The sequence below is a fragment of the Diceros bicornis genome, chromosome 8, assembly GCF_020826845.1.
Source record: "Diceros bicornis minor isolate mBicDic1 chromosome 8, mDicBic1.mat.cur, whole genome shotgun sequence".
Classification (NCBI taxonomy): domain Eukaryota; kingdom Metazoa; phylum Chordata; class Mammalia; order Perissodactyla; family Rhinocerotidae; genus Diceros; species Diceros bicornis.
Window position 1 is genome coordinate 144,330 of NC_080747.1, and position 127,870 is coordinate 272,199.

The window sequence follows — 127,870 nt, forward strand, 5'->3', positions numbered from 1 at the left end:
AACCACATAAATGTAACCTGTACACTCCCGTGAGTTTTGATCTGTGCATACAGCTGTGAACTTACCACCGCCATCCACACAACACACATTTGATCGGTGCATACACCTGTGACCTTACCACCACCATCCACACAACACACATTTGATCTGTGCATACACCTGTGACCTTACCACCACCATCCACACAACACGCATTTGATCCATGCCTACACCTGTGACCTTGCCACCACCATCCACACAATACCCATTTGACCTGTGCATATACCCACGAACTTAGCACCACGTTCAACATAACACACATTTGATCCGTGAATATACCATCCACGAACTTATCACTGCCATCAATACCACACACATTTGACCTAGGCATATACCCAGGAACTTAGCACCACCTTCAACACGACATACATGTGATCCATGCATACACCGTGAACTTACCCCTGCCATCAACACAATACACATTTGACCTGTGCATACACTGATAAACTTAGCACCACCTTCAACACAACACACGTTTGACCTGTGCATACACCCAGGAATTTAGCACCACCTTCAACACAACACACATTTGACCTGTGCATACACCCAGGAACTTAGCACCACCTTCAACACAACACACATTTGATCCATGTGTACACCATGAACTTACCACCACCATCAACACAACAACATTTGACCGGTGCATATACCCAGGAACTTAGTACTGCCTTCACACCACACACACTTGAACCATGCATCACCCAGGAACTCACAACTGCCTTCAACACAATACACATTTGACCCATGCATACACCCTGAACTTACCACCGCCTTCAACACAACACACATTTGACCTGTGCGTACACCCTGAACTTACCACCACCTTCAACACAACGCACATTTGACCTGTGCATACACCCTGAACTTACCACCACCTTCAACACACATTCTACCTGTGCGTACAATGTGAACTTAGCACCGCCTTCAACACAACACACATTTGACCTGTGCATACAATGTGAACTTACCACCGCCTTCAACACAACACACATTTGACCCATGCATACACTGTGAACTTACCACTGCCATTAACACAACACGCATTTGATCTGTGCATACAATGTGAACTTACCACCGTCTTCAATACAACACACATTTGACCTGTGCATATACCCTGAACTTACCACCACCTTCAACACACATTCTACCTGTGCGTACAATGTGAACTTACCACTGCCTTCAACACAACACACATTTGACCTGTGCATATACCCTGAATTTACCACTACCACCCACACAACACATATTTGACCTGTGCACACATCCTGAACTTACCACTACCATCAACACAACACACTTTCCATCCTCTTAGGTTTCCTCGCCTGTGCCCCTGCTTTTGTGCTTTTGCTCTGATTGAAGCCCCTGGAGGGTTCCGAGCAGAGGAGGGACAAGCTCGAACTAATACATTATGAGAGTTCTATTTTGTGTTGAGAATAGGTTTAGGGGCCCAAGGAAAGAAGCGGGGAGACCAGTCTGGAGGCTCTGTGCTAATCTGGGGGAGTCAGTGGCATTGGACCAGGATGAGCGAATTCTGAAGTGTCTGTGACAGCAGGTGTGAGTGTGGGAGTAAGGACCCCCATGCCTCAGCTCAGCAGGTGGGATGGAGCCCACGTTCTCTGCAACGGGGGCTGGGTGGGTAGTGGGCTTCGGGGAAGATCAGGAGCTGACGTTCTGACATTGGAGTCTGAGCTCCCTAAAGATATCCCAACAGAGATGTGGCCAGGCAGCTGGACACAGGATCCCAGGGTTCAGGGTCAAAGTCTAGGGTGTTGTCACCAATGAGGTCACCTGAGAGAGCGGGCAGGCAGCCCAGATGTATGGTTTGCACCTTTCAAGAGAGACCTGCGGCTGGAACGAGTTCTGAGCGGTGGCTGTGCCTCACACACATGATCTTAAGTGCTCTTGGCTCTCCCCCATGTGTGGACAGGTGGTCAAGGTGTCAAAGGGCCATCAGATGACTTTCTGGGGTCACTCTGCCTTCAGCCCAGGGCTGCTACTGGTCTGCTGTCCCCACTGCCGATACCTGGGCCACCATCCCTGGTCTGGGTCAACTTAGCTCCCATTTCACTGGAAAATGGAAGCAGCTAGAAGAGATGGTGCACAGGCTCCCCATTCCCTGCACTGCGGTCTGCCTCCCTCTACGTGAAGGGCAGCCACCACCCCCTGGATCCGGTCCCCAGTCCCAGGTAAGGACCTGGGCTCAGGCAGCCTTCCCTCTCTCCAGTGTGGTCAATCTCCCCTTGCACCCCATCAGCCCCTCTGAAGCCTCCAGGGCCCCCCCCCAAACAGAAAGCAGTGCTCTCCTCCTGGCCGCCCAGGCTCTGTTTGTGGCTTCCCTCCACAACAAATTCCTTGAAAAGCTGTCTGTATTCACCCGTTGCCCTGTGTAACCGGACTGAAGATTCTGATTGCCCAGGTTCTTGGTCAGTGTAAGAGAGGAATTCAGACACCGACACAACGGCAACAGCAAGCAAGCAAAGATTTATTAGAGGAAAGGTCAGATACACTCCAAGTGAGAAGCGAGCAGTGCCAGAGAGTGCATCTGCCCTGTGTCTTGGGTTAGTTTTATTTTTATTTGGGCTGTTTAGAGGGAATTTGCATTATCTGACTATCCTCCAATAATGGTTTTTTCTCCACCCACACGTCAGGACGGGGAGTTCTTGACCTTTAGGGAAGTCTCCAGAACTGTCATGGCAGTCATCCCCTGTGGAAGGGGGGCTAAAGCATATGGAATTTGTAAGTAAATTAAAGAAAGTTCAATGTCCTCTAGAGGTGTAGAGCAGAAGGCTTTGTTTTGGACACTCATTCCTTTTATCATGGTGGTTGAAGGTCTCAGACTCTGGTGCTATCTGTATCTCGTGGGATGCCAGCAAGATGCTTCTTTGATGTAGCGAGGTCTCCAGCTGTGATTCCCCCACTCCTGTCTGGATGCCAGTAAGACGTTCCACTGATGCAGCAACGTCTTCAGCTATGATCTCTTGCTCGTGTCTACCTAGCTACTTATCTCACCTGGAGCCCACCACAATCTGTTTTTACCCCAACAGTGCACCCACATTGCACTGGCCAAGGCCCCAGAGGGGCCTTACTTCCTTTGCCCCTTGCAGCAGCTGACCAGATGTCACACCTGGTCAGCTCCTCCTCCCCAGTCTGCTCCATCTGTGTCTTCCTTGCTGGCTCCTCCCTGACTCCCGATGTCTCCATGCGGGAAGGCCGCAGAGGGCTCACTCACTCCCTTGACCATCTCATCCATCCCCGGCCGCTGCAAGCTCATACTGCACTCCTGCAGTGCACAGCCTCACAGCTGCTCCACTGGGGTCTGAGGGGCATCACGTGCACTGCCACCCCACCCTCGGGCCCCATCACCCTCCCTAGATGTCAGTAGCTGCCCACTCTTCCAGTCGTTCCCTGCCCATCCCTGCCTCCTCTCACCTTCCTGCCCTCCACGGCACCCCTTTGGCCTGCTCCAGTCAGCCATAGATGAAGGGCAGCTGGAGGGAGACTTTAAAAATGCCGGCCCCAAGCCTTCACCCCTCTGCTCAGAACACCAGGGACCTCCCAATCTGGCCTCATCTCCAGCCTCTCTGTGCCCTTTGGCTTTGGCCAGGCTGACCACTCGAAAGCAAGCTTCACTCTCTCCACTTGGGGGCCTGGCGCTGGCTGGACTCCCTGCCTGTGAACCCCGCGCTCCAGATATTAGCAGGGCTCACTCCCTGTGAGTCCCTTCTGTGCCCATCCACCCTATAGTGACTAACTCTGGACACCCACTGCCTCCCCCACCGGGCTTGTCTCTCACATGACACCATATTTACGTTTTCCTCTGTTATTGTCTCCCGACAGTGTGGACCCCAAGAGGGTGTGGACGTCACGGTCACTGCTTACAACTCCAGGGCGGGGCCTGCGCGAAGGTGGACACACGGACGAGCTGTGGGGTTAGCCAGGCTGCCCACTGTCCGGGAGTCTGTCCGCGGCGGCCCCGCTCCTGCCTGATGCACGGAGGGCGCCTGGTGCTAGTTCCCAGGAAGGACAGAAACGCACAGCGACATCGCCCGCGTCCTAGAGCCAGGCTCTGCGCGAGCTGCCTGAAGAGTCCGGGTCCCACAAGCCACGCCCCGCCTGGAGCAGCGCCCGCCCACCACGCCACGCCCCCGCCCCTGCGAGGCCCCGCCCCGCGAGGCTCCCCCGCCGCCGCGCCAGGGCCCGCCCCGAAAAGCCCGGTCCAGACAGGCTGCCGCCCCCGCCCGAGCGGCACCGGCAGACCACGCCCCTGGCCGCGCCCTGTCTGCGGCCCCGCCTTGCCGACCCCTCGCGCGCCACAAGCCCCCTGCACAGCCCCTCGACAGACCAGGGGCCCGACTCTCCCCCTGACCAGACCCCCTCCTGTCTCCACCCACACTCTCTGACCACGCCCCGCCCCAGGCTCCTCCCCCCCCGCCCCCGGCACCTCGCCTCTCGAGATCCCTCTGCCGAGACCTTCGCGGACGCGCCTGCGCCCTCTGACCACGCCCTGACTCCGCCCCCCGAAGGCTCCGCCCCCGGCCCGGCTGCGGGGTGGGAGCTCTGCCGCGCAATGCGCATGCTCCAAGTGCGGTGCCCCCGACTCACTGCTCGGCTCTGCTCGGGCATTTCCGCCTCTTTGTTTTAAACTTCGGACGGCTTTTTTTCTCCTGCTCCTGTGGGGACCCGGAGGGAGCGGCGCCCCCTCCCCAGCCCGGCGCGGCCCCCGCGTGCGACCCGCTCGCCCGCAGCCGAGACGGCAGGTCAGTGAGTCTGCGCCCCACCCGGCCGGGCCCGCGGCGCCTGCTCCTCAGGCCGCGGCCTCGGCCCGTGTCCGCGTCCGGAAGGCTCCGAACCCCGGCCCGTGCCCCTGCGCCCCTGGTCGGCCCGGCCGCCGCGCCCCGACACCGCTCGGCAGGCCGCAGGCGCAGGCCAGGCCCACCGGGGACGGGCCACCGGGACGGGTCACCGGGGAGGGACAAGGGAGGGCCAGACACCGGGACAGGTCACTGGGGAAGACCGGACCCTAAGACGGGCCACCGGAGAGGACCAGACGCCGGGACGGGTCACCAGGGAGGGACCAGGGAGGGCCCGACCCCGGGACGGGTCATGGGGAAGACCGGACCCTAAGACGGGCCACCGAGGAGGACCAGACCCCGGGACGGGTCACCAGGGAGGGACCAGGGAGGACTAGACCCCTGGACAGGCCATCGGGGTAGGGCCCCACGCTGGGACGCACCAGACAGGGACCAGGAAGCGCTGGACCCTGAGATGGGTCACCAAGGAGAGTCCAGCCGTGGGATGAGTCATTGAGGAGGGTCCAGCCTCAGTACAGGTCGTTAGGGAAGGCTGAGACCCTAAGATTGGACAGGAATCAGAGAGGGCTGGACCCTAAGATGGGTCACTGATGAGGGGCAGGACCCAGGGAGGGCTGGGACACTGGGATGGGTCACTGAGGAAGGTCCAACCCCAGGACAGCTTACTGAGTAGGGCCAGGACCCTGGGATTGGCCACTGGGGAGGTCCGGACCCTGGGACAGGCCCATGGAAAGGTCAGGACTCTGGGATAAACCCACTAGGGAGGACTGGGACTCCAAGACTGGCCCCAAAGAGGACTGAGATCCTGGAACAGTCCTGTGAGTGCTTCTGGGACCCTGAGTCAGCTCCTCCTTCCTGGGAGGCTGGAACCCTGGGACTGTGCCATAAGGAGGGCTCGTGCCATATAACAGGCTCTGGGAATGACCAGGGCCCCAGCTTGGTCACTTAGGAGGGTCGGGATGCTGGGGTAGGACCACGAAAAAGGTTAGGCTGTCAGGGAAGGCCAGGACCCTGATAAGAGCTGGAACTTGGAGACAAGTCCCTAGGGAGGCTGGGACTCCTGAAAAAGTCACTGAGAAGCACCCAGACCCAAGAGTAGACTGTAAGGAGTGCTGGGACCCCAAGCTAGGCCTCCATGGGGTTGGGCCCCTGGGCCAGGATCCAGAGGTGCCCTGAACTTGCCCAGCCCACTCAACTGGACCCACCTGCTATGAAGGTCCTGGGGCATCAGGGATCCTGGTCACCTGAGCCCCACAGGTGCAAACCTCCTCTTTCCGGGAGGCCCTTGAACACCCTGACATCATGAGCCCCTGAGCCAGCCCCACAGACCTTCTCATCTTCAGCAGATGCGACTTGGCTGGGCCTCAGGGGCCGACGTGAGGCAGGGTTGGTGCCCATCCTCCCAGCTCTGGGGATTCCAGGGGGGCTCCTAGTCTACACTGGCTCTATGCCCCAGGCCAGCGCTGTGCCCACTCCCTAGACCCAGAAAGTTGTCCCCTACCCTGTTGTCCCAGCCCCTGCTCCAGAGATGCTGTCCTTTCCTTGCCTTGGCCCTGTGGTCAGTGTCCAGCACCTTCAGCTACTCCTGCCCTCCTCTCCCTCTGGTGGTGTCACCAAACAAGCCCCATTCTCAAGATTGTGTGGGTGCACCATCCTTCCTGAGTCTGAAGGTGTTTTCAGTGTCCAGGAAGTTCCAGGAGGGAGTGTGGGCTGCAGGAAGTGCTGTGGGGGCAGTGGGCCCAGTGCAGGAAAGTTGGAGCAGGCGAGGGTGCAGGTCAGGTGAGTGAATCAGGCACCATCTCCACTCCAGAAAAGGAGAGGATTAAAGGGAAGGGGCCTTTGCTTTTCTGAAACCTTTGAGTCAGACTTTCATCTAGAACTTGCCCATGTTTTCCTTTAATTTGGGAGTGATGACAAAAAAGTAGGGTGTGGTGTGTGCTGCTCTTTGCCTGGGGAAGGGCTCCAGAGTGTGTCCAGTAAGATAATGTTGGAGAGTTTGAGAGAATGAAAAGCCCAGGAGGGTAGGGCCTTGCCCAGCTCAGCTCCCAGAACCGGCTGCCTGCATGAGGTCGGCATGCAGACACACTTGTTGAATGAACGAGTGAGTGGGTGAGTGAATGAACGAAAGGCAGGAACAGTCTTAGAAAGGTCGACTTGCATTAGGCTTGCAAACTTATCCAGAAGTTGCACAGCAGGATGAGGTATAAATCTAAAACTCTGAGCTACATGGACATCCAAGAGAGACACTTGAACTGGTCAGTTCAGTATTTCATTTTGTGCCACAACTTCATTTCTTGGTAGCTTAGAAGAAAACCACTTTAGATTTTCAGTGTAACATTTCATAGGACTGAACCTTAACTGAATGGAGTCCCTGAATAGTCCAGCTTAGAAACTTTTATTTGCCAAATGTAACTACACTTGGGACTTCTTACTCAATGCTTACTTCTTCTGATTTTTTCTTAATATATACTTTACTTTTTTTAAAACTTAATTTGCTTTGTGAAGTTTTGGAAAAGACTTGCAAAACTGGGCATTCAGGTTTGGTTAGGGTCTTTATTTTCCCCTTTTTGGATTTTTAAAGGTGTGATAGTGCTGAGTAGTTGTATTATTTATATATTGTTGTCCAACAAACTACCCCAAAACTTAGCACCCTAAAACGACTTTGGTCATTATCTCACAGTTCCCGTGGGTCAGGAATCTGGGCACGGCCTACCTGGGTCCTCTGCCTGAGGGTCTCAGAAGGCTGTGGTCAGGGTGCAGGCTGGGGCTGTGGTCTCCTCTGAAGGCTCGGCTGGGGGGATCTGCTTCCAGGCCCGCTCATGCGGCTGTTGCCTGGAGACATCAGTTCCTTTCCACATGGGGCTCTCCACAGGGCAGCTCAGAGGGAGCCAGTGACAGAACAAGAGAGTGAGCAAGGAGGCCACAGTCTTCATGACCTAATGTTGACAGTGACATCCCATCCCTTTTGCCATATGCTGTTTGTTAGAACCTAGTCACTAGGCCCAGCCCACACTCAAGGGGGTGGAACTCCACAAGGCTGTGCATCTGGGAGGGAGTAGGGGTCACTGATGCCATCTTAAAGGCTGGCGTTTATCAGGTTTCAGCTAATACAAGGCCTGTACTGAGAAGTACCCCATAAGTAAATGAACAGAGTTGTATATAGAGGAGTGTCAACAATCCAGCTGTCTCTTTAGCTTAGTTGTTTAGGTTCCTCTGGCGTCACCATAATGACTGAAACCGGTGTGAAACTTGGAGCTTACATGTGAGGGAAGATAATTACAAAGAGGAAAGATTTTTAGGAATTAACTTATAATTTAGAACACCTGTAGCAAACCATAAGACCCCACCCCCACTCCCACCCCCACCCCACCCGCAAATTAAACTGTCGGTGTGTGTGTCTGTGATGTAGAATTCTTTGATAGCTTCATGTGCAGTTATTTTAGTGGTTTTCAGAGCGTCATTTTATTCCTGACAGTGATTTTGCTCCAGAAATTATAAGCTGACCTTTGTAAGAAGTTTTTAAGATGTGAGATCCTGAAACGTTTTGGATACTTTACCTGTGTGGGGAAGCAATGCCCCCAGGAGCCCGTGTGCAGGGGCCTCAGTGCTCAGGGCCCGTGGCTTCCACTCCCAAGGGCCTCCACTCAAACACCGTGCCTCTTTCTGGTGCTCCCAGCTGAGGCTGCAGCACAGGGCTGTGAGGGGCACCCATCCGGGCTACCTGGGAGGCCTCCCTGGGGAACTCGTCCCAAAGTCCCACAAGAGGGAGGTGTCCGCTCCTGCCGCCCCACTCCCTCTGCACCTCCTGAGGGTCCACCCTGCAGTGTGAGGCAGGGCCCTTTGCCAGTAGTTAGAATTACTTATTTGGGTTGTTTGATTTGGATTATAAAAAAGGTTTGTTTTGCTCTATACTGTTACTCTCTCTAATCCATTAAATGGCAGGATTTGTTATTTCATTTGGAGCTTTATTTGGTTAACGGTCAGAATTGAATTTGAAGTTGAAAATGTAATGTTCTTTTACTATTGAAATATGTTGAGGTTTGGGGACAGTTTCTCTGATATTTGCTGTTACTGTTGCCAAAATGCTGCAGAGTTCATTGTGCTTCGAAATATGGAACTATTATTCTTCAGTTCTACAAACTGATGATTTATCATTAAATTTTAAGAAGTGAGGCCTTTAAAAATAACAATACTGTCTTTTCTCATCTGCCACGTTTCTCCCTACAGAACTGAATTATATGAAAGCCAAAATGACAAAAAGCAATAATAAACACGTGTGATGAGAGGGTTAAGGTGTGAACATTGCTCTGGTGCATTTTCAGAATTGTCCATTGAATTAAGCAGAGTGCTGATTGATAAGAACTGAAACTCACTAGAAAATATAGTCCTTAAGAACCGATTGTTAGGGTGATTTTTTTTTTTTGAAGAGAACTTCTAATATTTAGGTGAGTGTAGAGAGTGGAGGTTAATTGAATTTTTTTTGCAAATGCATCAATATTTGCTGGACTTTGCTACGTTAACAGCATATTCCAGGTGTTTAGCAAGAAATATGCAAACAGTAGAAAGCTGTCCACAGATCTCCTTGAAGCCCCCTCCTAACTTGTGGGTTGTGTGGGGGCCCTGTGGGTGTTGTGGAGGTCTCCTCAGCTACCACATTTCCTAGTTCTCTGCAGGGCCTGGCCGTCTTAGGTGCTCAACAAAGAATAACTAAAAGCTGAACTTCACTGACACCTTTTGTGCCCTGTTCTGAAAGTGCTGTGTGTATCAGCTCCTTTGATTCTTAAAGCCCACCAGGACCTCTCTCTGATCACCCCCACTTGCCCAATGAGGAAGCACAGCACAGGGCACAGGCACAGCTGGGCAGTGAGGTGCAGGGAAGGGTTAGCCTTTCCTGGTTTTTTTTTTTTTTATAATTTTATGTATTTATTTTTTTTCCCCCAAAGCCCCAGTGGATAGTTGTATGTCATAGCTGCACATCCTTCTAGTTGCTGTATGTGGGACGTGGCCTCAGCATGGCCGGAGAAGCGGTGCATCAGTGCGCGCCCAGGATCTGAACCCCGGGCCGCCAGCAGCGGAGCGCGCACACTTAACCGCTAAGCCACGGGGCCGGCCCAACCTTTCCTCGTTTTTTATTTCAAGTGATTTCATTTTACTTTTTTACCAAAGTTTATATTTTGGAGAAAAACTGAAAGAATTATACGATGAACACCTTATCCCCTTCCCCGAATTCAGCAGTTATGTTTTGCCACGTTTGCTTCATCTGTTTGTCTGAATACATGTTTATTGTCACTGAATCATCTGGAAGCAGCTGCACGCAATCTGCCCAGTTCCTTAGTAGTTCAGAGAACAAGGTCCTAGGATTCAGGTGGTCTCCTGGGAACTGCAGTGTCGTCATCACACCTGAGAAGTGGGCATACCAGTGCACGTACCAGCTCATTTCCTGTCCATTTTCAGGTCTCCCAGTTGTATCAAGAGTGTCTTCCATGACATTTTTCCTTTAACCAGACGGAGATGGGTTCCCAGTGGGGCTCTGGGGGTCATTCCCTCCTGAAACAGACCCAGACGGGTTCCTGGTGTGGCTCTGAGGGTCATTCTCTCCTGAAACAGACCCAGACGAGTTCCCAGTGTGGCTCTGGGGGTCATTCCCTCCTGAAACAGACCCAGACGGGTTCCCGGTGTGGCTCTGGGGGTCATTCTCTCCTGAAACAGACCCAGATGCGTTCCCGGTGTGGCTCTGGGGGTCATTCCCTCCTGAAACAGACCCAGACGGGTTCCCGGTGTGGCTCTGGGGGTCATTCTCTCCTGAAACAGACCCAGACGAGTTCCCAGTGTGGCTCTGGGGGTCATTCCCTCCTGAAACAGACCGGACGGGTTCCCGGTGTGGCTCTGTGGGTCATGTCCTCTTAGTATCTTTTCATTTTAGGCTCCCCACTTTCCCCCCACGGCGTTGAGTTTTCTCAGCCACCTGTCACATCTGGATTTTTCTGATTCTTCACCTCTGGTGTCATCCCCCTGTCTGTTGTCCCCTGTGTCCTCTGGAGACTAAAGGGAGTGAGGGGGAGGGTGGGTCAGGCTTGGGTTTGGGAGATGGCTTCGTAGGTGCTGTTCAGTGCTTCTTGTCACACCATCGGGACGTGCCGTCAAGTTGTGGCATTGACTTGGGTCACTGCTGCTGGCCACCCCTCTTGTGCCCAGTTCAAAGGCCTGTGTGCTAGGCCAAGTCTACCTGGCAGCGCAGAGTGTCAGGAGGGACCTGGAGTCCCAGCACAGGAGCCCAGGGAGGTGTGCCTTTGTCCTGGGCGTTTCAGTCTCTCTCGTGAGAGGGCGAATCCATCGGGCCGCTCTGTTCTGTGTCTGACACGGAGGGTCTGCAGGCCCTGTCATCGTTCCTCACAGGCACACAGGCGCGAGTCCTATCAAAGTCAGCTTTGATGCTCTTAGAAGGCCTTGTAAAAGATTTAGTGGGTAGAAAGTTTTGGAATTGTTCGTAGAAATATGACTTTTGCTGTCAAATAACATTTCCTTTACGTAAAGTCGCTGCCTTTCTTACCATAGAGATGGGAATGGCTGGAGACAGTTCACGTTCCCCAGCCTCACATTAAAGGCAGCTGGTGAAGAAGACAGATGCCAGAAATCAGAAGAGGGGTGTCTTAGTCAGCTTGGCTGCTGTAACAAAATGCCACAGATGGGGTGGTTTGAACCGCAGGCATTTATTTCTCACAGTCCTGGAGGCTGAAGTCCAAGATCAAGGTGCCAGTCGACTTGACTCTTGGGGAGGTCCGGCTTCCTGGCCTGCAGATGGCCGCCTCTCGCGGTTGCTCCCATGCGGACATAGAGAGGATGCTCTCTGCTGTCTCTTCTGGGAGGGCACTGACCCCGTTGTGGGCTCCACCTGCATGAATCTAACGGCCCCATGTTTGGAGATGGGGGTTAGGGCTTCAACACATGAATTTTGGGGGCACAGTTCAGTACATGCCAAGGGGCTGCAGCTTCTGCCACATGTTTATTACCCAGTTTCTTGTCTCTAGAATTGGGAGAATAGTTGCCTAATGAAAATGTTTCCAGAGTTGGGGCCGCTCTGTATTTTACATGCTTGGGAAACTGGCCCTTTCTTCTGCTAGTAACTTCCATTTCTCTAAATACTGTTGTGTTCGTTTTCTATTGCTGCATAACAAATTACCACAAAGTTAGGGACTTAAAAGGACACCCAGGGGCCGGCCCTGTGGCATAGCAGTTAAGTGCATGCGCTCCGCTTCAGCGGCCTGGGGTTCGAAGGTTCGGATCTCCGGCACATACCGATGCACCACTTGTCAAGCCATGCTGTGGTGGCATCCCGTATAAAGTAGAGGAAGATGGGCACGGATGTTAGCCCAGGGCCTGTTTTCCTCAGCAGAGGATTGGCATGGATGTTAGCTCAGGGCTGATCTTCCTCACAAAAAAAAAAAAAAAAAAAAAGGACACCTAGTTATTAGCCACAGTTCCACGGGTCAGAAGTCCAGCACAGCGTGGCTGGCTCCTCTGCTCAGGGCCTCAGAGGCTGAAAGCAGCATGTAGGCCAGGCCACAGCTCTTGCCTGGGTCCCGGGTTCTCTTCCAAACTCGCTGGCTGTTAGTAGAATCCGTTGCTCGGGACTGCCCTCAGCTCCCAGAGGCCCCGCTTTGCCCTGAGCCATGGGCAGTTGACATAGCATGTTGCTTTCTGCCAGACCAGCAGGACGCATCCCTCTGACCCTCTCTTTTGCCACCAACAGGAGAAAACTCTGCTTTGAATGACCATGAGATTTGGGCAGGCCACCGGATACTCTCCCTATTTTAAGGTCAGCTGATTGGGAACCTTAATTACATCTTCAAAACCCCCTTTGCAGCAGTACCTAGGGTAGTGAGGCTAGAGGTATGTGTCCACTGGGCCCAGAATCTTGGGGCTATCTCAGAATTCTGCCCACCGTAGTCTGCCCTCTAGCCTCCCAAAATTTATATTCCCGCAAATGCAAAACACGCCTGCCCCTCCCTTCCAAGTTTCCCCAGGGTCTCATCCCATCATAGCATCCGCTCAGAGTCCCAAGTCTCACCTGAACCACATCAGCTCAGAGTCCCGAGTCTCATCCCTGGGTCATCTGTTGGGTGTGATCCACTAGCTGCATTCCTGGGCACCTGTGCACCCGGGAAGACGAGTTGCTCTCCCAGCACCCCAGGGCTGCAGGACAGATGAAGGACAGCAGGTGTAGCTGCTCCAGTTCACAAGGGGGCAGTGGAGGTAACGAAGCCTGGATCAGCGCAGTTCACCTGCATTGGGGGATCCCCAGCCACATCCTTGATGGGATGTCAAGTTCAGGGTGACCCGCTGGCTCTCAGTTTCACCCTTGAGACTCTTGGTTCCCCCCTGAGTCAGCCTTTTTCATGAAGGAGGCACACATCTGCAGCCAACCAGCTTCGTCATCCTGCCCCCTGCCTATAGGGCTTGAGGTCTGACAGCCTCTTTCACTGCGGGTTTTTCATGCTTCTTCAGAGGCTGAACCTGAGAGTTGAAAGCCGACGTGATGATGTGAATGGAGTCGGTTATACAGCTGAGATCGAATCTTGCCTTCCCTTGCCTGATGATACTGTCTCCTGTTCTAAATTCTCAAGGGTCGAGTCTGAACCCCTTGCGCTCCTGGGCCCCCTGTCCTCATCCCCCGTCTCATCCGGACGCCTCGTTCTCCAGGTTGGCCGGCCACACAGTGTTATGCTGGGCCTCCAGGGTCCCTCTCCCCGTCTGTGGGGTGCCTGCTGCTCTGGCCCCTTCCTCTGCTGGGCGCATCTCCCCCTCCAGGTCAAAGTTCAGACGTCCCTTGGAACTGGCTCTCTCCTGGTCCCTGTCAGAAGCAGCCCCTCCACTCGTCCTCTGCTTCACTGCCTTGATCTGCTTTCTCCAAGGCGCTCATCGCTCTTTGCTGATGAGTTTGTACTTCGTCACCAGCGGGAGCAGGATCTCCGTGGGCAGGTGGCGCCCTGTGATGGCGTGAGCACACTTGTTGGCACGGAAGGGTGCTCTGGAGCATTAGTACAGTGGATGTTGGGGCACGTTCCCTGAGGCCTCTGAAAACGCTGTGGCTTCTGTCCACACTTGGTCAATAGTTTGGCTAGATATAGTGTTCTACGTTCAAGTCGTTTTTCCTCAGAACTTGGAAAGAATTGCTCCTTTGACTCGTAGAATCTAGTGTTGCTGATGAAAAGTCTGGTGTTCTCTGATCCCTGTTCCATTGTGGGGGCGCCTTCCCCCCGAAACCTTTAGGATCTCTCTTGTACCCTTGGTGTCTGGGGATTCTGATTCGTGGTCAGATGTGGGTCATTTTCAGTCACTGCGCTCGGCACTGGGGCCCTGGCAGTCTGGTGATCTTCCAGCTGGGGAAATACTCCAATTTCCTAAAAAATGAAATATTGCCCACAAACAAGCATAAAGAGTGATGTGATGAACACCTGTGTACCAGCTGAGACATGAAATAGTAAAGTGTATTTGAAAGCTCCTTCTCTGAAACACCTGTTAGTTGGATGTCAGATCTTTTCTTTCATATTTCCTGTCTTTTTCTACTCTTTGGAAAGATTTTCTCAACTTTATCGTATAGCCCTTCCATTGAATTTTTAATATTGCTGACACTGTAGTGTAGGGAGATGGGTGGGAACAAAATTGTAAGTAGATTATAAGTTCCAGTGTGATAGCTTAGAGTCCTTGTGTACGTGCACGCGTGTGTGCACGCATGTGTGTTCATATGCGTGCAGGTGCATGCACATAATTTTAAACAAGGTGGTCTCTGAAGGTGTTGCTGGGGAGGTGACATCTGAGAAAAGGTTTGATGGAGTTGAGGGAAGGGCCATGTGGCCATCTAAGAGAGAACGTTCCAGCCGAAAGTACAGTAAGTGCAAGAACCACAGGAGGAAATGCAACTAGAATGTTCTAGACTAGAACTAGCAAATGGCCCACCGTGGCTGTAGTGGAGTGAGGGAGATGGCTTGGGGCCTCATTGGCCACTGGAACACTTGGGCTTTCTCTGAGCTTTCGAAGGATTTCACACCATGGAGCTACCAGCTCAGACTCATGTTTTCACGGGATGCCTGGGAGCTGTGTTGGGGGTGAGCATGGCCTGGCGTGGCGGGAGCCGTGTTGGGGGTGAGCGTGGCCCGGCGTGGCGGGAGCCATGTTGGGGGTGAGCGTGGCCTGGTGTGGCGGGAGCCGTGTTGGGGGTGAGCATGGCCCGATGTGGTGGGAACGAGGGGTGCTGCTTGGACAGCACGGCAGAGTAGGGTAGGTGTGAGGGGTGCAGTCGACTCGATTTTTTACAGACGGGTGAGTGGTGAGCGAGAAGGAGGACCAGGCACTTGAGCTGCTGGTCCCTGAGGTGAGGAAAGAGCTGATGTAGGTGGGAAATCCAGGTTAGACTTTGAGATGCCAACATCCGTGTGGAAATGCCTGGCTGTCCAAGTGGAGCGTAGATGATTGAAGTCTCATTTTGGGTTCAAGGAGTGTTGAGCTGGAGGATTACGAGCGTACACGTGGAGGTGGGTGGCTGCTGGGACAAGACTGGAAGTGAGTGTTGGTGTGCGGTGGGCCGTGTAGATTTTGCCTGCGAGTAATCTGGTCTGGGGTTGTAGTAGATGTCATTGATGTGGGTGGGCCGTGGTGCTGCTCAGGAGGTGCCCAGAGTCCCACGGCGGTAACTGTATCTCAGGTCACTAAGTTACACCCAAATATTTGTACAAACACTTAGTTTAAGAAATGAAAATCGGGAGTAAACTCGACAGTGGAGATGGCCATCAGTCTTTGCCATATCAGTGAGTGGATATTTATTTGCTCATTTAACACGTGTTAGTGTCATACTGAGTGCTCCTTGGGACACTTGGTGATGGAGGAGGAATGGCTCTGGGTATAGGGCCACATGGTCAGCGACTGAGCTGGAGAATGGGCCATGGCATACCTGAGTCAGGGCAAGACCCTGAGCAGAGGTGGGGAGGTAAGGATGAGGCACGAGGGCCTCTGAGCACTGCGCTCCATGTCGCCCGGCAGCGGGGAGGGAGCCCCCCGTGGCCCTCAGTGGGGCTGAGACCAGTGTGACCTGGAGGTGAGCAGCAGGGAAGTGAACCCGGCCCCCATGGGCTGGAGCAGGCAGGAGTGGCTTTGCTGGGGGTCGTCAGGCCCTAGTTAGCGGAGGAGGTAGAGCAGGGATTCTCACTGCCTTGTGAGTCGTGAACTCTTTTGACTAAATTCAAAGCATTTTATGTTATTTCATTATTATTATTATTTACTTTTTAAAGCTTTCATGGTGATATATAGCCATATAGAAGTACACTTAAAGTTTCCTTTTTCCTCATAATCTTTACCTGGTTTCAGTGTCCCAGCCAGGAGCGTTCATGATGTGATTCTGTTTACCCTTGGCGTTTGGCCGTGTGCGGAACCATGGTGGGGCCGTCCTTCCTCCAGGCCTCGCTGGCAGACGTGGCGATGCTGGCACAGAGTGCGTTTGCTCAGCAGCCATCTGAGTCCCACTTTGTGCCGGGCGCCATTGTGGGTGCTGGGCTTCCGCTGGTGAGCAGGACCAGACAGAATGGACAGCAGGTGTGAGAGTGAGTTAGAGGTGCTGGGGGCCACAGCAAGAGCAGGGAGGAGCCGGGGTCCGGGGGCAGGGCGTGGGGTCAAGTAGAAAAGGCCACAGTGGACCAGGCAGAAGGCTTGCAGTGGGTGCTGGGGACACAGAAGCGACCCCACACGATCCAGCTCCTCCGGTCGGTCAGTGGGAGAGAAAGAGAAGCTGATCAAATGGGGCAGAGAGGTGAGTACGGGGCACGGAGGTGGCTTCCCCAGAGGAGTGACTCAGGAACATGCATGTCCAAGATCGTAGCAGACTGGTTTGTGAAAAGAGGGCACTGGACAAGGGACAGAGTTCAGCAGTTTGGTGATTTTTGTGTGAAAATAAACGAGAATAGGTTTTTCAGAGTACTTGGATGAAGACGGAAGTACCTCTGGTTGATTCGACAGTATTTACTTCCTCAGCACTGGGCCTGAGGTGGGTGCTCTGCCGGACAGGGTGTCCAGTGATGAGGATACAGCTTCTGCCTTGCTGTGGGGGTGGGCTGGGCACAGCACACTGAAGATGGTGACAGCGTGAGGGACAGGACAGCGGCCAGCTTCAGACCAGAGGTTGAGGTGGCCTGTCCGGGAAGCTTAGGGTCTTTCTGATGGCTACCCAGGAGCCAGCCCCCTGCCCTGAGGATGGAGGGCCAGGCTGATGGGGAACGGCACACACACAGCTGAGAGGTGGACGATGCCAAGGGGAACAGAGCTGACGTGGACGAGCACTGATATGGACGAGCCCTGATGTGGGCAGGTGCTGATGTAGACAAGCCCTGACGCAGATGGACACCAGTGTGGACAGGGCTGGAGCGTGGAGGGGGGCATGGCTCATTGGGAGTTAGGGGCCCTTGAAGGGTCTCACTCAGGAGGGACAGGTCTGATTTGCTGCTCCCAGTGTTGCTCAGACTTGGCCATAGGAGAGAATCAGTGGCAAGAGTGGGCATGGGGAGGCCTGTCCTGGATGGAGCTGCCATCCAGACGGGAGCCATGGCATTGTCCAGGAAATGGCCATGGGCACGGAAGGCCAACAGAAGATGTGGCTTGGAGGAGGAGAGGAATGACCCTGTTGGGCAGCTGGAGCTCGGACTCGGACAGGAAGCAGGTAGGCAGTTTCTTAGAAAGTTGTCCTGTAACCACAGTGGACGTCTACTCCAAAGCATCTGTCCACACAAAGACGTGGCCACGAATGTTCACAGCAACCTTATTCCTAACAGCCCCAAAGGAAACAACCCAGACGTCCATCTACTGGTGAGTGGGCCAGCAAAGTTGCAGTGGACACTGCTCAGAATAAAAAGAATGAGCTGGTCATACACACAACAGGGACAGATCTCAAAACAGTTACGTTGAGTGAAATGAGCACATACTGTGTGATCCCATGTACACAACGTCCAGGAAACGTCAACTCAGTGCAGTTGTGGGGTATAGGTTCTGGGGGGTGGGTGAGGGGCCCCGGGTACGGGTTGGGGGTCCCGGGGGCAGGGCGGGCATCTCCGGGGAGTGGGTCAGTGGTCCCGGGGGTGAGTCGGGGATCTCTGGTGGGGGGTGGTCCCCAGGGGGCGGGTCAGGGATCTCAGGGGGCAAGGCGAGGGTCCCCAGGGCGGAGGTCCTTATCTCAGTGGTGGTGGTCGTTTCCCAGGGCAAATGTCAGAGCTTACCAAGTTGTCCCTTTAGAATATGTGCCGTTGATTACTTGTCAGATATCCTCAGTGAAGCAGTTTAATAAGGGCTACAGGATATTTTGAACAATTTTGTGCCAATAAATTTGATGAACCATTTTCTAGAAAAATACAACTTAGCAAAACTAATTCAAAAATAAGTAAAAAACTTTTCCTTGTAAGATGTGGTTAATGAAAGAAAGCAGGACCCTTGGTGGGTTGCCTGAGGGGGCGGGTGCAGGCTCTTTCTCCTGGTGGGTCCTCAGGCAGCAGTGCCTGCACCTGAGGCAGGCAGCTGGAGGGGGGGTCCAGGCTGCAGAGGGCCTGGCCTCCGGAGGACACTTCCAGGAGGGGCCCGCTGCTCACAGAGCCATCTGCTCCATGCGCTTGTCTCTGGGGAGGGACACACACTACACCGTGGTCACACGGACAGCTGTGGCCGTAATCTGAGATCTCGAACTGTGGAGCCCGGTTGCTATATGTGCCGACATGGGAAGGTGCCCACGGTAGTTTATTAGTTACGAGAATGGTATCATAGTGCAGCATGTGGTCTGAGGATGGCGTTTTAGTAAAAACGAGAGTATGTGTGTTTGTGTCAGAAGCATCTCAGGGTCCTGCAACAGAGGGAAGTACACCGTCACACTAAGAACAGCAGTTAGTTTTGGGTGATTCAGACTGTAGAGTTTTTTCCTTAACATAATTCTTTACTTTCCAAATTGTGTTTGATAAGTGTGTATATTACTTTCATACTGCAAAACAAGTATATGTTTGCAGTATATGTACCTAGAGGACGATAATGGATGATGTAGGTGTAGTACCGGGTGGAGAGTAGGCAAGTAGCCAAAACAGCTTGTGGGAGTCAGAAGGAGGGGCCTTCCAGACAGTGGAGTGGGCAGCGGAGTGGCCTTTGTAGAGGCATTGGCCCAGGAGAACTGTCGGTGGCCGAGGAGGCTGGCTTGGGGACGGTCCAGGCTGAGTGGGCAGGAAGGCAGGGCCTCTTCACACAGCTGCGGGTGCCCTGGGGTCTGGGGTGTGCCTGAAAGGTGCGTTGGAGTGGCACTCGTCCGTGCCCTTCGGAAGGCTCCGGCGCCCACACAGAGCAAGTGCCAGGGCTAGTCTCTGTGAAGGGCTGCATCTCACCACTGTGGGGGCTACATGGGGGAGATTCGGGAGTCAGATCTGGAGGGACCTTGGGGGACCTTGGGGACTGGTAATGTTTTCAGCGCCGTCATCGCTGGGATCTTGTCCTGAGCGGCTTTCTGGAGTAGGGGGATGGAAGATGGGCAGGAGAAGCATGACAGGGTCATGGGGGTCCTGTCTAGGGGGCTGGTGGGTGGTTCATCTTCACTGAGAGGAGGGAAGTGTGGAAGGTTCTGGAGGAAGAAGGCCTTGCTGGAAAGGCCAGAGCCCTGTGAAGCAGGAGGGCTCCTGGTGTCCAGAGTGGGGGCCGATCAGCCCAGGCACACTGGAGAATTGGGGTGCAGAAGCTTCCAAGGAAGAGGGAGCAGGGTCCCCATGGAGAGCGGGTGCTGTGTGAGTGCAGGGCCCCTGAGGAGCAGGAGCGGAGTGACTGGGAAAGACAGGCCGCCTGGGAGTGCCCCGGTCACTCTCTCACGAAGTGAAGGGTTGGGCAGGTTCCGTAGAAGAGCCACAGGGTTGAGACCCAGGGGCCAGCGGGGAGTGGGTGCCCGGCAGGCCCAGGGCATCCGAGAACAACACCAGGAGGGCGAGTGGCAAGGGGCAAGGAGAGGGATTTGGTCAGGGTGGGGTTTGGAGCCTGACATCCCAGGTGTGGAACATTTCTGGTTGTGGCGTGCCAGAAGCACTCGCCATACTCACCACTGCAGTTTATTTCAGTGAAAGGACACAGCAAAATCAGCAGAGGAGAAGGCGTGAGACGAGGTCTGGGGGACTGGGCGCAGCTTCCACAGTCCTCTTAATTCCCAGCCCGACCTATGAGCGTCATCCTCAGGGAGGCTCCCTGCACCCAGAGTTTGTCAGCCGTGCCTGTCGAGCACCGGATTGCAGACGGAAAGCATCTTCCTGCATAACCACGCTACGTTTTCACACGTGTTTGGGCCCAGCAGGCGACTCAGCATTCGATGCAGGGAACTCTCCACCAGGCTCCCTGGCGCCAGCCGAGGGCCAGCCTTGTTGGCCTCTCACAGGACCACTCTCAGTTGTTGGCCAGGCAGGAGTGGGATTCAGTCCTTCAGCCACACCAGCCATGTTGTAGGGCTCCAGCCACACTGGCTGCCATGTTGGGCAGCACGGGTGGGCAGCGCTGGTGTCCAGGGTAAGGGGGCCAGAGAGCGGAGCCCCTGTGCCTCTGGTCTGACTTGGAGAATGGACTGCTAAGCTGTGCAAGGTCTGGTCCTGTCTGAAATGTGCCATTATTTTTTAGTTTTGTATTTTTTGTTAGAAATTATTCTGCGTAGTTATGTACAGTGGAAAATTACCCTGGACAGTTGAGCAGCCAGCCTGCAACCGGTCTGTGGCGTTGAGCCTCTCTGTCAGCTTTGAAACTCACTTGGCAGTGTCGGGCACCCCCCACTCTCACACGGGTGGTCACTCTCTTTGTGGCTGCCAGGCGACCACCAGAAATCCTCTGTTATTTCAGACCACAGGAGACTCTGTCTTTACGGTTTACTGAGATAAGGGCACTGTCTGGTCATCTTCCAGCTTCGAGGCTGCGTCAGGTGTGGGACCGAGCGAGACGGCTGTTGTTGGGTCTTCGTTTGCATTTCCCGGGTTACTAATGAGGTTGAACATTTTAAAATATACTTGTTTGGGTTTTCTCTTTTGTGAAGTGCCTGTCCTTTTTATCGTCTGGAGCAAGGGTTGGCAAACTTTTCCGTAAAGGACCACACTGCAAATAACTTAGCCTTGTGGGCCACACAGCATCAAAAGTCTTCAATTCCAGAGCAGTCACAGACGACAGACACGCGGGCGCAGGGGCCCCACTCACACTGGCTGCAGAACAGGCTTGCTGCGCCCCATCTGGACCGGAGTCTCAGGGCAGGGTCTTTTCTTCCACTGTGGTCTCCCCTCTCGTGTTGTCTTTAAGCAAGTGGATTTTGTTTGTCCCTCCCTGTGTGGTTAGTGCTTCTTGCTCTGTCTCATCTTTTCCTTACGAGGTCATGACACTGTCTCCTGGGCTTCTTGTCGAGGGCTACAGTTGTCCTTTCGCATTTGGTCTTCATCCACCTGGAACTGACTATTTGGGGTGAGGATGGGGGTATGTCCGGTACAAGATAGGAGTTGGATTTTTTTCCCAATTTCACCACTGGGAATGATGTTCATTGTAGGGTGTTTTTACTTGTAAAATACACTTTTTGTGGAAGTATAATTTACACACACTGAAGTTCGCCAGTTTTATGATGCAGTTGGTGTCTTTTGGCAAGTTTGTCTAGTCGTGTGACCATGCCCCAGTCCTGACCCAGAACCCTCCCGTCCCCTTAGACTTCCCTTGGGCGCCAGTGCCCCCGCTGGCCCAGCCCGTGGGAACCCCGACCTGCCCTCTCTAGAACTGGGCGGAGGGGACCCTCACTGTGTAGCCTTTGTGTCTGTTCTGTCCTCCCAGCACAGAGCTCCGTCCTCCGGCTGTGTTTGCTGCTGAGCAGCACCCGCTGCATGGATAGACCCCTTTCCGTCTCCCGGCACCTGTTGGTGGCGCTGGGGCTGTTTCCACTGTGGGCGTTAGGAATAAAGCTGCTTTGAACATTCAGGCTTAAGCCTTTGAGTGGATATTTGTGTTAGTATCTCTTTTAAGTAGAGAACTTTTGTTGGCTAAAGACATTTCCTTCTAAATTGGCTAAGGGTTTTCTTTTAAATCGTGAATGGATAATAAATTTTATCGGTGATTTCTGTGCATCTTCAGGAAGATCTGATCATTTTTCTCCTCTTATCTTTTGTCATAAGTTATGTTTATTCCTTATGTTGAGCCCCCTTATATTCCAGGAATGAACCTGGTTTGTCAAGCACCGTCCTCCTGTTCTTGCCCCGCTGGGTGGGGTGACTCGTGTGTCCACGCTGTTTACACTCACGTCCACCAGTGAGCGTGGTCTGTGATGTCCCCCACTTCTGGTGTGACGTGTGTGTTCTGTGGTTCCCGGAGCGGGCTCCTGTGAGGTTGGGGTGGCTCCTGAGCTTCGGTAGAGCTATCTCGAGACTCCGTCCGGGCCTGCAGTTTTCTGACAAGTGAGTCTGCTTCCTTAATGTTAAAGAACTTTCCGGGTTTTCTCTTTCTACTTGTCTCAATTCTGGTGAGTTATTTTTCTGGGAATTTACCAACTTCAAATAAATATTCAACTTTAATGTCATAAAGTTGTTCATAATATCTATTACTGCTCAAATGTCATCTTCTAAATGAAATATTTGCTGACCGACCTGGTGCCCCCGGCTCCCACTCCCTCTTATTCATAGTGTGTTGCCTTCTGACACACTAGGTCGCTGACCTGTGTGTCGCATTTATGGTTTATCACCCTCCACTCCTCGTGAGAACGCAGCTCTCGGGGTTTGTGTCTCTCTGTTCACTGCTGCCTTAAGAACTCACGTAGCAGTCTGTAACCATGTAATGAGCCACAGTCTACACTAATTAAAATTAAATCCACTGAAGGATTCCTCAGTCACGCTTTCCAGATTTACCTCAAGGGCTCAGTGGCCGCCATGTGGACAGTCTCCTTCATCATGGAAAGTTCTGGTCCAGAGCTGTGCTTCATTCTCTTCATCTTTGTTCTTTTGTAAGTGCCTCAGACCCGCCTGTTAATCTTCCTCAGTAACTAACTCTTTCCCTCCCTCCCTTCCCTTGTTCCTTTTTATGAAAAGTTAATTGAGCTTCAAAGATTAGTTAATAAAAAATGCAGTTATGGATGGTGCCGGCCCGGTTGCGCAAGCGGTTGAGTGTGTGTGCTCCGCTGCAGCAGCCCTGGGTTCGCCGGTTCGGATCCCGGGCATGCACCGACACACCGCTTGTCAGGCCATGCTGTGGCGGCGTCCCATATAAAGTAGAGGAAGATGGGCACGGATGTTAGCTCAGGGCCAATTTTCCTCAAGAAAAAAAGGGGAGGATTGGCATCAGATGTTAGCTCAGGGCTAGTCCTCTTCACAAAAAAAAAAAAAAAAATGCAGTTATGGAAAAACTTGAAGGGTAGACGTGACATAAGTTGGATGTAATATGAGCATCATGGAAGCATTTATCAGGCCCACTGTTCCCTGTGGTGGTTAACCACCGTTGTCACACCACAGGAGTTCTGCGTGGCGGTCAGCCCTGACGCTTCCCCAGTTTGGCCTCAGCTGTGCCTCCCTCTTCAGAAGGGAGCAGGCCAGCGAGGCTCTGCCTGCATGTTCCCACCTGAAGGGACAGGCAAGTGGGGAGGTCCATTGAGGTCCTAAGGAGACTCAGGCTGAGTCCCACGATAGTCACCAGCCCCACCCACCCTCCCTCAGCCAGTAGGCTGGGAAGCAGACCAGCTGCTGGCCACCTCGGAGCCCTGAGAGCCACTCGCCCAGAGTGGAGGCCTAAGTCTTTCCAGAGGCCTCTGTGCCACCCCTGCCCTGTCTGCTGCCTCGTGGCCGGCCTGCCTCTCACCCTTGCCCCTCACCTGCACTCACTCTCCCCTGCGCTCACCCCCACCCCTCCCCTGCACTCACCCCACCCCTAACCTGCGCTCACCCCCACCCCTCACCGGTGTTCACCCTCACCTGCACTCCCCCCTCACCTGTGCTCCCCCTTCACCCCTCACCTGTGCTTACACCACCCCTTACCTGTGCTCACCCTCACCTGCATTCCCCCACCCCTTACCTGTGCTCACCCTCACCTGCACTTACCCTCACCTGCTCTTACTTACCCCCACCCCTCACCTGTGCTCACCCCTCACTTGTGCTCACACCCACCAGTCATCTCTGCTCACCCCTCACCTGTGCTCACCTGGCTCCTGCCTAGCAAGGCCCTGAAGTCCCACTTGAGCCTCACACAGGCCCCCTCTGGTCCCCAACATAAAACACTGTGCTTGTTGTGTCTGTCATCCATCTCCCACCAGAACTCCATGACCTTGTCTCCTCTGTGGATCTGTGTGGATAGCACGTGTGGGTGACACCTCCCCTGTCTTGTGTGTCTCCACAGGCTTCAGAATGTAGCACAGGATTCCAGGCCGCCATGTACAGGTAAATGCAGTTTAAATTTTGATTTTTCTCTTCTTTCAGTGCATGTGAATTGATTAAATTTACCTTGAACTACACTTTGTGAATATATTGTAGCCATAGAAGAAGTCGATTCCTTATAACTCCTTTAAAATGCAATCTCTGGGGGCCGGCCCCGTGGCTTAGCGGTTAAGTGCACACGCTCTGCTGCTGGTTGCCCGGGTTCGGATCTGGTTGCGCACCGACGCACTGCTTGTCCGGCCATACTGAGGCGGCGTCCCACATATAGCAACTAGAAGAATGTGCAACTATGACATACAACTATCTACTGGGGCTTTGGGGAGAAAAAGGGAAAAAAAGGAGGAGGATTGGCAATAGATATTAGCTCAGGGCTGGTCTTCCTCAGCAAAAAGAGGAGGATTGACGTGGATGTTAGCTCAGGGCTGATCTTCCTCACCAAAAAAAAAATGCAATCTCTGATAGCTCCAGAGCAGATTGGGGCACAATTATTTATATATATTCAAATTTTTCTCAATATTTCTGATTGACTCTTTCCACTGTTCACTACATGGGACTCACCTAAAAATTCTAGTAAGACCTAATTACAGGGCCGTGTGTATCACATAAATGACATTAAATGGAATAACAGGTGCCGTTTCTGTGCTAGAAAATGGACAGAGAGCAGGGGCAGAAGGGAGGCGCAGCAGTGCAGAGCCAGTGTGCAGAGTGAAGCAGCCGAGCTGGAGAAGAGCCTCCACGCAGCAGCCTGAAGCGCCCAATGCACAGGCAGAAGGAGGGAACAGCAGACGTCTAGAGGAGGTGAGTCCTGGGTGTCTCGGGCCTGCAACGCTGGGTGGGGGTCGAGGTGTTCAGATGGCTGTGTTCCCTTTCACTAGTGAAGGTTCCAGGTATTCCTGGTCTTCTGTCTCCTTCCTGTAAGGCATCTGTGAGACAGACCAGGGAGGAGGGCACCTTGCGCCTTGCTGGCGGTTGCTATTTGCGGAGGGCACAGGACTGGAATCCTGTCCGGTGTGCAGTGCCCAGTGCTGTGCAGGGGCTACTGAGCATGGGAGGCCCAGGGTTGAGACTCTGTCACAGTGATGGTGACAGTGAGCACTTGCCTTTCCTGAGTGCAGCTCCTCATGTGCCTGAGGCCAGGAGGGTGGCCAGCCATGGGGGCTCAGCGTGGAGGTCCTAGCGTGGGCAGAGCCAGCAGTCTGGGCCAGGGGGACAGGCCAGTCTCGTCTCCAAATATGGGTGGTCAGTGAGCAGTGGCCCCCTTTTCCAGGCTGGTCTGAGCCAGCCCTCAGCCAGGCACTGCACTCGGGCAGCCTGTCCTTCTGTCTTTCCTTATCTTTTATGACCCAGACGGTGTTGAAAAGTGCCCTCCCTCACGGGTCTTGTCTGGTGCAGTGAGACTCGGGTGTGCCCTTTCGGCAGGAGTCCTTCGTGGTGTGATGCCAGGAGGTGCGCCTGTCGTCTTTCTGGTCCCCGCCTGGGTGTCACCTGGTCGCTCAGTAAGTGATTTCTCTGAGGTTTCTCCACCCTGAAGTCCCCGCTCTCCCCTGTGGCTGAGAAGTGTCTGGTGGGACTTGATGGATGTTCTTTCCCTCAGCAGAGTCCCCGTTTAGCATCCACTGACGATTCTGAGTAGCTGTCCCTGCAGGTATGTCGTGGGTGCTGGTTTTCTACTCGCAGCATTCCCTCCACGTCTGCCAGTTCACATTCTCCTGTAAAGAAGAGTGTTTCTTACTTGTTTGTTTGTCTGTCTCAGTGGACTCATGGGCTTCTGTGTTATTCCGTTGATTAGAATCTGATTCCGTCTATTAGCCTGATGACAGTCACTGGTTATCTGATGCTCCACTTGTCCCTGATGTGGCCAGTGGAGCCCCCTTGAGCTGGCGCCGGGTCCCCTCTGCTCTGAGCACAGTGGGCACTCCAGGTTCTATTATGTTTCTTGCCCAGCCCTGGGTCAGCCGCATGTCCAGGCACCCCTGGTTGATCATAGTGGACAGTGGTGTGTACACACCAGGACCCGGGGCTGCCAAGGAGTGGTCACTCCCAGGCCCTCCCAGCAGAGAGAGCTGGGAAATGAGTGTGTGAGTCCACAGTCACGTGCAAATACACATCTATATCTATCGACCTGCCTATCCACTAAACATGACTTCACACTGACACTGATCCCAGCAAAGGAGATGCAGACCCTGCTCACAACGAAGACGACGCAGACCCTGATCCCTGCAAATAAATGCAGACCCTACTCATAGCAAAGGAGACGCAGACCCTGATTTCTGCAAAGGAGATGCAGACCCTGATCCCTGCAGATGAAATGCAGACCCTACTCACGGTGAAGGAGACACAAGTGCTGATCCCTGCAAATAAACATAGGCCCTGCTCACAGCAAAGGAGACACAGACCCTGATTTCTGCAAAGGAGATGCAGACCCTGATCCCTGCAGATGAAATGCAGACCCTGCTCATGATGAAGGAGATGCAGACCCTGATCCCTGCAAATAAACATAGGCCCTGCTCACAGCAAAGGAGACACAGACCCTGATCCCTGCAAATAAATGCAGACCCCACTCATAGCAAAGGAGATGCAGACTCCAATCCCCGCAGAGGAGAGGCAGACCCCTATCCCTGCAGAGGGGCAAGAGGCCCTGTTTGTGCGTGTCAGTATGCTTGTGGAGTTTGTCTTGGCTTTAGTTTTAGTTTGGTGGTTCAGTAATTTCATGGTTGGAAGATATTTTATTGCTGAGTATATTACTGTGTGATAAGAATATTTGCACATTGCTGAGCACATCCTCAAATTCTTAGTGGCCCATGTGTAAACAACTGCTCGATAGAAGACTAAGGACATTGTGCAGCCCTCGGTCAGGGCCAGCAGGTGGACATCACACCCTGGGCTTCGGCGGCGGTCACAGGAGAATATTTCCAAGTTGGCACTGTCCTGTTTTCTGCTTTGCTCTGCTGGGGAATGATTCTAGGGTTTTGCTTCTCTTAGGTTGTTATCTCCTTTTATTTCCTGCTCCACAAGGAAGCCTGGGCACTTCTTCACCGAGATGGTTCCCAGAAGGTCAAAGTTCCCGGCCGGGGCTCAGTGCAAGCACTTGGTGAAGATGCGCAAACCCATGTGGGCTCAGAGCTGGTGCGGCTTTGCCAACCTGAGGTTGTTTCCTGTGGTGTTAGGATAACTGGACCCGTTGGCCTAAGGAGCCGTTAGAATGTTCCAGCCATTAGATGAGTTCCATTTCGCCTTTTCTAAAATACTAGTGACAGCAGTGACCCCCGTCCCGTAGACACACCTGGCTGCGCAGGAGGTGGGAGAGGTCATCTCTAGCAGGGACCGTGTGTCAGCTCATGCCTGCTGTTAGGGGGAGGAGGAGAGATTTGGGTGAGCAGCCAGCAGTGTCTGCTTCATATCTTATTTTCTACGAGAAATTTAGAGGGTTTTTGCTGGTTTGGAGGCACACTTCGTTTTTATACGTGAATTTAGTCTGGCGGTCTTGAATACATTAATTCACTCTGATAGTTCATTGATTTGATGGGTTTCAGTATAAGTGATGATTTAGTCTCCAGATTGCCCCTGCCCCCTGCGTCCTGCATGTCCTCGTCTGCTGTGAAGCCCTGGCTGGCCCCCTATGCCGTGATGCGCAACGGGGGGCACAGCTGGCGTTCTCACCCTCATACCTCATCCAGATGGAAATGTGTCTGATGTGCTCTGAGTGGTTTGCTTTGCTTTCCTTTTTTAAATAGTGAGGAATAGTGAGTGTCCTTGCCCTGCAGCCTATGAGCCGTATTCATTGTGGCCGCTGGGTGAGGCTGGTGCTATCTGGCTGGCCCTCTCTGCCCACACTTGCCATGCGGCCAGCCGCCTTCGGTGACACCGTCGGCCCCTTTAGGCCTTTGACTCCCATGTCCTGGAGGATCTGTTTCTGGTCTCTGTGCAGAATTCCGCTCGAAGGCGTACTCTGAGAGCATTCCTTCAGTGGGAGTTCGCTGGAGGCCTGCCTCGTGTGGGCATTTGTGCCAGTTTCCTGTTGCTGCTGTAACAGGACCACACACTGCGTGGCTAAAGCAACACAAATGTGTTATCTGACGTTCTGAAGGTCAGAGTCCACAACAGGCCTCCCGAGGTGAAGTTGCGATGCTGACAGGGCTGGCTCCTTCTCGAGGCTCCAGGGAGAACCCATTCCTTGTCTTTTCCTGTTCTGGGTCGTTTTGCCGGAAGCATCTTTGCCGCATTTTCACCACATAACTAATTGGCTGCATGCAATTTTGCTGCAAAAGTGAAATAACTGGTTGACGGTTTTGTCGTTGTCATCTCCTTTCTCCATTGACAAAGTCCTCACGGTTACTCCCATCTTCATACGATGTGCCTCTTTGCCCTCACAGCGGTCTGCACGGTGACAAGTGGATATGGCAGTGCTGGTGGTCTGGAATAGTTAGGTTTGTTCCATTCAGCGATGTTAGGGATGGCTTTTTTGAGCTGCCAGATGATGAGGATATGCCCCAGGAGTTGGTTTCTTATTTGAAACACACTACCTTGGAGGAGAAAGAGGGCCAAGGGCCTTCTCTTTGAGGGCACAGAATTGAACCCACATTTCCCATAGAACGAAGACAAGTGCTTAGTTAGGTACAATCCACACACACAAATGACATCAGTCCTTTGTACAGTATTGCCATGAGTCTGCATATCCACATTTTAAATGTATTCCAATATTTTGTATTTTGCTACTAAGTCTTTTTTTGTGACTCATTTTTCATGTTTCATTCTGTCCTTTTTAGTTAATGTCCCCCTTTAATTTTTGTGATTTTCTCTTTTACGGCAAAATTGACTTAACGGCCAATTAGTTATGCAGCAAAAATGCTCACAGCAAAACCACCAGACACGGTCTTTTCCATCTTCCCGGGGTGCCCCCATCCTTGGCTCATGGCCCCACCTTCAAGCCAGTAGCGCAACATCTCCCATCTCTCTCTGCCTCTGACCCTCCTGCCTCCCCCTTATAATGAGCTGGTGATGATGGAGGGTCCACCTGGGTAATCCAGGACCATCTCCCACCTCAAGGACTTTTTGCCATGTGACGTGACACACAGGTTTTCAGGTCGGATGTGGACATCTTCAGGGGCTGTCTCTCGTCCTGCCATAGCATTGTATTAAGCTCAGGACATGCGATGACAAAACCCTGCCCTCATGGAGCCTGGGCTCTAGTATAAGGGACAGTGAGAGCTACCACAGCTCTGGAAGGGGACAGCAGGAGGGGGCAGCCTCCCCACCGAAACGGCGACAGCGTGTTGGCACTCTGGTGCACAGATGTTTTCATTTCTACAATGCCGTGTTGTGTGCTGCACTGATGTCCTGTGGGATAAGTGAGGGGTCATGGAGGGCCTCAGGTGCACCCAGTCCTCCCCATCGGGGGCAAGGAGCTCTGTGTGCCCCCAGTTCTGGACCTGGACTTTGCTGGGCCGAGAGGGTGCTGAGGCCCAGGTGGGAGCAGGGTCCTAGGCTGGATGGATGTCCCTTGGACAGGGTGGATGGGGGGTCTGGAGCCCCTGCTGGTTAATAAAATAGCTTTCCTAGCCAGTCCTCAGTGGTGGTTTTCTGTGTTTTGCCATTTTAAACAATTTGAATGAACATCTTTTGAACTTGTCCCATTATTAAGATAACCTTGTAGAAATAGAACTGCTTGTGTTCGATTTGGCACCTAATGGCTGGTGGTCTCTCTGACTACCCGCTTCCTCTCTCTGACTACCCGCTTCCTCAGGCCTTGTCAGTACCAGACGTTGACTTCCTGATCCTTTCTGACGTCGGAACGACACCTGCTGTAGTCTATGAGTCTTGGCGTATCCGTGGGCTGAGCATCTTTATGTATGCTTATCGGCCGTTCTGTTTCTCCACATTGAGACCTCGTGGGGGAGTCTGCTCCTGGTTCGGGTTCGCCTGGTACTGCTCTCACTAGCGTCACTCGGGCCTTCAGGGAGCCCGACCTAAAGTGGTGACCTGTGTGGTGACCTCACCTGCTCACCTGTGGTTGTTCGTCTCCACGGCTTTACGGAGGAGCCAGAAACTGTAGCAGACCCCTTAGCTTCCTGCCCCAGACCCAGCGCATCCCGCAGCCCTGTCACCAGGTCTGGGCTCCAGCCCACCTGCTCCCCTGGCCTCTCCTCCTCCAGCTTCACAAAACCTCCCTCACCAGCTGGCCTCTGCTCAGTCCTGAGCAGGAGGAGAGGGTCGGGAGCTCAGAAGGGGGGTAGTGCCGCGGGTGGTTAAGGGGCAGCAGCAGTGCATTGGGCTCACAGAGCCTCTGCAGCTTGGACCTGACCCGGGCCTCCACTCCTGTCACAATGAGCTCTCCTTTGGGAGGGACGTGCTGTAATTGATTTACATTGAATCTGGACCTTTGATGGAACGCATTGGAGTATTTCATGTGTTGATTAACATGCATTTTTCTCTTGCAGAAGCCAAAGATGTTGACCAGAAAGATTAAACTCTGGGACATAAATGCCCACATCACGTGCCGCCTGTGCAGCGGATATCTCATCGACGCAACCACAGTGACCGAGTGTCTGCATACGTGTATGTGCAGGGTGTTCTAGACTGTGGCCTTTGACAGCCGTGTGTGTGTGTGATGACCGAGTATCTGCATACGTGTGTGTGCAGGGTATTCTAGACCGTGGCCTTTGGCGGTTTCTAGCCATGTGCTCTTTGACCATGTGCTCTTTTACCAGAAACTTTTAGCTGAAGCACAGAGCAGGACACAGGAGCAGGAATATAGATGATCCTGAAGATAAATCAGAAAAATTATTTCAAATTAAAAATACTGTGGGTAATTTCAGTAGTGATATCATTTAAGAAAGCTAAATACAGGAAAACTTTAGTTATTTCTTTATAACGGCTAAATCAGTAACTGTGGTATGATAGAATATTCATTTCTATTCTGCAGAAATGCTTATTTTTAAAATTTCTGAATGAACTGTGTAAACTTTTTAAACAGGAATCTGGTGGTCTGCGCCTCACGGCTAGTAAGCCCGTATTTTGATTTTTAGAAGACTTGTAGCTTGTGCTAGAGTTGGATTTTTTTTCTTTTTTTAAGCACCACTCGACCGAAAAGGAGATAATCGTTGTTTACCTTGAAACTTAGTTGTCTGTCGTGTGAGGATGGTTGAGAATGCCATTGAGAAGTACACCTGTCGATTTCTGAGGAGTACTTTCTTTATTTTTTTTTATTTTTTTTTTTATTTTTATTTTTTGTGAGGAAGATCAGCCCTGAGCTAACATCCATGCTAATCCTCCTCTTTTTACTGAGGAAGACCGGCTCTGAGCTAACATCTATTACCAATCCTCCTCCTTTTTTCCCCAAAGCCCCAGTAGATAGTTGTATGTCATAGTTGCACATCCTGCTAGTTGCTGTATGTGGGACGCGGCCTCAGCATGGCCGGACAAGCGGTGCGTCAGTGCACGCCCGGGATCCGAACCCGGGCCCCCAGTAGCGGAGCACGCGCACTTAACCGCTAAGCCACGTGGCCGGCCCGTGGCGTACTTTCTTTAGACAGGATCTTTAAAATAAAATAATTACCTCTAAGACAGATCACTTTTGATCTGCATTTTTTCACTTTAGAAAATAAAATATTTGCCAATTTTTATAGAATTTTTATTTTAAAGTTAATTGTATTTTTAGATATCGGCAGGCATAATTTTATGTTATTTTCATTGAGTTTTATTTAATTTTGTTGTACAAAAGAAGTCTCCTGGGTGCCAGCCCAGTGGTGTAGTGGTTAAGTGCGCGTACTCCACTTTAGTGGCCCGGGGTTCGCAGGTTCGGATCCCAGGCGCCGACCTACGCACTGCTTGTCATGTCAGGCCGTGCTGTGGCAGCATCCCATATAAAGTGGAGAAAGATGGGCACGGATGTTAGCCCAGGGCCAGTCTTCCTCAGCAAAAAGAGGAGCATTGGCATGGATGTTAGCTCAGGGCTGATCTTCGTCACAAAAAAAAAAAAAAAAAGTCTTATGATCCTTTAGGCTGACTTATGAAAAATTTTAACTCTTGGCCCTTGTGGTGAGAACACTCGGACGAGACACTGCAAGTGTGTCCTGATGGTTTCTCGGCTCTTGACATCCAGACAGCTGCTCCCCACTCGAGTTTCTCTCCCTGTTGTTCCTGAGCCTCAGCCCTGTCGAGTAAGGCAGCTGGTCGAGCCACTGTCCATGGTTGGGAGGCTGAAAGGAGGTGGTGTTTTGTTGAGCGCCTGCGGGGCGGGTGTCCGCTGGGCCTTGGTGTGTGTCTGAGCCCGAGGCATGTCGGCCCTTGGTTTTGGGTCCACTTTCTGACAGCAATGTGCTTTTGCCGACAGTCTGTCGGAGCTGCCTGGTCAAGTACCTGGAGGAGAACAACACCTGCCCCACGTGCCGGATCGTCATCCACCAGAGCCACCCACTGCAGTACATCGGGTAAGTGCCCGCGCCCATCCCCAGCGCCGCCTCTGTGGCCCTCGTCCTCTGTCAGTGACCTGCTTGGGGCCGAGGGCTCCTGTGACCACATCTCAGGCAGGAGTACTGGGCTGCTCCTGCAGGTTCCGGCAGCGTTCGCTCACATTGAGTCGCTTGAGAAACCTGAGGACCCAGCTGGATTTCACCAGTTTTACACTAGCGTGGCTAAAGTTTACTCTGAACTGGGCAGCAGCCCTTAGACCTGCCTTTCTGCCTGGGAACGAACTGGCTGGCTCCTTGGGCCCCTGGACCAGGTCCTTGCATGTGGCCTGCATCTCGCTTCCTGGGGCCAGTGGCTCTCCTGCCCTGTGCTGCCTTCTTGGGTCTCGGGGAGACTGGGCCCCCTCTGAGTCCACACTGATTCTGAGGAAGGGTCAGGAGATGACACAACCCTGACCTGGGGGTCAGGCCAAGGAGGGCAGGAGGTGCTGGCTTGTAGCTCTTAGGCAGAGTTTACGTGGCTTCCAGATTTGGGAGCCGTTTTAATGGAAGTGAAGTGCTCCCCACACCACATGAGAACAGCACAGGTAAGTCTGGAGACAAGTTTTGAAGGAAGAGAGGCATATTTGTGTGTTCACGCCTAAAGTTGTGAAATACATCGTGCACGCAGAAGAGTTTAAAAACGCGTGAACAGGGCCAGCCCAGTGGCATAGTGGTTAAGTTTGTGCACTCCGCTTCAGCTGCGTGGGGTTCACGGATTCGGATCCTGGGGGCGGACCTGCACACCACTCATCAAGCCATGCTGTGGCGACGTCCCATATACAAAATAGAGGAAGATTGGCACAGATGTTAGCTCAGGGCCAATCTTCCTCGCCAAAAAAGAAAAAAAAACAAAACAAAGACAAAAACGCATGAACAGCTTAAACCTCTTTGAAGGGAACGACACTCCAGTCAGGAAGTGGCAACCGCCAGGCCCAGAAGCCCCCTCCCTGCAGGCCAGTCTTCTCTGCATTTGCGCCCCAGCCAGCACCAGACAACACAGCTTGGCCTCCCCTATTCTCCAGCTTTCTACCAGCGTGTTCTACCAGCTGAGTTCTCGTGCACCCTGCCGATGACTCGGCCAGTTCTCCAGAGTCGCTGTGCGTGTGGAGCTGCAGCCCACAGCATTCCCCAGGAGGAGGCCCACTGTCTGCTGTGTTCTGTTGTGGGTGGACGTCGGGGGCTGTCCACTGTGGGTTCTCCTGCACGGGTGTCTCTCCTTGGCTGTTCCCGGGAGCAGAGTGTTGGGGTGTGGGGATGCATGCCTTCCCAAGCTCTCCTGGCCTGCATGGCCTGTGGGTGCCCATGCGCTGCATTCGCGCCCGTCCTTGCATTGCCAGATGCTTACCTTTGCCGCGTGGTGGCTCTGGAGGGATCTTGTTCCTTTACCCTGATTATCCAAGCCCAGGCCTCTTCCCAATGTTACCTAGCCATTTGGGTTTCTGGGGGTGGCTGTTCACGTTTTGTGTCATTTTTCTACTGAGTTTTTTGTTTATTCTGCTCTGAAGAAGTGCTTTACATGTTCTGGGTACTAGTTGTTGGCCAGAGCTAGGGAGCTTTCCTGATGTGAACTGCCAAGGGCAGGTGGTGGAAGGGCGTCATGCTGGCGGGGGCGCTGTGGGACTGCTCCTGCTCTCCCTGCCCTGGCTCTTGACAGGCAGGGCTGTCTGCAGAGCTGAAGCCCTTTTATTGTCTGAGACGCTGTCATCACAGGCCTGGCTTAGTGTGCTAACACGGAGAAAGAAAGAAGGCTGCACAATGGAGTTGGCTGGGTGCACGGCCAAAGAAAGACTTCTTTGGGTCGCGGGCCTGGCCCTGCCTCCTCCTTGTGCAGTGACCATGCGGTGACGAGGGCCAGGGAGGCAGAGGTGCCAGAGCTGGGTGGACATGCTCAGCCCTGAGGCCTGCCCTGGGCCCTAGGCCTCCGGACGGCTCTGTCCTGGTAATCCTGTCCCTCACTCCTTGCTTTCTGGGTTCTGCCTGGAACTGCACTGGCTGGGGTGGTCATTTCGCCCGTCCTGACGCCAACTCTGAGGTTGACTCAGAGCCTTGTTCCTGACGCAGCTTCACCAGCCATACCTGCCACAGCCTCCCGCTGATTCTGCTACCCCCAGACCACGAGGTTGCCCCGGTAGAAGGGCCTCCAGCTTCAGGCTGGCAGAGTGAGAGGGCCGTTAGGCAGGGCGGAGCCGTGGGGCCTGGCGACATCGCTTGGAGGCCCGGGCAGTGGTTCAGGACTTAGGAGGTGGGGTGATGCCGAGCAGGGCTGGCCATATACAGATGCCAGACCAAGCTCGCAGGGTCTGGAGGATAGGTGAGGCAGCTCTGCACTTAGAGCTGAGGGCTTTTGCCTTGTGGGCCTGGTGGAGACCACAGAACAAGGGAAGAGGTGAGAGGGTGTGTGACCTGTAGCGTGGAGTATAAATGTGAAAGCTGCAAAGAAATGGCCTCTTCTTCAAGGGGCTGCCCCCCAAGAGCCTGGGTGTGGCTGGACACCAGGAGAAGTGCCCATGCTGTTCTGTCCTGCCCACTCACACCCTCCCCGAGGAGAGCTCCCTGTACCCCTCCACCTTGCGCCCCATGGGTGCTTGGCAAGGCGGGCGGGGCCTGGCATGGTCGCTCATGGGACTCAGATGTCGAACTCTGAAAGTGGTTCAGCCCAGCGCCCTCTGTGGGAATCAGGCAAGCTTTACAAAAAGCAGGCAGAGGTACAGTAGGACCGTTGAGGGCATTGTGTGCACTGAAGGTCAGCTGTCTTATAATGCTTCCGTGTGCCTGTGTGTTATCCACACGTCCACGTAAACGTGAGTGTCGTGACTGAAGTGTATTTTTTAGTGTGGATCGTGGTCAGGAATGTCTGAGGTCTGGCATACCTCGGACTGGCTCATCACTGGAGACTTTCAAAGCCTAATGTCCATTAGAACTTGAAAATCCAGCAGGCAAAGGGCGCTGGTCACCAAGAGGGTCTTGTCTATGTCATCATTATTTGAAATGTTCATAAGCAGCTAGAACCTAAATTAAGTGATGCATTAATTCAGGTCATATGTAACTTTTGCCAGCACATTTTTTTAAGTGCAAACTAGAAGCAGAATTCAACCAGAACTCCAAATTTGTGATTGTGGAGTTTGATATTGTTAAATGGAAATGTGTGAGAATTATAGAATTGATACTTCCAGCTAACCCCACCTGTTCTGTTCTTTTCGCCAGTCATGACAGAACCATGCAGGATATTGTTTACAAGCTGGTTCCAGGCCTCCAAGAAGGTGAGTGTCAGATTGTCCACTTGGATCCCTAAGTCTGAAGCCCGGCCTCGGAGCGCCATCTCCTGGGGGCCCTAGCTCTCTGATGAGAGGCCCCTTTCTTTGGCAGCACCACCATTTCATTGTGGTCCCTCCTTTTTCTTGCACTCGTCTGCTCCTTCATTCCAGAGCCGCTGGTGTCTGTGTTGTGCGTGCCAGTCCTTGTGTGGGCGGTGGGGGCAGAGCAGGGGCAGGCAGCCTCCCTACTCGTGCCCACACAGCAGGGAGGTCAGGAGCTGGTGTGTCTGTGAAGTTTAGCTATATTCACAGTCAAATCTCGTTGAGAATTAAAAAGGAATATCGTGTAATACAAATATCCTAAAGGTGAGAACGGCCACTCTTTTTAAAACTTCCACAATTCTGAACACTGAGACCATCGTGGCCCTTGATTGTGGGGGTGGTGATAAGGAGAGAGGGACAGAGGGACGTCGGCCTCAGGGTTCCATTCAGTGTCAGAGGGTGGACTGGCGTGGCAGTGCCTGCCACTTAGGTACACTTTCTTTCAAAGATAAGATATGTTAAGAATTCGTTTGGGCTGTGTTTCCTCGTCATTATATTTCAGAAGAGGGTTATAATTTAAAATACAGCCTACTACATTAGATCATTAGATATATCTGGCCTTGAATACATATCTGAGGGAATAATGTTGGTAAAGTCTTCTTTCACTGTTCACAGAATTCATTCATACGAGAAGAATTTAAATTTCCTGAGTAAACGTAGATAGAAACAATCATCTTTTTATATCTTAAAAGTTTTTTAGTTCTGGGAAAAGACAAAGAATGCATCAAAATAAAATACCTTAAAAAATTATTATAGAATATTTTAAACATACAAAAGTAGGCAGAATCGGGTAAAGAGTCCCATGTATTTATTCCCCAGTGTCAGCAGTTGTCAACTCATGATGCATCCTGTTTCAGCTGTGGCTCCCCAACCCCTGCCTGTTATTTCATCTGAAAATGTTTCCATTTGTATCCCCAAAAGATTAGGATTCTTCTTAAAACACAGGACCACAACACCTTTATAAATCTAAGAAAAATAGGCGTAGTACCTAGTGTCAAATATCCAGTCAGTGCCGACATTTCTAGCCATCCAGTGAACGCCACGTCTTGGGGGTTTTGTTTGTTTTAGTTGATTTTAGTCGGTATCCAGGTAAGGTCTGCCCTTGGGCTGACTGCTCTGCACCTTCTCAGCCCCTCCTGTCTGAAAGTCTGGACTTGCGGAGGACTCCCTGTTCCTGTGAACTGTGGGTCCAGAGGCCTGATCGGATTCTAACTCGTGTCTTCAGCAAGCCCGCTTCTAGGTGGTTCTTCCACTTGGACCGGTGCCATTGACCGGTCTCTTGTGTGTTGTCCCAGCAGCCATTGACCCCCAGAGCTTAGATGCATAAGTCCGTCACAGGCAGCAAGCCTGCTGTTACCACTCTCTTGGTCCTGCTCCATTTATTTAAGGTGGAATTCTTCCACAAAGACACACGTCGCTGCTTGGTTTCCCTGAGGTCCAGTTTGTATAGAAAAGCAGAACAAGTACATAAGTCTTTTCTTTCTTTGTTTAAAAAATAATGAACTGGTTTATTAGCTGCTCCAGCCTTAGTCAGTTAGGCGGGTTTAAATATTTACATGATCGCAGTTTATTGCAATTACTGTCCTTTCAGCAACTCAAGTCCTCTCCCATCTGTGGCCAGCGGGCACTTGTCACGTGGGCTCCCAGGTCTTTCTGACATAACCCAGGGAGTCTGAGGTGGCCTTGCTTTCCAGTTCGGGCGGGGTCTGGGCTCGTCTTGTCGACCCGGCCCCCATGCAGCACTGGCCACTTCCCCGCAGAGCCCAGGTTTCCCTCGGGTGCAGAGGTGTCTCAAGGCCAACAGTCAGCATGCAGGTGCTCCCTGACACATTTTTAGTGGAGCTCTGGTTTATGAAGAAGGTGGTGCCCGTGTGAAGATCCTCCTGGACAAGTCGGGTGTCCTGTGCAGCAGGAGAGCACATGTTGTCAGTTCACCTTGACGACAGGCCAGCGTGGTGGCCGTTGGCTCCAACCTAACGTGGAAGAAATGGGGAGATCTCCAGGTTCACACTCTCACCCCAAGGCAGCCGAGCTCTGCCCGTAGGCTGGCATTTTTTCTGTCGAGGCAAACACTTCGTTTCTGTTTCTCAGACTTTCAGTCGTTTGTTGCTCTTTACAAGGTCATTGTAAGTTTGAAATCCTTATGAAATGCAGTTTCTTGATGCAGTTTCTTTGGTTCTTGATGCAGTTTCTTTGGTTTTCCTTGTTGTGATAACGTTGTAAAGCTTATTTCTCAGAACGGGGGCCTCTACCTGGTCCTTCAAATAACCGAGAGCACATTCCACCGTGATATGTGTGGTGAGCCAGCCGCAACCTGGGGGTGCAGGCGTGTTTCCTAGAGGATGACCACGACCCCTCCTTCCTGACCCCACTTCCGTCCTCTCAAGTAATTTGGAAAAGAAAAATCAGTGTCTCTCTGGATCCAGCAGGTTGCTGGCTGACTGTTTTTCTCTTCCCTTATAGATGAGACCTTTTTGGTGAAAAATTAGTTTTCCAGTTGTTTGTTGTTTCTTTTTGTTGTCATAATTTTTGAAAACTTGTCTTCCCAGAGGCAACATCTTTATCTATAAAATTTATCAAAGTATCTATTTTGCAGTATTATGCCACCACCTCTCTTTTTTTCCTTCGCACTGTCACGCTTGCCTTTCTCACCGGTGTGACGTGGAGATGCTCGTCGGTGCATCACGCTGTGCTCCAGCCCTAGTGATGGCTGCGTGGAATTCATTCTGCTCGTTCGCTCGCCCTCTCCTGCTGGATACTTAAGACGTTTCTCATCTTGGTATTAACAAAAGGGGAGGGGGTGCAGTGAGTATCCTTCTACATACTTCTGTGGATGTGGGAGAATGCATCTCTTGTCTTTACTCTGGAAGTAGAATCGCTGGGCCAAGGCATCCGCATTTTCATTTCTTTCTCTTGCCTCTTTGCACTGGCTAGAGCAGGAGTCGGCAGACAACAGCCACAGTCCAGATCTGGCCCACTGCCTGTCTGTGTGGCTCGTGAGCCAAGAGTGTTTTGTACATTTTTAAGTAGTTGAAAAAAAATAAAAAGAAAAATAGTATTTTGTGACGTGAAAATTATATGAATTGAGATTCCATCATCCATAAATAGTTTTATTGGAATGAGGCGCACACTCTTTTGTTTTCACACTACAGTGGCAGAGTCGAGCGTTGCGACAGACTGCATGGGGACTCTGGTTGCTTCACACTGCTGCTCAGCACACCACAGATCTCAGTGACAGTAGTAACTTCGCAGTTATAACTTCCAGAGCCGTGCATATCACTGTGTCGGGGCTTTTTTAATTACCAGTACATACCTGTCTTGTCAAGATAAGGAAGAAAGAAACACAGACTTCAAATGTTGCCCTTTTAAGCCACAGTAAAGTGTGGATTGCTCTCATTGAAGGGTCACTATTAGCTGGCAAAGCATCATGTTTATCATGCAGTGACACCATAGCTATGCTAAAATAAAAGAATATAATATGTGTTGGCATTACCAGACTAAACACACAATATGCCCAACTCAAAGGAAAGCAACATTTAGAAAGAATTGAAAATTTGAAATTGAATATTTCATCACAGCACAATTTCTTCACAAAAATAAAAAACGAATATAAGCTGCAAGCAAAGTAAGTTTCTGATTGGCTCATCTGTTCACCTAACTAGGACAGTCATTCACTAGTGATAAGTTAATTAAATCTTGGTGGATTGCAGCAACTAAAGAAATATGTTCAAAGAAAATGCACCTGGTTGAGACCAGGAGGCTCAGTGAGAACAGTTGTGTGGTGGTGAGTCTGTTAGAAGCAACGTCCAGAGTCAGTTAAACAACAAGGCAGGTGATTGGAGTGGTTTCCTGGCACTCGAGGGCTCTGATGCTGCTCAGTTGTGTGTTCAGTGAGTTTGAAGTGACTGAAGAATGAGCCTCTGTGAACAGTCTACATGAACAGCTGTAGGCGAGAATATTTTCAAAGGAATTGAGAAAGTACTGATTCAGTACAACCTGAAGTGGAATCTGCTAGGATGTGTTACAGCCAATGGTGGTAAAAATTTGTGTGTATCAGGAAAATGCTTAGTTGGACAAGTTAACCAAGCTTGTGAAAATGTGAGGTGTTTACAGTTCGTTGTGTGTTCACCAGCAGGTACTTGACGGAAAACACTTGACTCTAGTGCGTGTTGTTGAATCAGTAGTGCCAGCGGTAGACTTCATTTGCCCTGTAGATGTGACCATCATTGGGTGCATGAGCTTTGTCAGAAGAATGCCGAGTACCCTGGCTCTTCCTGCCACACAGCATTTTGATACCTTCGTGGTGGTAAAGTTTTTTTGTGCTTTTTTTTTTCATTTTTTTGAGCTAAGGGCAGATTGAAATTTTCCTGAATGAAAAGAAGTGCCTTTAGGTACTATGTCAAACACTGAATGGCTTTGGCAATTAGCTTTTGCTAAAGACCTGACAATGTTTCTTAATGAATTCAGCTTAATATCATGAGGTAGAACAATACTTATATGCAAAACTTATAATGCAATAAAGTCATTTCAACAACAGCTAAAATTGTGTGAATCACAAGTACTGTCAGGCTGCTTACAGAGGTCCCATGCCGTTGGAGGTAAAAGGCACAGCGAGACCTCCATCCCCACGCAGATTTGCAGCAGATGTACTGCCTGAGCTCTGGCTGCAAGCCCAGCAGGGTTTTTGGACCTCAGCGCAGAGGCAGTTTCCATGTGTCAGGTTCATTCACCTGTGCCGTCGAGGAGCTTCCCTCTGACCTTCAGTGGGAAGTGACCAGCCTGCAGTGTAACAGCGTGATGAGACAAACACCAAGAGAAGAACCTAGTAGAGTTCCAGGTTCACCTTCTGAGTGGTCCACGTGCTCAGATGAAGTCCTGAGCTCGTGGACTGAGGTCAGTATTGCTGTGTGAAAAGACACTTCAAAGATGAAATCCGTGCAGTTTTGATGATAAGGAACACTAACTTTTAACCCCACTTAAACAAATGTTATCCTCCCAAAAGGAGTCCATCCTTCTCATTGGTAGCCTGTATTACAAAAAATTATGCTCAGTTGTTCTTACTGTATTTTAAATTTCGTGACTTCCGGTTTCTGGTTCCTCCTGTAAGGAGCTTGGAAGTTGTCACTGTGCCCCAGCAACAAGTAAAAAGCTGAACAGACTGAAAACTCAGCAACTCTTCTTGGGGTGAAGAGGGACGGACTTGGCAAGCCACTGCCCCCAAGATTGGAGAGACTGACAGCGGATACGGGGTGTCCTAGCTTCCCAGAGCAGAGACTCAGGCGGGAACCTCCCCGGGAGCCAGAGCCAGGGCGAGAAAACCTGACCTGTAATCAAGGGGCTGCTGGGGGCTCCATGTGGACCACTGAGTTTAAACCAGCAAGGGGACCCAGAGGGCCAGTCCCGTGGCAGAGTGGTAAAGTTCTGTGTGCTCTGCTTCGGCAGCCTGGGTTCGTGGGTTTGGATCCCAGGCGTGGACCTACTCCACTCATCAGCCATGCTGTGGCTGCATCCCACATACAAAGTAGAGGAAGATGGGCACATGTTAGCTCCGGGCTAATCTTTCTCAAGCAAAAAAAAAAAGAGGAAGATTGGCAACGGATGTTACTTCAGGGTGAATCTTCCTCACCAAAAAAAAAAAATAAATAACCTGCAGGGGGACCCAGTCACGGGGGTTCCTACAATACTATGAGATCCACCTGCAAGAGCCCAGCCAGGTTCTCACAGGAAATATCAGAGAAAAACCCCTCCTGCTTCCAGCAGGGGAAGGGGGAGGCACTCTTCTGAAGTAGGCCAGAGCACTCTGTTCTTCTGAACAAGGTCTGTCCTCAGGGGAAACCAGTTGACTAGTGCCTGACCTGCTGGGTGTTCTCAGAGCCTGACTGACCTGGGGAAGGAAGACCCAGCTCCCATTGGCTCTACATCCTGTCCCGCCTTGGGGGGCAGGACCTAAGGAGCAGTGGTGAGGTTCCCCATCCAGAGGCCAGGCTCTGTAGTCCATGGAGGACCAGAGTCGCCTAATCCTAGGACTGGAAGGCATCCCAGCCCCCACACCTCCCCAGATAATAAAGGCCTACTTACAGCAGTTCCTTTTACCTGGCTACCAAGAAAACATCATGAGGCACACAAAAGGCAAGAAGCACAGTCTGAAGAGACAGCGAGCATCAGAACCAGACACGGCAGGGGTGTGGAATTATCAGACCGGGAACTTAACTATGATTACTATGCTAAGGGCTCTAATGGAAAAAGCAGACGGCATGCTAGAACACAGGAGCAATGTGAGCAGAGAGATGGAAGTCCTCAAAGAACCAGAAGGAAAGGCTAGAGATGAGAAGCACTGTCACAGAAATGACGAGTGCCTCTGATGGGCTCGTCAGACTGGACACGGCCAAGGAAAGGACCTCTGAGCTGGAGGACATCTCAACGGAAACCTCCAAAACTAAAAATCCAGGAGAACAGACTGAGAAAACCAGAACAGAGTACCCAAGGACTTTGGACAACCACAAAAGGCGTCACGCACACATAATGGGAACACCAGAAGGAGAAGAGAGAAAGGAACAGAAGAAACATCTGAAACAATAATGACTGAGAATTTCCCCAAATTAATGTCAGACACCAAGCCACAGAGCCAGAAAGCTCAGAGAACACCAAGCAGGATAAATACCAAAAAAGCTACATCCTCAGCATATCACTTTCAAACGACAGAAAATCAAAGACAAAAAATCCTGAAAGAAGCCAGAGGAAACAACACCTGCCCCACAGAGGAGCGAAGATCAGAATTACAGCCGACTTCTCCTCAGAAACCATGCAGGTGAGAAGAGAGGGCAGCGAAATGTGTCGAGTGTTGGGAGAAAAACCCACCGACCCGGAATTCTGCGCCCTGTGAAAGTCTCCAGAAGCGGAGGAGCAATAAAGACTTTCTCAGACAAACAAAGGTTGAGGGAGTTCCTCAGTGACTGACCTGCCTTCAAGAAATGGTAAAAGTAGTTCTTCAGAGCGAAGGACAATGATACAGATCAGAAACTCGGATCTGCATAAAGAATGGAAGGGCATCCGAGAAGGAATAAGGTAAAATTAAAACTTCTATTTTTCTTAATTGATTTTACAGATAACAGTCTGCTCAAAGTAATAATGGCAAAATGCATCTGATATGCATGCTTATGGACATGTTTTATGTACATCTATTTCAATTTCATCAATAAAAACCTTGATTTTCTCTCTTATTATGTAAGTTCCTATATAATACCTCAGTTTTGCCCTTTAGTTTCCAAAGGCCCAAATATTTACTCTCTGTTTGTTGACAGAAAACGTTGGAACCCTGGGCTAGAGCTCTCAGTATGATGTTCAGTCTCAGTGGCGAGGGTGGACGTCCCTGTCTGGTTCCTGACCTTAGGTCAGTGGTGAGGGTGGACGTCCTGGTCTGGTTCCTGACCCTAGGGGAAGCAGCCGGTCTTCCACCACTGAGCATGAGGTTAGCTGAGGGTCCTGTGTGTGCCCTTCATCAGGTGCAGGAGGTGCTGCGAGTGTGTCAGGAACGGAGGCCAGATTTTGGCTGCTTCTGCATCTGTTGTGATGATCGTGTGGTTTCTGTCTTTTCAGTTTGTCAGTACAGTGGATGACAGGGACGGATTCCGTGCCCAGTGCACTGTTACTTTTTATAAGCCTTTTCTCCCCCACCGAATTCTCATAGCATCCTAGTCATACCACTATTATAACTTTTAGTTTTGACAAAAAATGAGATCACATTATATCTATAATGCTACATAATCTATCTTTAGCATAGCAGTATATTGTGGTGCTTGCTCCATGTCAATAAATATGATATGTATCATCTTTTTTAATGGCTGCAAAGTGTTCCACTGAATAAATGACTCACACTCTTATCCCACGTAGGAAATAAGTTAGATTTATCTTGCACGTCAACTGTCAGTAGTGGATGGTCGTGGTATCTCAAATGTAGTGTTGAGAAGGATTCTGAGGCTCTCTTGATCTCATGAAAGTGTCTGGGGTTGCAGAATGAGGCTGGCACATGTGCAGCAGGGAGGTCAGCTCTTCTGATCGGCTCAGGCCCTGTTGTTGGACGTTTTGCATTTAAATTGTTTCTGATATTTCAGTGTTGTAAATAAGGCTTCAGTGAACATCTGGATTCACATCTTCTTATGCACTTACATGTTATTTCCTTAGGATAGATTACTAGCAGAATTTTTGGGTCAGTGGTTAAGTTTTTAAACTTTTTTTATATATATAGCCAAGTTACCTTCGTGAAAAGGTACCCCAGTTAACATTTCTCTACCTGACATTGAGTGTTGTTATTTTCAATCCTTTTTCATTCTGATAGATGAAAATTAAAGAAATTGGACTTGAAACAAGGTATTTGAAGCTGCACCGTTTCCACCTGTTAGGTGAGAGTTCCCTCTGGTGTCAGTCTGTGAGGCTATCAGGTTAAGGATCACCACCCTTCTGGAGAACTGATAGGAATGGCCACGCACAGTCAAGCAGTGTGTTTCAGGCCTTGGTTCCCGAGCCAGCTTTTGTATGATTCTTTAAGGGAAATGTTTCTTTTCAAGCTGATCACAAATTTTCCGTACTAATCTTTTAGTCTGGATTTTGCCATATTTGGTTCCAGCCTTTCATCTGGCTCTGGGCCAGCCCTCGCACAGCTCTTCAATTCTGAGAGGCAGCCCTCTTTTCCCTCTGGGGCCATTGCCGTGTGCGTTCATTCGTTCCTGCAGAATCGGGCCTTTCAGAGGGTCTGTGTAGGTCCAGGAACGGATAGATGTGCTCCTGGGGGGCGTCCCTGGGTCAGCTGCTCAGAGATGCCGTTCACAGAGTGATTTATGGGTCATTGATTTAAGCAACTAAGGTTTGAATTTCCTGTACTGTCTGCTGCGTGGCCCTGAGCAGTGACTAGTGCTTCCTCATCTGGGTGTGAGCTGTGGAGTCATGTGGGTGGGACTCAAGGAAAGTCGGTTGGTAGCTGCCTGGTCACGGAATTGGCCCTTCCCTGGAATGTGCAAGGTTCCAGCCTCGATCTCCTGGCCTCTCTCTGCCTAGGCCCAGCACCTTCTCGGTGGCTGGCATGCTGACTGCCCAGGGCAGGGGTCTTAACGGACGTTAGTACTGAGGAGGAGACAAGACAGCGGTGCAGAGGGGACCCTTTCCTCTGTGGTGGGCATCTCCATCTCGTCCCCAGCATTCAGGCAAGCTGTGACAACTAGCCCCAGACACCAGGGGGTACCCTTTACCCGCCGTTGGGCACACCTAGGTGGCTGTCCACAGCTGTGAATAGCCCACCCTGCAGGTGTGAAGATGAGTTGAACTCGGGGACTTGGGCTGCCTCGGGTTGTCGTCCTTCCCTTAGGTGAGTGAGAGCTCTTTCGTGGTCCCCTGCTGGCATCTCTGGGCTGGGAGGGTCCAGTGTGGCTGTGAAGGGATGTTAGAAGAACCAGCAGCACCTCTGGTCACGAAGCTGCCGCTGCACGGTGGGAGGTGCCAGAAAGCCCGAGTGCCCGGGGTGCTGCCCTGGCGTCAGTGGGAGACGCCACGGTGAGTCTTCCTGAAGGTTCGCCTGATGCCACGTGACGGCTCAGGTCCAGACGCACGGGCAGCTAAGGGGCTTAGGTCCAGGGAGGCATCCTTCCCTCTGCTGGACGACCTCTCCCCTGTCTGCACAGCCTGCGTGGGCTCGGGGTCTATGCTGCGTGCTGGGCCCTGGTGGGCTCAGCGAGTACAGAGACTCACGCAGCTCCCATACCAGGGGGCTTCCTGCCATCCGGAACTGGCAGCCGCTCCAGGATTGCAGGAGTTACAATCCCAGTGGTTACCTTCTCGTTCACAGCAGCCTTCAAAACTTTGTAACCCACGTCTGTGATCTCTTCATGTGATATTTGTGAACAGAATTTTAATATAATTCTTTGCCTACCTAAGATTAAAGATTATGTATTAATTTTTAATAGCGGAAATGAGAAAACAGAGGGAATTCTACCACAAATTAGGCATGGAAGTGCCTGGAGACATCAAGGGGGAGACTTGTTCTGCAAAACAACACTTAGATTCCCATCGGAATGGTGAGTAGGCTTCTGTGTGTTTGTTGAGAAATTGAGGGGATTTTATTTTTTAGGCCTTTTCCTAAAGGCCTTCTCACCCTCCCTCAGGCGGTTTATGTCATAGAGTAACAAAATTTTGTCATGGGAGTATGAGACGGTTGTTAGGACGCCAGGATTCTGTCACTGCTGTTGCTGATGGGAACGTGGGATGGCACTGAGAAACAGTGTCACAGACAGAGAGATCACGCGGCGGGGCGGGGGTGGAGCGAGGGGATGCACAAGGGGGTCCCAGAAAGTGCCTGGAGGTGGGGTGTGGCGGGACGATGGGAAATGTGGAAGATGGGCTTCCTAAGACTCTTTGCTTCAGTTTTGTTTGTTTTATTGTAGAATGGCAAAATAACATTTTGTCTTTGATGTAAAATTAATGATATTTTAAAATCTGTACATATCCTAACAAATTATTCAAATCTTCGATGCCATGGTATTCTTCTAGTGGAACGCACAATTCCTAAGAAATTTTAGGCGCCCTGTGCATTTCTAACGATTTGAGGATAAGACGAGGCTCCGGCTGTCACCGGGAAGGGCAGAGCACTGCAGGCTCTGCTTGCGTCATGGGGCCCCAGGGCAGCGGTTAGGAGCATGTTTGGGGATCCAGGAGTCTTGTCCCAGCCGTTTTACCTGAAGTGGAGTCTTAATTTTGAGAGTGGTGTTGGAACAGTAACAGTTAGAGGAGTCACGTGAGACTGAGCGGGTCAGGGAGGTGTCAGCCTTGCGTAGTACTGGGGCGGGGAGCTGCTCTGTGCCCTGCACGCACCTGCAGGCCCATGTGCGGCCAACCCCGCCTCCTGGGGCTCCCTCACTTTAAGGAGCATGCGTTCTAACAGACGATCTGTAAACTAGCTCTCCTCTGACTCATACACGCTCTATGGTGCAAACTGTCGTATTACACTGAATTTTTTATAGCGTTTTGAGTATACTGTAAGTTAAAAAAATAATGGTTTAACATTTTAGATTTCATAATACATTATCTGTTTTTGCGAAAAGGTGAAACCAAAGCAGATGACAGTTCGAACAAAGAAACTGCAGAAGAGAAGCAGGAGGAGGACAATGACTATCACAGAAGCGACGAGCAGGTAGATGATGTTTCATTTCTGTGAACGTGAAAGAATTGTTTGTTTCAGTGCTTGCGTGCTGCAGTATGTTTCCTAAAACTGTAACAAAAAACAGATGCACTGGAAACTTCCCCACTGAATGTTTTCTTGTTTAAAAAAGAAAAAGGCTGGGGCCGGCCCGGTGGCATAGTGGTTAAGTTCACACACTCCTCTTCGGCGGCCTGGGATTTGTACGTTCAGATGCAGAGCACGGACCTACACACCACTTATCAAGCCATGCTGTGGCAGCATCCCATATAAAGTGGAGAAGAATGGGCACGGATGTTAGCCCAGGGCCAGTCTTCCTCAGAAAAAAGAGGAAGATTGACAACAGATGTTAGCTCAGGGCTGATCTTCCTCACAAAAAAGAAAAAAGAAAGAGGCCGAGAGGGAGTAGAGATGTTGAAATGTCAACATGCTTGCTCGTGTCTCCTCCCAGCTCCTTACTTTATATTTTTCTTTCTTTCTTTTTTTAATTACCAAAGTAATATACGCTCACTGTAAAACATTTTAAATATAAGAAAATGAGAGCTCCCCTGGGGGTGTTAGCCGCCCCCTGGTGTCACTGCGTGGTTTGGCCCAGGCACTTTCTGTGCACAGGCCCCTGTTACATAGAAGAAAGTGGAGTCCAGTTGCGTGTTAACAGTGAAAATGTCACATCAAGGAATCTATTCCTGCATCGGTTACTACATTAGCAGATTGAAAAAGAAAAACTAAATGCTCGAGAGATGCTGTAAAAGAATTTATAAAATCCCACATCCGTGTCTATAAACTTTCTAATGTAGTATCTTAACTTGAAAGCTGTGACAGTCATTATACTTCATTGATAAAACAGTCGTCTCATTAAATGGGTATCTGTCAGAAACAGATACCCATGATCACTGGTGCTTGGTGTGATTCTCAAGTTCCTAGCCATGCAGGAGGGAGACAGAAGAAATGAGATGCATGCGTGAGACAAAATGCTGTTGCTCTCAGATCATACCATTGTCTGACATAAACCTAAGACAACCAACTGGGAGACTGATAGGGCTTATTGTTGCTTGTTAAGATAAGATCAATATATAATAATCAGTAGGTAAGAGGGGGAGACTTTATTCACATAACAATAAAAACTTTAAAATAGCCTAACAAGAAAGGTGTGAGGCCTCAGTGAAGACACACAAACCTTATGGAAGAGTGTAAGAGAAACATCTCCATAGTTGGATATTCCTGGATGGGAAGATTGACGTTAAGATGTCAGTTCTCCCCAAATTAACCTCAGTAGCTGTGATTTTAACCATTTGTTATGGAATTTAACCAGCTGCTTCTGAATCTCATCTGGGAGAGGAAAAGCTTAAGAATAGCCCTGGAAACAAGGGGTGTCGCCATATCAGAATATACGTGATAAATGTGTAGTGCACACACATGTATTTTTATATATATTCTGACGTGTTCATGTCTAGTAAACAAGATATACACACAAATATACATACATATTCATGTGTACGTACATTTATTAAAGACACAATTAAAATGATGTGGGTACAAGAATAGAGTAACGGAATCTTAATTTTCCAGTTTATAAACTTCTGTATTGTTACAAAAATTCCCATGAGCATTGCAGAAATAGAACCATGTCTTTGTGGAAATGCAGGCTGTGGCCGGATGCATTTCAGGTCGTTGGAGCTACGGGTGGAGTAGGGGAAGGGCACCCTTCTTCCCCTTCCCCGGGGTTTTAACTCAGCTGAGTGATGGAGTCCTCCTGCAATACCTCTTGTTAGTGCATGTGCTTAGACCAGTCCTCCACCTTGGAGGACTGGGATCTGGTTGCGACGTGAATTCGTCGCAACATGGATTCGGGGTCAGTGCTGCTGGCCGGGCCCCTCCAGGCACGAGGCTGAGCATCAAGTGAAGTTGTGCGCCGTGTTCTCCTCTAGCTCAGTCTCTCTTTTGTCAGTTTTGAATTCCCAGTGTTTGTTGTTACTAATTTTTGCCGTTTCTTTCTTATCCCAAATATGCCCAAGATTTGTCTATTTGGTTGGTTGCTTCCAAAAGAGCCGATTTTTGGTTTTAGTGGATCGAGTGTTCAGTTTTCTGAAAGCCTTTTCCCTGGCCCCTTCGCTTGCGGCCTCAGCCCCTGTGCGTTGTCTCCTTTCTGTTGGATGCATTGAAGGTGATGTTTGCCGGCTCTCTGGCTGCGTCGTGAGGCCTTGACGCAGCTGCGGGTGCTGGTGTCCGGGGCTGGGCCCTGGCCGGCGTGCCGTGGTGCGCGTCCTCCGCCCTCTTCAGACCTTCCCATCGTGGCTTGCTCTTCCTTTTCTTTTTCTCCTCTGGAGGTTTGGGAATGTTTCTCTCTCTCTGTTCCTCTAGTAGTTGCCCTTAAATTTTCAAACGTGTCTAAATCTGCATTTGGTGTCAATTTGTAGAATTAATCAGTATCTGTAGCTTCTCAGAACAAGACAAAACTTCTATTATGTGTTTTTCTGATTCCCCTCCCCAATCACTACCCACCTTCCACAATTTGTTCAGGTCATCTAAAGTTTGCTCCCAATCATTCTTGGTAGTTTTTAATTTTATTTTACACTACTTTTATTCTCAGAATTATCGCCTAATGTTTTTCTTAGAGTTTTGACACAATATTAACAATTGTTTAGATTTGACAAAAGATGTAAAGGTTTTTGTGGGCTTCTGCACATACTGTTGCCTTTATCCTGTCTTCCTCTCCATGGAGTCTGCTTCTCTGGGGGCCTCCTCCATCACTGAAGAGGGGCGTGTGCATAGTGAACTTCTGAGTTCTTGCACGTCGGAATAGTCTTCATCCCCCACACTTGGATGATACTTTGGCTGGGTATAGAATTCTAAATTCAAAATACCTTTTCCTCGTAACTTTTAACACAAGCCTTCCTAAGTCACTCAGGCGAACTGATTGAATTGTGTACTTTTAACACTAAGCATTAAAAAAAGAAAAACGGGTGAGAGAAGTATAAGCCACCCAACCCCCAGGCTGCTCCTGGCCTGAGTGCTCCCATCCGCATGCCATCTCCCGACTGGATGCCCTCTCCCATCTGTGCGCTGTCTCCCGACTGGACATGCTCTCCTATCTGCACGCCCTCTCCTATCTGTGCGCCATCTCCCGACTGGATGCCCTCTCCCATCTGCTCGCCCTCTCCCATCTGCACGCCCTCTCCCGACTGGACACCCTCTTGTGTCTGGATGCTTTCTTGTGTCTGGACGCTGACACCTGATGCTCATGAGAACCGTGACTGGGCTGCAGCTCTGGTTTTTGTTCAACAGGGAATTTGGAGGGGCTGCGTCTCAAAACAGCATCTGACTCAGCAGGCCGTGCATGTGACCACCTCTGCTCCCATCTGCCTGAGCAGCCTCTGCGTTCCCCTGACCCGGCTCCCCAGCACTGCCTGGTGGGCTTGGCCACCGCCCAAGACCCGCCTGAGGAACAGGCTTCCCAGGACGATTGGGCTCAGGCCCGTTTTCTCCTGAGGGAGACAAGTTCAGTAACCTGCTGAGAGATGCAGACATGATCCATCACTCTCACAGTGCTCTAAGCCAACAGTCCTGACCAGGCCTGCATTTCCCCATTTCCAGTAATTCCCTGTACAGACCCACTTCCTTTCCTCTGGAAGTGAGTGGTGCTTTTCCCCCGTTTTGGAACTTTGTAGGATTTCTCTTTATGCTGGGAGTTCAGAGATTTCCAGGAATCCGTCTCTTCCATTATTCTTGTTGTCATTTGGGTTCCACCTTCTGTCCTGAGGACCCTGGACTTCCTTCTATTCCCGGAAACTTCCTTTTCTCTCTGGCTGTTGCCTTCTGGAACTCCTGGATCCACCCTCCACCTCTCCTGTTTAATCTCCGTCTCTCTTTGGCTGTCGCCTTCAGTCTGCAGTTTTCCGTGTTGGGACACACAGGCCTCCATGCTCCTTTGTTGGGGTGTCTGTGCCTTATCTGTTGGTCAGCAGCCTCTTGGTGGGCACGCGGGCCATCTCTAGCTGGTCTGCAGTGCCGACCCTCGCACACACCACACCCGGTGGTGGCAGGTTTAGTGTCTCCTTTTGCTGGTGATTTCTGACTTGATTGACTGTGGTGGTAGAGACGGGTCTGCGTGAGGCCTGGGCCTGGACACAGACGCTCGAGAGTGCATGTGCCTGAGAAGGCGTGCAGCTCTCAAGGGCAGAGTAGAGTCCTCCCCCTGGTGTGGACTGCACCATTTCTCATCGGTCTGTCAACTTAAGTTTGTTACTAGGTGCAAGTTGAGAAAGGTTTCCCATCCTTAGGGAATGTTTTCTTAAGCTTTCCTTCTTCAAGTCTGCTTTATCTAACATTAATATGGCTATGTCAGCTTTATTTTGGTTAATATTTCCCTGTTATTTCAGTTTTTCAAATATCTATCTTAAATGTGACACTTTTTATGGCATAGACCTGAGTTTTTAAAAAAATCAAATCAGAAAATGCCTTTAACTGACAAGTTATTTTACGTTCACAGCAATCACTGGTAAATTTATTTCTGCTTTCTTTGTGCTTCCCATTTGTATTTTTATGCTCCTCCTTCTTGCCTTGTATTGAATTAGTAAGTCTTCTTTAATCTCTTTTTTGCCTGCATTTGGCAACGAATTGGCAAGTTATATGAACTACTTTTATTATTTTAGTTGTTATGAAATTCTAAAATGAATATTGACATTTTTAAAAATTTCAAAGTTTATCTGAGTCTCTTCCTCACTCCTAAACAACGCTGGAGCCTTGCTTGCTTGGCCTGGGGTTGCCCTGCTGCTTAGAGTCAGCCACTCGGTCCTCCTCGTCTTCCAACCCAGACCAGCCAGCCGCTGCACCTGGCTCAGGACCCCACCTCCGGGCTCACCTCTCCTCCCACGTCTCACGTCTTCCTCCCAGGTTCACGTCTCTTCCTAAACTACAGCCTCTCCTAGTTATTTCCTGTTTTTGTTTGTAAATAGCTTTGTTTCATTTTCACTCTTGAATGATCCTTGAGCTACCTATTTTCTGTCTCCACCTGGGGAAGGTTGCTTTCCCTGCTCAGTGGCCACGTCTGAAGAGCTTCCTCTTGCTGCTCTCAGGGCCTTGCCTGCTGTGTTCTGAGGTGTTGCCGGCTCTGTCTAGGTGTAGATTTCCTTTAATTTCTTTTATTTTGGACTCATTTGCTTCCTGACTGTGAGGATTGATGTCTTTCATCACCTTGCCTTTCGTTGGTTCTCTGCTTTCCTCTGGAACTCTTGTGACACGTTTGTTAGAGTCTGTCTCCATGCCTCTTACCTTCCTTTGTTTTGTGTTTTAGTTGATATCCTTGCTCATACACTTCTGAGTGATTTCCTCAAATTGGTCTTTGAGAAAAGTGATCTGTCTTCAGCTAAGGCTGATCTGTGGCTCAACCACCCGTTGAGCTTTGGTTTCAGTGAGTGTGTTTTTATTTTATTTTGGTTTCAGTGAGTGTGTTACATCTTTAATTCCTTCTTTTGTATCTCTAGTAATTTCAGACATACGTATTTCATTAATTCCTTTAATTCCCATGTCTGATTTTGGGGTCTGATTGTGCCATTTTTGTGGCTGCTCCTGGAGAACTATTTGCTTGTGGGGCTCTCTCGGCAGTCCTGCATGGCCTGGCGTTGTCTGTCCTTGGCAGGTTCACGTTTGTGTCTACCGGGCACCCCATGATCCTAGAATCACTTTTACTTGGAGTGTTATCTTATGGTTCCTTATCACACACCACGCACTCAAACCCCACAGAACTGATGATCATCCAAAAGGTAACTGTGAACTTTTAGACTTTGTGCTTTTGCTCATGCTTTTCCTCTGCGCAGAGAACTCTTCTTCTCTAGTGAGTTTGCTCTCTTCTTTCAAGGCCAAGCATAATAGTACTTCCTTCCTAAAACCTTCCTTGATGCGTTCATGCAGAATCGTTGGCGCCCACCGTGGTCTTTGCTGTGTGTCTTTCCTCCTCATGCTGGCAGAGCGCTCAGCACAGCCTGTGGGGGAACCGCTGGCAGAAGCTTTCAGAACAGGGTTCCAGTCTTTATCAGGTTAACTCAGAGACCAGTACAGCGCCTACAATGGATAAATAATCCTCGCGTTTACTTTAAAGTACTACGTTAATAAGACAGAATTAACAGTGTTAGCTTATATTTCACAAAATGGCAAATAATAAACAGATTTTAAGATAATGTGTGTAAAATGATTGAAGTAAAATTCTTTTTCTGCAGTGTTGAGGTCAAAACAGATTTCTGATTTCAAAAGAGTGAGCATTTTTAGATGGGATTAGTAGATACCTAAGAAAGCCTCCCAAGAAGAGCAAGTAGCATCCCTCGTGACAAGGCCTGCCTGGCTCTGTGTGCTTTCTTTTACAGGTGAGCATCTGTCTGGAATGCAATAGCAGCAAACTGCGGGGCTTGAAACGGAAATGGATCCGCTGCTCAGCCCAAGCCACGGTCCTGCATCTGAAGAAGTTCATCGCCAAAAAACTCAACCTTTCGTCCTTCAATGAGGTAATTGGTGCACCATAAATAGAAACTGTAACAAGTCGCTTCTTATTTGTAAAAGTGATACTTCCAAAGTTCTTTTTTTTTTTTTTTTTTAACAACTTTGTTTTAAGATTTTAAATCAGGGGGAAAAAATCTCAATTTGTCTTGTCTGTCTCCAGATAGTTTGATAGGATATAGCAGTGAGGATAGTGGAAGGCCCAGAGACCATGAACGTGGGGACTGCTGCTGATAGAAGAGAGAGTGCTGAGGAGGAGGGTAATGGGATTGTTTACAATATGTTAAAGATTTTCTCTTGTTTAGTTTCACAAACGGATGGATGGATGGGTAGATGGGGGATGAATAGACAGATAGGTAGATAGACAAAATACTTTCAAGTTGTAATAAATGCTGAGAATAAGAGAAAACCTGGTGGCCCGTGGTGCACAGTGGGGTTGGTGGACGGAGGGTTGAGTAAACACTTTAGCTTAGGAGTCACTGGGGAGCCCTCCACTTAAGACACCTCCACGTAAGTGTCACCACTTACACTAAGATGTGAGTTGTCAGTAGGGGCCAGCTGCGCATACATGAATGTAAAGAGATGGCACTGGGGGGCCTTAAACAGGGGATACGTGATCTGAGGTATAGTTTTAAAATAGTCCTCAGGCTGTGAGGAAAATGAATTGTTGGGGTGCAGAAATGGAAAGTAGGGAAGGCCAGCTGGGGGTGTTTGTGGCAGGAGTCCCAGGAGAGGTGGACTGGGGTGGTCAGTGAGGATGGAGAGAAGTAGGTGGACTTCACATTTGTTTTAGAGAGAGTAGTGGGGTGAACAGTTGCCCCCCAAAAGATACGTCCACATCCTAACCCCCAGAACCTGTAAATATGACCTGTTTTGGAAAAAGAATCTTTTCAGATGTAATTAAGTTCAGCATCTTGAGATGAAATAATCCTGGGTTGTCTGGGTAGACCCTAAATCCAATGACAAGTGTCCTTACAAGAGTGTAGCAGAGGGAAATTGGAGACACACAGAGGAGAAGGTGATGTGAGGACAGAGACAGAGATTAGAGTGATGCAGCCACAAGCCAAGGAACGCCTGGAGCCCCCAGAAGCTGGAAGAGGCAGGAAGGATCCTCCCCTAGAGCCTCCACAGGGAAGGCAGCCCTGCCAACACCTTGATGTCAGACTTCTAGCCTCCACATCTGTGAGAAAGTAAATTCCTGTTGTTTCAAGCCACCAAGTTTGTGGTACTTTATCTCAACTGCCACAGGAAACCTAAACACTTTTTGGTACCAGGAAGTGAAGTGCTGCTGTTGACAAATACCTAAAAATGTGGAAATGGCTTTGGAATTGGATATTAGGGAGAGGTTGGAAGAATTTTGAGGAACACAATAAAAAAGCCTAGATTTTAAAAATGACTTGAAGACACTGTTGGTAGAAACATGGTCATTGAAGATGATTCTGATGATAGCCCAGAAGGAACTGAGGAACACAGTGGAGAAAGCTTCTGTCATCTTAGAGGGTACATATCACCACAAACAGAATGTTGGTAGAAATAGGAAGATTAAAAACACTTCTGATGAAAACTCAGATGGAAAAGAGGAGCATAGTCTTGGAAACAGGAAGAAAAGTGATCCTTGTTACACAGTGGGAGAAAACATGGCTGAATTGTGTTCTACACTTGTGTGGAAAGCAGAACTTGGAAGTGATGAACTTGGATGTTTAGCTGAGATTTCCAAGCAAAGTGTTGAAGGGGTGGTCTCGTTTCTTCTTGTTGCTTATAGTAAAACATGGAAGGAGAGAGGTGAATCCAGGCAGGAACTGCTGAGCAAAAAGGAACCACGACTTGATGACTTGAAAAATTCACAGCCTGTTCAGATTGCAAAAAGACGGTAAAGTTAGGAGTTTTACTGTTGGGGAAGCACACTCTGGAGAGAAGGCTAGGGGAGTGGCTGGACAACCTTTGCTGAAGAGATTAGTTGTGTGATTCATGCTGGCTCAGCCATCTCACAGAACCCAGGAATGGAGAGGAGTTATCCAGGAAAGATCTGTAGAGAATATTCATGTCTAATGGCCTGGATTCATGACATACGTGGGAGACCCACAAAGCTTTTGAGAATATTATATCAGCAGAAACATAACCAGCTGGGACTGAAAGGGACAGAGACAGGAAGAAATGAGAGAAGACTATCAGCCTTCCAAAATTCTACGTGCAGGAAATAGGCTGATAGAGCTACTTGGCTACAAATATGAGCTACCCTTGAAGAAAAAGGAAGAAAGATTCCAAGGGCAGAGCCTCGGGCCCAGAGAGTGAGGCCATCATGGGCTCGGGGCAGAACCTCCACCCCCAGTGGTGTATTCTCAGGTCTTGAAACATCGTGGAATTTTCCCTGCTGGGTTTCAAACTTGCTTGAGACCAGTGACCCCTTTATGTCTAATATATGTCCCTTTTGGAGTAGGAATATCTGTCCTGTGCCTGTCCCACCCTTGTGTTTTGGGAGCAGATAACATGTTTTCTAGTTTCACAGGTCCAGCTAGAGAGGAATTTTGCCCCAGGATGAATCATACCCAGAGTCTCACCCAGACCTGATTCATATGATTTGGAAGATAAGATCAGCAACTTTGGAGCTGATGAGATTTTGGAATTTGGAGTTGACGCTGGAATGGATTGAGATTCTTGGGGATGTTGAGATCCGGTGAATGTGTTTTGCATGTGGGATGGCTGTAGATTTTGAGAAGCCAGAGGCAGACTGTAGTAGGCTGAATGGTGACTCCATGAAAAGGTATGTCCATTTCCTAACTCCCAAAACATGTGGATGTGACTTTATTTGAAAAAATGTTTTTGCAAATGTATTAAGAATCTTGAGGGCTGGCCTGGTGGCATAGTGGTTAAGTTCAAACACTAAGCTGTGGCAGCCTGGGGTTCGTGGGTTCGGATCCCAGGCATGGACCTGCACACCACTTATCAAGCCATGCTGTGGCAGTGTCCCACATATTAAAAATAGAAGAAGATGGGCACAGATGTTAGCTCAACAACAATCTTCCTCACCAAAAAAAAAAAATTATTAAAAAAAAGAATCTTGGGGCCAGCCTGGTGGCGTAGCGGTTAAGTTCGCGGGCTCTGCTTCAGCAGCCTGGGGTTCGCAGGTTTGGATCCTGGGCGCGGACCCACACATCACTTGTCAAGCCGTGCTGTGGCAGCGTCCCATATAAAGTAGAGGAAGATGGGCACAGATGTTAGCCCAGGGCCAATCTTCCTCAGCGAAAAGAGGAGAGTTGGCAACAGATGTCAGCTCAGGGCTAATCTTCCTCACAAAAAAAAAAAAAAAGAATCTTGAGATGAAGGGATCATCCTGGATTATCCAGGTGGGCCCTAAATCCAGTGACAACAGCCCTTATAAGAGAAGTTCAGACACATTGTCTCAAAAGATAGATGTCATACAAAGTATCTTCTCTGACCACAATGACATAAAGTTAGAAATGAATAACAAAAGGAAAACTGGAAAATTTACAAAATTGTGGAAATTAGACAACACATTTTTTTTGCCCTGAGCTAACATCTGTGCCAGTCTTCCTCTATTTTGCATGTGGGTCGCCACCACAGCACAGCAGACGAGTGGTGTAGGTCCACGCCCAGGCTCCAAACCCCAGAACCAGGGCCGCTGAAGAAGAGCTCGCTGAACTCAACCACTAGGCCACAGGGCTGGCCCTAGACAGCACATTTTTTTTTTTTTTAATTAATGTTTTAATGGTTTCTAACATTGTGAAATTTTTGGGTTGTACATTTTTGTTTGTCCATATATATGACTCCCTTCACCCCTTGTGCCCACCCCCCACCCCCATTGCCCCTGGTAACCACAGTCCAGTTTTCTCTGTCCATGTGTTGGTTTATATTCCATATATGAGTGAGATCATACAGTGTTTGTCTTTCTCTTTCTGGCTTTTTTCACTTAACATAATACGCTCCAGGCCCATCCATGTTGTTGCAAATGGGACGATTTTGTCTTTTTTTATGGCTGAGTAGTATTCCATTGTATATATATACCACATTTTCCTAATCCACTCGTCAGTCAAGGGACACTTAGGTTGCTTCCACTTCTTGGCTATGGTGAATAATGCTGCAATGAACATAGGGGTGCATAAGTCTCTTTGGATTGTTGATTTCAGGTGCGTTGGATAGATTCCCAGTAGTGGGATGGCCAGATCATAGGGCATCTCTATTTTTAATTCTTTGAGGAATCTCCATACCGTTTTCCATAGAGGCTGTACCAGTTTGCATTCCCACCAGCTGTGTATAAGGGTTCCTGTTTCTCCACATCCTCTCCAACATTTGTTGTTTTTTGTCTTGGTGATTATAGCCATTCTGACGGGTGTGAGGTGATATCTTAGTGTTGTTTTGATTTGCATTTCCCTGATGATTAGTGATGTTGAGCATCTTTTCATGTGCCTATTGGCCATCTGTATATCTTCCTTGGAGAAGTGTCTGTTCATTTCCTCTGCCCATTATTTGATCAGGTTGTTTGTTTTTTTGTTGTTCAGTTGTGTGAGTTCTTTATATATTATGGAGATCAACCCCTTGTCAGATGTATGTTTTGCAAATATTCTCTCCCAGCTGGTTGGTTGTCTGTTCATCTTGATTCTGGTTTTGTTTGTCTTGTAGAAGCTCTTTAATCTGATAAAGTCCCACTTGTTTATTTTTTCTTTAGTTTCCCTAGTCTGGGTAGGCATGTCATCCAAAAAGATTCCTTTAAAACCAATGTCAAATAGTGTGTTGCCTATATTTTCTTCTATGAGTTTTATAGTTTCAGGTCTCACCTTCAGGTCTTTGATCCATTTTGAGTTGATTTTTGTGAATGGCGATAGCACATGGTCCACTTTCATTCTTTTGCATGTGGCTGTCCAGTTTTCCCAACACCATTTATTGAAGAGACTTTCCTTTCTCCATTGCATGTTCTTAGCACCTTTGTCGAAAATTAGCTGTCCGTATATGTGTGGTTTTATTTCTGGGCTTTCAATTCTGTTCCATTGATCTGTGTGTCTGTTTTTGTACCAGTACCATGCTGTTTTGATTACTATTGCTTTGTAGTATGTTTTGAAGTCAGGGATTGTGATGCCTCCTGCTTTGTTCTTTTTTCTTAGGATTTCTTTAGCTATTCGGGGTCTTTTGTTGCCCCATATAAATTTTAGTATTCTTTTTTCTATTTCTGTGAAGAATGTCATTGGGATTCTGATTGGGATTGCATTGAATCTGTAGATTGCTTTAGGTAATATAGACATTTTAACTATTCTTCCAATCCACGTGCATGGGATATCTTTCCATTTCTTTATGTCATCATGGATTTCTTTCAATAATGTCTTGTAGTTCTCATTGTATAGGTCCTTCACCTCCTTGGTAAGATTTATTCCTAGGTATTTTATTCTTTTTGATGCAATTGTAAATGGTATTATCTTTTTGAGCTCTCTTTCTGTTAGTTCATTATTAGCATACAGAAATGCAACTGATTTTTGTAGATTGATTTTGTACCCTGCAACTTTGCTGTAGTTGTTGATTGTTTCTAATAGTTTTCCAACAGATTCTTTAGGGTTTTCTATATATACAATCATGTCATCTGCAAATAGTGAGAGTTTCACTTCTTCGTTACCTATTTGGATTCCTTTTATTCCTTTTTCTTGCCTAATTGCTCTGGCCAAAACCTCCAGTACTATGTTAAACAGGAGTGGTGAGAGTGGGCAGCCCTGCCTCGTTCCTGTTCTCAGAGGAATGGCTTTCAGTCTTTCCCTGTTGAGTATGATGTTGGCTGTGGGTTTGTCATATATGGCCTTTATTATGTTGAGGTATTTTCCTTCTATTCCCATTTTATTGAGAGTTTTTATCATAAATGGATGTTGTATCTTGTCAAATGCCTTCTCTGCGTCTATTGAGATGATCATGTGGTTTTTATTCTTTGTTTTGTTGATGTGATGTATCACGTTGATTGATTTGCGGATGTTGAACCATCCCTGCATCCCTGGTATAAATCCCACTTTATCATGGTGTATGATCTTTTTAATGTATTGTTGTATTCGGTTTGCCAATATTTTGTTGAGGATTTTTGCATCAATGTTCATCAGCGATATTGGCCTGTAATTTTCTTTCTTTGTATTGTCTTTGTCTGGTTTTGGTATCAGGGTGATGTTGGCCTCGTAGAATGATTTAGGAAGTGTTCCATCTTCCTCTATTTTTTGGAATAGTTTGAGAAGGATGGGTATTAAATCTTCTTTGAATGTTTGGTAAAATTCACTGGAGAAGCCATCTGGTCCTGGACTTTTATTTTTTGGGAGGTTTTTGATTACTGTTTCAATCTCTTTACTTGTTATTGGTCTATTCAGATTCTCCATTTCTTCTTGGTTCAATTTTGGGAGGTTGTATAAGTCTAAGAATTTATCCATTTCTTCTAGATTGTCCAATTTGTTGGCATATAATTTCTCATAGTATTCTCTTATAATCCTCTGTATTTCCGTGGTATCCGTTGTAATTTCTCCTCTTTCATTTCTGATTTTATTTACTTGAGCCTTTTCTCTTTTTTTCTTAGTAAGCCTGGCTAAGGGTTTGTCGATTTTGTTTATCTTTTCGAAGAACCAACTCTTTGTTTCATTAATCCTTTCTACTGTTTTTTTGGTCTCAATTTCATTTATTTCTGCTCTGATTTTTATTATTTCTCTCCTTCTGCTGGCTTTGGGCTCTGTTTGTTCTTCTTTTTCTAGTTCTGTTAGGTGTAATTTAAGGTTGCCTATTTGGGCTTTTTCTTGTTTGTTAAGGTGGGCTTGTATCGCTATGAGTTTCCCTCTCAGGACCGCTTTTGCTGCATCTCATATGGTTTGATATGGCATATTATCATTTTCGTTTGTTTCCAGATAGTTTTTGATTTCTCCTTTAATTTCATCAATGATCCATTGGTTTTTCAGTAGCATGTTGTTTAATCTCCACATTTTTGTCACTTTCCCAGTTTTTTTTTCATGGTTCATTTCCAGTTTCATAGCCTTATGGTCTGAAAAGATGCTTGTTATGATTTCAATCTTCTTAAATTTATTGAGGCTTGCTTTGTTTCCCAACATATGGTCTATCCTAGAGAATGTTCCATGCGTGCTTGAGAAGAATGTGTAGTCAGCTGTTTTTGGATGGAGTGCTCTGTATATGTCTACTAGGTCCATCTCGTCCAGTTTTTCATTTAAGTCTACTATTTCTTTATTGACTTTTTGTCTGGATGATCTATCCATTGTTGTAAGTGGGGTGTTAAGATCCCCTACTATTATTGTGTTGTTGTTGATTTCTCCTTTTAGGTTTGTTAATAGTTGCTTTATGTACATTGGTGCTCCTATGTTGGGTGCATATATATTTATAAGTGATATGTCTTCTTGATGGAGTGTCCCTTTTATCGTTATATATTTCCCTTTGTCTTTCTCAACCTGTTTTATCTTGAAATCTACTTTGTCTGATATGAGTATGGCAACACCTGCTTTCTTTTGTTTGCCATTAGCTTGGAGTATTGTCTTCCATCCTTTCACTCTGAGCCTGTAGACAGCACATTTTTAAACAACCAATGGATCAAAGAAGAAATCAAAAAGAAATTAGAAAATACTTAGAGACAAATGAAAACAAAAACACAGTGTACCAAAACTTATGAGACACAGTGAAAGCAGTGCTAAGGGGGAAATATATAGCTATAGATGCTTACATTAAAAACAAGAAAGATCTCAGATCAACAATCCAAATTTACAACTTAAGAGACTAGGAAAAGAACAAACTAAACCCAAAGCTAGCAGAAGGAGGGAAATAATAAAGATTATAGCAGAGATAAACAAAATAGAGGATAGAATAGAAAAACAATTGAGAAAATCAGTGATTCTTCAAAAAGGTCAATAAAATGACAAACTTTTAGCTAGGTGGACTAAGAAAAAAAGAGAAGGCTCAAGTTACTAAAATCTGAAGTGAAAGTGGGGATGTTACTTCTAATTCTACAGAAATAAAAAGGATTATAAGAAAGTACTATGAACAATTGTATACCAACAAATTGGATAACTTAGATGAAATTGACAGGTAATCTAGAAACACAAAACCTACCAAGACTAAATCACAAAGAACTAGAAAATCTGAATAGTCCTATGACTAGTAAGGAGATTGACTCAGTAATCAAAAATTTCCCAACAAAGAAAAGCCCTGGACCTGATGGCTTCACTGGTGAATTTTACCGAACAGTTAAAGAAGCACTAATCCTTCTCAAACTTTTCCAGAGAATTGAAGAGGAGGGAACTCTTTCTAACCATTCTAGGAGGCCAGCATGACCCTGATACCAAAGCCAGACAAAGACACTACAAGAAAAGAAAACTGGAGACCAGTAGTCGTCATGAACATTGATGCAAAAATCCTCAAGAAAATACCAGCAGGGGCCAGCCCCGTGGCTTAGCGGTTAAGTGCGCGCACTCCGCTACTGGTGGCCCGGGTTCGGACACCGGGCGCGCACCAACGCACCGCTTCTCCAGCCATGCTGAGGCCACGTCCCACATACAGCAGCTAGAAGAATGTGCAACTATGATGTACAGCTACCTACTGGGGCTTTGGGGGAAAAGAAGGAGGAGGATTGGCAATAGATGTTAGCTCAGAGCCAGTCTTCCTCAGCAAAAAGAGGAGGATTAGCATGGATATTAGCTCAGGGCTGATCTTCCTCACAAAAAAAAAAAGAAAATACCAGCAAACGGAATTCAGCAGCTATTAAAGGGATTTTACACCATGACCAAGTGGGATCTATTCCTGGAATGCAAGGATGATTCAACATATGAAATCGATAGATGTAATACACCACATTAGCAGAATGAAGGAAAAACCACGTGATCATTTCAGTTGATGCAGAAAAAGCATTTGACAAAATTCAACACCATTTCGTGATAAAAACACTCAACTAGCAATAGAAGCCGTATATGAAAGTAAAATAAAATAAAAGCCATATGTGAAAACCTGCTACAAGCATCATACTCAGTGGTGAAAGACTGAAAGCTTTTTCTCTAAGATCAGGAACAAGGCAAGGATGCCCACTTTTACCCTTTCTATTCAACATAATTCTGGAAGTTCTATCCAGAACAAGTAGGCAAGAAAAAGAAAGAAAACACATCCAAATTGGAAAGGAAGAGTGAAAATTTCTCTGTTTGCAGATGATATGATCTTATATGTAGAAAATCCTAAAGATTACACACACACACACACACACACACACAAACTGTTAGAACTAATAAATGAATTCAGCAAAGTAGCAGGATACAAAGTCAACACAGAAATCAGTCGCTTTTCTGTACACAAGCAGTGAACAATCTGAAAAGGAAATTCCATTCACCATAGCATCAAAAAGAATGAAATACCTAGGAATTAACTTAAGCAAGGAGGGGAAAGACTTGTACAATGAAAACTACAAAAATTGCTGAAAGAAATTAAAGAGGACATAAATAAATGGAAACACATCCCAAGTTCATGGATTGGAAGACTTAATATTGTGAAAATGCCATTACTACCCAAAATGCTGTACAGATTCAGTGCAATTCCTATCAAAATCCCAATGATGTTTTTTGCAGAAATTATAAAACCCATCTAAAATTCATTCAAAATCTCAAGGGACCCAAATAGCCAGAATAATCTTGAAAAAGAAAAAGAAACTAGAGGACTCACACTTCCTGATTTCAAAACTCACCACAAAGCTATAGTAATCAGAACAGTGTGGTGCTGGCACAAAGACAGACCAAGGGACTAGAACAGAGAGCCCAGAACAAACCTCCACATGTGTGGTCAAATGATTTTTGACAAGTGTGCCAAGACCGTTTGATGGGGAAGACAGTCTTTTCAACAAATAGTGCTGAGAGAACTGTATATCCACATGCAAAGGAATGAAGTTGGACCCTTACCTAACACCATACACAAAAACTAACTCAAAATGCGTCAAGGACCTAAACATAAGACCTAAAACACTAAAACTCTTAAAAGAAAACAGAGAAGCCGGCCCCGTGGCATAGCCGTTAAGTCCGTGTGCTCCACTTAGGCAGTCCGGGGTTCGCAGATTCGATCCTAGGCGTGGGCCTATGCACCACTCACCAAGCCATGCTGTGGTGGCGTCCCACGTAGAAAATAGAGGAAGATGGGCACAGATGTTAGCTCAGAGGCTAATCTTCCTCAGCAAAAAGAGGAAGATTGGCAACGAATGTTAGCTCAGGGCTAATCTTCCTCCAAACATAAGAGAAAAGCTTCGTGACATTGAATTTGGCGATGATTTCCTGGATGACACCAAATGCATAGGTAACAAAAGAAAAGATAGACAAATTGGACTTCCTGAAAATTAAAAGATTTTGTCAAAAATGAGAGAAAGTATTTGCAAGTAATGTATCTGATAAGGGATTACCATCCAGAATACATAGAGAATTCCTAAAATTCAACACACAAAAAAACAACCGGATTCAAAAATGGGCAAAAAGGACTTGAGTACACATTTCTCCAAAGAAGATTTGCGAATGGCCAATAAGCACAAGAAAAGATGGTCAGCATCACTAATCATTAAGGAAATGCAAATCCAAACTGCAGTGCAATACCCCTCACTCTCATAGTATGGCTGCTCTAGAATAAATAAATAAATGAGTGCTGGCGGGGGTGTGGAGAAATTGGAACCCTGTGCACTGCTGGTGGGAATGTAAAATGGTGCAGCCACTGTGGAAGACAATATGGAGGTTCCTCAGAAAATTAAATATAGAATTACCATGTGATCCAGCAATTCCACTTCTGAGTATATACCCAAAAGAACTGAAGTCAGGGTCTCAAAGAGTTATTTGTACACCCAGTGGTGACACCCATTTGTGAATCCATGTTCACAGCAGCATTATTTACAATAACTAAAGTGTGGAAGCAACTCAGGTGTCCATCAACAGAAAAAAGGGTAAACAAAATGTGGTCCATCCATACAATGGAATATTATTCAGCCTTAAAAAAGGAAGGAAATTCTGCAATATGCTACAACATAGATGGACCTTGAGGACGTTATACTCAGTGAAATAGGCCAATCACAAAAAGACAAATATTGTAGGATTCCGCTTATATGAGGTCCCTAGAGGAGTCACATCCATAAAGACAGAGTAGTATGGTGGTTGCCAGGGGCGTGGAGGAGGGGACATGGGGAGTTATTGTTTAATGAGGAGAGTTTCAGTTTTATAAGATGAAAAGGTTCTGGAGATGGATGGTGGTGATGGCTGCACAACAATATGGATCTATTTAATACCATTGAACTGTGCACTGAAAAATGGTTAAGGTGGTAAATTTTATGTGCATTTTACCACAATTTAAAAAAAAAAAAAGGAATTAACTACTGATACATACACACACACACACACACACACCAGAGTCAGAGGGAGATTTGAAGCACAGAGTGGAAAGTCACGTGATGACAGAGGCAGAGGTTGGAGGGATGTGGCCACGAGTCAGGAGGCCCCGGGAGCCTCTGGAGGGCATGACGTGCTGGCTTTCAGACAGACTCTGAGAGATTAAATTTCTGTTGGTTTAAGCCCCACGGTTGTGGTGTTTCCACTGCAGCTGCAGGAGACTGACAGAGAGAGAGCCAAAATGATTTGCTCTTGTGTTTAGGTGGGGCTGTTTGGGGAAGAATGGGGTCAGGAGTGACCCCTGGGTTTGGGGCCTGGGCACCTGGGTGGACGGCCTCTTTGGGGCCAGGTTGCTGTGGCCGCTGCCTACACCCAGTGGAGAGGTGACACGTGGGAGGTGAGTGTCGGCTCTGGGGCCGAGGTTGGGGTCCTTGGCATATGGTGCCATTTAGCTCCTGGGGTCACAGTGAGGTTGTCCAGAGGGTTGGAGTGGAGGAGGGAGGCGGCGTGGGGGGAGGTTGGAGGGTTCTGTCCTTGCAAGTGCAGGTCAGTGTGGTCTGTTAGTGAAATGACCAGGCCTCTCAGAGCCAGCCCAGGTGGCCCCATGTTTGCCGCACGGCCCAGCTGTGCACACAGATTCTGGACCCTTCTTCCCTTACCCTGAGGGAGAAGTTTAAATGATCTTCTGGGTCAACATCATTTGTCATCAGGGAAATGTAAATTAAAACAAGGAGATACCACTCATAGCACACACCTATTAGAATGAAAATCCTGAACACTGACACCACCAAATGGTGACGAGGACGTGGGGCAACAGGAGCGCTCACTCGCTGCTGGTGGGAACGCAGAAACACCCTTACCACGAGATCAGCCTCATGCTCCTGGGTGTTCAGCCAAGGGAGTCAAAAAACTTATGTCCACACAAAAACTTGCACTCGGATGTTTGTGGCAGCTTTATTCATAATTCCTAAAACTTGGAAGCAGCCAAGATATCCTTCAGTAGGGGGATGGATAAAGTGTGGTACGTCCAGACAACAGAATCTTATTCAGTGCTGAAAAGAAATGCGCTATCAAGACATGGAGGAACCCTAAATGCATATCACTAAGTGAAAGAAGCCAGTCTGAAACGGCTGCTCCCTGGATGATTCCAACATTCCAGAAAAGGCAAAACTGTGGCAACAGGAACAGATCGGTGGTTGTTGGGTGGGGAGGAGGGTGAAGAGGCCCTGTGTGGTGGACACGCGTCATTAGGTATGTCTGGACCCACAGAAGGTACCACACCAAGAGGGAGCCCTCCTGTGGACTCTGGACTTCGGATGATGCTAGTGTGTCCGTGTAGGCTCACTGACCGTAACAGATGTGCCCTGTGGGGGGCGATGTTGACAGCGAGGGGTCATGTGTGTCTGAGGACGGGGTATGTGAGAACTCTGTACCATCTGTTCAATTTTGCTGTGAACCTAAAACTGCTCTAAAATAGTCTCTTTAAAAAAAAGAAAAGGAAAAAGACCGTGTGAGGAGCACGTTCCCTTTTTCCACTGAGGTGAGAGGAACAGGCTTGGCAAAGAGGTGGACTGAGGTGGGGAGAGTGGGAGGACAGGATACTCTTTCTGGGGGAGCAGCCTGGAGGCCACACCCCTTGGGGGGGGCTGTCATGGTGGGTGTGGACCGAGCCCCCCCACCAGTTGGCGGGTGTGGACCGAACCCCCCTCCCCCAGTTGGCAAGTGTGGATGGAGGCCACCCTAGTGGGTGGGTGTAGACGGAGGGCCCACCCCTTGGGCAGGTGTGGACCGACGCCCCCCAGTGGGCAGGTGTAGACGGAGGGCCCACTCCATGGGCAGATGTGGGCTGAGGCCCCCCCCACAGTGGGCGGGTGTGGATGGAGGCCCCCAGTGGACAAGGCCCCCAGTGCTCTGGGCCCTCTCGGGTGGGTTGGGGAGGGGCCGTCCAAGTGCTCCCTCCCACCTTTGCTGCCCAGAGACTGGGCACAGCCCTGTGGCTGACTGCGACCTTATGACGGGCCTGGCGGAGCTGGTGCAGACCAGAGGCTGGTGTGCCGAGCCCTCGGCCCTGACTGGAGCCTTCTTCTCCTGCCAGCTGGACATTTTGTGCAACGAGGAGATCCTGGGCAAGGACCACACACTCAAATTTGTGGTTGTCACGAGGTGGAGATTCAAGGTGAGGCTTGTTACTTCGTGATGATGTTTTATTTGACTTGCAGAGTCTGCTACAAATGCAGCTACTTTTCTGTGCATACTTTTCTCTAAGAGCCTAGAAGTAATGATTCAGTCACAGCACCGTTGTGAAACACAGTCACTCTGAAACCATCAACCCCAGAGTCAGCGTGGCCTGAGGAAGCGCCCAGCAGCGCCAGACCCGGGCTCACAGCTCACCCCAGCCCTCCTGGTCGAGGTGACCAGCGTCCTGCGAAGAGCTGGGGAGGGAGTGGCCGCTGCCCTTGGAGGGTACCGTTCGAGCCCTTGGGAGCATGAGGAGAGAGCCAGGGCTGACCACGACCAGGGCTGAGGGTCTGAGGGAGCAGGAGGCCCAGAGAGAAGGAGCAGGGTCAGTGGAGGAGCAGGGCTCCCGGGGCCCCGGAGCACGGGGCTTGTTCCTCTCAGCTTCCGTCCCTCTTGACTGCTCGTCACAGCTGAGGCGAGTGTGTCCGTAGCATGTTTCAGACACGCTTCGTGGTCTGGTCTCTTCCTGTGAGTCTGGCTGTGCCCGTCTGTCCTCACGCCCTCCCTGCTAAGAGCAGCTCTGCCGGTTTGTCTTACAGAAGGCGCCGCTTCTGCTGCACTACAGACCCAAGATGGACTTGCTGTGAGAGGCGGGCAGCGCAGCGGGACTCGGCCCTCGTACCCGGGGGCCCCAGGCGAGCACGTGGCCGGGCAGGCCCACGACCGCGCTTGAGAATGTTGCCTCTGGGTGTCGTGTGGACCAGACTTCTGAATAGAGAGTATTTATAACTTTTGTATGAGAGAGAATTCCCACTCAAGCAGACACTACCAGCACCACGTCACAGATGATGAAACGCTTCACAGCCGCACGTCGCTTGGCAGCTCCTGTCGCCCGGGTTTCCCGACCAGAGGAGCAGTGCACACGCTCTGTCCTGACACGTGGGACCTTTGCTCGCTTTCCGGGTCTTGAAAATCTTGGTCGTTTCAGTTTAGTTTATGAATTAGGTTTCACAATAAGCCTCAAAAATACTTGTATGTTCATTGAATCCTTCATAAGTTATTGAAAAATATCTTTTCATGGTGAATGATATTTATGTTGCCTTTAGCTTCCTGAAGACTTCAAAGATACATAAAAATTTAATTTAAAAGCATACCAAAAGAGGCTTCCATTAATATTATGAGTCAACCACGGTATTTAATTTTCAAAACGTAACGAGGCCAGCAGCTCGCCTGACTCGCCTGGTGCGGCGTGGCAGCCTCGGCCTCCACTGCTCTGCAGACACACTGGGGGCCAGGTGGCCCTTCAGCAGGGAGGGCTCCATCCCGCTGCCCCCTGAACATGGACATGGCTGAGACTTGGTGCTCGCCGTCCCCAGCATGCCCAGCAAGGTGACCAGAGGTGGTTTGACCAGCTTACCACTGGTTTACTGAACAATTCTTGTTCTAAAAAATGGCTTATTAAACAGGGCACAAATTGTTCCATGCCCTCATTTAATTTCTTACTTATTCTCTCCCATTTTCGTTCTGCTGAAGAGAGAGATGGTGGCGCTCGTGGAGGGGCCCAGTGCCCTAAGACGGTGCCATCCGTCGGGCGGGGGGCTGCTGCCCTGTGAAGGTGTTTGCTCCCACAGCTGCAGGTGACACCGGCTCCCACCACAGCCACCGCCAGAAGGCAGCCGGCTTCCTGCCCTCCCTCCTCTCTCGTGGAGGCTCATGGAGATTGCTCGCACACTTCGAGGCCATTGTTAATGGGCAGAACACAGGAGCGGGTGGGCAGCGGGGTGGTCGGAGGAGTGGGCTCCCGTGCGGCAGAGGCTGCTTTTCCAGGGACTTGGTGACCTACAGCGCCAGTCACAGCCTCCTCCTCCCAAATGGTAGTATTTTTGTGGAATCAGAGAATAAACTCTTTGCCAGCACATAGATATCTGTTCCTTTAAAATTGTGTAAAGGCAGGAGCAAGGAGACAGGACCCTGCTCTGGAGCAGTCACAGGAGCAGTCGCAGTGCGTCCTGGAGCTTTCTTGTCACCTCCCCTGCGTGTCCACTGATTATGGGTGAGCTTCAGGTCCTCCTCCCTCCTGGCGGGAGTTGTCCACCCACTGCCCTTGTCAGGGGCCGGGTCTCTGATGGTGGCCCTGAGGACTGCATTTTCCACGAAGTATTTCACTTCAGTAACTAGAATTTTTTCCTGAATTTGCTTTGAAAGTTGAAGTTGGGCTCATCGACACTCAGTTTTGTTTCCTGTTTCTTCTGCTTCCTGTTTCATATACATAAATGTCAGAAGCAGCTACTGATGAGACCTAGTGTTAGTGATGAGAACATACAAATTAAGTCAATCCAAGTGATTTTAATGTAAAGCCTTTTAAAAACATAAAAACAAGTTCTTTGTTAGGAATTGGTCAAAATTTACCTCTTTATTTAAGCCCGTTAACTCCCGGTGCCGTTTGAGTTATTCAGTTACCTAAGCTTGCTGTTCATCCAAATCATATTTAGAGTTATTCTGCAAGGTTCAATGAGTAGATGTGTGTGAGTAAATATTACCTGTCTACCTCAAAAGATATCTTACTGCTGAAGCATTCTGTAAAACCATGTTATCACAATGCAGTTTTAAGTGTAAACATTAGAATTTAGGTATTTTCCTGTGTGGTGAAAGTAAGGAAGGATTAAACAGTATGAGCATCCAAATTCAAATAAAATTAATTCACAGTTCAGATTAAACTTAATATTGCTGTAATAATCTCATAATATATATTTGTAACTTTGTAGCTATCTTCAAAATCACTTGAATTTGCTATGGTGCTAAGTTGATATATTTAAATATACAGAGAGGTGGAGATGTGTCGGAGCCAGTGTCAACATCTCCCGCTGGTTACTCACCCCTCCTGTGTGACCTGCTTTTGTAACCGTGTTAACCTGATGAAACCTCAGCAGCAAAAGTACCTATTTTTCTAAGATTTCCTCCTGCAGACCGTCTTCACTACAGGACGATCCCTGGTGACCTGTGGCCTCTTGGGTCTGACCACGGCCTTATCAAGACTCGAGCCTGGTGAACCTTGCCATCACGGGGAAGCTTCTGGGGTCTCCTTCATTTTGTTGTGCTTTCATTTAACATCAAAAGGCTGAATTTTATTTTTTCCAGCGTGAAAGCCAGGATCGGTTAATGATTGGATCCTATTAAGGTTTTTTTTAACAGATGGAGTTACTGTGAAGGAGTTTCACAACTGTGGTGCTGGTGAAGCTAGTGTTCAGTTACGTCCTGCGTCACGGCAGCAGCGGTGGGACCTCACCCAGCACACGGTCTCACTAGACACCATTTTCATGAAAATAGAAAATTCAGATAGAATATATAATATTGAATTTAAGATTTGGGGGGTTAAAAAAAGAAAACTTTATAAAATTATTTATTCTATTTTAAGCCTTCTATCATATTTTCCCATCCAATTGTTTGGTTTCAGTGGTCCAGCTTTATTTACAGGCATATAAAATGAAATTGTGAGATGTTTTGCAAGCTTCTTCTTTTTACTTTGAGTAGCTTTTAATTTGTATGTTTTTATTTTATATGGATGAAGAGCATTGTTTATGCTTTTGTGCAATAGGTTCCAAAATGCGTTTATTAGACAGATGTTTAAATTGTAATGTAGCATCTATTCTGCTAAATTGAAAGGGAATGTAGGTGGAACTTCAAAAGATGTACATTCAGCCATTTGGTTTTTCCTTTCTCATTGTTACTATTATAGGAATGCTGTTATTGGGATTGTGCGTGTGCGTGTGCCTGTGTAAGAATACCTGTCAGCAATATTTAGAAGTACGTGACGGGGCAGGCAGCGTGAAGTGACGTGTGACGCCATCCTAGACCAGCCTCATGGCCGCCCGGGGCTCGTGCCCTGAGACCCGCTTGCTCACAGCCCTGGATGCACCACCCCATATCGACCACAAATGTGATGGTGCTGCTTGCCCAGGGCTCCTGAGCCCTCCAGGGCGTGCGGCTTCTGATGCCTCCTTGTGGCATTCGAAGTCTTTAGAACTTCGTTTGGTTCTTTTCCTCAAAGCGCACAGGATGGATTTTACAATGACTTGAGATGTGTCATTGGATAGGAACGAGCCAGCTGGTTTGGGCCTTGTATGTGAGTATTTGGTGTGCTCTCAAAACATTGAAGATAAATTTAGTGCAGATGGCTAAATCACAAAAAAATCCAGTTTCTCTATTTCCTCAGGAAACCATTTACACTTCACCGCATCACATGTGACCTTCGGTGATAAACCGATGCGTTTCTCTGCCTTGGTATTGAAACAAACTAAGTAAATAAGTTGGGAAAGTAGATTAGAAAACCATCATTCAAACTACACCGTAGTCTCAACAAAGATCCCTGCCAGACAAGTGGGTGTGGCACGGCCAGCCTGGGCAGGGCGTCGTGTGTAACTCACCATGTCCACGAGTGCATCTGAAGGATGGACTGGAGTGTGAGTGCCCCCAACGTGTGTAGCATTAGTGTAAATGTCTGTCCAACAACTTGATTGGGTATAAGAAAACCATTTCTTCCCAATAATGTGGGCTTAGAGGCGAGGTCGCCGCTGAGCCTGCTCGCCACATGTGGCAACGTGGAAGCTGTCGTGATTTATGGAGATGACAATGCAGATACATATTTTTGACTGTTTAATTTGAAAGTTTACATTTTTTATGCTTTGTGTTGGTGTGTAATTTTTGTACTATTGGTGGCTAGTTTTTGTCTAAAATCTTTTTTGGAATATTGCTTAAAAGTTTTGATTTTATGATAGTGAAGCTTGTATTCAGTGTTTTGCCAATTAATATTATATGCTTGTAATAAAAGCAAAAGAAAAACTTATCTAAAATTCTTTCAGCCTGGAAATTTATCATCTGAAATATTTGTAAGAGCATTTGTACAGTAGATAATCTGAGGGTTAGATGGGGTAGCGGGAACACCACAGATGTGGGTGCACACGTGCGTGCACACACACTAGTGTAACATGGGGTAGCCGGAACACCACAGGTGTGGGTGCAGACTGCGATCACACACGCATACACTAGTGTAAGATGGTAGCAGGAACACCACAGGAGTTGGTGCAGACTGCGAGCACATGTGCACACACACTAGTGTAAGACGGGGTAGCGGGAACACCACAGGAGTTGGTGCAGACTGCGAGCACGTGCACACACACTAGTGTAAGACGGGGGTAGCGGGAACACCACAGGAGTTGGTGCAGACTGCGAGCACATGTGCACACACATTAGTGTAAGATGGGGTAGCGGGAACACCACAGGTGGTGCAGACTGCGAGCGCATATGCACGTGCACACACTAGTGTAAGACGGGGTAGCAGGAACACCACAGGTGTGGGTGCAGACTGCACGCACACACGTGCACCGCATACACTCCGTGCCTGCCACACCCCAGTCCTGAACCCTCACAGGTTAACCACCTTAATCGCTTTGCTCCACGTGGCGTTTGTGATTGTCACCGTGGATGCAGAGCTTCATTTAAATCGGTCCAGCATTTGGTACCAGAGGTTTGACAGGAACTCTATGTCCACACTGAGCATCCGTTTGTGTGAAGAGAGAACTTGGGTTTAGAGCTTCATGTGCCAGTGAAAGTCATGTTACAGAGAACCTGCTAGTTCGCGGGTGGGCTGACAGACTGTTTTCCTTCCTTCTGTCAGACAGTCGGAGTTCTCTGGAGGAACAGAACCGACAGGAGGTGTGTACGCGTACATAACTCTCCGCAGAGACAGATATAGAAGGAGACATCACGAGGGGTCTGCTCACAGGATTGTGGAGGCTGAGAAGGCCCCCATCTGCCATCTGCCAGCTGGAGACCCAGGAGGGCCAGGGCGAGTGCCATCCAAGGGCAGAGAAGACGGTGTCCCAGTCAGGCAGTCAGACAGGAGGACGCCCTCCTGCCCCACCTTTCTGTTCTACTCAGGCCTCCAGGGGTTGCGTGATGCTCGTCCACACTCGGGAGGCTCCGGCCACCCATTCTCACGCTGGTCTTGTCTGGAAACACCCAAATCCTTTAAATCTGGGCATCTGGGACCCAGTCAAGTTGACACACGAAATCGACCATTCACAGACGGGAGGAAGAAAAGATGCCCCAAACTTTAATTTTTAAAGTTTAAGTAATTTACAGCAATCTTGAAAATCTGAGAAAACTAGAGTTTCGAAAAGGGAGAATACGATGACCAAAATTATATCCTGTCTCAGGTTTCAGTAACTTTACAGATAAGTGTAGTTTTAAGAACCTGACTTTACCTGTTTTACTTACTTTCAGTAAGTCGTTTACTCCATCCAACGAATGTCAAGATATTGGCTGAAACCACACGTCAATGTTCGTGTTTGTTTAGATACTGGAGTAAACCACATGGAGTCTTCACCATCAGGGCCTGTTCGCTGGCCATGCACGTGTCTGCCGTCAGGGGAGGCCAGTGGGCGCCAGGGTCTGAGGCGGGTCTCCAGGTGGACCCCCCCGGCTCCAGCCGCCAACCACGGGCTGCAGATGCTGCAAAGCTAAGCCCAGGTCAACACCCCACAAAAGGCGACTGTGGGAAAGAAGAACGGGTGAGCAGCCGGGTCTGTGCCCCACCGAGTGCCGCGCAGCCTCCATCAGCCTCAAAGGGCCGCGTGTGACCGTCTGCAGCTCCCCCTTTAGCTCTCGCGGGTGTCTTGTTTCTCCAGTGCCATTCCGTGTGCATGAAAATGCGCAACTCCCATTTTAACCGTTAAGTGCTATTACAGACGCGATTGTGTGTCCCTTAAAATACAACAGGTGCGTGCAAAAGAAATGGTGTTAGCTGTGCCTCGGCCTGCGTGGAAAGGCCTTAATCTCAGGAGCACACGCACACTGCAGCCAGAGGCCTCTGCAACGCCAGCCGCTTGGCCCAGGATAAACATCTCCCTTTGATTTTTGGTTCTTAAGGATAAAATCTCCAGTGGGTGCAACAAACCTCTCATAAGGGGCCGCTGAGGCCAGACCCGCAGTGGGGTGGGGGCTGACTGCTTAGCGATGGCCCCCTTCACAGGAATGGTAAAATTATGTCCCCCTCTCCTAGTTGTACTGAAATACTACTGTACTTTTATAAAAACGATCTCCTGCAGGATGCACAAGTCACTCCCTCCCTCAGAGACATTTGTTCTAGTTTGACCTTCTGCTCCAGTTTACATGGCAGCAAGACCCCTTCCAGCTCCCGAGGAGACAGACGTGTGTGTCCAAACCACGCACAGGCTAATGTGTTCTCTCTACAATAGCACTCTTGTCACAGCTCTGGGTTTTATTTGGACATAAAAGAATAAATTATTTGACTATTACATTTATTCGTATGGTTTTTAAAATGTATTGGGGTTCTATGAAAACAAAGTTGCTTCTTTAAGAACATTTTTAGTCAAAAACCTTTTGAAAGATAAAAGAGTCTGGGCTTTATAACAAATGGACCAAGTATGAAAAATGCTCAGACTAAGAATATACTCTTGTTGGTGGGAAATAGCTTCCTTCACTAAGACCTTGGGAACCACAAAACGGGCATAAATTCTAATGGAGAGTCCTGGGAGGTGCTTCTGGTACCTGTAGTGTTTGCCATTCCACTGTCTGTAGGACCCCAGGGCTCCGGAGAGATGAGGGGTGGTCCTAGGACCCCAGGGCTCTGGAGGGTAGGGAGGCAGCAATTTCTCGCAAAACTAAACATAATCTTACCATACGATCCAGCAGTCACACTCCTTGGTACTTACCCAAATGAGTTGAAAACTTACATCCCCACAAACTTTTCACAAATGTTCATAACAGCTTTATTCATAGTTAGCAGAACTTGCCTCTTTGGAAGGGGAGGAAAGAGAACGTTCAGGAAGAACCCCAGGACTGCCCATTCTCCTGTGTGGCTTTGGGGCTCTGCGGGCAGGTGAGCTGGTAAGGGGCACTCCCCTCTCTTCCCGTCTTGCATTAGCTGTTGGTTGTAATGTTCATTGAATTGGATTATGCCTTTTCCAGTTAAATGTTTTATTAAGTAAACTTTTAATTTTGGAACAGTTTTAGATTTACAGAAAACTTGTGAAGACAGTGCAGCATGTTCCCATATACCCTGTCCCCAGTTCCCTGTATTAGCATCTTCCATTAGTGTGGTGCACCTGTCACAGTGCATGGACCAACTCCAGTGCGTTTTTATTAACTAAAGTCCATTCTTTCTTCTGATTTCCTCAGTTTTCACTTGATGTCCTTTTTCTGTTTCTGGACATCACATTATATCAGTCGTCATGTCTCCATGGGCTCCTCTCGGCTGTGACAGTTTCTCAGACAGCCCTTGTTTTTGATGACCTTGACAGTTTCAAGGACCCCTGGCAGTTATTTTGTAGAACACCCCTCAGCTGGGGTCGGTCTGATGTTTTTCTCATGGTTCCACTGGGGATATGGGTCTGGGGAGGAGGACCACAGAGGTGAAGTGTCCTCCTCATGCCATCCCCTCAGGGGCACGCATCATCACGTGACCTTTCACTGTGGATGCCGACCAGGGCCTTCCTGGGGTGGTGAGTCAGATCTCTGCACTGCACACCTGTCTTTTCAGCCCTCCCCGGACCTGCTCTGTGGAAGGAGGTCGCCACATGCAGCCACACCTGGAGTGGAGAGTTTGCTCCCCTTTGAGGACGGCGTCTACATAAGTTAGCTGGAACCTTCTGCACAGGAGACCTGTCTCTCTCTTGTGTTTATTTGTTTATTCAGTCATCGATATCAGTGTGGACTCATGGACATTTATTTGATACTTGGGTTATAATCCAACACTGTTTTGTCGTTCAAACTGCTCCAGCTTCTGCCACTGGTAGCTGGGCCAGGGGCTGTGGTGCCCTTTGACATGCCCCATAATTGTGGGTTTGTGTTTGCTTGTTATTTGGCGTCTCCTTGCTTCCAGGGTCATCTTGTATATTTCCTGCCCCAGCTGTCGATGAATTTCTCCTGGTTGGTGACTTTTGATCATTTAACTTTATTTCTGTTCAGTGTATGACGAATTAACTGCAGGAGAGAGAAGCCATGCAGAGTGTCAATCGTCAGTCTTAGCCTGGAAGTTCCAGCAGGCCCCACCTGTTCCCAGGCCTGGGTGTGAGGGAGGGCCAGGAGGTGTGAGGGGGTGTGCCCCTCCTGCTCTGGGCCCACGGCCTGGGCCCAGTGGACGCATGTGAACAGAGGATGAGTTCTGGCTGGTGGGCCCTGGAATCCAGGACTCCTTTGAGAGAATCAGGGTTTTTGGACACATGGGCACAGAGCACAGGGCCCTGCTTGTGGGCAAGCTCCCTCTGCGGCTGCCAGCAGAACCTGCACCAAAGGTTTGTTCTTAAAGCAGATTAAATGTCAGTGCTTGGGCTGGCCTGGAAGATTGGGTAATAACACAGTGACACTTGCCTTTCCAAGGAATGGTCTTTACACAGGGCACTGCAGAGAGAGCTGGGGGTAGCAGAAGCAGGAGCCGTGCCCCGGGACCTCCTCCGTCACCAGTCCCTGGGTCTCCTGCTCCAGGAGGGCGGCAGCCTGAGCTTCTGCCAGGCCCTCGCCCTGTCCCATCCCAGCCTCCAGGCATTCCCCTAGCCAGGCCGGGGCCCCTCCCTCCCTCCAGCAAAGGCCTTCCTTGCCTCTGCGCAGCGTAAATCCCAGTGGACTCACTCAAGGGTGCAAGAAACAGTGTTCTATTTTGTAGAAATCAACTAAACTTCAACTCCCATGCCCTGTCCTCTGGGGCTGAGAGAAATCACCTTGGGCACCATTGGGGCGAGCCCTGAGGGGCTCCTGAGGGCCAGCAGGAGGGAGGCCACCAGGCCCCACCCTCCAGACGGGCGGTGTGAACAGCGCAGAACTCTGGGTGCCGCTGAGCCCACCCGCCGGGCTGTGGGTCTTCCCTGAGCCTCAGGCGGCAGAGTGAAGCCACTAGACCCGGCTCCATCCCCAGCCCTCCTCAGCTCCTGAGGTCCCGAGGGACCCCTGCATGGGGCCTGCCCCCACTCTGTTCTCAGACCGGCATGCACCTCCGTTCGGCCAGCTCCGGCCCACTCGGGCCTCATACCCCACCGGCCTCATCCTGAGGGGGGCCAGTTGGGGGCAGGGCAGCAGGAGGGACAACTCCAACCGGGACTGGCTTCGTGGGGGGACACAGGGAGGACAGTCAGGGAGGACCCTGGAGGGAGGACCCTCGGGGGAGGACACTCAGGGGAGGACCCTCGAGGGAGGACACTCAGGGGAGGACCCTCGAGGGAGGATACTCAGGGGAGGACCCTCGAGGGAGGACGACCAGGGGAGGACACTCGGAGGCTCCCTTCCACGCCATGTTCCACCCTCCATACATTGGTGTCTCCATGGTTCTGATTGGCCAGGCTTCCACCGTGTGACTCTCTGAGAGCTAATGGTGGAGGTCTGATCTGGCATGCGCTGATTGGCTCAGGCAGGCTGGGCGGGGAGGGGGCGGAGCCGGGAGGGACGTGGGGTGGGCACCCAGGGTCTGCGCGGGCAGCCTGGAGGTCGCGGGACCCGCGCCCTGGACCCTACAGGCCGGGCTTCGGCTACCGGATGCGTGGCCTCAGCGCCCAGCTTGAGTGGCACTGGGCCGAGCCCTGCCCTGAAGCCCTTCCATCCTCGCGTGCGTGGCCGACTCTGGCCTGGCATTGCTACAGCCCGAGCCCCCAAACCCGTCCCCATTCCTGACCCCAATCCTGCCCCCAGCCCGGACCCCCAGCACACACGCCCAGCTCGACCCCCGGCTCGACTCTCAATCCCCCCCAGCTGGATACCCGCCAATGCCACCCCGTCCTGCCCCAGCCCAAGCCCCAAACCCGCCTCTGGTCCCGCCGCCTCACCTCGCCCCCCCAGCCCAGTCCGGCCTGAGCCAGGCTCCGTGGAAACTACCTCTCACCCGTGACGGGACCCCTCCTTTCAGACCATACCGGAAGCGGCTGAGACTGGAGTGGAGCCATTTCCAAATTGTGTGGACACCAAGGGATTAAAGGGAAGCAGTTCCCGAGAGTGCAGAGTAACCGCTTGAGCTAATGCTGACCCGGCGGCGTAGTGGTTAGGTTCACCTCTCCGGCCTGGGGTTAGTGGGCCCAGATCCCGGGTGCAGACCTGCACACCACTCACCAAGGCATGCTATAGCCATGTCCCATGTACAAAATAGAGGAAGATTGGCCCAGATGTTAGCTCAGCGACAATCTTCCTCACTAATAAAACAAAAAAAAGCAAACCATGTGGACAAGCGGCCCAGATCCAGGGTTTTCTGGCCCCGCTGGCTCCGACTGTGGACAGCAGGATTTGTGTAGCTGTGGATTAGCAGAACTGGACAAAATGGTCCTTAATTGCCAGACCTTTAAAAGTTTGTCCTAACAGCCTTGATGGTTAAGTGGGTTGTGGCTCAGGCAGCTGAGGGAGGGCAGGTCGCCTAAGAGGAGGGGAGACAGGAAACGGAAGCAGAGCCCGGCCTGGGGCTGGCTGTGTGCAGGACCAGGGCACAGAGGTTCTCGGAGCTGGGAGAGTGGAGGACCTGGCTGCTTGCCAGTGGAGGACATCCCTGGAGGGTACCAAGAATCAAAGTGTGCTCTGCTTTGTCCAAAGAGTTAAACGCCCAGAAAGAAAGAGACTCTGCTAAGAGAGAAGTGTCACATGTCACATGACAGGTGCACGGTCAGGTGCAGTCGGGGTCACCGCCCTGAAAGGCCGAGTCAGCTGGAGTCGGGGTCACCGCCCTGAAAGGCCAGGTTGGCTGCAGTGGGGGTCACTGCCCTGAAAGGCCGTGTCAGCGGGAGTCAGGGTCACCGCCCTGAAAGGCCGGGTCAGCTGGAGTGGAGGTCACTGCCCTGAAAAGGCCAGGTCAGCTGGAATCAGGGTCACTGTGCTGAAAGGCCCAGGGTGGCTCCTGCCTTAGGTTGCTGGCAGGGCTGTTCCTCTGCCTGGAATGCTTTTCCACCAGAGGCCCACAGGGATCCCTCTGCCCTTCCTGGGGGTATCTCTGCACATGTCACCCCTCAGAGGTGAGAGAACAGCCATCACCATGCTGTATATCCTTCATGATTCGCTCCACAGGAGAAATCACCCCTTGACTCGTGTTTATCATCTGTCTCCTGCCACTGGAAAGAAGGGTTCCAGGAGGAAGGGGCCTCAGTCATGCCCGGTGCCTGGAACTGAGCTCAGCGCATCGCAGGGGCTCCGGACAAGCGATCGAGTGCCTTTCCCTGGAGCCCTCGGACCCCGTCCCCTGAGAGGTCTGACCTACCCGTCGCTGAAGAAGGGCTGGGGGAAGGCGCACCGGGTCACCTGGCATGTCCAGGTCGCTGTTCAGGACCGAGTCAGGTCCAGGCCAGGCTGTGTCTGTCGGGGGAGGGGAGGCTGAGTGGTGGGTGCAGTTTCCGGTGACTCCTAGCAGCACCTTGCGGGGCGGCGTGCAGACCCCAAGCCACAGAGTGGGCGGCAAACACTTCTTCCGAGTTTGGGATCCAGGGAAGGAAGGTTGTCGGACAGCCGCTCCCTCCTCAGGAGATGGAAGGCGCACTGGCTGCTCAGCACTACTTGGGGCTGGGGGCCAAACTCCCCCCAGTGGCAGGAGGAGGGGGGATAGCAGACAACCCCCCCACATGCTCGGAGAAGAGCACATTCCCTCCCAGATCCCTCCCCGACCCCACCCAGCATCCCCAGCATGGAGGCAGAGGCAAAGGGGCCTAGCTCCCTAGCAGCCTTCAGTGCACAGCTCGGTGGGGAGGGGCGGGGGCGGGGCGGGGCGAGTGTGGCCTTTCTGCTCGCTGACACTGGGCACATGTTACTGGAAGCCCCATGTGCATTCCCAGCCAGCAGCATGAGGAAAACCACAGGTGACCCGGGCTTGCTGCCTCCCTGGAGAGAGGCCCCCAGAAGTGGAGGGTCAAACAAGGCCTTTCTGGGAACACGAGTAGCCACAGCACCTTGGGGTGGGCTTTGGGCACAGGAAGGACATGGGCAGGGGCCCAGAGGAGACAGCAGGGCTGTTCGCTGGGCTGGGCTGGGGTGCCCAGGCCCAGGCCAGAGAGCCAGCATATCCCACCCCATCAGGTCTCAGCCCAGATGGGTAGGCGTCCCCTGTGGAGTGTGGGGCCCAGAGCTGCAGTGGGGCACAGAGGCAGAGGGTCAGACCCTCGGGGCTGTGCAGGAATTTGCCAGGTGGGCCCGAGATGTGGCCAGCACAGTGGGACCTGTGCCCCCAGGGCCTGGCATAGCCGTGGGGAAGGAAAGGCCTGTGACAGGGTCTGCAGGGTGAGAGTCATGGAAGGGGTTGGGGCCCTGAAGGGGCTGATCTGTGTTGTAGATGGAGATGACTCTGGGGCTGCCTTAAGGAACGGATCAGAGCAGAGAATCTGGGTCAGGGCAGTGGGGAGACGCTGCAGTCGCCCCAGGGAGAGGGGAGGTGTTTTCTACCTGGCAGGGCGTGGGGTGAGCGAGGGTTGTCCAGCAGATCCCAGAGAGTGCAGATCCCTGTGGGGTCCAGCCCCCCTCCAGGACCCCGGGCTGTGCCCTCCCCTCCGCCACTCTGGCCTCCCAGGCGGAATCAGGACTCAGAGACAGAGGCTGATCGGTGTGAAATCACTGGTGTTTATTGGCTGTGATTCCATCCGGAGGGAACAAACGCTGCGGCCTCCAACATGCAGGAGGGGGCGCAGCGTGGGGACAGACGGACAGACAACACCCACGTCTACTAAGCTCAGCTGCTCGGCGCCCCCTGCCTGGGAACTATGCGGGGTTTCTACAAGACAATACCCTGCCTGCTCAGAGCTGGCTTTTTAAAGTGTGGAAACAGGCAGACGTGGAACCGGGAGGGTCGGGGCGCAGGACACCGGCGCGGCGCGGGCGGGACATGCTCTCCGTCTCCGGAGGGAGGGGCGCGGTGAGTATTGCGGTCTAATCATATGGCTTCTCTAAAGAGCAAGGAGGGCCACGCCCCTGGCCCGCCACACGTGGACACAATGAATTTTTGATGTGGACAGAAAGGGCCCTGGGGAGTGAGGCGACGGGCTGTCCGTCAAGATAAAACTCTTCCGATGCAGAAGACCTCATTTACCTGAGATTCAACATATTGTGATGCAGATTAAACAAGGATGGAGAAAACGGAAGGGCTCAAAGGCCCGGCTGTGTCGGCCCACGGTGGTTGGTCAAACGCCGCCTCCGCTGTGCCAAGGACACCCCAAAGACCCCAGCTCGAGGGGCCGCACTCTGCCGAGGAGCGGACGGCGGAGGAGGGCAGGGACCGGCCTCCTGTCTCCACGCACCTCTCCGGAGGCACAGCACGCGCCCCCAAGAGCTCCAGGTATCCTCCGCAGCTCTCGTGGAAGGTGTGGGTGTTCAGAGGCAGAGGGCTGGCCATCCCCCCAGAGCAGCCTCGGAGGGAGGAGAAGACAGGAGGTGCCACCCAGGGAGGGGAGTGGGCCGGGCTCTGCCAGGCCCAGACAGAGAGGGGAGCGAGAGTTAGACGGGTGTGTGAGGGGTTCTGTGTGCGCCACACAGGGGCGGGGTGGGGGCTCTGAGAATTTCCTCCCTAAGCCTATTGCTTTGTTTCCCTTGGTTTGTACGAGAACAGGGCCACGGCATTCTTAAGAAGCAAAGCCTTCCAGAGGAGTGGGAGAGGAAAGGACAGAGTCAGACGGACAAAGAACGTGAGGGGCGCAGATGGAGAGAAGTGGGCAACTAGCCGACAGGATGATGCCGAGATCCAGCAACCCAGGTGTGAGTGCAGGAGGAAGGGGTTGGGGTCCAGGCTGATCCTAAGTGGGAGGGGCTTCCCACCCCTGCCCCAGGAGGGCCCTGGGCACCAGCTGCCCCTCCCAGCCCCCATCACTGCCTGCACGACCGCCTCCCCCCCGTATGGCTCTGCTCCTGAGTTTGGGCCTGGACAAGCGCCCACCAACGCAGGGACGACGCACCGAGGGGTGGTCGAGGGCCTGGCCCTTTCCGTGGCCCTGGCCACGGGCGCTGCTGAGTGAGCGGCGAAGGGCGGGAGGAAGGGGCGACCCAGGATCTGGGGGCGGGTCCAACCCACCCGCGGCCAGAGGAGCACGTGGACTTGTTCCCGGGGCCTCCAGCACGGACCGCAGGGGCCCCTGGGGAGGGGGAGGGCGCCCCTCCCCCGGTGGCGGTGGCGATGGCAGTGCAGGGAGGGGGGAGGGGGGCGGAGGCTCCCAAGGCGTGAGGGGGCATGGGGCTGATAGACAGGGCTATGGCTTATATTGGCGTTGTGGGGCTGCACTCTGCTCCCGACATCCCTTCGGGGGCCTCCGCGGGCCTCCGCGGAGGGCATGTCCGGGGGTGGGCGAAGGGGACGGTCGGGGGTGGGGGCTCCGGGCTTGGCGGGCTGCCGTCCAGCGCCGGGCATTACTTCTTGAACATGTCCTGCAGCGGCCCGGGCAGGTACTTGATGACCGTGTCCAGGATGCTCTCGTCCTCCTCCTCCGGCTCGTCCCCGCAGCCCGGCGGGATGGCCTTCTTGGGCCGCGTCAGGCTGCCCTCCGAGTTGGCCTCCATGGCGGCCTGGGCCTCAGCCTCGCGCTCCTCCTTCTTCTTGATGCCGTACTGTGGGGGAGGGGACAGCGCGGGGTCAGGCGGGCGGGGGACCGCGCACACCCCGAGCGTCCCGACCTGTCTCCCTGCACCGGGGGGGGATCGGCCAAGGGCCCGAGAGGCAGCGCCTGTAGCTGAGAGGCGTGTGCGGGAGCCCCTGGCGCCACCGACGGCCACCAGGACCATCCCCACCCAGGAGGGGGCCTGGAGGAGACCCCCACGGAGAGTGCGGCAGCCTGAACGGCGGGGCCGCGCTGAAGGGGGAACTACGGGGGGTCAGGGGGAAGGCCGCGTCTCCCTTTGAGGGGGCACCAACGCCACGACCCCCCGAAACCCCGCCCCTGCGGTCCCACTTGGTGGGGGGTGCTCGGTGCTGTCCACAGCCTGGCCTGGGCAGTGGCCGGGAGCGGCGGGCAGGACGTCAGGGGAGAGAACACGTCGCTCCGTGCTGGCCCACCGCACACAGTCCAGAAGCCTGGTCTGGGGACATGCAGTCACTCTGTACACTTGGTGGGCAGCAGCAGAGGGGCGTGCCCAGTAGTTACTTGTAGCTGGATGTCCTGGAACCTCCACCTCCATGTGCCCTCAGCCAACATGCCTGGGTTTCCTGTGTGTGTCTCTGCCCCGTGTCCCCCCAAAGTTCATGTCACCTGGAACCGCACGATGTGACCTTATTTGGAAATAGCGTCTTTGCAGATGTAATTAAAGTAAGGATAGAGATGAGGTCATTCTGGGCCCTAAATCCAACAAGAGTTTCCTTGTACAGGAAAAGGACACACAGGGAGAAGCCATATGGAAATGGAGAAAGATTGGAGCCACTGCCACAAGCCGAAAACACCGAACACTGGAGGAAGCACCAGAAACTAGAGGAGACAGAAAGGATTCTCCCCTACAGGTTTCAGAGGGAGCGCAACCCTGCCCACATCTTGATTTTGGACTTCTGGCCTCCAAAACTGAGAGTATAAATTTCCAGGAGACTAATACACGCCCCCACCAGGCCCATTAGCATCCTCACCAGCCCTCTGGAGACAAGCATTGATGCCACAAGACCACACCAGACCTCCTGCCTTAGGGCTGGTGAGAACCAGGTGGGGCCAAGCCAGCCTTGTGGGTGGGGGGCTGGTTGTCCACTGGGTGGGTGGATCTCAGGACCCACCGAGGCTGGGGGAAGGGGCACCCCTTGGCCAGGTCTGAGGTCCTTGGCCACAAGTTAGGGAGTGCATGAGAGCAGAAGCATTAATGAGGGTAAAGAGGGCGTGCTGGGGGAACGTGAGTGTCAGAATCCTGCCGGGAGCACACAAGTGCAGGACTGCTGGCCTTGGGGAGAGGTGCTTCTGCCCAGATGGTGGAGCCCCCAGTGCCTGCTCATCTCTCCTCACCAGCTCCTCCTGCAAGAAGTGGTGGGCTCTACTTCTGGTGCGGGGGGGTGGCACCCTGGCGCTCCAAGAAGGCCCTTCTCTCTCCTTCCAGACTGGGGGGGCCTGGCCGGGTCCCACCCCCAGCCTGCTGAGGGAAACCTCTGCACTGTCTCCTCCTCCGAGGCTGCAGGTGGCTTCAGGCATTGGGGAGGCAAAGTCCACCTTCAGCAGAGGTCCAAGAGGAGTCAGCCATACTCTCGGCCCACCTGTGACCAGAGCACAACCTGGCCCTCCCGGGCCGCAGCCGGCCACTGAGGAGAGGGGGATGAGAGATGAGGGATGATGTCTAGGCTTCTTCAGCAGGGGCCCTGAGTGGTCCTTAGCCCTCTCTGCACCCTGAACAAAAGCCGGGAGCACTGGAAGGGTCTCAGTGAGGGGCAGTGAGGGCATCCCGAGAACGTCCTCAGCAGCGGGCACATTGTCCAGAGTGTCCTCCCTACTGAGCACTGACGTCAGGTCAGCAGAGGGCACAAGTGTGACAAGCTGGCCAGACACCAGGCACTTCCACGGGACGTGCGAGGAGCACGGGCCCACTTCCTGGGTCACCCCTTGGGGACAACCTCACCACAGAGGGCAGAGTCCCCGGTCTCAGAAGGGGAGGGAGGGTAGAACATGTGGCTCAGTGCTGTGGGGTGGGTCGTGAGCCGGAGAGAGGGACACCACCAGAAACTAGGTGAGACCAGAGAGCTTCCCTCCAGCCAGGGGCACGGAGCCCAGCAGGCTCCTACAGCCACAGGACCTCTGTGCACACAGCAGGAACACGTGTGTGCTGGGGGGAAGGGCTGTGCCGCCAGAGCCTGCGCTCACGCTCCTGGCCAAAGTGTGCTTCTCAGAGAAACACTCGGTGCTGGCAGAGACACAAGAGTGGCAGTGGGAACAGCGGGTAATGGCGAGAACACGTGGTGCACGTTGAGCAGAGGACCCTCCCTGACCAGGGAAGCCACACATGGGGTTGGGAGGAGCCCTGTCTGCAAACAGTGTCAGGGTCCCCCCCTTTGGGGTCCAGGAAGGAGACCCCAGACCCCAGTCCAGTCGCTCCACTGAGGCTCAAAGTCATTCTGAGGCTAAGGCCACTCCGGGCTTGACCTGAGGGTCACGGTTACTCTGCTGGCACGGGGCTCCTGAGCTGGGGTCTACCCCGGAGCCTGGCTCCCATGTGGTCTGGCTGAAAGCCGGTTTGAGGCTTCCGAGTACCGGAGACAAACGCCCAGCCACAGCCGGGGCAGGCGTCCATCGGCGGCTGGTCACCAGCAACACTAACCACTGAGGCGCCCAGCCATCCCTGTTGACTACTGAGACGGCAGGACCCCATCCCATACCCTGTGGCCGGGAGGGAGCCCAGGGCCGCCAGCGCGGTGCTAATTAACGGTGAAAATCTGTAACATGGTGAAACAACTAATAATCAGCAATCACAGTCACACCTGTTATCAGCGCAAACCTCAGGCTGAGCATCGAGTGATCTCGGGGGTACGTGGGGGCCAGCTGGACTGCGATCCGCCGGCCCGGCACCGGGAGGGGGTGGTTCTGGCTGGAAGCTGCGGAACGTGAGCGGCTGGAAGCACGAACTTGGCGGTGCGCATGCAAATCAGGACGTGCGTATGCAAACCAGGCGGCGCGTATGCAAATGACGCGCAGGTGGGCTGATCTCCCCCGCAGACGGCATCGTGACCGAGTTGGGAGGGGGAGGCGCTGCTCACAGCCTCTGCGGTGAGAAGTCCAGCATGTCCGCTCCGCTCCCCTCGACCGGGTCCGGCCCCTTGGCGCCCGATCTGATGGGGCTCTGGACCAGGCAGCTCGGCACCCGTCTCTGACCAGCCCCCACGAGGCCTGGGGGTACATGGTACAGCCCCATGGAGGGCTGGAGGAAGCCGGGTCTGGCGCCCGGGGGCCAGTGAGGGCCACCTGGGGGAGCCACACCTAAAGGGCAGGGGTCCCACCAGAGAGGAGCAGGAGGGCAGTGGGGGGCTTACCTGGGCATACCCAGGTGGAGGAGGGCTCTGCGGAGAACGGTGCGGGCCTCGCGGGGACGGGAGGTGCCAGGCGCTGAGCTCCCCGCACCGGCCAGCAGGGGGCCCCCAGCAGGTGTGTGTCTGCTCCCCACACCCCACAGCTTCCCTGCAAGGGACCCTCTGGGGACAGGCCTTGGCCCACTAGTCCTGCTTAATCCCACAACAGCTGAAATGATTGGGCAGGGCCGGTTAGGAACCTGGCCCAGCCAGCGAGTGGGATAAGGGCCGGGATCTGACCCCTGCCCTGGCAACTGGACTCAGCAGATGCCACAGCATCCCCTGGGCTGGCGGGACCAGAGCCCTGGGTGGGCACAGGAAGGAGCTCTCAGCCTGGAGGGGCTGGGGGCTGGCAGAGAAAGTGAGGAACAGCCTGTGGAGGGGGTTCAGAAGGTGAAGGTGCCAAGCCCACCCAAGGGGGTCCCAGGTTGGGGAGTGCTCATCTGGGGAGGTAGGACCCCTGGCCAGGGGACCCCTGTGGCACTAGGCCAAGGGTCCTGGGGCTCCACCGAGGGGTGCAGCCTTCTGCATGGCCACCCCAGAAGCTGGCGGTTCTGAGGGGGGCACATGATCCATCACCCATCTGCTGGGGGCCGCTGGTGAGGGTCACCCAGCCCCCTGCCCGCCCACAGAGCCGCAGGACCCCAGGACCCTCAGGGTGAGGGCACATCCCCCCACTCCCACCAGGACTCACTCTGTGACATTCAGTTCCCATCAGACCCCACGAGGAGGAAGAGGTCACTGGGGCTGACGTGATGCCCATTCATTCATTCGCTCGCTCACTCATTTGCTCGCTCAGCATCCACAGGACAAGGCACCGTTTCAATCAACGGGAACAAGCCCTGCCCAAGAGTTGAAGCTCCTGCCCTCCACATGGTGGATGGACGACGAACAGCAAACAAGTAAAAACCCAAGTGCACCAGATGAAGGCAGGGGTGGGGAGCGCTCCAGAGAGAAGCAGCCGCGCAAAGGCCCTGGGGCAGTGCGAGTGTGGGCTCAATGGGAGCCCCATGAGGCTGTGTGTGCAGCGGCGAGGGGAGATGGGAGCCATGGGCAGAGTCACCACAGGCCTGGGGCCTTGGATGAAATGGGGGCCACTGGAGGGTTTGAAGACAGGAGGGACAGAAGGGGTTTCATATTAAAAAGAGTGGTGTGTGTTACGCAAAGGAACTCACACAATCCGCACCCCCTCCAAGCTGTTGGCCCCCACCCCACAAGCACACCTGGGGGCCAGGCCTGGGCTCAGGGGCGGGGCCTCAGGGGGCACCTGCCTCCCGATGGGGGAGGCCCCCCTACAGCCCGCACATCCTCAGAGGCTCCAAGGCCTGTCCAAAGGTTGTGACCTGTTCGTGAGGCTTGAGGGCTGGGACAAATAAGTTCACCCCCAGGATCCTCCACCGCTGTCCACTTGGGGCAAAGCCGTGGCCAGCTGGGTGGCTGGAAACAGACAAACAGACAGACAGACGAGCTTCCAGACACAGCTGCTCCAGCCATCTCCTCCACCCCCGCCCCCTCCATCTCTTTGTTTCTGTCCCTCCCCCAGCTCCCCGCCACGGCCACCCTCCCATTCCTCTCCTCCCAGGAGACACTCTGCCTGGACGTCTCTCAGCTCTCAGCTCTCTCTGTTTCTGTCTCTTTCTCTCTCTGTCTCTCTGTCCTCTGACTCCCCTCTCCCGCCCTGCCCCCCGTTTCCCGATCGATACACTGATTTCTGGGCACAGCCTAAGTGGGGTTTGGCTGCCTCTCTGGTGTCTGGTCGATGGTGCGCATTTCCTGGCTCTTCCCCATGCTGGGGGCAGCGGGGTCATGAGCTGCTGTTGCAGCAAAATCGACTCGAGCTTTCTGCAGGTCCCCAGGAAAGGTGCCAGGGACCCACAGTGGGACATCAGGGTGTGCAGCCCCCAGGCCCCCATCAGTGGGGGGGGGCTTGTGGGCTCAGAGACCTGCAGGAGCCCCGCCTGTGCCGTGCCCCCTTGGGAGGTCTGGCTTCCGCATCAGGCTGGGTGGAGCTGGCCCTTCCCGGGTACACTGAGGCAGAACCCGGCAGGCGGGAGGTCCTGGAGTCTGAGCTTTCCCACCCTACAGCCTGGGCCTCTCAGCTGCTCCAGAGCAGGGAACCGTGGAGATCCCCTTGGAGTCCCCACCACCGCCCACCCGGCAGCCTACCCACAGGTTTCATCTACAAGGTCTGGGAAGAGCCAGGCACCAGGGTTAGGGGCAGGAAGGAACCCAGCAAGGCAGACCCCAAGCCACATCTCCCACCCGATGCCCGGACCCAGTGACTCAGCCGTGAGCACCTCCGACGGAGGAGGCCTGGCCTGGTGCAGCCCAAGGGCGGCAGGCAAGCCCCGAGACACACGGCCTCGAGGACCATGGAAAGCCCTGGGGTTCAGGGGCGCCTCGTGCCCAGGCCACTCCTCACACAGCCAGAGCCCCCAGGGCAGGGCCCCGTCTCCTCTTGGATGAGGCTGGAGCAGCTGCCCCGATGCCTGCCCTCTCCAGACCTCGGCCACCCTTCCAGCCTGGCCACTGGAGGGACATGCCTTGGGGACACAGAGCACCTGTGCTAAGCATTCGGGCCTAGCTGCCGGCTCAGCCTCGCACGCCTGCTCCCGTTCTGGGCCTCAGTTTCCCCCTCTGCGGGAAAACAGGCACGACGCTCTCATTGCCCCCCTCACGGGGAAGATTGCCCAGATGATTCCAGAGAGGGTGTGGCCACCAGCTCACAGCCAACCCCCCAGCCAGACCTCACAGCCCGCAGGCCTGCTCCCCAACAACCCTGTTGCGAATCTCAGAAGGTATGAGGACCCCCGGGGGTGGTCAGGTGCGTTCCCCCTGCCCACGGACAACTCACCCCAGGCAAGGCCGGCCTGTGAGCGTGGGCAGTCAGGCCCCTCCCCGACTGGGCAGAGCCTCTCCTGGGAGTCCTTGGGGGGCAGTCCTGGGAGATAGCACCAGGAGGGGCAGGGCTGGGGGCTTTCTCCTGCAGAAACCACCGCCCCATCTGAGGAGCCTGGGAGCCCCCACCCAGAGGCTGGACTCGCGGCACAGAGGGAGCCTGACCCTGGCAAGCCTGGGGTGGACGGACACGGGGTGGGGGGGCCGCCCCTGTCCTGCTCCCTCCGCCGGGGCCACCTCCCGGAGCTCCCGTGTCAGGTCTGCCCTGTGCGCCGCACAGGAGGGGCGGAGGAGGCCGGGGCAGCCTCCCTCATTCAGGGCCCCGCCCCCCAGTGAGGTGCGGCCCACCTTGTCGCGGATGCCCTGCCGCATGGCCTCGCGCTCTGCCTCCATCTTGGCATACTTGGCCTTGCGCTCCTCCTCCTCCTGCCGCAGCGCCTCCTGCCGCTCCTCCTCCTTCTTGGCGGCGTCAGGGTCCTTCTCCTCGTCGCCCCCGAGCATCTTCCCCATGTCTTTGGTGGCCCCTGGGGACAGAAAAGTGGTGATCCAGTCACCCCGCGGTGGGACGGCGCTGCCCAGACAAGATGGTCCCTCCTCGCTCTCCTCCCACCTGGCCCTACTCCCCACCCTCCTTCTGGAGCTTTCTATCCATCAGGGGAAGCGTGGTCCTTGTGTGTGTCAGGGGGTGGGGGGGTGGAGGGGGTGTGAGTGCTGGGCAGGTTGGTTTGTAAGGGAAGTGTGATTGCGTGTGCCTGCGACTGTGTTGTGGTTGTGTGTGTACGGCTGTGGTTCTGTCTGTGTGTAGGATTGTGTGCATGTGTGTATCTGAGCTCCTGGGGCTGGTGTGTGTATGTATGTGTGCATGTGTCTATGTGAGCTCCTGGGGGCTGGTGTGTGTACGTAATGTGTGCATGTGTGTGTGTGTGAGCTCCTGCGGGGCTGGTGTGTGTGCATGTGTGTGTGTGAGCTGCTGGGGCTGGTGTGTATATGTACGTGTGCATGTGTGTGTCTGTGTGAGCTCCTGCAGCCTGGTGTGTGTACGTATGTGTGCATGTGTGTGTGTGAGCTCCTGCGGGCTATGTGTGTACGTAATGTGTGCATGTGTGTGTCTGTGAGCTCCTGCGGGGCTGGTGTGTGTGCATGTGTGTGTGTGAGCTGCTGGGGCTGGTGTGTGTACGTATGTGTGCATGTGTGTGTGTGTGAGCTCCTGCGGGGCTGGTGTGTGTGCATGTGTGTGTGTGAGCTCCTGCGGGCTAGTGTGTGTCTTCTCTGGGTCCCGTGTCCAGCAGAGGCTCAGCCTCTGGAAGGTGGTGGAAGGCATGGCTGAACACAGGAACGTGTGGACTGAGGAGCTGGCCTGGGACCGGCGCCTGGTGGGCTCTGGTGTGAGGGGGTGGGGCGGTGGCCCCTGGCCCGGAGCAGCTGGCGGCTGCGTGGCGCGGCACCAAGGCCCTAATTTCTTCGCCACAGCAGCCACCACTTTTCTCATGAGCTCCTGCTTCACAGGCAACAACAAACACCTCCCGGATGCCCTCTGTGACTCTGCCCACAGGACAGAGACGGGTAATTACCACCTCAGAGTGCGCAGGTTCCACAGCACCCAGACACAAGGGCACGGGGGGTACAGGGTGGTTGATGCAGGTCAGCTGGGGCCAGCCCCTCAACGGCACCCCGCACTCACACATGGCCAGCAGGAGCAAGGCCCACCGTGCACATCACCCCTGCATGCTCCCCTGGAACAAGCCACGTTCATGAGGGGACCCCCCTGCCCCAGTTGCTTCCCGATGCCTGCCGTCCTCCTCCCATGATCCCAAGCAGGGCCGGTGACTTCTGTCCCCACTCCCATGGATGCCCCTCAGTCTGCTTCCCTGGCCCCTCCAGGCACGGGCCTCTGAAGGTCTTGCCTCTGTCTGCGGATCCCTTGAGGAGCCCTCATAAGCACTGCCCAAGGCTGGCTGAGTCCACGCCTCAGGAATACGCCCTGATGTGGGAATGCATGAGAATCCCCCAAACAGGTCTGTGTGGGTGGGTGCTACCACCACCACCCCTCATACCCAGAAGTGTCCCAATTCCCCCCTGGCTTTGAGGCCCAGCTCTGTACTGCTCCCTCTCTGAATTCAGTGACTGCATGGTCTGATTCTCCACTTCCACGTCCTTGGCACTCTTGGTACTGCTGTACTACTCTGATAGTGCACAGGTCCATGCAATTCTGAACCTGGAGAGACTCCCTTTACTGCAGGTTTCTGTACCAAACGCCACCTTTGCCAGTTACTCAGGAGTGACCTCTTCTTGTGTGGGCAGAGGGAGTAGTTTGGAAGGCCACCCGCTGTTGGTGGGAAGAGAACAACTTTTTTGTTGAGTGTTCTAAGCTGGAAACTAGATGTCTGTCAGGCTGGGCCACGTTTACACCATGTGGCCTTTCTAGCTGCTGGAAACTACTACAAAGGTTGGGGTGGGGGGGGCCAAGGCCATCTTGCCACCGTTGTCACTGTGGGGATGGGGAGCCCACTTGTACCAGGTACTTGGCCAATGGCACAAATTCAGACTCTGACAGAAATCTAAGAGCTTCATGGTCCGTTTTCAGCCACATCTGCAAAATTTTGCAAAGCAGACTTCAGACCAATGACTCGAGGGAAACTGGGTCATAGAGTCGCTTATACACTCTTGTAACAGTTCTCCAGGTAATTAGGCCAGGATCTCTGCCTCCCGGTGCTGCTGTTGTCCCCGGCAGGTGTGTGCGGGGGCAGGAAAATCGGGGGACAGCTGCACTCTTCCTGACCTCCCTGGCCCATGGGCCACTGGCAGCATGTGTGGACTGCGTTTACGGAAATCTCCCCACTTGAACAAGCTAATTCACACTACAGCAAGAGTGGCCAACAGCTCCTTCTCCCTCCTGGAAAGTCCTGGCATCTTAAAGCAGAGGTGGGTGACCCCCTCTCATCTACATCCCTCTCCTGAGAGAGAAAGGTGTGTGGTGGCTAAGGCAGGGGCTGGAGGGGGCCCTTCAATTGGTGGGCTGGATCCCTAAATCTCCTCCAACGCATTCCTTGGGCTATAGGTCTAGTGACAAAACAGCACCTGTTGAGCACCAACTGTGTGCTGAGCTCTGTACACCAGGTGCAGGCCTGGGGGGCTTCCTGGGGCCCTTCTGGCTCTGTGTGTCAGGGTTGCCCCAGGTCTCCCTGTTCTTGTCTTGCCCCCACTTGAGCTCTGGGCTGGTCCACCTGGCCTATGGGGTTAGGGAAGGCCCAGGGAGGAGCTAGCCCAGCAGATGGAGGGGCGGCTGGGGGAGGCAGGACGACGTCTCCCAGGTGGGGGTGAGAGGACCAGAGGTCACTCCACCGCAGCAGATTCATGCTCACGGGCAGGCTGCAAAGCCACTCGCTGTCCAAATGGGACCCACTCCTGGGTGTCCACAGTGCCACCTGGGAGAGGCCACAATCCCAGCGCCGCGCCACCCCCTCAGCTGCCGGTGCTACGCACAGTGCGTTTCCAAAAGCCCCCCCGCTCCCCCACCAGTAAGCACGACATTGCGTTTACTGAGGAGGAAACTGAGGCACCCAGTGGGTCCCCCTTGTGCCTGAGGCCCGTCCTGCAGGAGGCGGGTCAGATCCGAGGCTGGGGGTCCGCGCTGGCCGCGCAGGGGCCGACCCCACCCTGCCCTCGCTCTTCTCTCAGCCTCAGCTTCCTGGGTGAGAGATGGGGACTGGAGCACCCGCTAGCGCTTCCCACCCGCTCCCCTAACAACCAGACAACCCCAGGGCACAACCCCGTGCAGGATGAGGTGGGGCGCCTTTCCACCCAGGAGCAGGTCCCATCCTGGGGGAGGGTGTTATGCAGAAATCCAACAGCAGCTAAAGAGAGCCACTCACCCACGTCCATGGAGCACCTGCGACAAGAGCACGAGCCTAGAAAAGCCCAGGGGGTCTGCCCACCACCCCCGCAGCCAGTGGATGGGGGCTCCCTCTACCCCTCCCACCCCGGCAACTCTGCAGGAGATGGGGAGGCTGAGAAGTTTTCTCCACAATGCTGGGGGGTGGGGGTGGGATCAGGGGCTCTGATGCTCCCACCTCAGGGCCTTTGCACCTGTTGTTCTTCCTAGAGCTCCCTTCCCTGAACTTTGTCCCACTAGCTCCCAACCCAGTGTCTTCCCAGACGGGTTTTCCTGGGACTGCTCATGTACACCAGTCACTCCTGTGGTCAAAACCCCACTCAGTGCACTATGACGAGTGCATTCATTTATGGTACATTATACATAATGGAAATTATGCATATTTAAATAATACACAAATTGAAGTTGACTTTTAGAACTTCATTTTGAAATACTTTTAGATTTACAGAAGAGTCACACAGGTGGGACAAAGGGCTCCCACACACACTTGACCAGCTTACGCTAACATCAACCACGATGCATTCATCAAAGCTAAGTGATCCGCTCGGTGCAAGACCATCAACCAAACTACAGGCTTTATTGGGATGTCACCACTACTTCCACTAAAGTCGTTTTTCTGTCCCAGGATCCAATCTGGGATATCATGTTGTATTGAGATTAAAGTCAATTTTTAAAAAGAGAAAAATATGTCTTAACTTGAATTAAAACTATGGGGAGGGCTGGCCCCGTGGCTTAGCAGTTAAGTGCGCGCGCTCCGCTGCTGGTGGCCTGGGTTCGGATCCCGGGTGCGCACCGACACACCACTTCTCTGGCCATGCTGAGGCCGCGTCCCACGTACAGCAACTAGAATGATGTGCAACTATGACATACAACTATTTACTGGGGCTTTGGGGAGAAAAAGGAGGAGGATTGGCAATAGATGTTAGCTCAGAGCCGGTCTTCCTCAGCAAAAAGAGGAGGATTAGCATGGATGTTAGCTCAGGGCTGATCTCCCTCACAAAAAAAAAAAAAAAGAAAAACTATGGGGAAAATTATAAAATTTAATGAAAAACGAAAAAATACCTAAATAAGTAAAGACACTTGTCATGTTCACGGACGGGGAGACTCCCCAAGCTGAGTTACAGATCAGTGCAATCCCAGTCAAACTAGCAAGAGTTAAAAAGGGAATTCTGTGAAATTTGGCAAGCTGAGAGTGTTGTGTATAGACACGCAGAAGGCCCCTGTTAGCCAGGACAGGCGCCTGAAGGAAGAACGGGAGGAGGGGATCTACCAGATGCCACTGTGGTGTGCGTGGTGTGGCAGGCCTGGCTGCAGGGGAAGGAACCAGGAAAAGGGATCAGAGAGGACAGCCCGTATGCAGACCCACTAACACAGACACAAGCCTTGGACACGTGATCAGTGACAGAGGTGGGGCCTCAGCAGCCGGGAGAAAGAGCTGGATTTCCCTCAGTGGGGCTGGGATAATGGAGCTCTTGTGGGGAAGCATGAAACTGGACTCCCACGTAACAACAGAAATTCTTGTTGATTATAGATCTGAATATGGACCCAAATAAAAATGGGCAAAGAGAAAACAGCCCTCATCACCCTCCTTCCTGTCTCCCAGCTTTGTTCTCCTGCACAGCCAGTCCATGATCTGAAATGATACATCTTTGCTCTTTTATTGCCAGTCTCCGCTGACAGACAGTAAGCTGCCTGAGAGCAGGGACCCTGACCAGATCACAGCTGTGCCCCCAACACCTGGATCGGTGCCTGGCACAGAGTAGGTGCTCGACAAATATTTGGTGAATAAGAATTTTAAAAAATTTAAGAGATACATATCATGTACTCAGCCACAAATAAACCTTCCAGCTAACATCATGGTCCATAGTGAAATACTGAACACTTTCCTCTTAGCTCAGCGACGCACACAGGCTGCTCCTCTCATGGCTCCCATCCATTTTGTGCTAGAGGACTAGCCATTGCAGAAGGCAAGAAAATAAATTAAAGGCATGAAGATCAATAAGGAAGAACTAATATTGTCTTTATTAACAAACAACATGAACATTTGTTCAGAAAATCCTAAGGATCTACAAAACCACTTCTGGAACCAATAAGTGAATTTAGCAAGGTCACAAGATATAAGATTAATAAACAACAAACAAAGGGATTTTTATATACTAGCAGCAAACAACTGGAAAATAAAATTTAAAAACAATTCCATGAACAATTCTGGCAAAAACATAAGATATCTATGACTATATTTTTAATAGATGTGCAAGCCTGCTTCACCTAGAACAACGGAATTGTGGAGAGAAATTCAAGACCTAAATGAATAGAGAGAGAGCGTGTCCGTGGACTCGATACTGCTATGATCACATTTTCCCTGGATTGACCTATAGATTCAATGCAATCCCAAGGAAAATGCAAGTTGGCTTTTTTGAATAAATTTACCACCCGATTCTAAAATTTATATGGAAATGGCAAAAGACCTAGAATAGACAAAACAATTTTTCAAAAGGAGAACAATTTTAGAGGACTTACACCACTTGAGTTTAAGACTGACTATAATCAAGACAGGATGGGGGGCTGGACGGGTGGCGTGGCGGTTAAGTTCGCGCGTTCCCCTTCGGTGGCTCGGGGTTCGCTGGTTTGGATCCTGGGCGCGGACCTACTCACTGCTCATCAAGCCATGCTGTGGTGGTATCCCACAAAGAAGAACTAGAAGGACCTACAGCTAGGATATACAACTATGTACTGGGGCTTTGGGGATAAAAAAGAAAAAGAGGAAGATTGGCAACAGATGTTAGCTCAGGGCCAATCTTCCTCAAAAAAAAAAAAAGGCAGGATGGCATTGACAAAAGAATAACGTGCGGGTCAACAGGACAGACAGAGTCCAGAAAGAGACCCACCCATGTATGGTCAACTGATGTTTTGACAAAGCTGCAAAGATAATTCAACGAGGAAAGGATAGTCTGAAACAATTAGACACCCTATGCAAATAAATTTCTTCCCTTACTTCAAACCTTATACAAAGCTCAATCATAGACCTAATTATAAAGCTTCTAGAAGAAAGAATAAGAGAAAAATGTCTGTGCCCTGGACTTAGGCAAAGATCTCTTACACAGGTGACAAAAAGCATAAACCTTAAAAGAAAAAATGGATAAATTGGACTTCATCAACATTAAACACCTTCGTCCTTCAAAAGAAACTGTTAAAAAAAAAAAAAAAGAAAGAAAAAGCAAGCCAGAGACTGAGAGAATATATTTGCAAACCATCTATCTGCTAAAGGTCTTATTCCAGAATACGTAAAGAACTCTTACAACTCAATGACAAAAATACAAAGCACCTGGGCCGGCCCCATGGCTTAGCGGTTAAGTGCGCGTGCTCCGCTGCTGGCGGCCCGGGTTCGGATCCCGGGAGCGCACCGACGCACCGCTTCTCTGGCCATGCTGAGGCCGCGTCCCACATACAGCAACTAGAAGGATGTGCAGCTATGACATACAACTATCTACCGGGGCTTTGGGGGGAAAAATAAGTAAATAAAATTATAAAAAAAAAAAATACAAAGCACCTGATTCTCAAAACAGACAAAAGATTTGGACAGACATTTCACCAAAGAAGAGATACAGATGGTAAATACGTGCATGAGAAGATGTGCTTGGCAATTACAAAAACGCTGATCCACATGATCAGGCATAAGGGATGCAAACTTAAGTCACAGAGACACCACTACCTGCCTACTCAGCTGTCCGAATGGAAAAGACTGACCACACCAAGTGTTGGCGAGGACCTGAAGACACGGGAATGCTCATCCACTGCTGGTGCGAATGTAAATGGTGCAACCACTCTGGGAAAGAGTTTGGCAATTTCTTATAAAATTAAACATACGCCTACCACATGACCCAGCAATTCCACTCCTAGGTATTTACCCAAGAGAAATGGATACGCAAGTTCACATGCAGAGAACGGGAACATGCACATCAGCTTTATTTGTAACAGCCCAAAACTAGAACCACCCCAGATGTCCGTCAACAGGTGAACGGACACACAAACGGAAGGCACCCAGCAGTAGAAAGGACGAACCACTGATGCGCCGACAACACGAAGGAGTCTCAAAATCTCGACTGTGCTGAGGGAGAAATGCCAGACACGAATGAAGAGATCTCCTTCATGTAAACGGAAGCGCAGATGGTCTATAGTGAAAGTAAGCAGATCAGGGATCGCCTGGGACCCAGGATGGACAGACCACAAAGGGGTCATGGTTTCAGTCACAACTCAGGGAAATGTACCCTATCAGTGGGCAGTGCTTATTGTGCACAAATCACACCACAATCAATTTGATCTCAATCCTAACAAATTAAATACTAGAGACATTATAGGCCAACTTCCCTGATTGTAATCTAATCAAATTGCAAACAAATACTAAAAAGATGACCAAACTATAGAAGTTCAAGTTTTAGAAACATGTACCCAATTAACCCTTAAATTGAAGGGGAAATAAAAACTGAAACTGTAAAAACTCTAGAAAGCAATGAAAAATAAACACTACATGTTTAAACTTAGGGTCCATGGCTAAAAGCTTTTTTGGAGGAAAAATTATAGCTTTTAGTTTTAAAGAAGAAAAACAGCAAGTGTAGGAACTTCATTGTTATCTTTAAAAATTTTAAAGAAGATAGTAAATAACCCAAAATAAGACAGGAAGAGAGAATTAATAAAGATAAAAGCTGTAACTGAAGTAGAAAACAAATAAAAACAGGGGATGGGTAAATCTCCAGACATTACAATCAAGAGCCTGGCGCACGTGCCCGCCATTATTACATTGTGTTGGGGTTCTTCTGAATTTCATAAGAAAACGAATGATGAGTATTATATTGTAGAAGAAGATATCAGATTCTCACTCTTCCCCCACCCACTTCTTTTGCTGGTGACGGGATCACATACCTAAAAACTCAGGACACTGCTGCAAACCCACGAGAACTAACCGTGGCCTGCGGCAGAAGGGTCAGATGAACAGTTACAGAGAAAAAGGGATCATTGTGCACCATACTATCAACAGCAAGCTAGAAACACAAATGGGGACAATGTTCCAATCACAATAGTTATAAAAAGAGAAAATACTTAGGAATAAGTTTAACGCAGCAATCTATAGAACCTACATGTAGAAAACTTCATCTCCTTCAACGTGATGGCTTTGGACAGACTCACTGGTTCTTCAGGGGCAGGCTTCATATCATAAAGATGCCCGTTACACCAAAATTAACATACCGTGCACGCAATTTAAAGCCCAACAATTCTTTCTTTTTTCTTTTTCGGGGGTTTAGATAAAATTAAGGTTCATAATAAATGTCAGAGAAGATCTGATCCGAATGCCACACTGATGGGAAAGTGCCCCCTCGCTGTGAGTCCCTCGCACATCAGGAGAGTGACAGCAAAGGGTCACTCTCTGAACGTGCTCTGAAGGTGCTCACGCCTCTTGCTGGGGCGGGAAGGGGCTCTCTCAGTCTACAGGAAAGCGGATGATGGCACAGCTGGAGCAGCAATCCACATTCTTAAGCACATTAAGAATCCACCCACCCTTCAAGCCCATCCCCTTAGCCCAGACGTCCATGTCATTAAAACAAATGCTCCTCCCTGAAGAAGCACGTGCCCACAGACATGTTCAAAGCTTGTTTGTTTCAGCTGCAGCCCTGGCAAATGGCGGGAGATGAGGTGACACCTTGGGCACACGGCCACACGGCCATGATGCACACATGTCAGGGAATCCCAGGTGGCCGTGAGCACTATCAGAGCCAGGTGCAGACAAGCGTTATCTCACAGATGCCATTTTTGGAAAGCAAGGAGGAAAAAACCCTATGGATGAATACATCCATGTTTTCATGATTATCTACAGATAGAAAAAGGATTGGCGATTACAACCATGTTCACACCAAACCTAAACCCTGAAAAAAATAGACAAGGTCTTTTCAAACTCTCATGGAATGTTTACAAAGAGCAATCAGATATTGTCTACACCACAATGAGATACCACTTCACACTCATTAGGACAAGTATTTAGAAAATTAAAAAACAAAAAACAGAAAATAAAAAGTGTTGGCGAGGATGTGGAGAAATTGGAACCCCTGTGCACTGTTGGTGAGAATGTAAAATGGTGCAGCCACTGTGGAAAACAGTTTGGCAATTCCTCAAAAAATTAAACAGAGAATCACCATATGATCAAGCAAGTCCCCTCCTAGGTATATACTCAAAAGAATTGAAGGTAGGGACTTCGAAAGAATTGAAAGCACGTGTATGTACACCCATGCTCATAGCAGCATTATTCACAATAACCAAAATGTGGAAACAACCCAAGTGCCCATCAGCAGATGAACAGAAAAACAAAATGTGGTCCATCCATGCAATGGAGTATTATTTGGCCTTATAAAGGAATGAAATTCTGACACCTGCTACAACATGGATGAACCTTGAAAATATCATGCAAAGTGAAATAAGCCAGACATAAAAAAGCAAATACAGTATGAGTCCACAGAGATGAGATTCCTAAAGTCATCAAATTCAAAGAGACAGAAAATAGAATGGTAGGTGCCAGGGGCTGGGGGAGGGCGGATGGGGTTTAAAAGGGACAGAGTTTCAGTCTGGGAAGATGAAAAGTTCTGTGGATGGATGGTGGTGATAGCTGCACAACAATGTGAATGTAGTTAATACCACTGAACTGTACACTTAAGAATGGTTAAAATGGGAAATTTTATGTTATGTATATTTTATCACAATTTAAAAAAGAAGCATAACTTTATTTTTTTTGAAAGGAAATCCTTTTTTTTTTAATAATTTTTATTTATTTATTTCTATTTCCCCCAAAGCCCCAGTAGATAGCTGTATGTCATAGTTGCACATCCTTCTAGTTGCTGTATGTGGGACATGGCCTCAGCATGGCCGGAGAAGTGGTGCCTCGGTGCGCGCCCAGGATCCGAACCCCGGGCTGCCAGCAGCAGAGCGCGCACACTTAACCGCTAAGCCACAGGGCCGGCCTGAAGCATAACTTTAAAACGACTTATAATCCCATGTCTCAAAAAAATGTCAGGCTGCGAAGACAACCTCAATACGTTTTCCAAGTAGGAATAAGACCACATCTCTGACGGCGTTGGGAAAGCGGAAAGAGGACAAACAGCGAAACCAGGAACAAACTCTCCTCTCCAACCCTCGTAGACATAAAATCTCTAACGACAAATGAGTAAAAACACAAATACTGCATATCTGGGAATCAGAGACAATGAGGCTGTGATCTAGCGAAAGCTCAGGGGGCAGCTGATGCCTCGAATGCCCCTGAACACTCGCATTCCTAAGCCAGCAGGGATACAGCGGGATCACAGTCTGCCCAGCCCCCAGAGGGAGAACCCAGGAAAGCAGAGGACGGAGCGAGCACAGTAACAGCAGAGGCAGCGCATCAAGGAAGAGACCACGACACCCAGGAGGTGGATCTTTTTTTTTTGACATGTTAATATTATTTTTTTTTAATTTTTTTATCATGAAATTTTTGTTGTACATTATTGTTTATCAGTCACCATATAAGTGCATCCCTCCACCCCTTGTGGCCACCCCCCACCGCCCTAGCCCCTGGTAACCACCAAACAGTTCTATCTGTGCGTGTGTTGGTTTATCTTCCACATATGAGTGAAATCATGCACTGTTTGTCCTTCTCTTTCTGGCTTATTTCACTTAACATAATACCCTCCAGGTCCATCCATGTTGTTGCAAATGGGACGATTTTGTCTTTCTTTATGGCTGAATAGTATTCCATGATATATATATACCACATCTTTTTTATCCATTCATCAGTCAAGGGACACGCATTGCTTCCATGTCTTGGCTGTAGTGAATAATGCTGCGATGAACGTAGGGGTGCATAAGCCTCTTTGGATTGTTGATTTCAGGTTCGTTGGGTAGATACCCAGTAGTGGGATAGCTGGATCATAAGGTATTTCTATTTTTAATTTTTTGAGGAATCTCCATACAGTTTTCCACAGAGGCTGCACCAATTTGCATTCCCACCAGCAGTGGATTAGACAGGAGGTGGATCTTGAAAGACACAGATAGAGCAGCCTGCTCAGGGCGAGATGGAAAGAAAGCATGAAGATACACAAAATTAGGAAAACGGGAGAAAGAGCTGCAGATCGAAAGGACGTTAAAAGGATCAAATGATTTACACTCTATCCAAATACATTTGAAAACTGGAATGAAGTAGATTTTCTAAAAAATGTCAAAAACTGAGAAGCATGTCTAAGAATTCACAGGTGGATTCTTTCAGACATTCAGGAAACAGGTAATTCCAATGATATTTAGAATGTTCTTGGAAGGGAGAAAAAAGAAGGAAATTCCCCAGGTTATTCTTGTGAAATTAGCATAATAATGATGCCAAAAATCAGCGCAGAGCGAGCTCCCTCGGACACAGCAGCGCAAAATACTGAACCGGAGATGGAACGTGGATTTGGCATTTCTTACAGAATTCTGTAGGAAAACAGACTTGTACTCAGTGGGGTTCATTTCAGGGAAGTAAAGATGTTCTATATTAGAAAATTATTCCGCTCCGACGCTGTCCTCAGGCATGGCCCACCTTCACGGGGTGGGCGTCACTGCACGCCCTGGCGCCCCTCTTCGCCTTCTCCTCCTGAAGAGGGCGTGCTGTGTCTCCCTCTTCCCTGCAGCCAGTGGGTGGGGCAGGGGGCGAGGACGCTCTCACTCTCTCCAGAAGGAGGCTGCTGCTCTGCCAGCCCGCTGCCACCTCCCTGCCCCCATCCTGCCTCCAACAGGGGCGGGGGAGGGGGCCCCACGCGTCCACGGCAGACCGGTGCGAAGGCAGGTGTCCTCACTAACACTCACAACCCAGTTTTAAAACAGCTTTATGGAGGCATAACTGACACACTATAAATCATGCAGTGTGCCATGTGCACATCCATGAAACCATCACCACAGTTAAGACAATGGACACATCCGTCCCCCAAAGTTTCCAGGTGGCCCCTATAATTGCTCCCACCAAACCACCCCCGGACAACCGCTTATCATCTTTCTGTCCCCGTAGGTTGCCATGTTCTCTAGGATTCTACATAAAGGAATCGTGGAATAGGCAGTACTTGGGGGAGGGGTCTGGCTCCATTTACTGCGCGAGACACTTTGAGAGCCGTCCCTGCTGTTGTGTGTCTACAGTTCATTCCTGCTTCCTGTCCAGGAGGCGCCATTGCAGGGATGGACACAATCGGGTTATCCCTCCACCTGCTGGTGGACCTGAGGGTTGTCTCCAGTTTGGGTCTTTGGTGAAGAACCCTGCTGTCAACATCCGTGGACAAGTCTGTGTGGACGTGTGCTTTCGTTTCTCTTGGTAAACACCTAGGAGTGCAACTGCTGAGCTGGACGGTAAACTCAGGTTTCACTTTTTAAGAAACTGCCAAACGGTTTTCCAAAGTAGTTTTACCATTTTAAACTCCACCAGCAGTTTGAGGGTTCCAGTTCCTCCCCGTCCCTGCCAACACCGTGACCCGTCTCTGTGATTCTGACATCCGAGCGGGCGCGAAGCAGCATCTCATGGCGGCTTCTGTATTTCCCTCATGACCAATGATGTTGAGCATCTTTTCATGTGCTTAAGAGCTGTTTTTATATCTAATTTGGTGGAATACCTATTCAAATCTTTTGCACACTTTCAAAAATAAACTTTTTATTTGAGAACAATTTTAGATTTACAGGAACATTGTGAAGAAAGATAGTACAGAGCATTCGCATGTGCCCTGCACCGTCCCCTCTGCTAACATGTCACATAGGTGTGGTTCACTCACCACGACTGCAGAGCCCACGTTGATAACGACATGATTAACTGAAGCCCATAGTGTATTCAAGTTTCCTCAGTTTTCACCTGACATCCCTACTCTGCCCCAGGACCCATGTGACTAGTCACCATGTCTACCCAGGCTCCTCTGGGCTGAGACAGTTCCTCACACTTCCCTTGTTTTGATGACCTTGATGGGTTTTTTTTTCTTTTTTGTGAGGAAGATTGGCTCTGGGCTAACATCCGTGCCCATCTTCCTCTACTTTATATGGGACGCCGCCACAGCATGGCTTGACAAGCGGTGCATAGGTCCCTGCCCGGGATCCAAATCTGCAAACCCTGGGCCGGCCAAGCAGAGTGTGTGAACTTAACCGCTACACCACTGGGCCGGCCCCCATGACCTTGACAGTTTTGAGGAGGGCTTTTCGGGAATTTTGTATGTCTTGCAATTAGGAATTGTCTGATGTTTTTCTCAGGATTAGACTGAGGTTATAGGTCTGGGGAGGAGGACCAGAGAGGCAGAGTGCCCTTCTCATCCCATCCTACGATGGTCACATGACCAGTCTCTAGGAATGTGGACCTCCATCTCCCCACCCAGCCCACCTGCAAGGTAGGGGTTATGGCCCACCTCCCTCAGCTTTTGCTTATTTCTTAATTGGGTTGTTGGTCTTCTTACTGAGTGGTAAGAGATGTTTATATATTCTGGATACAAGTCCAATTTTATTGATCTTAAAGAACTAGATTTGGGTTTCATTTTCCCCCTATTTCATTCATTTCTGCTCTGAGCTTTAGTACTTCCTTTCTTCTGCTTACTCTGGGTTTCATTTGCTTTTCTTTTCCTAGTTTCTGATGTTAGAAGCTGAAGTTAATCATTTGAGACCTTTCTTCGTTTCTATTGAGGTGTTTAGTGATATAAATTTCCCTCTGAACACTGCCCTACTGAATCCCACAAATTTTAATCTTTTTTTTTTTTCATTTCCAATCAGTTCACAATACTTTCTAATTCCCCTTTGATTCTTTCTTGGACTCATGCATTATTTAGAAACATGTTGTTTAGTCTCCAAATATTTGGGGAATTTCCCAAATATCTTTCTGTTATTTATTTCTCATTTCATTCCATTGTGGTCAGAGAACATATTTCGCAGGACTGGAATCTTTTATATTTCTTGAGACTGGTTTTATGCTCAGAATGCTGTCTATCTTGGTAAATGTTCTGTGTATGTTTGAAAAGAAGGTGTGTCTGCTGTTGATGGAAGTGTTCTGTACAGGTCAGTTAGGTCCGGTGAGTTGTCAAGTCTTGTATGTCCCTACTGCTTTCTGTCTGTCTGTCTCTTTAGGATGGAGTTCACTATGTCCACCTACACTTGGGGTCTGTCTACTTCCCCTTTAAGCTCTACCTGTTTTTGGTTATGTATTTTGAAGCTCAGTTATTAGGTGTAGAAATGGCTGGGACTGTTACGCCCTCGATTAATGGGCACCTTTATCATCAGGAAAGGCCCCTCTTCATCGCTGGTGATATTCTTTACTCTGAAATCCACTTTGCCTGATATTAATGTAGCCACTCCAGCTTTCTTTTGATTAATATTAGTGTGGTCTATCTTTGTCCATCTTTTTACTCTTATGCTAATTGTGTCTTTATATTTAAGGTGGGCTTCTTGTAGGCAGCATAAAGTTGGGTCTTCATCTTCTACCCAATCCAACAATCTCTGCCTTTTAACAAGAGTGTTCCCAACAGCCAGAGTGGAAAAGGCCATAAGTCACGGGCATCTGTGAGAGTAAGCGATGGCCTTGATTGTGGGGAAAATTATCCTCAGACTAAACATTGCTCTGATCTCACCTAACGAAGCCCAAAAACAGGATAGGAAAGAATCAAACTGTCTCTAAGTACCTGACCACATCCAGAACAAAGCTCACGAATATGTTTAGGAAAATAAAACATCCAGCACCCAACAGGGTGAAAGGCACAATGGCTGGCATCCACTGAACAGTTACCTGGCTGTAGAGACATGGATAATCCAGCCCATAACGAGGAAGCCACCCCCAAACCCGACGGAGCTGACTGTGGAAATAAGTGTGGTGAAATACATCGAACATCATAAAGTTAAATAGCAAATGACAAACATGGAAAGGTATTAGTAAATAATGGAAAAATTACCTAAGATGTATAAATCATAAAAATGACAACTACCAGAGATTCCGAAATTTTGTTGAGTGAAGGAAAGATGTTGAATCACACTGTCACTCAGAAAATGTAATTAAAAATGAGATCAATTTTATCCATTCAATCAGCAAAACTTTGACGAAACCCCATGTTAGGGAGTGTGTGTGTGATCTGCAGTATGGAGCACTGTTGGGGATGGAGATTTGTGTGATCTATTTAGAGGAATGGTAGCTCTGCACATCCTTCCACCGTCTGGTATTCATGCAAATAAGGATACAATGGTTTCCTAAAAGACCACTCCTCCCGCAGCCATGGTACTGCCACCTCAATATAACAAATTGCCCCAAAGACAATCCCCACCTTGATTTCTTTCCTCTGTGGCACCTATCGCCGACTCAAGGCACAGTGTTTGCTTACCTGGTTTTGTTTATCCATGTCCCACACTAGAATGTGTGCTCCATCAAGACAGACTGTCTAGGTGTCTGGCTCATGGTAAGAACTCAATAAATATTGATTGAATGGTAGGCTATAACTGCAGGGATGGCCATTGCTTATAAGAGCAAAAAGCCTGGAAGTGTGATGCGCAACATTAGGCATCGGTTAAGTCAACAGTAGTGAATTCATACCAGCCTAATACCAGACATCTTAACCAGGCATCCTAGTACCAGGTGTCCTAATCAGGGATCCTAATACCAGGCATCCTAACCAAGGATCCTAATACCAGGCATCCTAGTACCAGGTGTCCCAATACCAAGTGTCCTAACCAGGTGTCCTAATACTACTCATCCTAATGCTAGATGTCCTAATGCTAGTCTTGCTAAACTAGGCATGTTAACTCTGGTTATCCTTATGCTACATGTCCTAATACTAGGAGTCCTAATGCTAGGTGTCCTTACACCTGACGGTATGCTGAGTTCTGGTTAAACGTGACGGATTGAACACATGCGCTTATTTACCGCCCTTTCTACACCCCCACTAAAATGAGAGTAAAGGGATTTAGAAGTGTAATTCCACAAGGACAAACAGAACAGGAGAGGAGAGAATGAGGTAACTGACATATCACATTTGGGGAAAATGGGAAGCAGATATGCAGGTGGAACCTGAATAACGGCAGAGGGAGATGCCGCTGAGAAGCCAACTTGGTGGCAGAACTCCAGAAGACTCTGGGATTGGAGGCGCCAGGTCCTGTGGGAGGTGGGGTAATGAGGGATGGGCTGGGGGCTGTATAGGGGCACTTGCACTCCCTCCCCTGGGGACCCACCACCCAAGCAGCAAGGGAAGATCAAGCAGTCATTTCCCTGGAGACACTGAACCAGAGACGCTCCACATTCAGACCAGTCTCAGGCACGTAGGGGCAGAGGTGATATGTCCACCCGCAAACAGGTGTTATGTGGACATTTGTCTCCTGAAAGATGAGACCTCACCCAAGCCCTTGTCCACTGCCCTGTTCACAGAGTCCACCATGCAGCCATGTAATGGAACCACGCCCTCACACAAGACCTAGAGACCCTGACATTTGGAGATCCCCAAACATAAAAGCCAAACAAAAACCCACATGCTCATCCCTTGGGTATGCCCAGAAGTCCCACACAGCACACAAGACTCCAGCCAGGCTTTCATAACTCACTCTGAAATACAAGTGTGCTCCAGGAAAGCCTGCAACGTGATGAGAGCACCCCACTGAACAGACAGGCAAGAGGGGCTCAGAGGACCAGACAGCACAGCAGACAGGGGACCTCTAGGGGGATCCAGAACATGCCAAAGAGCTCTTGGAAGCTCAACAGGGAACTAAAAATTCAGTTGAAGAGTTAGAAAATAAAATTAAGGAAATATCCCAGAAAGTAGAACTAAAGATATGGAGACGGATGGAGAGAAAATACAAGAAAATACAGAATCCGTGCAGGAAGCCCAAAGTTGAGTGGAGAGGCAGGAAGAAGGAAGCAACGGGACCACCATGGAGGCAATGAAAAGCAGTGTCCCAGAACCGCAGAACGTGCACCAGCAGGGTCAATAAGAGACCCACAGCAAGGTCCTAAATCCTGGAAATTTCAGAATGCCAGGGTTGAAGAGGAAACCGTATAAGCCTCCAGAGAGAAAACAACAGGTCACGTGAAGAGTACTAGAAGTAATAGCACATGACTTTTCAATAGCAACTTTAGAATCTGAAAGACAACAGAAAAATGAATTCAAAATTTTAGGATGAAATTCTTTTGAATCTAAAATTTTATACCCAGCCTAACTATCAATCGTGCACCAGCTGGAGTAGAGAGACTGTCGGCCCTCCATGCAGTCCATCTCAGAAGGTTCCTGAGGATCCAGCCAGGAGAGAAGATGGGGGGATCCGGGCCCACGTCTCGTGATGGCCTAGACAGCAACCAGTGCAGACAGGAGCAGAAGGTGCCAGAGTCCTGAGGCAGCTGCTCCAGAGGAGAGAAACTACTCACAGCTCATCTGGAGCCTTTAACCACATGGGAATACTGTTTTGAGGGGGCTGCTGGTGGGTGTGCAAGGAATTAGAGACCTATGTTAACTATGGGCAAACCATAGGCTTGGTAAGAAAGAAATGTGGTCGCAGTGCACTGCATCGGTGAAGACCACGTACACGGTCGTAACGAAGCCTGCACAGTTGCTGATATGGCCACGTGGGGAGCCAGGGGCAGAGCTCTGTGCCCCCAGTCCATTACAAGAAACCGACAAAATGTCTGAGATGAGTGATGAGCATGTTACCGAGAGACACGAAGGGACACACGCGTGCGCACAAGAACACCTCTCAGTGGGGTGATTCGAGAAATAAGCGACTTTAGTTCTGTATTATCGTGTTCAGTCTGAATTAGAGGCACACCTTCACCCACGCCTGTCAGGAGGACAGGAGGGCGGCGGGCAGAGATCTACAAACTGCTCCTGGAAGCTGGAGTTAATTCTGTCCTGATTCTGCAGCTCAATCTGTCTGTCTGTCTACAAGACGGACAGAGACTTACCTAAATCATCCGCCTTCGGAGAGTGGCCGTGGGGTACGACGCCATCACGGTGTCTGCCGTTGGAAGCTCTCAGCCACAGTCACCTCGGGAAGCTGACTTTGCTCCCACCCTTTGGTGCCAACGCTGACCCCCCGAACTAGTTCTAGGAAACCAACAGCATAAGGGACTTTGCAGAGTCTTTTAAAGTTAGAAATGGATCTGAAGGCATTTCTCCTTGAAAAAATATTTTTAAATAAAGTCATGAGTGATCCTAACGAATGAATTTTAAAGCAATGCTGCATCTCAATTTTCCATGTCACCTCTTTATACTTCTCTGTATTATTTCAATTTCCTACAACGAATATTTACTATTTTAACAATAGTAAAAAAATCTACTTTCATGTTAAAAAAACAAATATGTACAAACATCTCATAAAATTGAATGCAAAGATCAAAATATTTTTCATATATTAAGAAACACCGACTGTCGTCCCAACCCTCTGCCCTAAATCACAGACCACGGCAGGCATGGTTGCGGGAAGACAGCGGAAGTGCAGAGAACTGGAATGGCGTTGGCAGAGGCACAGACACACAGCAGCATCCCGACCGTGACAATTAGAGCTGAAGTAACTCTTTAAAAGGGCACATAGGTTCCAAAACACTGCAGAAGGTTTTCACAAAGGAAATTCCATCCCTATATCCAGATAAAATAAGTGAAACAGTAAGGAAGCGTTTAAAAGGCCAGAGTCAGGATGACAGAGGGGATCAGACGTGTCCGTTGTAAGGATACACGCTAAACAGTGAGAGTTTTACTGAAGCAAAGTCCCCCGACGGACGCCCACCCGCTGCCCCAGTGAGGAGGAGGGCCCGCAGCACCACGGCTGGGCCTGCGCCGGACTCTCTGGGCCATCTGGGTCAAGAACAAACTAGCTTCCAAAGAGAAATAAAGCCTGCCGCACAGCACGGGGCCTGGGGTGCCACCCTCCTGGGGCCCGGCTTCCGACATGCCCGTCTGGCTCTCGCCCCCAGCCCGCTGGCCAGGGTCAGAAAAACAAGCAAGGGTGAACTGGTTGAAAGAAAGTTGGCTTTCTGCACCGTCCTCGCTGGCACAGACAGCCCAGTGCCCTCCTGAGCGTCAGAGCCCAGCCTGGGCGCCCCAGGTCCCGCCCCTCCAAGCCCCCAGCAGGTGGGGACAAGGTGCTGGGGGCCCCGTCCCACCCAGCTGACGGGGCCCGGGCTCTGGGCCTGGCAGCCTTGCCTCGGGAGGCTGACAGAGGGGCGCCGTGAGCGGCTGGCTGGAGGATCACTGCCCCCTCATCTTGGAAGCCGAGCCCCACCTCAAGGAAGCCACCTCACTGCTCCTAATTTTCTGCGATGCTTCTCTGGCTTGTATACCCACTAGGAAGCACCAACGCCCCTCCTCCCTCCCTGTCAACTCCTTTTGTGGTTTCGCAAACGCTTACTAGCTGTCTGGGAATTCTCCTGCCAAGAACAAAGCTCTCCTCCCCTCAGCCTGGGTGATGATCAGATGCCCTGCACCCCAATGAGGAGGGGACCCCAGGGCCGCGGCTGTGGCCACCTGTCCAGTGCTGTCCCTGCCTGCAGAGCCGGGCGCCAGGAGGAGAGCGTCTAGCCTTGGCTTTCGGGAGAGGACCAACGGAGACAGAGGCGAGATGAAAACGCCAATTAGTGAGCCCAAACGCAGCCAAGCTCCGCCAGATGGCACGGCCGCCCGGCTTCCAGGGTGGTTGTAATCCTCGCACGTCCGTCCCTCCATTCAGCCATCTGCCACTCACTGGGCCACCGGGCCACCAGCGTCGATGGTGAGGCAGGGCTGCAGCCATGGCCATGGGGGTCGCTGCCCTCGGGCACCCTGTCTGCTGAGGGGGACGAGGACCGGAAGTGGGGAGCAGGTGCAGGGGCCGGGGAAGAGGGGCCTGACTGGAGCTGAGTGACCCTGGTGTAGGAACCCTCCCCCGGCCCCACACCTCCTGGCCCCTGAGGCAACCTGGGGCAGGAGCAGTGGGGGGCTGCTGCCCTCCCAGGAGGATCTACAAACAGAAGCCCCTTCTAATCCTTACCTGCTGTGGATCTCCATGCAGGCCCTGCGAGGAGCACTTCCCAGACCCCTCGACCACAGCCCATTTGGAGCTGGAGTGGCTGGCAGGGGGACTGAGATGCTGGGGGGACGGCAACACTCAAGGGGGAGATTGAGATTCCACAGGGGGACTCGAGTGAGTCTCAGGGACCTCCACGATGTCTCCACCCCAACAGGGAGCCCCAAGGGCAGGGCAGGCTCTGCTGGGCAGGGCGTCCGCCTGGCCTGATGGACAGAGGACAGGGGAGCCCGACTCCTGGTGGCTCTCGGCAGCACCACAAGGACTGCTCTCACCCCGTGGACCAGGTGCGCAGCCTGGAGTGGTGGTCCACATTTCCAGAGCCTTCCTTCTGAAGGAAAGCTAAGTGCAGGGTGGTCCCCTTGGCCCCGAGGACCCTTGGGGGCTGGAGGATGGTGGCTTTTCTGGAGGGCTCCGCAGGACCACCCCTCGCCTTCTGTTAAAACCCTTTCTATTTTCCCCTGATTCCTCCTCTCGCCATGTGTACACAGCACTTGCTTTTCTTGTCTCTCCCAGGAGGCCCGGGCCTGTGGTCTTCCCTGCCAGTTCTTGGGCCTCTGGGAGTTGGAAGGTGAAGGCAGAGGCCGGGGGCTGAGATGGCCTGGGGTGCATGCAGTGGACGGCTCTGTCCTGGCGAAGCCCAGCACCCACCCCAGACAGCAAAGCTCAGCACCAGTGTCTGATGTTTCCACCAGGACAAGGCCCTTGTGTTCCCACGGAAATGTCAGGAACAGCTGTTAGTGCCCAAAGGGGCAGACCAGGGTGCCAACCTGCCCGCAGGCTCTGTCAGAGTTGCTCTGGCCAGCTGTCTGACCCCACAAGTCCTCAACCCCTTAGGTCTCATCTGCACTGGTACCCAGCATCTGGCACTCAGCACCCAGCACTAGCATGCAACACTCAGCACCTCACACCTAGCATTCAGAACTCAGCACCCAGCACTAGCGTCTAGCACTCAGTACCCAACACTTGGCACTCAGCATCCTCAGCACCCAATACTAGCATCTAGCACTCAGCACTCAACATGCAGCACCCAGCACCCTCAGAACCCAGCACACAGCACTCAACACATGGCACCTGGCACTCTCAGCACCCACCACTCAGCACACAGGACCCAGCACTCAGAACCCAGCACCCTGAGCCCTCCACTGGGCCCTGAGCAGCTGCCCGGCCTCAGCCTACCCCCTCTGCCTGGATGCTACAGTTCACAGTCAAGCCCATGGGACTATAGAGGACCTATAGGTGGGATGAGGGCCCTCTGCCAACCCTGCCAAGCTGCCCGCCTAGAGGAAGCCAGAGGTCTTGACTGACCCCTGCAGGGGTGAGAGGAGCCACGCTCTCCCCTGTCCACACGATGGGAAAAGTGAGGCAATGCGGGAAAACAGTGGTTTGTGCAAAGCTGCAGCACAGGAGGCCAGGACAGGAATCCGGAGAGACCCCAGTCGGAGTCCCCACTCTCCCCTAGACAGAATCGGGGTGCTCTGAGCAGCCACTGGCTGACTGCAGGAATCTCAGAAGGACCCTGCACACTCCTCTCTGTCTACCCAGAGCACCAGCCCTGAGCAGGGGGCCGCCCAGAGCTGCCGGGGGCCCAGTGTGCTCTTCCCCCGCCTGGTCTGTTTCCACCCAGGTTTGGGGGTCTCTGAAATTTGTCAGCGTCAGGGTTTGCCAGAACTTGATGCTCATTCTGAAGTTTTCATTAATTCCTTGCTCTGTTGAATGTCGCAGCATTAAAGGCATGACGTTCCCGAGCCTGTTGAGCAGTCTGATGTCGGCACGAGATTCTCACAGAGCCCCACCACACAGGAGCTGTTAAACGCTTCAATCCCAACCAACGAGGCAAAAAGCCCGTGGCTCTGTGGTTCGAGTGCGTGGTGTCCGTTCCCTCCACGCTGGGCGGAAGCGTTTGTAACTGAGCTGCAGCTGAGCCCACCAGGGGCCTCCTCTCCTGAGGGAAGGACTGTCTGCCCGGTGTTGGGAGAAAAGGCAGTTTCTCTGAAGTCCTTCTGGCCTCCAAGAGATGTGGGGTAAGGAGTGTCTCTCCTGAGCCCTGTGAAGTGAGCCGAGTCTCAAGCCAACACGGCATTGGGAAGCCCATTCCAAATGACCATTGGTATTTTACCATCAAGCATTTGCCAGCTGCCTGTGGAGAAGGAGCCAGCACTCAGGGGTGAGCAGGGGATGGGGGGCACCCTTTCCCTCTGGGGCTCAAGGTCTGGGGGTCTTGCATCTGAAAATCAAGATTTTCCAAGTTGATGTGAGCCAGGCTGCCTGCCCAATACCGCCTCCCTTGTGCCACCTTGGCCCTCACCTTCCCAGACCTTTCTTGCTCGTGACACATAAACGGAAACCCTCCATGAGACTCCACAAACACATTCCCTTAGCCTCTCCCCTTCCTCCTGCCCGAAATGTGGATGTGACGCCAGAGCAGCAGCAGCCACCTTGCAACTACGAGGAGCAGGCTGAGCATGAATGCTCCACTGGGACAACAGCGGCACAACGAGAGCCAGAGCTGGGTCCCTGATGGCACCACTGAGCAGGTGGGCCACCTCCTGACACCTTGTCACATAAGAGAAACAAACCTCGATTCAAGCCACTCTCTGCCTGGTTCTCTGTAATTTCAGTCAAAAGCATCTTCCCCAGTGCATAACTCTGGAGCTTCGCCTCCCGATTTGCTCCTTCTGCAAGAGCCCAGCTCAGCCTGTGGCTCCAACGTCCTCCCAGATGCCAGAGACCCTGGCCTCACCTGGTCAGTGTCCCCGTGGGGCAGCCCCAGGCCAGTGGGAGGCCCCCAATGAACAGAGCTAACCCCAAAACAGACAGACGGGGCTGGAGAGACGTGGGCTGGCCCTGCCCTCAGGACCCGGGTCTGGGGTAGGATGGGGACGCCTGGTCATGCCCTCAGTGTAGAGTCCCGTGGTGGGCACTGGGGGTCGGGACAGGACCCATGGGACCTCACGCTGCCTCTGCGCCCTGCTGGCAGTCCTAGGAGGCGAGGTGAGGGAGGGTCCGGGAAGAGCTGCGTCTGAGCTGCAAGGCCGCAGGAGCCCAGCACTGTGTCTCACAGCAGCTGCAGACATACAGGCCTCAGCTGGGCCTCACGGAGCCCACAGCAGGGAAGGGCAAGAGAGGAGGGGGCCCGCCAACAAGCCCTGGGGGCAGCGCAACCGGCACTGAGGGAGGGGCTCTGGGCAATTGGAGGGAGACTGCCCCCCAGCCCCACCCCAGCCCCACTTGTCTCGTGTGAGCCCCGAGGCAGGCGCTGCCCTCCCTTCTCCAGGATCTGGTCCTGCCGGCCTCGACACGTCTAGGGACTGACCCCCATGAGACCCCCGGGGTGGCCTGGCCAAGAGGACGCAACCCATTACCCACAGGGTGTGGAGCCTGACCGCAGCGCCCCCGAGGCTCTCCCTGGGGGACGTGTCCATGAAATGATGTCCTCTGCCCGTGGAGGCCGGGTGACAGTGATCCACCTTCCTCCATCCACCCGAAGCCTCGGCCGGAAGAGCCACTGTCCTGCCCAGACACACAGGCCTCACCCTCCCCTCGCACTGGACACAGGCCCTGACGCCCTCTACCCCTGAGACCGGACAGCCTCCTCGCCCAGGACGCCGTCCACACTGACCCGCTGCCGAGAGCCGCTGGACGTGCCAGGGCAGAACTGAGCTTGCTGAGGAGACCACCCTCGGGCTTGGTTACCGGGTCCTGTAACGTTCTCCCCCGAGTCCCCTTCCAGCCCAGCCCAGCCCTGCCCCCATAGCCCGGGCCCTGGCATGTGCTGTGTCCCAGTCTCGTCTGTTGGTCCTTGGAGCCCACCTCAGATGTCCCCTCCTCCGTGAAGCCCTCCCCAGCCCCCGCACCGTCTCTGAAGACCTGAGCATGTTCCAGACACAGAACCCGTCACACTGAGGTGGAACGATGGGACAGCCAGCCACGAACAGGGTTGTTTGGGCCAAAATAGCCACCTGCGCCTGATTTAGCCTGAGTGTCTATACCAGCCACGTTAACCTGACGACCGCCCACACTCTCATCCACGGTGTAAATATAGCTCCAGGGCCATTTGCCACTTCCTGGCCTCGGGGGAAAACAGTTTCTTCAAGTTACACCCTTGAGGACCCTGAGCCCAAGATCCGTCCCCAGGCGACGCGGCCCAAGCACCTGGCCTCAGTTCAAGGCCACTTTGCCGCAGACAAGCTCCCAGGGCCCACGCGAGCTGCTGCCACACAGACTTCGCATCCGTGTTTTCTTCCTTCAGGGACTGACCATCGGCTGATTTAAATCTGAGGTGTCTCGATGGACCTGGGGGGGCCCAAACCTGTAAAGGCCCCAGGACCTCCTCCGGGTCAATACAAGCTTGCCCACAGCTGGACGGCTTCCTTGACGATCCGGCCCCAGGAGAGTTCTCCTCTAGCCAGCCCTGGGTGCCCCTGGTGCCCTCGGCTCCCTGGCCTCGGGACAGACCCCAGCTGTGTCCTGGGGGTCATGTCTTCTGAGTCTGAAGGAGACGAAGGTGCCCCCACTCAGCCCGTGGAGAACTCCAGCCCTGAGAGCAGACGCCCCGTGCGCTCCGCCCTGTCCCTCTCAGGCTGCACCTCGAGAGAGTCGGCCGCCAGGCAAAGCCCCACCATGTCCACCCCGGGGGCCCAGAGGCTGGGTGTCTGGGCCTGTCCTGCCATCTTAGGGGAGAAGCCCTGTCCCTCCTTCTGTGGTCCACGGCTGCCACCTGCCCTCAGAAAAATGGCTCGGCACCAGGAGTCTGAGTGAGGTCGACGGTCAGTGCTGCTGACCTTGCTGGGACGCGACGAGGCCGGACACGGATGTGCAGCACCTGAGTCCTGCCACCACTACCCATGGTGATGAGGACAGCCCCCTCTGGCCCCTCCCAGTCTGCTGTCTCGTCCTCCCTCATAGTCGCCAAGGCGACTCCTTGTCACCTCCCTCCCCTTCCTGTCCCGCCTGCAACACGTGCCCCCCAGGTCTCTGCTCTGCTCCCAGATGACCTTGTGGTCCCCAGTGAGGTGGGCTTAGCGTCCAAGCAGACAGGCCGGTGGAGGAGAGGGCTCTGAGGTGGCTGCAGCGGCACAGCCAGAGCCTGGACAGAGGTGGGTGTCTACGGGAGATTACAGGGAGGGCCTGGGGCCTTGGATGTCACAGTGGGTCGACCTCACTGCATCTGAGCTTCTTAGCTGGCTCCTCCAAATCTCGGGCCATCGCTCTGTCCTTGTCTGCCTCCTCTAGAGGTCTCACCTGAGGCCCAGCCTGGCCACGTGGGAGGTGCCCAGAACATGCCGGCAAGTGCGATGTGGGGAGGGGCAGAGGCTGCTGGCGGAGCAGTGACCAGATTGAGGGAGGGAAGGAAAGGCCTGAGCACCACGGACAAGCCTGGTCGACCCTCCAGCGAAATCCTCAGAGCTTAAGGGCCCCAAGGCTGTGGCTTGCGTGAAGGCCTAGATAGGCGGGACCGGGGTACAGAGTCACCACAGACCAGACCGAGGGCACACGCCTCGTCCTTAGCCCAGCAGATCTGGGACTGGGTCCCTCCCCAGTCCAGGGTGCCCTGCAGAAACAGCCATGTGCTTGGGGGGCCTGTGGGTGTCCCGTCTGTCTGTCTGTCTGTCGTCTGATGTGGGAGTCCTGAGTCCTGCAACTGCCATCCCCACCAGGCAGTCACCTTGCAGCCTCTGTCCCCACAAAGGCCTTGCTTGAGGCACAGGGTCAGGGCCGAGGAGAAGGTGCTGTGAAGTCTGTCCTTGGCGGACTGGCCACTCAGCCCAGCGAGGTGGGGACAGCCTCCAATGGCCACAATTTATTAGCGGCATCGAGTCCTGCCCCAGCGCAGCTGTGCAAGGCTGCCCCGGGCTCCCTCCAGGCCCCGTCTCTTCCCTCCTTTCTGCTATCTTTCTCTGAGTGTGCACATGTGTGCGTGAGTGTGTGCAGGGATGGACACTCTGTGTTTCTGGTCCGGACGCTATTTCTGTTTGCTTCTGACATATCTCTGTCTCTCTCTGCCTCTGTCCCTCTCTCTATCTCTCCCCTGCCCCATCACTCTCTGTGTCTCTTTCTCTCTACTGTCTATCTCTCTGTCGTCTCTCTCTGTGTCTCTGTCTCTATCTCTCTCTGTCTCTGTTTCTCTGGGTCTCTGTCTCTCACTGCCTCTCTGTGTCACTCTGTCTCTCTCTCTGTCTCACTGTCTCCCTCTCCCTCTCTGTCTGTCGCCCTCTCTCTATCTCTCTGTCTCTCTCTCTCTGGGCCTCTCTGTCTATCTCTGTCTCTCTGTGTCTCTCTCTTTGTCTCTCTCCATCTCTCTCCGTACATGTACCCTGCACTTACACCTCTTGTCCCCCATTCCCTTGGGTTCCTCAGTCTCCGTTTCAGTCACTCTGTCTTTTCCATGATGTTCTCTTCCCAGCCTCTGTCTCCCCAAGTCGCTGTCTCTGCCTGACTCCAGACAGCCTCGCACCCATTGTCTCTCTCCTGCGTCTCTCTCCCTTGGGCCCTGTTTCCCACATAGCTGTATGTCTCGTGCGTCCTGGGGCATTTCCATTTCTGTCCTTTCTTGGGTCTGTTTCTGGGCTGTATCTTCTCTCCAACTCCAGCCCTGGTCCCCGTTTCTCTGGGCTGGCCTCTCTGGATGGTTTCCCGGGTCCGTCCTGGCCGTTCCTCTGTGTCTGGGGCTCTGGTCTGTCTCTCTTGGAAGACTTCTCCCGGTCTCTGTCTGTTTCTGTCCCTCTGTCTGTCTCCCTCTCACCCACACACATCCAGAGAGATCAAAATGATGCCCACTGGGAGGGGAGGAAAAAGTGACAAAGTACAGGAACAGAAAACAAGGTGTCACTGGGAGGTCACGTGCAGCCCCACCCCTGCAGCACTGGGATGGTGAATGTCGGGGGCCCATGCCCGGCCTGGGGCGCCCGGCGAGCGGCCGCGCAGAAAGGGTGCTCCAAGGGGCCTCCGCAGGCAGCCCCCATGCAGCTCCCACATCGCTCCAAGAAGCCCGCCCCGTTGCCGCTGCAGGAGAAACTTTGGGTTGACATGGAACAAAGGGAATCCAGGCTGGCAATTACCCAGCTAATTTCAGCCATGTAGACAGCCAAATCAGATATTCCAGTTTTCTTACAAGCCCACCTCAGGGCCTGAATTAGCCACCTAATTAATTATCTGTAACAGCCTGGGACTGGCTGGGTGGAACACGGATCCCTCCCAATGCCAGGATGCTGCCTTGTCCCTGAATCATGTCCCGGTGATGTAATCATTATAATTAGACTCGACCTGCAGCCTCTCCTTGACCACGAATCTCAGGGAACGTGGCCCTGGGCCCCATGTCTTTTCATTTAATTTGTGTTGAGCGGAGACGTAGCCCTTCTCCTGTCCTGACACATGGGGCTCCTGTCCTAGGGGTGGTGGCCTGGCCCCTCTATCCTGCCCCTCGTTTCTGGCACAACGGCCCCACAGACTCCCCACCTATAGCAAAAGCCCCCAAGTCCTCCTGCCATCCAGCAGCACCAAGAGGGTGGCCTCATCATGCATCACCAGACTCGCCAGTCTGCGAACGGTCCCAGGCAGGGTGTGGCCCATGGGGGCCACCTAAGGAAGACACCTCAAATGGCAGTCAGGCGCTGGCTGCAGGCTCTCGTCCCAGGGAGGTGGTGCTGCACCAGGGGAGCCAGGGTACACAGGATAGGCCCCACGGGCCTGGCTGACCAGACTGCTCTGTCAGGACACATTCGTGCCAGTGTGGACCTCGGCCCACTGCCCCACCCACCTCCTGGGCCAGAGCCTCGGCCCACTGTGCTACACTCCCTTCCTCTCCTGGGCCAGGCTCTCTGGCCACAACGACAGCCTTGAGCCAAGTAGGCACAGGATTCCCTTCAAACAGGAGTCAGCAGGGTTGGAAGGGGGGTCCCCTTCCCGAACACACACACAAGAGGCCGCTCTTCCTCCGTGGAAAGGGCCGGTGTCACGCAAGCCTCTTCTCTTGTCCCTGTGCATGCCCCGACCCTGGGTGAAACCCACAGGGTCCTGACTGGACACCACAGGTCCAGCTCTGGCCCCACAACCCCACTCCAGCTGCTGCAGCCACCCTGCAGCCTCCCATAGCTCTGCTCACTAAAGCAAAGCCCCAGTGGGGGCCGCCGGACCTGCCCGTTAGGAATGGGCCTTGGTGCCCCTGAAAGCCACCCTGAGGTGTCTTCCCGGGCCGAGTGGGGGTGCTGCTGCTCGGCCTTTGACCCCTGCCTCAGCACCGGCTGCAGGGCTCCACCCTGACCACAGTGCTCAGCGCAGATCCTCCCCCACCCCCAAGGCTGGCCAGGCCCTGCTCTGCCCAGAGGGGCGAGCAGGTGTGTCTGCGGGGATGTGATGTGAGCAGGCGTGTGTGAAGTCTGAGGGTGACCACGTGCCACGTCCGCATGCCGCTGCAGTGTGCGGGTCCGCGACCAGGTGGGAGCAACATGCCCCACACCGCCTCCTTCCTACCTCCCAGGGCCTGCTTCATCACAAACTCCATGACGACGGCTTTGTCTCCTCAGCAGTTCTTGCGAGGGTCGGAATTCACATGCGAGTGTGGCCAGGAGTCTTCTGCCTGGAGGAAAGAAGTGGTCACAGGTCACCCTGACCCTGGGCAGGGCTTCTTACTCGTCCCCGCCCGACTTCCCCTCAGCATGGGTCAGGGGTCTGAGAGAGCATCATTCGTCGTCCCCCACACCTTGTGCCTGGACCCCAGCACTGGGAGGGTCTCCGTGCAGGGGTGCTTCCACACTATACTCTGACCAGGGTGGGCAGATCCCAGGACCCCAGCTGGACCTGCAAAGTTGTCTCACCCAGCCCCTGGGGTTTCTGAAGCCAGCTTTTGGCTGCTACTGCAGGGATGGGGGTGCTCGCAACTTGGGGGGGGGTGCAGCCTGTGTGAAGCAGGGCCAGGCCCAGGGGGCGTTTGAAGGTGACTGGATCTGCTGCCTCTTTGATGGGCCCTAGGCCAGAGGGGGCGGTCCATCCAAGGGACAGGAGAGTTAGGGTGGATGGGCCCTGAGCCAGTGCCCCTTCAGGGAGGTCCCTTCGGCTACTGATCGGGTAGTCTCGAGAGACCAAGCTCTCTCCACAGGAGGTCCCAGCGCCCGCTACCCCCTGCCCACAGCAGAGACTGGGGTGGGAAGGAGAGAGGGCAGGGGGCCCGGCCTTCAGGGAGCAAATGGAAAAGGGGGACAGACCACCCCTCCACTTGCATCTGCATGGGTGGGGCGCCCCAGGCCAGCTGGAACTCCGGTGGGGAGATGCTTCCTGTAAAATCAGCAGCTGCAGTGCCCCCCCTCGTGAGGTCTCCTCTGGCAGGGAAACCCAGGTTCTTGGAGATCCAGTGCTTTATGAATTTTTCCTCCGCAGACGCAGGAGACCTGAGTGTGTGCGGGCTGGGAAAGGGTGGCAGGCAGGGAATGCCGTACCCCACCCCCCAAAAGGCGCTGGCGCGCACGGGCGCCTTTGTCGCAAAGCAGATTTCTTCCAAACTTCTCCCCTGGCTCCTGGTGGGAGGGAACCGCAGGGCCCGCCGCAGAGAGGCCCGGGGCGCAGCTGGAGCTTCCCCAGGGCTCCTGCAGCCGCCGCACCCCTTTCTGCCAAGCGGCCCTCAGGCGGGGGCGCGCCGGGAGAAGGAGGAGAGACCGCGGACGAGGGAGGGAAGGGCGACGCGAGAGGCCGGAGACTCGGGGAAGGAGCAAGAGAGGGAGCGCGCGGGCCGGGACCGCGGGGCCGCTTCAGCACCGCGCGGTGGACAGCGCCCGCGCGGCCGAGAGCGCGCCCGCGGGGAGGGGAGGGGAGGGGGCGTCCGGGGAGGAGGGGCGTCCGGGAAGGGGAGAGGAGGGCAGGAGGGGTCTGGGGAGGAAGGGTCCCGGGAAGGGAGGGGGTGTCCAGGGGGGGAGGGGGCGTCCGGGAAGGGGAGGGGAGGGCAGGAGGGGTGTGGGGACGAAGCATCCGGGGAGGGGAGGGGGTGTGCAGGGAGGGGAGGGGAGGGGAGGCGGGGAGAGAGGAGGGGGCGTCCGGGGAGGAGGGGCGTCCGGGGAGAGGAGGGGAAGGGGCGTCCGGGGAGGAGAGGGGAGGGGAGGAGGGGTCTGGGGAGGGAGAGTCCGGAGAGGGGAGGGGGCGTCACGGGAGGAGGGGGGGGGCGTCGGGGGAGGGGAGGGGAGGGGGCGCAGGTTACCTTCTCCGGGTCGGGGCGCTGGGGTCAGCGGCGGAGCGCGCTCGGGCCGGCCGGGTCCATGTGGCGCCGGGAACTGCGGCGGCGGCTGAAGGGCACCGCGAGGAGGGCGCGTCACACGGAGCGTGACGAGGAGGGCGGGGCCGCGGCGGCTCGGGAGGGGCGGAGGGGCGGGGCCGCGCTCCCCTGCGCTCCGGAACCTGTCCCGGCCCGGTTCGGGGGATCCCGGGGCCGAGCTCTCCGGCCCGCCCAGCTGCGCAGACCCCAGACCCTGCCCCGCATCCGAGCTGCCCGTGTGGACCCGGGCGGGTCCGCTCCCAGTCGGAGTCCGGCTTCCCACCCGCTCCTGCCCGCTCGGGGCGCCTCGTGAGCGCGCGCGGGACCCGCGGGAAAGTCCCTTCCTGTCGCCGGAGCGGGCAGGGTCCGGGGTTGGGGGTGGCCGCCCCCTCCCCATTCCACCCGGGGAAGGGGTTCCCCGGCGCAGGCGGTGACACTGGCCCCGACCGCCGCCGCTCTGGGGCCTCCTCGTCCCGCTGGGCGGGAGAAGGGAGACCCCGGACTCCGGAAAACCCAGCCACTCCTGGCAGAGAGAGAGACCCGCGGCCGGCTGGACGCATTTCCCAGTGTAATAGAGTCGCCGAGCTTTATTTTAGTGGACTGGGGCCGAGAGACCCCCGCCCCTTGGAGGCCGGCAGGCCCCCGCGGGGCAGGGACGCGTGAAGGTGACTGCGGACTGAGCCGCCCTGCCTCCACCGGGCCTCCGGGATTTCCTCTGCGTCCGGAGCTGATAGGTCGCCACCGGCCTCCCATCCCGCAGCCCCTCCACCTTGCTGTCCCTGCGCGTGTGGGGCGGGGCTGCGGGAAGGGGCCGGGCTCGCAGGGGTCCCGGTCTCCCAGAGGCCTAGGGCCGGCCTTCTGGTCGGCGGGTGGACACCCTTGGTGGCCGCTGCATTAACTTGTCACTGTCCTCTCCGCCGGGTCGTCAGGACTCGCTGGGCCTGGGGGGCGGGGGCGGGCGGGTCCTGGAGCTGTCTGTGACCTTCGCCCCGCAGGGGAGCCCGCTGCTCAGGCTCCTCTGGCTTTTCCCTTCAGCCCCCCCAGGACGCTCAGCTTGAACTCCAAACTCCCCTGGCTGACCATCTCCAGGCCCGACTGTGCCCAGCAGTGGCCTGACAGGGGCCCTCAAGGGGAGGAAGGAGGAGCAGGAGAGGGCTGGAGGAGGCCAGCACTGCCCTGGGAGTGAGCAGGGGACACCCCCCACTCAGCTGCCACTTTGGTCAGCGTGGGCCCCAGTGGCGCTGAGGGAGGCCCATGTCCCAGGACACAGGTCTCCGGGCACACAGGGCTTCAGTCTCCCCGTGGGAGCTGGCCTTTGCACTGTCCATTCTTCCTGCCTCCAGCCCTGTCACCTGGATCTGGGCCAGGAAGTGCGGGGTGGATCTGCCCAGAAGGGAGGGCCTGGGGTGGCTGCAGGGAGCCCCTCACCCGCGCCCTGGGCAACCGCCAGGAGTGTGAGAAGCACAGGTCTGCTTCACCTGCACGTGAGGCCTCGTGCAGGTCTGGGGACAGGAGCTCTGTGGAGTGGTCACCTGTTCCCAGGCGTCTGAGGGTCTTGAGGGTCTGTCCTGAGTCCCAGCGCAAGGTCTGCTCAGCCTGGCTCTTCCCGTGTCCTCAGAACCTCAGTGTGGATGCTGGCGGGGAGAGGTCTGGGTCCAGGAGAGAAAGAAGTCACTTCTCTCCACCCTGCCACCAGATGGACTTGGGGGATGACCCATAGCTGGCCTCCTGATGCCAACCCCACAGAAGACCACAGAGGTGACCCCAGTGAGCCCAGAGCAGGCCCTACAACCATCGACCCCAGCTACCCTCACAAGCCACCTGCACGGAGACACCCTGTTGACCCTGGGGTGGCCAGGCGGGGCAGGGGGCCTACATGGTGTCAGGGACTTGAGGGCTCATCAGAGGAGAAGAGTGCAGGATCCACATCGCAGTGCTGGGGTGAGTCCACACCCTCACTGGTTCCATCGCCAGGGCCTAGCAGAGCTCCTCACACACCCCTGAGCCAGGGCCCATGTGGCAAGGGCAGGCTCAGGCGGGGAGGATAGAGGCTCTCTGCCAGCCCACGGATGCCGCCTGACCTTCCATCTCTCTGTCTCTGTCTCTCTGAATCTCTCTTTCTGTCTCTCTCTATCTCTGTCTCTGTTTCTCTTTCTCTGTCTCTCTCTCTGTGTCTGTCTGTCTCTGTCTCTCTCTGTGTCTGTCTCTCTCTGTCTCCTCTGTCTCTGTTTCTCTCTCTCTCTGTGTCTGTTTCTGTCTTGTCTCCTTGTCTCTCTATCTTTGTCCATCTCTCTATCTCTGTCTCTGTCTCTCTTTCTATCTCTATTTCTGTCTCCTCTCTCTATCTCTCTGTCTATCTTCTCCATCTCTGTCTCTCTCTGTCTTTGTGTCTGTCTGTCTCTCTCTGTTGTTACTCCTCTTAGACTCACTACACACACGGCTGCCCCTCCCCCACCCCGTTCTCACATCTGCCCAGGCCCTGAGGGAGTGGGTGGGTGGCCCAGTCAGGACTCAGACTCTCCTGGGGGAAATAGACAAGATTGGTGACAGTCCCAGGTCAGAGTGGCTGGTGCTCTGGGAGAGGGAGGCCAGCAGCTGCAGAGCCTGAGAAGGACTGGAGGGCAGGCAGTGCCCGCTCTGGGCAGGAGGTGAGGATGTGAAGTGAGCCAGCCAGGGATAGCTCAGTGGCTGGTCTGCTCTGCTGTGAGGGAGGCAAGGAGGCACACAGCCTCCACCAGGCTGCTGGGCCACACCCAGGGCAGGACTGCCGGGAAGAGGACTGGGGCCTGGCAAACAGTCTCTAAATCTGCTGCTGGCAGGAGAGAGGCAGAAACTTAGTGCGAAATTTCCATAACAGCCGAGACAGGCTGAACCTGCAGGGCGGCGCTGTCAGTGGGCTGAGATCCAAGAGGGGACCTCGGACGGCAGCTGGATGCAGGATGGTGGACAGTGGTTGGACCAGGAGGGGAATGGGCAGGGGGCCGGAGCAAGCAGGGGTGTTCCACCAAGTGGTCAGCGTTTGGGGCGTGTGTGTTTGGCCACAGCCAAGCCCCGGCTGTGGGACTCGGGCCAGCTGGCAAGACAGTTAGAGCCCCCAGCCCAGCACTCTGCGTGCTCCTCAGATGCTCCCCTCCAGAAATCAGCCATGCAAGGCCAGGAACCCCGAGCAGAAGAAGTGTTGTGCCAAACGCCACGTGGCACTGGGTTTGAGAGCCCTGCTGTCCAGAGTCCCCTCTGACCCCACGGAGTCACTCCAGATGGCGGAGAGAGGAGGCAGCCGCCCTGCTCCAGCCCGCACCCCAGCCTCTCTGGAAGCCCCTGCCAAGCGCCCCTCCGCTCCTCCCAGTGAGGCCTGGCACCTGCTGGTCCCACCTGTCCCGTGGTGGACAGGTCCTGGGGTGCCAGGACACACGGTGCTCAGACACACAGTCCCAGGACATATGGTCCCTGGACACACGGTGCCCAGACACATGGTGCCCGGACACACGGTCCCTGCACACACGGTGCCCGACACACGGTGCCCGGACACACGGTCCCTGGACACACGGTGCCCAGACTATGGTGCCTGGACACACGGTGCCCGGACACACGGTGCCCGGACTACGGTCCCTGGACACACGGTCCCTGGACACACGGTCCCTGGACTACGGTCCCTGGACACACAGTGCCCGGACTACGGTGCCTGGACACACGGTGCCCGGACACACGGTGCCCGGATTACGGTCCCTGGACACACGGTGCCTGGACACATGGTGCCCGGGACTTACGGCATCCCGTCAGGCTCAGTAGTGAACTGCACTCCCTGCCCCACCGTCCATGTCCACAGAGGCCCTTTTTTCCTGGGAGCCCTCCCAACAGAGGGTGCTCCTGGAGTTCCAGAGACAAGGGGGCCCCTCAGTCCCCACCCACGTACCCTGTGGATCCCCTTCCTGAGGAGCTGCTCCAGGATCTGGGCTCAGCACAGCGATGGCTCCTGCCCCCTCTGCCTACCCCCTGCTCTCCCTGCCCCCCGCCCCCCTGCTCCCCCTGCGCTGCCTCAGACCCCAGACCCCTGACGCTGTCCAGGGGACCCAGCACCCCACAGATGCCTCTCTGGCCCCCTCCCTACCCCCAGCCCACAGTCACCTCCCCATGCCCACTGGGCTGTCTGCCAGCCCCCTCCTCTTCCCAGTCTCTCATCTTCGCCCAAACAGCCCTGGCACATGCAGCACTGGGGTCGGCAGAGTTGGTGGGGACTCTGAGCCCATCTGGAGGGTACAGCATGTCAGAATGAGAAGGCGCGCCTTTCAGAGATGCTCTGAGAAGGGGACAGGCAGGGCCAAGGGAGTTGAAGGAAGATCAGAGGTGGCTATGAGGCTCCTGTGGGGGCCTGTGGCGCCCCGTGCCCACCTACCCCGGCTGCTGCCTGGAGCAGCCCCTCTGTACTCCAAGGTAAAAATAGCACAGTTCACATGAGCCCGGAAATAGAAAGCGGCTTCTCACTGGCTCTGCCAGGGTGGGGGCAGCTATGGGGGTGCTGGGCTGCACAGAGGCACCCAGACAGCCCGGAGTGGACGAAGGGGCCTGTGACAGGGAGGGACGAGCTCGCTCCTGGAGAGGCTGTGCTTCTGAAGCCGGGCCCTTGCCCCAACCCACTACAGGCCCAGCGCCCAGTGGGCTGGCTCCAGGTGCTCGCAGCTGGCTCCAGGGTCAGCATGCCCGCCCTTCACTCAGGGTCACCTCCGCAGCCACCATGAGATGGACGTGAAACGCAAGGGGTGTCCAGGTTGAGCGAGCCCTGGGGCGTCTCCAAGTCTTGGAGACGTCTGGTGACGTCTGCGGGAGTTTGGTGGTGATGTCCACATCGGTTCCCACTCGGGGGCTCTGAGCCCCTGACTCTCACTCTGACCGGTGGTCACTCTCTCTAACCCATTGTGTGACCCCCACTGGGGAGCTCCCTGAGCTGCAGACCAGACGTCCCTGCTCCGTGAATGGCCCCCACCAGGTGTCCCTGGCCCCTGCCAGCTCTGCCCTCACCCCAACACCTTCGGTCACTCTGCGCCACCCCCGAGGCCTCCTCCACCCTCCAAGAAGCCCCCCAGACCTGCCTTGGGGGCCTTGAACAGAACATCCCTTACCACTTGAACTGAACTTCCCTGCCCCTCCCTCAGAGGCCGGCTGAGCCCCCGGACGCAGGATGCCGGACACAGCCACAGGATGGCTGCCCATGCAGGCACCGAGTGAGCTGCCACAAACGTGGGAGGTGGGGGACCAACGGAGGGTCTCGGGGAGCCTGGGGCGTGCACAGGGCCCCCTGCTCTGTGCTGAGTTCTTGCAAACGTGTGATCTGAGCTATGATGTGCGGGCAGTGCTCATCTTCCTCGAGGCTGCATGGCGGCTGGCCCAGAGCTGGCTGCAGGGAAGGAGCCCAGGGCCACTCTGGTGGGTCAGGCCTGCACTCCTCGGCCAGCGACCCTGATCCAGCAGGGACTGAGTTGGCTAACAGCAGAGCTGGCCCCTGGGGGTGGGCTTCCAGAAATGCAGGCCACAGAGGGAGGTGCTGTGCTGCTGGCTGGGGCTGCCCAGCGCTGAGGGACCCAGATGGCCGTGGCCGCCACCCAGGACAGGTCCCCTTCCCTCCCCTCCATCCCCCTGCTCTGGTGACATGCACAGTGAGCCAGGCCTGCGTGGGTCCTGCTGGGAGTGTTCCATGCCTGGGGGGCATGTGGAGGAGCTCTCTGCCCTCCAGGAGACGCTCATCTGCCCACTTAGGGAAGGAGGCCCAGGCTCAGCGGGCTGGATCCTCCTTGTGTCCTGGGTCTTGACCTTCTGTGCTGTGTCCAGAGGGCGTGGCAGTCACACAGCAAGGCGGTGGGGATGGGAGGGTCGGGTGGCTGAATTCAGTCCCTGCAGGGCTGTCCCCAAGGCCCGGCAGTGGGATGTGGCCCAGGGCCCTGGGGGGCTGGAGTGCAGGGGCAGCTCCCTCTCGGCCAGGGCTCGAGGCCTGTCCCACGGGTGCAGAGGTCGCTGTAGCCAGTGGTGCGCAGGCTAAGAGACCACCCAGCCCAGAGGCGTCCAGGCTCAGTGACTTCACAAGGGTAGCTCGAAACCAGCCACAGGGGGAGCGTCTACACCACGGACCTCAGCCAGTGCTCCAACCAGCCTTTCTTCTCTTCATCTTTTCTCCCAGAGAGTCAGTTCCCACTTCATCAGCAACGGCTTCCAGGGTCCCACCTGGGCCTTGATGGATGGGGAGCCTCTCAGAGCGGTCAGCCTGGGCCCTCACGCACCCGGAGGGAAGTGAAGTCTACCTGCCTGCAGGGCCTCAGGGACGCCAACAAGGTGGCGAAGGACAAGGCCCGTCACCAACGGCAGAGTCCAAGCCACCTGCTGTCCCTCCAGCCAACCAGCCACCCGCCCGCTGGCCACAGGTGCTTCCGGGACGGCGGGTGGAGGGAGGCAGGCGAGGCCGTGTCATCGCAGAGCCAATGTTCTGGAGGCTGACGGTGCACAGGAGGCAGCAGAGGGCGGTGAGCGCCACGCAGGACCGCGGGCTCCATCGGTCTTGGGACACCAGGGCTTCAAGTTAGCGACCCAGCATCACCTGGACAAGTCCTGGGACACCTGCGGGAAGGGCTGTCCAAGCAGCAGGCACAGCAAGCACAAAGGCCGGGGGGCGGGAAGAAGTCCTGGGTCCAGCGTGGGGAGGGTTTTCCGTTGTGCCCTGTGGTCCAGGCGTGGCTGCCCGCAGGCCGGGGACCCCGTGGTACAGAAGGACCTGGCCCCACGCTGCCTGTCGGGTGCAGGTGCTACAGGGGACGATGGCGCGGCCAGAATGAGGCCTTCGCCCACTCACACCACGGCCCGAAACCGAGGACGTCTGAGCTGACGGCTGGTGCTCCGGGTCCTGGGCGGGTCAGGGTCACGCATGCCCAGGTCCGTGGGTAGGAACCCCGAGGACCTCGGCACCCCCTCCTCAGAAGGAGGAAGAGGCTGGGTAGATCCGTGCCTTCGTCCTGGAGGAGGAGGGGATTTTAGGAGTCACATTGTCATTACAGCATTGCATGCGGAAAAATTAAAATAATAAAAACGAGAGGCGACTGGAACCACAGGAAGCAGGCACCACCCAAAAGGAACGCGGCAGTTACTGACTAAAGTCACCCATCAGCCTCTGAACCGGGCCAGGGGCTGCACTCACCAGACCTGTGGACAGCCAGTGAATTGACCTGGCTGACGGGACAGCCTGGCACCCTTGGGGCTGGCCCTGGTGCTGGCGGAAAGGCACTCGGGCCCACCGCCCAGGGCCTGGTCAGAGTCTGGAACCACCCCCTCCCCTTCCCCAGACATCAGGGGTCCAGCCCTCCTATCTCCCCACTGTCCTGGGGCCCTGAGTCCAGGACAATGACCTGCACAGGCCCTGCTCCAGCCCCACGTGGCCAGTGATGTAGCCCCAGGTCAGGGCCCGGGGCCAGGGCTGGTGCCCTCCACCCTCCACGAGAAGTAGGGCCCTCCTCCAGCGGCCCCCGAGCTGCCCATGCCCCACCCTTGCCTCCCCCACTACATACCCCCAGGGAGATGCC

General features: G+C 52.4%; 2 protein-coding genes and 1 long non-coding RNA gene across 7 annotated transcripts; 2 read left to right on the forward strand and 1 right to left on the reverse strand.

Annotated features, from left to right (window-relative positions):
• The first annotated feature begins 4,629 nt into the window (after nucleotides 1-4,629).
• Nucleotides 4,630-72,129, forward strand: PCGF3 (polycomb group ring finger 3). 3 transcript variants are annotated; one of them, XM_058546485.1, is made up of 11 exons: nucleotides 4,630-4,796; nucleotides 24,231-24,271; nucleotides 24,897-25,066; nucleotides 30,706-30,823; nucleotides 32,601-32,697; nucleotides 35,923-35,978; nucleotides 46,028-46,138; nucleotides 47,162-47,250; nucleotides 53,616-53,753; nucleotides 67,204-67,284; nucleotides 67,886-72,129. In XM_058546485.1, exons 4-11 carry the CDS (start codon nucleotides 30,715-30,717, stop codon nucleotides 67,931-67,933), a joined length of 729 nt encoding a protein of 242 aa, XP_058402468.1. In that variant the 5' UTR covers nucleotides 4,630-4,796; nucleotides 24,231-24,271; nucleotides 24,897-25,066; nucleotides 30,706-30,714; the 3' UTR covers nucleotides 67,934-72,129. The 3 variants fall into 3 exon arrangements, with proteins under 3 accessions (XP_058402468.1, XP_058402469.1, XP_058402467.1); XM_058546486.1 differs by having other exon boundaries at nucleotides 24,915-25,066; XM_058546484.1 differs by lacking the exons at nucleotides 4,630-4,796; nucleotides 24,231-24,271; nucleotides 67,204-67,284.
• An 8,724-nt stretch (nucleotides 72,130-80,853) lies between these two features.
• CPLX1 (complexin 1) lies at nucleotides 80,854-120,339 on the reverse strand. The gene is made up of 4 exons (XM_058546488.1): nucleotides 120,258-120,339; nucleotides 118,544-118,649; nucleotides 89,503-89,678; nucleotides 80,854-82,844 (listed from the first exon to the last, which is right to left on the reverse strand). Exons 2-4 carry the CDS (start codon nucleotides 118,572-118,574, stop codon nucleotides 82,647-82,649), a joined length of 405 nt encoding a protein of 134 aa, XP_058402471.1. The 5' UTR covers nucleotides 118,575-118,649; nucleotides 120,258-120,339; the 3' UTR covers nucleotides 80,854-82,646.
• On the forward strand, nucleotides 87,194-93,801 carry LOC131409389 (uncharacterized). 3 transcript variants are annotated; one of them, XR_009220914.1, is made up of 4 exons: nucleotides 87,194-89,054; nucleotides 90,661-90,717; nucleotides 91,828-92,076; nucleotides 93,487-93,801. It is a non-coding gene; the product is annotated as an uncharacterized LOC131409389 (long non-coding RNA). The 3 variants fall into 3 exon arrangements; XR_009220915.1 differs by lacking the exon at nucleotides 87,194-89,054 and having other exon boundaries at nucleotides 90,321-91,169; nucleotides 93,487-93,800; XR_009220913.1 differs by lacking the exon at nucleotides 87,194-89,054 and having other exon boundaries at nucleotides 90,321-90,717; nucleotides 93,487-93,799.
• Nucleotides 120,340-127,870: the final 7,531 nt, after the last annotated feature.

What these genes read in the sequence shown, in the direction of transcription:
- PCGF3 (XM_058546485.1), top strand. Translation starts at nt 30,715, where the DNA reads ATGTTGACCAGAAAGATTAAACTCTGGGACATAAATGCCCACATCACG. An exon ending in GACCGAGTGTCTGCATACGT is followed by an intron (nt 30,824 to 32,600) that starts GTATGTGCAGGG and finishes TTTTGCCGACAG; the next exon opens with TCTGTCGGAGCTGCCTGGTC. An exon ending in ATCACAGAAGCGACGAGCAG is followed by an intron (nt 47,251 to 53,615) that starts GTAGATGATGTT and finishes TTTCTTTTACAG; the next exon opens with GTGAGCATCTGTCTGGAATG.
- CPLX1 (XM_058546488.1), bottom strand. Translation starts at nt 118,574, where the DNA reads ATGGAGTTTGTGATGAAGCAGGCCCTGGGAG. An exon ending in GATGAAGCAGGCCCTGGGAG is followed by an intron (nt 89,679 to 118,543) that starts GTAGGAAGGAGG and finishes TTCTGTCCCCAG; the next exon opens with GGGCCACCAAAGACATGGGG. An exon ending in GGCAGGGCATCCGCGACAAG is followed by an intron (nt 82,845 to 89,502) that starts GTGGGCCGCACC and finishes CCTCCCCCACAG; the next exon opens with TACGGCATCAAGAAGAAGGA.